At 40.7% G+C, this 137,973-nt stretch overlaps 1 protein-coding gene and 1 long non-coding RNA gene across 4 annotated transcripts; one reads left to right on the forward strand and one right to left on the reverse strand.

The window, feature by feature from the left end:
- Nucleotides 1–49,570: 49,570 nt before the first annotated feature.
- LOC138819270 (uncharacterized) lies at nucleotides 49,571–70,386 on the reverse strand. Of its 2 annotated transcripts, XR_011369388.1 has the most exons (6): nucleotides 70,305–70,386; nucleotides 68,926–69,052; nucleotides 67,998–68,071; nucleotides 55,179–55,323; nucleotides 54,342–54,405; nucleotides 49,571–54,217 (listed from the first exon to the last, which is right to left on the reverse strand). It is a non-coding gene; the product is annotated as an uncharacterized lncRNA (long non-coding RNA). The 2 variants fall into 2 exon arrangements; XR_011369389.1 differs by lacking the exon at nucleotides 55,179–55,323.
- A 2,363-nt stretch (nucleotides 70,387–72,749) lies between these two features.
- Nucleotides 72,750–118,056, forward strand: Nr4a3 (nuclear receptor subfamily 4 group A member 3). 2 transcript variants are annotated; one of them, XM_070010681.1, is made up of 8 exons: nucleotides 72,750–72,948; nucleotides 76,568–76,735; nucleotides 79,117–80,123; nucleotides 83,904–84,033; nucleotides 84,457–84,629; nucleotides 95,953–96,152; nucleotides 99,486–99,664; nucleotides 114,756–118,056. In XM_070010681.1, exons 3-8 carry the CDS (start codon nucleotides 79,119–79,121, stop codon nucleotides 115,001–115,003), a joined length of 1,935 nt encoding a protein of 644 aa, XP_069866782.1. In that variant the 5' UTR covers nucleotides 72,750–72,948; nucleotides 76,568–76,735; nucleotides 79,117–79,118; the 3' UTR covers nucleotides 115,004–118,056. The 2 variants fall into 2 exon arrangements, with proteins under 2 accessions (XP_069866782.1, XP_069866791.1); XM_070010690.1 differs by lacking the exons at nucleotides 72,750–72,948; nucleotides 76,568–76,735 and adding an exon at nucleotides 77,732–77,782.
- Nucleotides 118,057–137,973: the final 19,917 nt, after the last annotated feature.

The following is a 137,973-nucleotide window of genomic DNA, read 5'->3' on the forward strand; positions in this document are numbered from 1 at the left end:
ACACAAGTCTAAATTTCCAGGGGCCACAAAGATACAAAGTAAGCTACATCAACAATTCTGCATTATTAGTATCCCCTCAGTCAATTCCAAAATCAACAAAAAATAGTTTATGTAACTTAATTTTTGGAAAGGATAAGATATTTTTAAGAGACTTCCAACTTAATGAGTCATTGGATGACTCAATCTTAGTTATATTTGAGATAATATCTTGATGATATGTCCTGGAATTCATTTATTTATTTATTTGTTGTTCCTTGGTTTCTTTTATGAAACAAGAGATAAGAGAAGTTGTTCTTGAATAGTCTAGTGACATAGTAGTATAATTAGGTTTTTGATATTGTAATTATTAATTGTTATTAGTGAGGCTGTCAGAATAAAACATATGTCATATAGTCTTTGTAGATCATAAATTTTCTCACTTCGGTTCAACAGTATCCCAAAAATCTTGAGCTATGTGTAGAGGGCAGAGGGTCAGTAGTAGAGTGTATAGCAAGTGTGAGGCCCTCAATTTAAATCCCAGCACCACAGAAATGAAGGGTAGATGCAAAATAAATTTTGGATTTTCAGATCAAATTAGAGGGGAAAACTTTTGCTTTCCACTGATTTAAAATACTCAACACAAGATATAGCCAAGGCTCCAAAAGAGTTAATTCTTCAATCATCAACGCTGCTGCCTTTTGCTTGAAATGTGAGAGGCCACAGATTTAATCCACAGCCTGCCATTTACCGTTATTGGACTGTGATTATAAATGAGTTTGACCAGATATTTTTCTCTTTGATTCAGACAGTTATTCATGGAGAAGTGCCTTAAAAGGAAGAATTTGACAATTGCAGGTTTCTAATGGATGCAGCTCTGGTGGAATTGCTGCCAATCCTGGCATTCAAGTCCCCTGAAATTATGTCAGCTAATGAATACTTAGAAAACACAAAGTTCAGAAGGCTGTCAAATGACTGAACAGTTTGAGGTATCAGTACACACATTATAGGAAAAATGTATATGTTAAAACCCAGATCAGACCTTGCCAAGACCTTGATTAGTCTGAAATTCTATGCAATCTATGAGTGTAATTATTATTCATTCAGAAACTGCCTCTTCTGTGTTGGCCACTGTGTGAGAAGTTCTCACAACAGTGTTTCTATACCATGGTCCCAAGAAGTGGTCCGCGTGGTCCTCCATTTAGAGATAAAATAATTATAGGATTGAATCTAGATCTTCTGATAATAAAGCTACAATTTTATCAGTATGCTGTTTTACTTCCCATGACTCCAACTTAAGTAAATTGAGACTTGCAGGTCAACCTGAATTAATCATTTTCCTTCTAAATTTAGCTCTTTTCTGTTAAAAACCCACCACCCTTCTCTCTCTTCTACCTTTATGACCAATGAATTGTCAAATCCTATCAACCCTTCACTCAAAATCTTGACCAGTGTGGTCTGTGCATCAGCATCACTGGTACCACCTGGGCTCTCATTACCATAAAAATACCTCTGAGTATTTTTCCAAGATGTCAAGAGATGCACGTGCATGCTGGAGTTTGAAAAGCACATCCCTAATCTAAGGGAATAGCCTCCATCTCTTATGCTCTCAATGTTTCTGATGAAGAGTGTTTTCTAATACCCTGGTCTCTCCCCAGTCTTTCACCTCTGTGATGGTTAATCTTTATTGTCAAGTTTACTGGCTTAAGAGACATCTTGGAGATTAGTAAAGCACATTTCTGGGTGTGTCTGTGAGTATACTTCTAGAGACAACTGACTTGGGACCACAACTGAGAAAGAACTGCACTGAATGTGAGTGGAATCATCCAGTAAACTGGGAACTCAGGTGGAATACGAAGAGAAGAAAGGGAAAGACACTAATTAGCACAGGTATAATAATCCCTATCCTTTCTAACGAGCATGAAGTGAGTAACTGGTCCGCCAAGCCCTTCCGCTGTAATCCTCTAACTGATAACCATGCCAAAATAACAGAACTGACCAACCATGGCCTAAAACTTCTGAAATTATGAGTCAGAATGAATCACTCCTCATTTGATTGCTTCTGTCATGTATTTTGTCACAGAAATAAAAGTCTGACTAATACAGGAAGTTGGTGTTAGACAAGTAGAGCCATTGCTGTGACTGCCTGACCAGGTGCATCAGAAGCCTTTGGAAGTGGTTCATAGGAAGAATTTGGAAATGTTTGGAGGTTGTGAGTGGAGAAGTCCTAGAATACTGTAAGCAGAATTGATTGGGCAGTTTTGCTGGACACTACTAAAAGACAAAAATACGTAAGGACAGAAATATAGACAGACAAGACCATGCTCAAGAAGTTTTAGATGCCAACAAGAACTTTTATGAGGCCATTCGTGTTACATTGTGGTAAAGACGTTGTCTGTATTTTGTCTGTGCCTTGAGACTCTGAAGGAGCCTGAGTGAATGATGATGGACTCATTAATCAAATGGAGGAACTTTCAAAGCAGTCTTCCGAATGGCACTGGCTCATTGTTGGTTTTTCCTAGCCAGGTTAATATGAGAACTGGATACAAAAAGAATGTAAACAGTTGAAAAACTTGCCATTTGAAACAACTATTTTTTTCCTTCTGTTGTTCTTTTGACACTTTTTCATTTTCTTTTATAGCATTTATATATACTTTATATATTGTATATTATATATTAAATTCATATTTATGGATGCAAATATTCAGTATACTAAAATCTAATTCTTTTCAGTAATTATGCTTTTCTTTATTGACAATTGTAAACTAATTTAAAGAAGACAAGTTAAATCAGAGCTGAGGTGTCAAAAAAAATTTTAGAATGAGCTCATGAACAGAAAAAAATTAGAAATGTGATCATTGAGAATTGGAATCATTATTATCATAGGTGAGAATTTGACAGAGAGCAAAAAACTAACACTATTTTTCCCCTAAAATCAAGCAAAAGCTCTGCCCTGAGCTGATTTTCATGCTTTCTGTCTTCTACCAGTTCACTGCTTGCTTACTGTCCCTTTACTTATATCATCCATTCTATTTCATTTTTCCATATAGCCATTATCTGTTCTAAAACCAGTCTTCCTGGATGGTTCCATCTGATAATGCCTTAATATAATTCCTTACTATTTCCTGACTACCTTCCATATGCCATCCTGAGAACTAAGGGTGTAGATGAACCAGGAAACTGCTCTCTACCTGAGCTCAATCCTCAGGACCACAGAAAAGGGACAATGTTCATGTATAAATTAAATGAGCTATGAAGGAAAAGATTGACTTAAAATTTCTCTTTTTGTGTCTATACTAGAGTTTGAACTCATGGCCTCACAGTTGCTTGGGGTATTCTATTGCTTAAGCCATGCCTCCAACCATGCTTTTAACTGGTTATTTTGAAGATGGAGTCTTGAGGACTTCTCAACTTGAGCTGGCTTTGAATCATGATCCTCTGGATCTCAGCTTCTTGAGTAGCTAGACTGATATGTGCAAACCATTAGCACCCAACTCAATATTCTCTGAAAAACTCTTGTAACTCTAATAACCCATTTTTGGCCAGGTGCCGGTGGCTCATGCCTATAATCCTAGTTACTCGAGAGGCTGAGATCTGAGGATCACGGTTCAAAGCCAAACCAGGCAGGAAAGTCCGTGAGACTCTTATCTCTAATAAACCACCAGAAAACCAGAAGTGCCACTGTGGCTCAAGCAGTAGAGCACTTGCCTTGAACTGAAGAGCACACAGACAGCACACAGAGCTCCAGCCCCACAACTGACCAAAACAAAACAAAACAAAAACAATTTTTTGGCACCTTTACCAGCCTACCATTTCTCTAAAGCACATGCCATCCACTACAGTCAGCCAAACAGTTAAATTCTTTCTTACATGTTTTTTGTCAGTACTGAGATTTGAATTCAGGGCCTCATTGCTTGCAAGACAAATACTACACCACTTGAATCACACTTCCAGCCTGTGTCAACTGAGTAGTTAAATTCATATTTTATTCTTCACCTCCTATGAATGACTGCTCTCTGGTAAAGAGCTTGTGTTCTATGACTGACTAAAACCTCAGAACCCAATCAATACTGTCACATCAGGCGAAACCAAGAAAGCTTCTATTTCCCCACTCACTAATCTAAATGACTCTGACATCTAAATAAAAGTCAGTGGCCATTGCTCCATAATTCTTTTCTTCTTTTTTTCATATATTCCAAAAAGCTGAGATCTGAATAGTATCTCCAAGTGTCCGGAGATTCACTCTAAGAGGAGAGGCAGATTTTTGTCCTTTCTAGATAGACGATCTCACTCTGGCTCTGAAACTTTCTTTAGTGCAAATTGAATAGTATTTATTTTTTTTTTGGGGGGGGGGTCCAGTTGTGGGCCCCGAACTCTGGGCCTGGGCACTGTCCCTCAGCTGTTCAGCTCAAGGCTAGCGCTCTACCACTTGAGCCACAGCGCCATTTCTGGATTTTTTTCTTTTTGCTTATGTGGTGCTGAGGAATCAAACCCTGGGCCTCAGGCATGCAAGGCAAGTGCTCTACCACTGAGCCACCTTTCCAGCCCTTGAATAGTATTTAAATGAAAGGAATCTCCCCAGAGCCAGACACCTTATGGGACCTTTTCTATCACATTCCAACGAGAATGAGAATTGAGTAGAGAGACCATCATCCACTTGATGCTGTAAACTCAGGGGAGCTCAAGAGTTAGTAAAATTTGAAGCTAGACTGTGCCTTTCATGAGGGAAGCTCTGCTCATCCATGACAGGACCCCCGCCTGGCATAGTGGCCTAACACGTACTTGTTGAATGAAGAAATAATCTCTCTTAATTTCATAGACGTGGGAACTGGAAGCCCGGGTAGTCAAGGGGACCTAACTAGAGGCATACAGTGATGTGTAGAAGTCCTGGCACTAAAACTTCAGTCTATAGTCCCTCCTTTTGCACCATTTCCATCAGTTTCAACAAAGTGAGATGAAGGAGTTAGGGTGTGAAGGTGAGTGAATAGAAAGTGAAAATAAATGGAAGCCAGGAGACTGTTTTCAACTAACTCATTAGAAGTTAAAACAACAAAAAATAAGGTAGCATATAAGATTAGAAAAGAGTCAGCCCCAAAATAATAAACTAAAACTTTAAAAACTCTTACACAGAAAACAGACAAACCCTTCATCTAATTAATAATCAAAATAATGATTAAAGAGCTAATGGCTCATACCTTAATTCTAGCTACTCAGGAGGTAAAGATTTGAGAGGCATGATTTGAGTCCCGCTAAGGTAAAAAGTTAGTGAGATCCTATCTCAACCAACAAGCCTGGCATGGTATTATATACCAAGTACGTGGAGAACAGAGGTAGAACAGTTTCTATTCAAAGCCAGACTAGATGAAAAGCACAAGACCCTATCAGAAAAATAACTATGACAAAAAAAGATCTAGGACTATGGCTCATGTAGTAGAGTACCTTCTTGGCAAGCATAAGGCCCTGAGTTAAATCCCCAGTACAGTCAAAAAATAACATTAACTATTATTATTATAGAGGTAAAAAATTTAATAATAAAATAATTATCCTGTATAAGGAAAAGCAAGAAGCCCCCAAACATAGCAGGTTAGCTATAAATGAAAAACTAAACCAAATGTCATTGAGAAGTACTTTGAAAAGTACTCCAAAGGCAATAAAATACTTTTTATGACATATATTTTTTAAAGTGGGCTAAAGATAATGCTCTGGATCTAAAAGAAGCATTTGCAAGGAAATGATCAGATAACAAATTGGGTAAACTTTTTTATTGATCTTCATGGGGAAAACATTCTAGGGGAGACTTGTGACACATAAGCATCTTCTGAAACACATGGCCTTTTATGTCACTAGTGGTTGTGCCCACAAGTGCCCAGGAAAATGGTAAGGAGGTAAGAGTTTCAGTAAAGTACATGCTTGTGCAATGCTGGGCAGTAGAGGGGGAAATAATCTCAAGTCTGTATCATGACACCACTTTAGCCCAGAGAAAAGATGAGGAAACCCCTTGAAGAGTCCTCTGACCTCACACTGATCCCCAAATGTCAACTAAAAGTGTTGCTAAGAGGCCCTGGACAGTGTTGGAAAGAGGCAGAAAATGGGTTTATCCATCTTGGAAGAAAATATAAATGCCTATTATGGATTTTAATACTAATAATATAAAAGAAACTCTAGGAAATGGAAACAAGAGGTTTTCTTCTTTGTTGTTGTCTCTCTTTTCTTTTCCTTTTGTCTTCTTTGTTCATTTATCTGTTTGGGGGAGGACAAGGGGGACACAGAAATGGAGGGACAAAGGGTAAACAAATGCAAACAGTTGTACTCACTAGAACTATGTTGAAAACAAACTATACAGCTCATGGGCTGGGAGGGAAAAACTGGGATATAGCAAGAGAAGGGGTGACATTTTCAAAAAAAAATTGTGCTCTTTGCCTGACTTATGTGACTGTAACTCCTCTGTACATCACTTTATAATAACAATAATTTTTTTCTTTCTTTTTTTGAATGACTTAATTGCTGTTCTGCTCATCCCCAGATATATACCCATCATTGATTATTAGACCTTATCCCTCATTGTGTACATACTTAATTCAGAAGTTTATTAATTCACAACCTCTTAGGCTTAACTTCTTTAATACTAGTATTATTTCTTTATACTTATGTAATTTTTAAGTATTCCATTTTTAAAATTTTTTGTCTTTTATTTTCCCTTTTTATTTTGTCTTTTTATTTTTCCCTTTTATCTCTCTCCTCCTCTCATCCTATCCTTTTTTTTCTTAATATCATTTCTTTATACTTACATAATTTTTAACTGTTTCATTTTTTAAATTTAAATTTTTGTTTTTTCATTTTTTCTTGTTTTTTTAATCTCTCTCTTTTCATTCTGTCCTATCCATTTCCCTCTCTGAAATTAGGACGTGGTTAAATTCATTCTTTCCTTTTACCTTTCCATATCCGTCTAATCCTATTTTTCCCCACAATTCTCCCTAAACCTATTAATTTCTGGTCTGCTGAATCCCTCTTTGATGTTCTTAGCCCATTAATCCAGAGTTGTTTGATGTTGAATAGATTGCATTTGCAGCCTTTTTTTTTTTTTTTTTTTTTTTTTTTGCTTATGGGTGCTGAGGAATTGAACCCAGGGTCTCATGCATGCAAGGCAAGCGTTTTATCACTGAGCCACCTTCATAGCTTTTTTTAAAATTTTTTTGGGGTCCAGTTGTGGGGCCTGAACTCTGGGCTTGGGTGCTGTCCCTCAACTCTTCAGCTCAAGGCTAGCGCTCTACCACTTGAGCCACAGCGCCACTTCCAGCTTTTTTCTTTTTGCTTATGTGGTGCTGAGGAATCGAACCCAGGGCCTCATGCTTGCAAGGCAAGCGCTCTACCACTGAGCCACCTTCCCAGCCCCTATTTACAGCCATTTTGAGTGCAACTACACGGTTACCTTAAAATAGTGCTGTAGCACAAAATTGGTGTTATTTTCATACCAAATGGGCAGAACAAACTGGAGAAACAAAGGAAAGTGGTAAGTCCAGGTATCTCAACTCCCACTCGTGATAATCAGGTGACAGAACAGTTAATGAATAATCCAGAGGAGAGCTCCCAAAAAGCTCTACAAACACTACTGGTAAACATGGTGAATGAAAAAATTGAAAACCTGCAAAGGACTCAGTGTGAGTGTGATAGGGAGTGAGATGAGGCTAACCAAAGATTAATACAGGAACTTCATGAGCATGATGAGGCTAATCAAAAATTAATACAGGAATCTCGTGAGCATGAGGAAGGTACTCAAAGATTAATACAGGAATTGTGTGAGCAGGCTGAGAACAGTCAGAAATATAGGAATTGCATGAGCAGGCTGAGAACAGTCAACGAGAAATACAGGAATTGCATGAGCATGAGGAAGCTAATCAAAGAGTAATACAGGAATTGCTTGAGCAGGATGAGAATAGACAAAGATCAATAGAGGCATTCATGGAATCCATAAACACACAGCTAAAGGAATCCAGAGAGACCATAAAGGGAATGCTGAATGGAGCCTGTCAGAAGGAAAGGGAGTCCAAGGAAACCATAACCAATCAACTAGGTGATTTGAGAATAAACACTGAACACCAAATTAAGGAAGTAAAGAAGTTCATACAAGATCTAAAACAAAGCTCCAACAAAGAATTTGTAGCCATCAAAGTTGACCAATTAGAAGGAAAGGAAATAAAAAACAAAGTAGAAAGTCTTGACAGTGTGTTAGACCATGCAGAAGATCGAATCTCTGGGACTGAAGACAGCCTAGATATTATAGAGAAAGTACATACAACTATCCAAGACAAATCCAAGAAATATGATAGATCTATTCAACATTTGGAAGACACCATCAGAAGGCCTAATCTGAGGATAATGGGGGTAGAGGAGCACCCAGAAACAGAAGTTAATGGTCTAGGAAATTTATTTAATAGGATCCTTGCAAAGAACTTCCCAAACATGCAAAAAGATAGGTCAGATACAAGAAGCTTTTAGAACCCCAAATAGACCAGACCAGAACAGGATATCCCACCATCATATTATAATCCACACAGGATCAATTCAGACCAAGGAAAGGATTCTTGAAGCTGTCAAGGAGAAAAGATCAATCACCTATAAAGGGAAACCAATTAGAATCACCTCAGATTTCTCAGTAGAGACAATTAAAGCAAGAAGAGCCTGGAATGATGTATGCCATGACCTAAAGACAAACAACTATCAACCAAGAATACTGTACCCAGCTAAACTCTCCTTCATAACCGGTCAAATAAAAACCTTCCATAGCAAAGAAAAACTGAAACAATATATCTCCACCAAACCAGCCTTACAAAAGATACTTAAAGAATGCCCTACACATAGAAAATCAACAAGAGCACAATAAAGGGCAAGAAACCACACCCAAACTGAGAATCCAAGAACCATAGGAAGAACCCAGTTGTCACAGCCCCCAAGAAGGTGGATAACATGGTAGGAACTCGCAAATACCTCTCAGTCCTAACTCTCAATATTAATGGACTTAACTCTTTAATTAAGTGACATAGAGTGTCTAGTTGGATTAAAAAGCAAGATCCTTCTATCTGCTGCCATCAAGAGTCACACCTTGCCCACAAAAACAAACACATTTTGAAAGTGAAAGGCTGGAAAAAATCTACCAAGCAAACGGCCCCCATAAACAGGCAGTAGTTGCAATCCTAATATCAGATAAAATAGACTTCAAATTAAAATTAGTGAGAAGAGATAAAGAAGGTCGCTACATACTAATTAAGGGATCTCTCCTTCAGGAGGATATTACAATTCTAAATATCTTTTCACCAAACAACGGAGCACTCAAATTTATCCAAGAAACACTACTTTCCCTCAAATCACACATAGATCCAAAGACATTAATTGTTGGAGACTTTAACACACCACTATCCCCACTAGATAAATCAACTTGGCAAAAACTCAACAGAGAAACCGCAGATCTAAACAACTGCATAGATCAATTAGATTTAACAGACATCTACCGAATATTTCACCCAGCAGCATCAGAATACACGTTTTTCTCAGCAGCACATGGAACATTTTCCAAAATAGACCACAAAGCAAACTTGTCCAAATTCAGAAATATTGAAGTTATGCCTTAGATTCTCTCAGACCACAAGGGAATAATTAGAACTCAACACCAAAAGCCACCAAAGAAAGTCCTGCAACACATGGAGGCTGAACAACACACTGTTGAATCACCAGTGGGTCATGGAAGAGATTAGAAAGGAAATTCAAATTCAATAACAATAATTTTTTAAAGAACTAGACTGGAACAGGGAGGGAAAAGAAGGGATTCAGTGGTCAAAGAGATTAAGAAACATAGATAATCAAGGCCCAATTGCACTGGACCTAGGAATTCCATAATCCCTCTAAACAGGACATTCCAGTCAAAGAATGTGGCTATCACTGAATTGAGCACTTCCTCATGGACCAAATATTATGCTGGTCTCTTTATACCCAGGATCTCATTTAAGTTTTGTAGTAATATAAGACTATTACAGATAATCTTACTTTCACTTTCCAGACAGAGAGACTGAGGTTTAATCATTTCAATAGATGCAGGACAGCCTTTCACAAAATTCAACATCACTTTATGATTAAAGCCCCAAAGAAAGTAGAGACAGAAGGATCATGCATGAACATAACAGAGGCTGCCTCCCACCCAACATTATTCTGAATGGTGAAAAACTGAAAGCATGTTTTAAAATCAGGATTTTAGGCAAAGATGTCCACATTTACCAATAACTCTTGAAATCTTAGCAAGAGCAATAAAGTAAGAAAAAGAAAGAAAACAGTTACAAGAAGAACAAGTTAAAGAAATTAAACTAGCAATTAAAAATAAAGAAAGGGGCTGGGAAGGTGGCTCAGTGGTAGAGTGCTTGCCTTGCATGCCAGAGGCCCTGGGTTCGATTCCTCAGCACCACATAAGCAGAAAAAAAAAGCCGGAAGTGGTGCTGGGGCTCAAGTGGTAGAGCGCTAGCCTTGAGCTGAAGAGCTGAGGGACAGCGCCCAGGCCCAGAGTTCAGGCCCATGACCAGACCCAAAAATAAATAAATAAATAAATATAAAAATAAAAATAAAGAAAGAGGGAGATTTCTCGAAGAGACTGTACTTTGTAAAATGTCTCATTTGCAAATTACTTATGTGATAATGTCTCTGATTTTTAAAAATCGAAAGAAGACATGCACATGATATGATCTTATTTAAAAGATACCAAAGTCTACTCTTAACTCTAATAAACAAAGACTGGAGGTATAGCCCAATTATAAAGCACTTATCTAGCAGGGTGAATTCCTAGATTCAATCCCTATACTACAAAATAAAAATAGTAGTAGTAGTAATAATAGTAGTAATTAATAATAGTAATAATAATAATAATATAATATCAAGATATAAATCAGCATAGAAAAGTCAGTAGCCTTCTATACAACAATAACTCACTAAAAACAAAGTCAGAACAACAATTCTACGAACAATAGCAACAAAAAATTCATAGAGATAAATTTACCAAAGGTATTAAAGATCTCCACAATGGGGCTGGGAAGGTGGCTCAGTGGTAGAGTGCTTGCCTTGCATGCATGAGGCCCTGGGTTCAATTCTTCAGCACCGCATAAGCAGGAAAAAAAAGCCGGAAGTGGTGCTATGGCTCAAGTGGTAGAACACTAGCCTTGAGCTGAAGAGCTGAGGGACAGCACCCAGGCCCAGAGTTCAGGCCCCACAACCGAAAAAAAAAAAAAAATCTCCACAATGAACCATAAAGCACTGAAGAAAGAAATTGAAGAAGACACTAAAAGAAAGACCTCACATTTAATATTATGGAAATGGCTTTATTACCAAAAGCATATATATATTTCAATCTCCATGAAACTTCCAATGACATTCTTCACAGTAGGAAAAAATCCTAAAATTATCAGGAAAACACAAAAGATCTCAAATATACAAAACAATCCTGAGCTAAAAAGATAACGGCAAAGGTATTTCAGTGCCTTATTTCAAACAATACTATAGCTCCATAATAAGAAAGGCAGCATGGTCCTAACATCAAAACAGACAATGGAATAGAAGATCCAGAAATAAGCCCACACAGCTACAGCCATCTGATATTTGACCAAGCTGCCAAAAACATACACTGGAAGTAATTCAATCTCTTTAACAAGTGATACTAGGGAATCCATACAGAAGACTAAAACTAGATCCCTGTCACCCTACACAAAATCAGCTCAAATGTACCAAAGACCTTAGTGAAGATGCAGAATTCTCAGATAACAAGATAAAGGCTCATAGGCCATAGCTTTCTGACTAGGACTCTGATAGCTCAGCAAATAATAGCAAAAACTGACAAATGGGATCTCGTCAAATTAAAAAGCTTCCGCACAGCAAACAATTACTGACACAAAAATAGACAGGGAGCCCAATGAAATAGAAGATCCAGAAATAAGTCCATGCCATTACAACTGTCTAATTCTTGACAAAGGTGCCAAAGCCATACATTAAAGGGGGGGGGGGGGAACCACTTTGTAAAGCTAGATATCAGAAGATGTGAAGAGACAGCCTGCAGAATTAGAAAATCGTTGACAGCTATTCATTTGACAGGGGATTATATCCAGAGCATGCAGTAACAAAAAATTAAACACTAAAAGAGCAGATAATCTAACCATAAATGAGCCAGTGAATTGAACAGAAACCTTTTCTTTTAGTTATTCTTTTTTGTCTGTGATACTGTGGTTTGAATTTAGGGCCTCACGTTTATTAGACAGGCTCACTACCACTTGAACCAAGATTCCAGCTCTCTTCTGGTTTTAGTCATTTTTCACATAGGATCACACGGCTTTTTGTCCAGGCTGGCCTGACTGTGATTTTCCTCCTACACCTTTCATGTCCATGTGGCTCGAAGTGCAAACATGAACCACCACGCTCAGATTATTTGTTGAAATGGGGTCTCACAAACTTTGGGGCCTAGGTGGCCTAAATCATAATCCTCCTGATCTCCACCTCCCAAGTGGCTAAGATGACATGCTTGCACCCTCATACCCACCCCTGAACACTTTTCAAATGAAGAAGCATAAATAGACAATAAATACAGGAATGGATAATGGGGGTGAAGGGGTTGTTAGGAACCTAGGAAATTATATAAATGGATTAACATATCAAAATGAAACCCATTATTGTTTACTGTTAATATATGATCATTTAGTAAAACAAAAAACAAGTGAGCCAGGTTCCAATGGCTCAGGCTTATAATCTTAACTATTCGGAAGACCAAGATCTGGCTGGATCAGATTCTTATCTCCAATAAACTACTAGAAAAGAAAGAAAGAAAGAAAGAGAGAAAGAAAGAAAGAGAGAAAGAAAGAAAGAGAGAAAGAAAGAAAGAGAGAGAGAAAGAAAGAAAGAAAGAAAGAAAGAAAGAAAGAAAGAAAGAAAGAAAGAAAGAAAGAAAGAAAGAAAGAAGGAAAGAAGGAAAGAAAGAAAGAAGGAAAGAAAGAAAGAAGGAAAGAAAGAAAGAAAGAAAGAAAGAAAGAAAGAAAGAAAGAAAGAAAGAAAGAAAGAAAGAAAGGAAGAAAGGAAGGAAGAAAGAAAGAAAGGAAGGAAGGAAGGAAGGAAGGAAGGAAGGAAGGAAGAAAGAAAGAAAGAAAGAAAGAAAGAAAGAAAGAAAGAAAGAAAGAAAGAAAGAAAGAAAAAAGAAAGCCAGAAGTGGAGCTGTGACTTAAGTGGTAAAGTGCCAGCCTTGAGCAAAAAGAAGCTGGGACAGCACCCCAGGATTTGCCCACCCCCACAAAACAACAACAAAAAACCCACACAGATGAATGTTTAGATAGATTAAGTAGTTCATCCTATTTATAAAACAAATAAGAGCTCCAGACTGGGCAAGTTTCTCTAGCAAGATTTAACCACTATGCTCAGACCCTTTCTCTTCCCCTCTTCTGGGTTAATGGGATTGCTTGCTTCCTCTCCACCCCCTCAGGTGTGGCTGAATCCATTTGCATGCATCTGATCATAACATAATAAAGTATGAGGCACTATATATATATATATATATATGTATGAGGCACTATATATAATCTAGAGATGACTTGAAGTGCCTGAGAGGATTGCATAGCTTATATACAAGCACCATGCCATTGTACATAAGAGACTTGACCATCTGTAAATGTGCGTATCTAAGTGGGGAGTGGGGGTCCTGAAACCAATCTCCTATGGATACCAAAGGACAACTGCATGTTCCAGACAGACTATGTTTCATTTGACTTAGTGTCTGCTCTGCCTAACCAAGCCCAAGATAAATACTCAACAATTGTTTGATTAACCGATAAGGATCGAACACATATAACACATGTTGTACTCCAACAAGAAACAGCTGATTATAGCTGGGTACAAGAACTTCTAGTTTAAAACTTGAGATGTAAAAGACTACAACAGAGCTTTGACTTTTCTCCAATTAGCACATGTATAGCAACATAAAGCAATGGCCAGTGCCATAGAAGGAATATGAGAACATCTCGGAAAAGCAATGCATTAGGAAGGGTTCGAGGTAGCAGACAAGGGAGCTCAACCCTACCTAATCACTGAGAAAAATGAATGCATTGAAAGCTACTGTGTAACTCACTGGATCAACATATAGCATGGAGAACCAGGCTTGAAATAGGAATCCTGTCAAGGCCACATGCCAGGAGTATTTTATGAGGTCCTGCCCCATCACCATGAACTTCTAATGCCCATGGTGGGCACTGAAACCTTCTAAAGCTTGGAGACTCTGCTAACATTGCTTATCCCTATCACCACTAGATAATGACGGATGCCACAACTGCCACCATCACTGTAGAAACTGTAAACTGTCTCTGCTTCTTTAGACAACTCTAAGGATCCTAATTCTTGGGTGGGAGAAACAGGATCCAAGTTTGCTAAGCCTCAACTCAGCTCAGAAGAACCTATTCTTGCCTCTGGGATGGCAGACTCTTTTCTCCCCAATACATTCGAGGCCCCACTAACATAGAAAGTTATCATGGATGCTGGAAGACCATCACAAAAAGATGTGCATTGACTACAAAATCATGATCTGAGAAAAGGTTCTAGAGCTGAGTTCTTCCCCCCTCCCCCACCCCCAGGCATGATCTCCCAAATCTCATAAAGAGGAACATTGTCACTTTTAGATCAACCCTGTCTCTCAAGTAGAGTGAGTTCCTGGAGAAGGTGGCTTGAACTCAATCAGCACTGCACATTGTAAATTGGCAAGTAGAGTTTCATTCCTTTCAAAGTCCCTAAAGTGAAGACATGCCTGTGGCCAAGATTGCTTAGCACACTTTCTTTTTCTTTTTGTTTTTATTTTATTGTAAAGGTGATGTACAGAGGGATTACAGATATATAAGTAAGGAAACGAGTACAATTCTTGTTGAACATTGTTACCTTCTCCCTCTTTCCCCTCCCACATTCCCTCCCCCATAACTCCCCTCCCCCACACACAAGTTGTAAAGTTCATGTTCAACATAGTGTCTTATGAGTATCACTGTTGCATTGGTTCACCCTTTGTCCTTTATCTCACCATTTCTGTGATTCCCTTTCCCAACCCCAAATTAGATAAACTTATATACAAAACAAAGGGTACTGAAATCAAAAACAGTGACAGCAAGACATAAACCAGAGGGGGGGGGATGAAAGAAAAAGAAATGACTGCAAACAGTACACTAAAAAATAAAAAATAAACAAAACTCTTGTTTCTGTATCTTGAAGTTCATTTTGATGAGCATTATTTTATATGGTCCTGTACATAGCTATTGAGCTATTGTGCTCTTCTGCTACAACTATCCTAGACATATAACAATTATTACAAATGAAGGAAAACATGGAGCCTATTTTTTTTGGATCTGGCTTACTTCACTTAATATAATTTTTTCCAAGTCTTTCCATTTCCTAACAAATGGGGCAATGTCATTCTTTCTGATGGAAGCACAGAATTCGATTGTGTACATATACCACATTTTCTTGATCCATTCATCTACTGAGGGGCATCTGGGGCTGAGTCCATATTTTAACTATGGTAAATAATGCTGCAATGAATATAGTTGTGCAGGTAGCTTAGCACACATTCTAAGACATGAGTTAATGACTTCCTCGCAGGCAGCAGTGATATACCTACCCTTCATAAAAATGGTGATGGTGGTTACATTTGCTGAAACCTTATGAAGTTATCAAAAGGCATGGTATGAGCATCATGCTTTTTCCAGGTGCTAAGTTATGTTCTTCTCATAGCAACCCTTTGTATGGAATAGTACCAGGAGGACATTCACTTTATGAATGAGGAAAATGAGGCAGAAAGGTTACCTAACTTGCCAAAAAGCACACAGCAAGGAAGCTGCAGTGCCAGGCCTGGTAGCAGATGGTGGGAATGCAGGACCTGTGCTCTCCACCACCTGCCCTTCTAGCAAATCTGAATGGGCAGCTGGGTTTTATCATTGATTTCCAATCAGATCATCCTCTGTATACAATCAGCCTTTAAACATCCACTTGCAGCTCCTCCAGCCCTCTCCCACATGTACACCTCTATCAACCTGCATGGGTCAAACAAGTCTCTACCTGACCACAAATTAATGATGGACTTGATTTACAGCCCTTGTCAATAGACTAAGAATGCAGCCTTCTATATGACCATGAATAATAATGTCATGAATAATAACAATTGACCAATAGCAATAATGTAATAATAAATGTAATTGATAATAATGTATAGTGTCATGAATAATAATGATTGTGCATATGTATTTAATGTGATAAATACTTCTGTGATATCCTATTTCAGTCATCACTGTTTAGAGCAGCTTTAAATAATCCTTGCCAATATATTATTAAATAAGCTATGCCAATATATGGTTTATAACTTATTGTGTGGTAGTAATATCATTTGCTTAAATTAATTGTTTCATGAAATGCATTCAGTAATATATGATCAGTTCTACTTAGCCAGTATAACTAATGTGCTTTCTTTTCCACAGTGCTACTTATCTTTTGAATGTTTTATTATGAAAAATTCCAAATACAAAAGCTGAAGGAACTCTATAATGAGAAAGTATAAAGTCAACTGGACTTCACACCTCTAGTTCTGCATGTTTGCTTAATGACATCTTTTCATCTGTGGATCGTTCCCCTCACCCATCAATCTGTGCCTTGTTAATGCTCTTGAGAAAAGCTTGAAGGATCAAAACATCTTTCCCTTAAGACTGGGGCATGCACGTCATGAGCTAGAGTTGAACATTTATTCACAGTTCCTTTTTGAGACAAATTGCATATTCAGTGAAATTCAAAACTCTTAAGTGCAATATTTGAAGAGTCTGACAAGTGTGTATCTGTATAACTCAACCCTTTGCAAGTTATATAACATTACTCTCATTTCTAGAAACCTCTGTGTGCTCTTTTCCACTTTATTCCAGCCCATACTCTACCAGAGACAACAAATTGTTCAGAAAATTTCACTACAGATTAGTTTTTCTTGTGCTAGAACCTCACATAAATGCAATTATATGGTATTTGATTCTGTATACATTTTTTCATTCAGTGTATGTCTGAATTTGGGTTTTTTTCAGATTGTTTTACATTGTTGAATGTATGAATAGTTGAGCATTTTAAATTCTGGATAGAATACATTGTTTCACTATATCACTGTACCTGTATTTTATGGTACCTGTATATCATTGTACCTATATTTCTGTATCTGCTCTCTGGTAGATGCACTCCTAGGCTGTTGCCAATCATTTCTATTGAGTAAATATTTAGCTAAATTATGTTTTTTAAAAACAGTCCTCTATTTTCCAACATGGTTAAGCTGTTTTATATACTCAACAACAAAGTCCAAGTGTTCTAAAAGTCGCATGCAGACTTTTTAATCCTACCCATTCAATTGAGTATTAACAGTACTCACTGTGAACTTTTCATTTCTTTTATTTTTCATCGTGCTACATTGACAGTACAAGGTAGGTCATTACAACACTCTTGTAGAAGTGCACAGCATTACTTGTGGTTTGAAATTGCATTTCATGGGTGAGTATGGCCCTTGAGCCACCAGTTCATTGTTTGTATAGCTTCCTTTGGGAAATGCCTCTCAATGATATGTATATTCTTATTAGGTTGTTTGTGTTAGCATAATATCTTATAAGAGCTCAGTTTAAAAAAAAACTCTCTAAAGTCCATTAAGCAAAAGTCATGACCTAGGCTGTCCCATGTCATATTTTAGTCATTACATTATTAGCATCTAGATTAATAAACAGTTTAGCTTATTTTTTAATTTTATTTTATTGTAAAGATGCTGTACAGAGGGTTATATGAGTAAGGTAATGAGTACATTTCTTGTCGAGCATTGTTACCCCCTCCTTTGTTAACTTCTTTTTTTTTTTTTTTTTGGTCGGCCGTGGGGCTTGAACTCTGGGCCTGGGCGCTGTCCTTCAGCTCTTCAGCTCAAGGCAAGCGCTCTACCACTTGAGCTACAGTGCCACTTTCCAGTTTTCTGGTGGTTTATTGGAGATAGGAGTCTCACAGTCTCTCCTGCCCGGGCTGGCTTTGAACCGCGATCCTCAGATCTCAGCCTCCTGAGTAGCTAGGATTACAGGCGTGAGCCACCAGCGCCCGGCTTGTTAACTTCTTATTTAAAGAAACTCAAATCCATTTTTTTTGCCAAATTCTTTTTAAAACAAACTCAATCTTCCTCTTCAAATTGAACCCATACTCACAGGGTTATATGAAAGATGTATATGTGGAGATATATATATATATATATATATATATATATATATATATATATATATATATATGGATATATAAACACACACTTTAGATAAGTATGTGTGTACATATATGTATATGTACATATATATGTATGTGTGTATATCTATACATACACTTACCTAAATATTAAATACCATAGTCTACCTACACATTTTGATAAAACTAGATATAACACCTATTTCTGTTCTAAATCAATGTTTGTAATCTCCTAAAATTCTTTTGTTATTTTGTTTTTCAATGCTCCAGACTTCAAAGTTTGAATCCCAACTCTTTCCATTCTTATTCCACACAAGACTCTGATCTAGAAAACAAATACGATCCTACCTGACATGCTTCAATCCTCCTAACTGATCCTGGAGTTCTGGAATCATCCCTTGTGCCACCTGTTTTCCTAATGACATTACTCATTTTGAGCAGTTAGCATAGAAGGCCATAAAAATGTTCCCAGTACAAATCATTCATATAATATAAACATGAGCAAGATTATAATAATATTAACAAGATGCATGGGTCATATTATTTAGACAGAGAGAGGAGACAAGCAGAATGGTTGAGATTTTTAGTCTATGAGATAATAGAAGTCCAGGTTAAATTAGATTAACAAAGAGGATGTGTAATGATTTGAGTGGTACAAGAAGAGCTGGCCCTCGAAGATAGAGATTTGAATATAAGCAACTTCATAACCAGAAATTTTAGTCCCACGATGACTTTCTGTCTACTCACTGCTTTTCTCAAGCTTATTTCATTCTTAGACATTAGCAACAAGCATATGATGAGGGAAATGATGGCCAGGAAAGGCCATGATCACCAGAGAAGAGTACTCAGTACTCTTCCTTGTTCCTAGTTCAAAAATCCAAATGATAGCTGAGCACCAAGGGCTCACACCTGTAACCCTAGCTACTCAGGAAGCTGAGATCTGAGAATTGTGATGTGAAGCAAGCCTGGGCAGGAAAAATGTAAAGCTCTCATCTCTAATTAACTACCAAAAGAAGCAGGAAGTGGAGCTGTGGTTCAAGAGGTAAAGTGCTAATCTTGTGCCAAAAATGTTCAGGGACAATGCCTACTCCCTTAGTTCTAGCCCAGGGACCAGCACACAACACACACACACACACACACACACACACACCCAGCGGGTGAGTTCTGACCTCCTAACACACACACACACACACACACACACACACACACACACACACACACACACACACAAACACACACACACACCCAGCGGGTGAGTTCTGACCTCCTTCCATTCGCGGCTGTGGCCAGCTGAAGCATCTGTAGGAACATGGCAGCTCACATTCAAATTACCCGGCTAAGTGTGCTAGTTCGGAATGCATGAAGTGTACATGAAACTTCTGAAACTTGTAGAATAAGAAAGTTTGATAGAAATAATGTGACCACAATAAAAAACTTATTTAAAAAAAAGATTGGGGGCTGGGAAGGTGACTCAGTGGCAGAGTGCTTGCCTTGCATGCATGAGGTCCTGGGTTCGATTCCTCAGCACCACATAAGCAAAAAGAAAAAAGCCGGAAGTGGCGCTGTGGCTCAAGTGGTAGAGTGCTAGCCTTGAGCTGAAGAGCTGAGGGACAGTGCCCAGGCCCAGAGTTCAGGCCCCACGACCGGACCCCCCCCAAAAAAAAAGATTGGAAGCATTTACTTACACACCAATGGCAGTAATCCTATAATCCTAGCTAGTCAGGAGGCTGAGATCTAGAGGACTGAGGTTGGAAATCAGCCCAGGCAGAAAAGGCCTGAGACTACATCTCCTGTTGCTTTTTGCTTAAGTAGTAGTCATTGCTTAAGTAGTAGAGCACCAGCTGTGAGCAACAAAGCTAAGTGAGAGCATAAAGCATTGAGTTCAAGCCCCAAAACCATGGAGGAGGGTGGAGGGTAGTTAATGCATTTGCTCTTCAACAATACCAATATATCATGAATTATTTGGAGGAAAAATGTAGAAATAGTTGAGTCAGACTATCTTTTGGCTAAAACAGTAATTCACTCTACTAGAAATGACTGAGCTAAATTTTTATCCAAAGTAAATGTATTCATGTGCAGATGCCAAAAATGGTTTAATATTTAATCTTTTAAATGCAGTATTTCCATTGTATTGTGCATATTCAATGAATGTTTTTAAATAAGTAATTCAGGACCTGAAGGGGCAGAAAGAAAAGATGAAAAACTTACCTTTTCCTTTAGAAGTGAAGAGAAGAAAGCTCTTGTGAAGACTGAGCAGGGAGGCACACATCTGAAACTACTCAGAAGGTAAAAGTACATGGAACATGGATTTAGGCCAGCCCCCAGCAAAAGCGCATGCCCTGTCTAAAAAATGCTAAAGTGAAAATGACTGAGTATGGTTCAAATGGCACTACACTTGAGTAAGAGGCCCTGAGTTCAAACACCTGTATCCTATGAAAGGGAGAAAAAGGAGAAAGAGCCCAAGGAAGGAAGGGAAGGGAAGGAACTTTGTGAATTCATTAAGAAACAAGGCAAAACAAAGACTTGTAGACAAAGGAAGACAATGCATAAAAACTAAAGTCGAGCATGAGAATGCCAGTAAGACTGGAAAATACAAATGTGAAAGTCAAGGAAGACACAGTAAGAAAAATCGGCAAAAATCAAATGATGGAGCATTTTATAGGTCATGTCAACAAATTAGATCTTTATTTTGAAAATAATAATGAGCAGCTAAAGAATTTTAAAGTAAAAGTGGGTGAGGAAAAGAAGAAAGGTAATTGTATTTACAGTGTCAATGTTTTCTAAAAACATTTCTAAAAAAAGCATCAAGGAGATGATGTAAAGATACCAAAGCCAGAAGGATGAAAGGATAGATAGCTGGTTACAGGAGAAATGGGTTACATGTAATAATCTATATACATATATGTGCACAGTGTAAAGTAGAGGGAAACTGCATTCAATAGAGCAGCCCTCTCACAAGTTCATGAATGGAAACCAAGTGGCCAGTGGGTATAGGAAGAACCGAGGATATCTCCCATGCAGAAAGCCATGGGCTATCAAAACTCAGTGCTATACTCCTGCTTGGATAACTAAAGAACTAGAAACCTGTAGTTTGCCCAAGTCATAAAGGCAGCCATGATAAGAGAGAGGCAGTGAGTTAAAGAGAAATAGAAGACAACCAATAACTGCTGCGATGAAACTGGATGCCATAAAGAAGCATCAAGTTATGGCATAATTTTCTACAGCAGTAAGAAAGGTAGATCTCACATGTCCAATGGACAGATACCGGTACCTCAAATGACAGCAGAATTAGATAGTTTTAACACTCAGGTGTGGACATAAAATGAGCCACTTTCATGCTGAAATGTTGTACTTTTCTATTTTTTATTGTTATTGTAAAGATGATGTACAGAGAGGTTACAATTGTGTAAGTCAGGTAATGAGCACATTTCTTTTTGAACAGTGTCACCCCTTCCCTTGCTCTCTCTGTTTTTCCCTCCTGTTCCCCCACACACACATACACACACAAATTGTATAGGTCATTTTCAACAGTGTCTAGTGAGTACACTGCTTTATTTGTTCACCCTTTTCCCCACCATTTCTGTGTATATACTTTTCTATGCATACTTTTATGTGCATACTTTTCTAACTTGACAAATCTCTGAAGGGAATAGTAAGTCTTGCTCTTGAGTTCCCAAATACTACACACTTTTTTTCAGTTGATCTAGATATGTTGCAGGAGACTTGTCAAAGCTGCCCAAAGAGGGACTTACGTGAAAGCTAGTTAGGAAAGCCTATCACATCACCCAAGAAGACATAATTCCTTGGCCCCAGTATCCATTCAAGATGTTATTTGTTTGGGATGTTATTTGTTAGGCATTGGGAGATGGCCAATGAATGCATATGCCAAATAGTCTCACAATATATTCAGACTCATCAAAATATTCCAGGAAGGATAGTTTCTAGTTGCTACCTTTCCAGGAACAATTATAACTCTCCTGTCTGTCCAATCTCATCAAATCTGTGTTCCAAATTCAAGAAAACAATGATGATAACATGTATCACATGACATGCTGACTGGGCATGGATTAATTCGTTTAATACTTACCACAGCCCTTTGATGAATAGGGCTATCAACTCATAGTACTTTTTACATGGCCACATGTTTAGTAAGAGGAGTTGAGGGGAGCTGTGTTTTGGGGGGAAGATGTGAATGTGTGTGTGTGTGTGTGTGTGTGTGTGTGTGTGTGTGTGTGTTCGCGCGCAGACACGCGTGCGCGAGCACGTGCACATTGCTATGACAAAATACCTGAGAAAACAATCTAAAGAAGAAAGGATTTACTTTGGCTCATGCTTGAAGAGGTTCCAGCCCAGGGTCACAGGGCAGTTGTTCCTGAGCTATGCTGAGGCACAATATGGTGTCTGAAAGCAGAGACAGACAGACAGACAGAGTGAAACAGTCAGGGACAGAGACACAGAAAGGAGGGGCCAGGGAAGGAACAGACCCTTGCAGAGCACACCCCAGTGACCAGCTTTTCTCTATCTACCCCTCACCTTGCTTCTACTCTAAGGCTAGGGTCTCTCAGTTCAGAAAGGTGTTGAAGGTTTCACCATGTGAAGGGTTCTCTTGAAGCTCCTTGGGATTCAGCCACATGCACTGAGTCATTCAATTCCAGCTCCTGGGCAAAAGGCCAGGACAGTCAGTGACCCCCAACCCTTGCAGAAGCCTATGGCCGTCACTGATGGCATTCCCATCTGCTGTTACATCAGGAAGGATGATCAGCCATTACAATGGGCTTTGGAAACACAAAACGTCTGAGAAGATCTCTCTGGAAACTCGTCTAGGTAGGAACTGTAATAGTAATAGGTTGCACAATATGGTGGTGGTTGCCTATTGTGTATGTGGCTACAAATATTGCACATGGAAGTGATACAGAGGATGGTGATCCTTTGCCTGTAATGGTCACAATGGAAATCCAATCTGAAGGTACTGTTCCATCCTTTCCAAAGGCAAGTGAGACTCTTACTTCACTGTTCTCGCCAAGGGAATGCAACCTTGCTTGGAATTCTGCTGAAGAATGAGTCCTTGGGATTACAAAGCTTCATCTTCAAGATCACTTATAGAAATTTAAGAAACTAAGTCTTGAGATCTGGGGGATAAAATAATTAAACAAATTTTAAAACACTTTACATCCTGTTCTCATTCCATTACCAGCAATGATTGATTGCTTCTGAATGTGTAACGCCAGCCCAGATTACTACCCGTCATTGTAACTCTGCGCAATGGAAATTAGACTTTAATTATACATGGGCACTGTGACAACGAGTTTCTTTAGGTAATAAATGAATTGGCAGATATTTTATATAAATCACATTTAAATATTTATAGACAGAAATCATAATTGTTTAAACATTTGACAAAATATTCTTATCCAGAACGCACACTGTAATTTAGGGAATATTCTTGAATCATTTCTTGTGACTCACCGACCAACTATGATGTTTGTTCAATATGAATAAGGTATTGGTCTTTTTTTAAAATGGTCACTGTGACTGTTTTATTCTATAGGATTAAAGATACTGCAATGAAGACCCCAAAGTAAGCCAACCATATTGAGACACAATAAAGTGATTTTTGTTGTTGTTTTTAGTACATATTTTTTTATTGTAAAGATATTGTTGGGTCAGTTTTATATTTCCCAAATACAGCCCAAAGTTCAGATTTAACCAGTTCCCTAAATTAATCTTGGAATTAATTGTCACACCGAAGTAGAGGGTTAAAACTCCAACAAATTCATGAGTAAGTTGCTTCACTGCTCTGGAATTAAATTCTTTACTTGTAAAATAGTGTGGGTAGAGGAGGGAGGAGCTCTGTAAAATCCATGAGTACTAAAACTTGAAGTAGTTTTCCTTTTCTTGGTGCATCTCCCCACTCTCATCCTTATTTAACTCCACACTGTCCTCTCTCAAAGTTTTCTGTTCACCTATTAATAACTCCCACTTGTGTTCTCTTTAGTGGCCTTTCAAGACTTTCCCTTCCTCTACGTCCCTAAAATCCCCTATCATAAGACTCTACTTCTGGTGTGTTACTTTCTGAGAAAATAGTAACCATCGGAGGAATTATTCTTACTTCCTTTTTCTTTCCCTTTGAATTCCTCTGTACTTCATATTGTATTCTTCCATTCAGTCTTTGGCACCAGAATAAAATCTCTCTCCTTCTACAAGATTATCTCCTTCACTTTCATTCTTGACCCCAAATGTTCCCATCTCCTTACATCTTTGCTCCTCCACCTTTCTTTTTCTTAATATTTTAATTGTAAAAATACTGTACATAGGGGTTACAGTTACATGAGTAAGGTAATGAGTACATTTCCTATGAGTTATCCACTCTGTTATTTTTCCCCTACCATCCCTCTCCTCCCCACCTCCCCAATTCCTCCCTCCCCCCCACCCCGAAGTTGTAAAGTTCATTTTCAACATCATGCCTTGTATGTCTCATTGTTACAATGGTTCAACCTGTAACCTTGTTTCAACATTTTGTTATTTCCCTTCCCCTCCCCAAATTAGAAAAATATATATTCAAGATGCAGGGCACCAGAATCAAATACAGTGAAAACAGGGGTTATACCATAGGGGGAAGAACATACAAAAGAAACCAAAAATCATATAGTACATTAAAAAAACAACAGCAACAAAGTAAAGACCTCTTGTGTCCATATCTTGAGGTTCATTTCACTTAGCATGATCTTATATGATCATATGTATATGATTATACATAGCTATTGAGCTATTCTGCTTATCTGATAAAATTATCCTACACATAGAGTCATCATTGCAAATAAGAGAAACCATGGGACTTATGTTCTTTGGGTCTGGCTTACTTCACTTAACATAATTTTTCCCAGACTTTCCATTTTCTAACAAATAAGGCAGTGTCATTCACCTCTCTTTCTTGAACTCTTTTTTTTGAGGGGCGGGGGGATCCGGTTGTGGGGCTTGAACTCTGGGCCTGGGCACTGTCCCTCAGCTCTTCAGTCCAAGGCTAGCGCTCTCCACTTGAGCCACAGCACCACTTCCGGCTTTTTTCTTTTTGCTTATGTGGTGCTGAGGAATCGAACCCAGGGCCTCATGTGTGCGAGGCAAGCGCTCTACCACTGAGCCACCTTCCCAGCCCTCTTTCTTGAACTCTTGATCCCTCCCCATCAGCTGTTTCTTCTCTTGTTTTTCAGGTAAAACCCCAAGATCTGATAACCCCAAGATCTCTTGACCTTGCCAACCTTCCTGTTAAGTTTCTTCTGTTTATCATTGCTATTAAAGCCCAACTTATGAAAAATTGTCTATTTGCTTTTAGGTATTTCTCCCTAGCCCCTAACTCAGATTCCTTCTATGATCATGAATGACTTTGTACACCTCAAACTTCTTTCTCTCAAGCTTTCTGCAGTATTTTAACATTACTGGGGGGGGGGGGGCTCCAACTTCCTCTTTTCCTTTGGTCTTTTTGACCACATACCATCCTGTTTCACCTGAGACTGTCCTGCTCTACCTCCTCTAATATCTTTTTCCTTCTTCTGTCCTATAACACAAGATGTCCCCATTATTTTACCCTTGGTTCTTTTTTTATACTTATTTTATCATTGGATACTCCAGATCATTGAGGGCTCTGCTGATAGATGAATTTCCAGGCCAAAAGGTGCCACCCATGTATCCCTATGTAACAGTTTCACCTATCAAAAACAAGAGTTCTTCAAAAGCCCTATTGCATTCATTTTCATACCTCAACATCCTCTACCATCCAGCACTAGCATCAGGGAAATAGGAACTCAAAGAAGTTATTTAGAAACTGAACTGATTAGTATTTTTCCACCGTCATCTGAAACACAAGTGACACAAAACTAAACATCTTTCTGGCTTTCCACAATCCAAAACAGCCCAGCTTCCTAACTTCCCTATTCCTCTTAATCTTAATACCAATTTCTAATCCCCCAAATTTAGCAGCTCAGCTCCGACTCTGCTGGTTCTTTCTCTCATCTCCTAAAACCAGTAAATAATCATGCCTCGTTGATTGTGCCTCTGTTCGATGTTTTACATCCATTTGATCATTTATCTTCCTTCTCTCATACCCTCCGTTTGAAGCTTTGCCTCCCACGTCTTTTATTGTAACTAACTTTACAAATCAATGTCTCTATTCCTCCTTTATATGATTCCTAGGTTAGTATTTACTTAATAGATGAATTATTTCACATCTCAAAAACATTGTTAATATTAATCCTTTGCTTCATAATATGGCCCCCGAAATGGCTTAGAATGACTACACATCAATTGAAGTTAAAAAAGCAATCAAAAGGGAGGAGACTCATTGATCAGCTGACACCTGTCAGAAGACAAGACAGCTCTAAAATTCAACTGCTCTCTCTTATCACTGTTGCTGCCTTTGGGTTTCAGTTTCTCTTCTCTCTGCTGCCTGCTTCCTCTGGTTATTGGTTCAGCTACCACACAGCACAGTGTAGCTACCCCAACACCTTCTTCTACACTTCAAGGCCCCCGTCAACCCTTCTTTATAGTTTTGGTGTCCCACAACTCATTGGCTGACTCTCATGATTTTCCAATCCCAAATTCTAAAGAGCTAAAATGGCCCTAGTATATCTTCCTATGAAGAATCACAGAAATGTCACACAACAGACTTCGGACTGGGTTGTCTTTGCTCCTATCAGAGGCCCATGCCATTCTAATCAGCTCTTATCCAGTCACAGGGGATGGTCAGGGCAACCGGCTCTGGAAACAGACTCTAGAGGCAGAGCAAAAGATTCTTTATGTTATAACCTATATGTATTGAAATATCACACTGTAATCATCTTTTATGCCAGTCCTAAGGTTTGAATTCTTTACCACTTAATGCTGGCACTCTACCACTTGAGCTACAACTGTATTTCAGGATTTTTGGTGGTTAATTGGAGATAAGAATCTAACAACCTTTCCTGTCTAGAATGGTTTCAAAACTCAATCTTCAAATCTTAGCCTCCAGAGTAGCTAGTACTATAGGCAACAATACTCAGCCTTGTTAATTATTGTTTTATCATTTTATCATTACATACTTAATACATATCTCAAAATACCACACTTTACAACATAAAATTTGCACAACTAAAATATTTTAAACCATCTTAGTGTCAAAAGCATTACCTTTGCCTGTCCATCCTAGGTGTATGCTATAATCCTGTCACAGTGTAACTGCTGTCTCACAAACCCATTCCACAGCTTTATCATTTAGTCCATGCACTTATAGTATTCTCCGTCACAATCTGACTCTGTCAAAATCCAGTATGTAAAAGACATAAAATAACTCATAAAAATGTCAATGCACAGTCAAAAAAAGAATATTGGAGGACAAATAAAGAAAACCAAAAATCGGTGTAATTTTGTCAAATAAATTAGCATGTGTATTGTGATGATACTTTTTTATTATTAAGTAGTGTACAAAGAGGTTATTCTATGTCAGTTTATGAGTATAATGCATTTTGATCAGTTACACTTTTCATCATTCTCTCCTATTCCCCCCCCCCCACTCCTATCTCTAACTCTCAGGTTAGAAAGTTCAATTTTTACATACTGTACATTGAATATGACCACATTTGCCTCTTTTCTTCCTCTTTTCATGTGCCCTTCCCTCAGTGGCCTTCCCCAAAATAACATGTTTTCCAGTGGCATTTTGTGTCTTCTACAGTATTTCACAATGCCCAAATCTAAACGAAAGGAAGAAGAGCATACATAGCATCCAGAACTTTGTAATAACAGCACCACATCAAGTAATATTGAGAATACAATACTGTAAAATTTTGGAATCTCTTTGAGAGATTCTCATTCTCTTTCTTTCTAGGTACATGTCCTTCTCCTTTTTAAATGAATTTTGAGTTTAATTAGCTCTTCCATGAGCTTCCATAACTGCCTGTATTAGCATTCTTTGGTCTCAAAAAACATTGTTTTTAGTGGTTGATCTTATCAATAGATGTTAATAGTTTTGTGACTGTTTTGTTTAGCTGTTTGATTTTAAAATCTGTCACCCAGACTGGACTCCAATTGCTGGGTTCAAGTGATCCTCCCACCTCATCCTCCTGAGTAGCTGGGATCAGAAAGACACACCACAGAACTTGGCTCTACATTTACTAAAATGTCTTTTAAAAGTTTGTCTAATGACCATACCATAACTTTAGCATCTACCTCTTGTCTTCTCAACCTTTACCAACAGCTAAATAGCAGATACCTGAAACTAAGAGGTGACTGCTCCAAGACTTAGAACTGACTAATAATATCAGTCTCGGTGCAGTGGTCAATGCAAGGGCATTTCTTAGGAGTAACTACATCCACAGGCCATATTAAGTTCAAAACATGGAACTTATATATAATATATCTACATATAATATATATGACTTTTGGAATGAACATTTCCATCTACAAGGCAGGATAGAGCTCTTATAAAAGCCTGAAAGGAGAGAATGAGATTAGTCTAGCTGATGAATACATCAACTAAGAAATAGGAGAGGACGCCAGAAGTAATTGGCTAAAAAGTAATACAGCAAGTATTTTGATCATACAAATAAGTTTTTACAGACTATCTGAATTTCAAAAAATAATGTTCAAAATTATGCTTAAAGTATATGAAGTCAAAAATACCACCTTAAAGCAGTCATATAAATTAGGATGATGCCCATGAGTCTAAGACAAAATGCATTGCCAGTATTTCTTGGTAACTAGACAGACGCTGAATAGGTTTAGTATGTAAATGTAAGATTAGAAAGTTTGGTCCAATCGCTCAGTTGTTGGGTGGTTTTTTCCGGTTCTTCCTTTGCAGTATCATGCCAAAAAAATTCATAATTAATGAAAAGAAAATTGACCAGGTTTACTGTATGTTAAGCATTGTGCTAGAGAATTTTATTTATGTACAATTTTTACTTTTAACATATTACTCATAAATAGATTTAATTTCAGTGAAATTAAATTTCCCTGACCCCACCCCCAATGAAAGAGAGACCCATAATTCCATTCAAACATCCCCTACTCCAAGTTTAGAGCACTTTGGTGCCCTTGTGTGATGAATGAAACAAATCTTAAATACACACAAAACATCAACTGCCCTAGGATCCAAAATGGCTTGGTAGGTACCAATACTGATTCTATCTTGATCTAAAATTTCAACACTCTGTTCATCATGGGTTTTGTGAACTAATACTTCTTTAATGTTTCATCCCAATGTCATTTAATTTTTGACTTCTTGAGTTTTTCAGTGTCCCCGTGTGTGTGTGTATGTGTGTGTGTGTGTGTGTGTGTGTGTGTGCATGTGTGCATGTGCATGTGTGTGTGTCAGTCATGGGTCTTAAACTCTGGGCCTGGGTACTGTCCCCTCAGCTCTTCAGCTCAAGACTAGTGTTCTACTACATTGAGCCACAGCACCACTTCTGATTTTCTGGTGGTTAATCAGAGATAAGAGTTTCATGGACTTCCCTGCCCAGGCTGGCTTTGAACCGTGATCCTCAGATCTCATCCTCCTGAGTAGCTAGGATTACAGGTGTGAGCCATTGGCGCCTGGCTCCAGTGCCCCTTTTAACTTTTGCAACCAAGTTCATTTTATGGATCAATTTGACTATCTCACAGATTCCCAGATTATTCATTATTCCTGGGTATGTCTTAAAAGGTGTTTCTAAAATAGCTAAGCTCAATATTGGTAAACTGAGTAAAGCAGACTTTTCTCCATGGTCTTGCTTGATGATGACTACTGCTCTTGTGACTTTTCAGCCTCTGTAATCATAGGCCAGTGCCTGTTGATAGTGAAGAAGCAAATTGACTAAATATTGGTTCTGTTCTCTGAAGAAAACCAATATACTAGGAAATTTTTCTATCCTAGTCCCTAGATTTATGATCTACATCCAGCCTAGAAAAACTTCTTTCAAAAGGAGCCAAATGGCAAATATGTGTGGGTTTTGTGTCCATGTGGTCTCTATTGCAATTGCCCAACTCTGTCATTGTAGCACTAAAATACCATAGATAATATTTCAACAAATCAATGTGGCTACATTCCAATAAAACTTTATTTACCAAGAAATGGAAACAAGAGGGCTTTTTGTTGTTGTTATTTGGTTTTGCTTTGGTTTTTTTCTCCTTTGTTGCTTTTTTTGTTTGTTTTCTATTCATGTTGTCTTGTGTGTAAGTTATCTATTTGGGAAATGGTAAAGGGAGAACTGGAGGGACAAAGGGTGAACAAATGCAGCAGTAGTACGCACTAAATACTATGCTCAAAATGAACTCTACAACTTGTGTGGAGAGGGTGTTGGGAGGGAAAAACTGGGGAAAAATAAGGAAAGAAATGACACTGTTCAAAAAGAACAGTATTCATTACCTGACTTAAATAACTGTAACCCCTCTGTACATCACCTTTACAATAACAATTTTTTAAGAAACTGTATTCACAAAAACAAGCTACAGACCACAGGCTATCGTTTTCCAAATCCTAATCTACACTAAATTCTCACTTAGTTATCAGTGCTTAACAGTGAATTAATCATCATCAAGTTGTCTCTAAATAGCAACTGCTTATCCATTCTGAGTCAATGCTTACAATGTAATTGATTTTTATAAAAAAAATTTCTAAAATAAACTAACCATATCACTTCCTCCTTTTAAATTTTTAACACAGAAAACTTGTTAAAGAAAAATGTTAAATACCCACAATCATGCTATTCATCCATAACTGCTACTATAATTGTGAAGAATTATCTTCAAATCATTTTATACATAATTTTATTTTTAAAAAAATATATTGTTGGGTGCTGGTAGCTCACACCTGTAATCCTAGCTACTCAGGAGGCTGAGGATCTCAGTTCAAAGACAGCCCAGGCAGGAAAAGTCCATGAAACTCTTATCTCCAGTTAACCACCAGAAAACTGAAAGTAGAGCTGTGGCCCAAAATAGTAAAGCACTAGCTTTGAGCAAAAGAGCTCAGGGACAGTGTCCAGGCTCTGAGTTCATGACCCACAGCCATCAATATATACGCCGTCATCGTCGTCTTAGTAGTAGTAGTAGTAGTAATCAGGGTAGGCTAAATTTGTGGGTATGTCAACAAATAACAGTGGCCAATCTTCTCCAGAAAGGCTTCTTATTCCAGCTATCTGTCTACTGTGAGTTTGCAGGAGCTTCGTCCATCAAGACCCAAGCTAGTAGACACTACAACACCTGCTGCCTCTGGAACATATGGCCTCTGTAGGAGGAAGACAAAGCAATGTCAAGGGCCTTTCCCCAGCTCATCTACTCTTCATCCCAGAAATGACACTCATAACTTCCACCACAGCCTATGGTCTAAAACTAATGACACGTTACAGACATGGGAAGAGGCTAGGAAAACAGGAAGGAGCTAAGTGGAAGATGTGGTGGTTACTTCCATGTTTTCCACACACCAGGCATCATTTCATTTCTCTCTCTGCCTCTACAATGGGTCGCAGGCTTTCCCCACATTCTTCCTCCATTTAGATATCAGTCTGTAATTGAGTCATCATTTCACTATTGCCAATATTGCTACGTGCCAAGCATTTACCTGAGTTCTGTACATTATTTAACTTTTAGAACTGGACAATACAATACGCATTTTTAAAATGCTGGAAAGAGAGAGACCCAGTGAACTGAAGTAATGTTTGTAAGGTCAATAGCTGCTAGATGGCAGATTAGGGATTCAAGGCTGTCAGGTTTGAAGCTCGTACTCCTAACTGACATGACTAGGAATTACAAAGCTGTAGTCCAAGCATGAAACACACCCCTACTGCAGTAGGCTTTTGGCCAGAAAGTACAGCATCAGAGGACAGAAGGATACATTTGAGTGTAAAGATATTATATTCCCAGTTACTTTTAGACTGCAGAGACTATAGTCAAAAAGAGGATTCTAACAGAAGATTAAGTTTACTATTCCGGGACTTGGGGGGAATAGCTCAATGGTAAGTCATGTGCTTAATATCCTCATAGCAAAGGACTCAATCCCAGATACACACACACACACACACACACACACACACACACACACACACACACACACACACACACACACTAAGATAGATAGATAGATAGATAGATAGATAGATAGATAGATAGATAGATAGATAGATAGATAGATAGATAGATAGATATATCTCAATTTGTTCTCTTTCTCTGTGAGGTATTTGAAAAGATGGCTGGCCTCTTCAAATTCACTCATGTCCCTGAATTCTTAGACCATTTGTAAGGAAAAACTCAGAGATACAATTGACTTCCTGATATTCTTCTGAGACTGTTAGGTTTTAATTAGGAAAAAAGTAGAATAATAAATTGCAGCTATATATGATTTACTTAATATGTGACCTGCATTCAGCTGTACAGTCTTCAGTGTTTTTTAATGTACATTGGCAGAGTAATTCTACAAATTGTAAGATTCATGATCACTACACATATTACAATTCTTGAAACACTTATTAATATAGTCATTTACTACCACCACAACAGTGTTCTAAGGTAGCAAACTAAACTGCATGTCAAATTTAAGCCTGTCAAATTTCATTTTAATGATAAGTCCATTCCCAGAATTACCATAAACCAGATAGATACATCGGAAGAATATAATGACCAGTATCTGTTTGAGACAGGATCTCATGTGTCACCCAGGTTGACCTTAAACTTTTTAACTCACCATGTAACCCAACCCTGGCCTTGAACTCAGGATCTTCTCACCTCCATGCCTGAGGAATGAGATTACATGCACATATATCCACATATAACAGTACACATAAAACCATTTATAACATTGCTCTTTTAGATGGGAGGCTGATAATGGGAGGATTATGGCTCGAGACTAACTCGGAAAGAAAAATATGCAAGACCTCTTCTCAATCCATAGCTGGGTACAGTCGCATACACCTGTCATCCCCAGATATGTGGGAGACTGGGATTGGGAAGATCAGAGATCCAGATCAGCCCTGCCAGGGAAGTCTACAAGGCTCCATCTCCATGGAGAGGATAGATGCTGCAGCATGCACATGTTATCTCAGCAACTCTTGGAAGCTTGAGGTAGGTGAATCAGGGAGCAAGAGCTCCTAAGGCAAGAAGTGAAACCTATCTCCAAAAGAAAAGGGAAAAAGAAACAATGAAAAACAGAGCTGTATGGTGGCTCATGGGATAGAGTGTTAGCCAATCAAGAGTTCTAACCCCAACACTGCCAATACAGCCTACCATTCATTAACCAAGAAAAGGAGATCCAAATTCCCACAACTTCCTTGCAAACAAACTTTCACAGCCAAACCATCCAAAGCTTAAGAGCAACTATCAAACAAGGGGTGTTTTCTTTGTCGCTGCTTTTGTTTGTTTTCTTTTTGTCTTTGGGAGGGTGAGAGGGCACAGAAATTGAAGGACAAAAGGTGAACAAAGACAACAGAGGTATTCACTAGACACTGTTGAAAATGAACTATACAACTTGTGGGGAGGGTGGGTAGGAGGGAAAACCTGGGAAAGAGTGAAGGAAAGGGTGACATTGTCCAAAATGAAAAACTCTCTCTTTCTGACTTATATAACTATAAGCCCTCTGTCCATCACTTTTTTTTTTTTTTGGTCAGTCCTAGGGCTTTCATTCAGGGCCTGGGTACTGTCCCTGAGCTTCTTTTGCTCAAGGCTAGCACTCTACCACTTGAGCCACAGCACCACTTACAGCTTTTTTCTGTTTAGTGGTACTGAGGAATTGAACCCAGGGCTTCCTGAATGCTTAGCAAGCATTCTATCACTAAGCCACATTCCCAGCTCCTCTGTATATCACTTTTATTTACTTATTTATTTATTTTTGGGTCCAGTCATGGGACCTGAACTCTGAGCCTGGGCGCTGTCCCTCAGCTCTTCAGCTCAAGGCTAGTGCTCTACCACTTGAGCCACAGCGCCACTTCCGGCTTTCTTCTTTTTGCTTATGTGGTGCTGAGGAATCGAACCCAGGGCCTCAGGCATGCAAGGCAAGCGCTCTACAACTGAGCCACCTTCCCAGCCCACTGTATATCACTTTTATAACAATAAAAAAGTAATTTCAAAAAGAACAGCTATCATTTTGATCATGACCCATTGTTCTCCTAGGGAAGGAACTCTTGTTCTTTAATACATACTATTTTTAAATGCTACTAGAACTTAATCCCTGAACTAAATAGTCAGCAACCAATACTAACCAAGACTCACAGGTGAGGATGAAGATGATGCAATGATGCTGATAATGATAGCAATAAATCCAAACAGATATTTCTAAGAACGCAATAGCCTTTTGTTTTTATCATTAGTAACTTTTTTAAAGTAGCTAGATGCATTCAAGTGTTTGTTTTTTCTTACATAAGTACAGATAGAGATCTAGAGCTTATTTTAAAAATAAAAAATTTAACCAGTGCTCAAAATAAATATATTCAGTAGGGAACAATAGTCTTGTAACAATGCAGCCTTTAGCAGAGCACCTTGGAGTGATGAATCATTGAACTGGATGATCTTAACAAGTTTACATATAATTACAGAGGCATGGAAGTTGGGAGGCTGGTATTGTTGTGTTACACAGGAACCTAGCACCAGACATCTAATAAACATTCAGAGGACTGTAGTGGTATTATGTAAGAATTACAACAACCCTAACAGATCTCTAGTCAAACTGTAAAATGATTTTTCACTTCCGTTTCTGAGTCATTTATTGCAAATAGCAAGCCAAAAATAAAAGAACACAACCAGGAAGGGAATCAAGCTAATTTGGATATACTCTTAATTTCTAAAATAGTGTCAATATATTCTCTCTCTTTCTCCCTCTCTCTCTTACTCTTTCTTTCTCATTCTCTCTCCCCACATTCATTAGCTATATATGTAGACATATTATAGAGAGAGATACCTATAGATACCTATTACTCAAATTAGCATATATTAATTGTTCAAAATAACATGTTTTTCATGTGATACCTCTAGCTGAAGATACATACTTCAGATATACTTGCATATTTAAAATGTGAGAAAAGCTTGTAGGGGATGTTTATAAACATATACCTATGAGATGGAAGGGTTTGTTTTTAGCTTTTAACCTCTATTATTAATACTTAAACCTTCTAGAAAACAAAATTTATTTTAAATTATCTAGTAGAAGAATGCCATACATTACATACTACTTTTTTCTTCTTAAAGTTAAGAACTGAAATAAAACCTGTTTCCCCAAATCTTGGCTCTTTTCTCTAGGTACCCTATCCATACGTTTAGATAGATACTATCTTCCTTGATTCTAGTGTCTGGTTGCTTCTCTTTTGTCTAAACCCTGGATTTCCTTACTACTTCAAACCCTTATTTCCTGTGTCTACTGTTCATCCCTACTGTTCCTCTCTCGGGATTAGACACCATGAGGACCTGATTCTCTCAGCTTTCAATGATCACTCTCCCCATGGGGCAAATGAGCTACTTGAACACCTATGTCCAGACCAAAGGGAAAAGGAAAACGAACTGAAACAAAACCCTTCCTTACTAGAACCGAGTGTAATCGTAATGTCTGGATACATGAGTGCTGCTTCCTTTATGTCCAGTCCTCTTCTTACTTGCTGACCCTCTCAGTGGTCATCTCTTTGCCAAGGCCCAACACAGTGACATTTCTGTCACTGTGCACTGTTCCTTCTCAGCTGCTCAGCCACCATGGCTCAGCCTGTGATCTCTGTGTTCCCAGACTTTGTAGCAGGTTCTGTATGCTCCATCCTCTTGCGATCTGCTAACAAACCTCTGATATATTAGATAAGGTTGTAAGAACCTCTCTCTTTTATAAATCCTAGAAAATGTCAAAGCTCCAGAAGCAGGCACCTATTTTTTTTAATCAAGAATGCTCCAACAGGGGTTAGGAAGATGGCTCAGTAGTAGAGTGCTTGCCTTGCATGCATGAGGCCCTGGGTTTGCTTCCTCAGCACCACATAAGCAGAAAAAGCCAGAGTGGTGCTGTGGCTCAAGTGGTAGAATGCTAGCCTTGAGCTGAAGAGCTCAGGGACAGCACCCAGGCCCAGATTTTAGGCCCCATGACCAGCAAAAAAAAAAAAAAAAAAAGAATGCTCCAACAGCTCTATCTCTTCCATTACCATTTATGTCCAATTCCTAAGTGTCAGGACAAGAAATCTCCCTGTCTTCCACAACAGTTTTCTGGTACTGATCCTGAAACCTCATCAGACCTGCAGACATTCATTCCAGTATTTTAGTTATCCACACCCTTCGACCTCCCCATCTTTCAGAAGGAATCACTAACCTCTCTTCTCCTAAATTCGACTCCTTTCCTGTTTACATGATATATGCTCCTTCTACTCAGGAGAATGCCTAGTTTTGGAACTTCCTGCCAGTCTGATGTGTTTTTATTCAAACTGTAGTATGGCAATAAAAGTAGCCAACCAAAGTTCGGGCATCTCATTCATGGAGACCTCAGAACGCTTGAGCTAAGTATTACAGTTTTCATTTTACCTATGAGGAAGTAGCTTCCCAACTTCACACAGTTGACTACGAAGTGTTGAGTCTACTGTTGGGTTCCTGGATCCCAGGCACTTTGATTCCATAGAGCTCATATGAAGGCAATGATTTCACCTACAGAATAAATCCTATTGTAATAAACAATGTAAATATGAAGTCCTGCTGCATTTACCACATCTGGCCAGGGAAGTCAAAGATTCCCTAGGAAATAAATCAATACTAAATTAAACAGAGCTGTATATTATTTTGTATAAACCATTACTTTTGGTAGCCTTTCCAGGAACAAGGATTAAAAATAAAAGCAAAACAAAATACACCACATCCCATAACCTGAAAGATTCCTGGCTGATAGGCAAAACACAGTCCAATGAAAACATGCCAGGATGCTCAGTGGAGCTTTTCCTGGGATCTTTGAGTTTACAGATGAAAGTACAGGCAACAGATCTCCATACCTAAAAGGCTGGACACCTTTCCTCAGAGCTTACCAGAAGGCAAAACCAACCCTATTGCTTAAAGCCATCAATCCAATCCATATCCTCTTGCTAGACCCTAAGAGCAGCCCCTGAAAAAGAGTTAACAAGAGCCACGTTGTACAGACTATGTTTTTGTTTATTTGTTTGTTTTGTTTGGTAGTTCATGCCTGTAATCCTAACTGTTCCAGAGGCTGAGATCTGAGGATGTCAGTTGGAAGCCAGCAGAAAAGCACATGATATTCTTATGTCAAAAGCTGGAAGAACAGCAATTGCTTAAGTGGTAGAGCACTATCCTTCAGCTCAAAGGAGGCAACAATGCTTGATAAGAAATGTACTCATTGCCTTGCTCATGTAATTGTAACCCCTCTGTTTGATATTTTCACAATAAAAAAATAAAAAACAAAACAAAACTCAGGAACAGCACCCTGGCCCTAAGTTCAAACCCCAAGATTGGCACACAAAAAAACTGTGGTTGTTGGGAATAAAGGAGAAGGGAAAGATGAACAGATCATAACTTATGGCTAAGTACCATTTTATGTTGTCTAGACCCACTGAATGTGCAAATGTGCAACAGCATGACTGAACTATAAATGTATCACTTAAAAGTATAGTTTTCTTAGGTCGGAATGTGTCAGTGTTGGTCCATGGGCTATAAGAAATGTACAATCTGGGGAAACATTGATAGTGGGGGAGGCCATTCATGTGTGTAGTCCAGAGGCATACAGGAAGTTTCTGTATCTCCCTCTTGATTTTTTCTGTAAACCTAAAACTTCTCTGGACAAAAAGTGTGAAAGAAAACCTATCTGGCACATGATTAGTACTCAAGTTTTATCAGTAAAATGAATCAATGAATGTGGGCATCTTTTATGCAAAATAACTTAATCAAAAACAGTAGTTGTGTCTAGTTAGTTTCAACCAAGTACTAGGAACATTATAAGGAATGAATTACTGATATGCATGACTATATGGCTTGATCGCAGGATCATTACAATGAGTGAAAGCAGCCAAATTATACATGTTATATGATCCAATTTCTATGAAATTCTAGAAAATGCAAGCTTATCTCTAGTGAGAGGAAGCAATCAGTGGTCTGAAGGGGGTGGTGGTGAGGGGGGGAGGGTGGAGGGAGAAATGGGTTCCAACAGGTCACCAGGAAGCTCAGGGAGGGGGGGTGATGGAAATGATCACTATTAAGACTGTAGTGATGTTGCACACATGTCAAAATTCATCCTTAGATCCTTTAACTATGTGCAGTTTGATGTATACCAGTTGTACATCAATTACAGGAAAATAACTAAATGTTTAGAATGTTTTGGTACTTACTTAAGATGCTTTAAAGGAAGGCAAAGAAGACTTATAGAGTTGAGTGGAAAGAAGTGGGTGGGGGGTAAAATAAAGGTCTTCCATATCCCAATTGAGTTGTCAATAGCTATGCCACACTGGAACATGCTGTATTCTTGGAAGAATTCTTTTCAGAACCTTCTCAAAAGTAACCCACTTAGAGGACACTGGCACAGGAGGACTGCATGCTAGTTTTCTAATCTTATCTGGAACAAAAAGCACTTCGTATAATTTCCTTTCCATCGCTTATTGCTATCACAAGAAATCAAGACACCACAAGTTTGAAATTCAGATCATGGCACATGAACCTAAGACAGGACCTACAGCCTCAGCTTTGTGAGTCATCCCAAGCCTACAGAAAGCTGTGACCCTGTGTTTCCGAGGGCCAGCGGTATAGCTCTGCTCCTCTGATGACTCATGAGGAACCTGGCCAACGGTGCCTGACAGCCTCAAACCACCTCCCGGAGAGCTGACCCTTTTCTTACTGCTCATCCTTATTCTTTCTCTTCCCCCCCCCCCCCAGGGATTATTTCTTTCCAGAATCCTTCCTTATTTGAATTAGTATAATAAGAAAATCCTATCTTCTGTACTATGAAAAGTACAATAAGACTTTCAAAAATCACTCCAACGACAAAGTGATCCTACTATATGTTTCCTACTTACAAAAGAAAAAAAATTGATATTTTTCCCCTCCACTAGAAAAACGATCCCGATTCTCAACCATCTCCAATCTCAGCTTGATACCATGATTGCCATAAATAAATTTCTTACGCACTCAAAACCAGTTTTGCCCTTTTCCCAGGAGGCTTTTGCAAAACTCAACATAAACTCAGCTATCTCATATGATGCAATTGTGAATTAGGAAAAGCGAAGCCCATCATCAATACACAGTTTCATCCACCCACTCCAACAGCCCAATCTAACTGCAGCCAAGTCCCCAAACCCTGAAACTCCCACCCACAAGCTGCCAAACCCTCTGGTTGCCCTATCACTGGCAGATGCTTCGATGCTCTGTCAGTAAAAGGTTTGCGAGAAACTGAAAAGTGTACAAAATCAAACAGAATGCAAAGACATTTTTACTGAATTCAGTGTTTCAGGATTCTGGAATACTGAATGCTTCAGGCTTGAGATTTGGGGAGTTAGATCCATGTGGTCCTTTCTTTGTCCACCACAAAGATTACTACCTGTCTATCCCAAGGAATCAGAGAGGGCAGTGTGGAAAGACTGTGAATTTGCCACCATGAAAAGCATTGGATACAAGGTTATTGATAAAATATTTCAGTCACTGGAAGCGTTGTTTCTGCCATGGCCATTTCTTTCACGTTGATGAAGACGTGATGAATACTCCCAGATGCAGTGAAGTTTCTGTGCCCAGGGGGAAGCCATAGTCCACTGTTACCACATGTACTAGACCAAGCCAATACCCAAGAGGTTGGCTTTGTGGCAGAGTATGCTGAAATGCTGTGTCCATGATTGCGTTTTTCCTAACAACTGAACTAATGTTCTTCACCAAAGCATGGTCTCCCCTGTTCTAATCTAGAAGGAAATTTCAATACACTGTCTGTGACCCTCATATTATAGATGAGAAATCTGAAGACTAGAATTTTCCAAGATTGATCCACATCAATCAGATGCCAAAATGACTAACATGCAGGCTTCTACCTCCTTTCCTTGTTCCCCAGCCTGATATAAACCCATTGTTTCCAAATACACTTTCCCTATCTAAGTTTCTGTAACTTATATACCACCAGCCTCCACAGTTGCTTCTCTGCAGTGTGGCAACCTGGCTTTTTATTATTCTTTTTTTTTTGCCAGTAATGGGGTTTGAATTTAGGACCTGGCCTAGGTACTCTGTCCCTGAGCTTCTCTTGCTCAAGGCACTGAGCCACAGCACCGCTTCTGTCCTTTTCTGTCTATGTGGTACTGAATCAAACCCAGGGATTCATGCATGCTACAAGCACTTCCCCACTGAGCCACATTCCCAGCCTTTTTTTCTCATTCTTAATACCATCCCCCCTAGCCTGGTACTGCCCTTCTACCTAAGACTGCACCCACTTAACTCAGGCTTCGCTTCTTGTCTCTTCTAACAAATACCTACTACTTCAGCCTTTGCTCTAGCCAGTCTGGGACTCTCCTACTAAGTCTTGACCCTCTCTCAATTACTGAAACTTTATCACTGCAATTATATATGTTTTCTATTTTATCAGAATTCTACTGTGTTATAATGAATAAAATGAATATTGTTACATTGAGCAATAGTTTAAAACACCACAAATCTATTATTTCACAGTGCTGTAGTTCATATGTATGAACGGACTATAATCCAGATATCAGCAGGGCTGTGTTTCCTCCTGGAGGCTTTAGAGAAAATTGATTTCTTTGGCTTTCCTACTCACAGAGAGCACCCACATTCTTTGACACATGGCTCCTTCTTCCATCTTCAAAGCAATCACTGTGACATCTCTCTGACCTATTGTTGTATCGCTACCTCTGCCTCCCTCTTCTATTTCTATGGACTCTTGTGATTACTTTGGGCCTACCAGAAGGAGACAGGATAGTTTCCCTGAATCCAAGGATCCAGAAAGACCAAAGTGCATAGTGCTATTGCATCCTAGCTATTGCGGATCAAACACAACATAGACAAGTGGGCCACTCAAAGTGTGTATTAGGCCTTCAACAGGAAATTCTTTGAGAATTGAGTTCATTATCAAAATTACAACCATCTCCCACTACACTGTCAGGTAATATACATTTACTTTAGGGGAAAATATACTCCCCAACTCAAACAATTGTAAAAGTTACAAAATTGGCTTTAGACAGTCCTATGAGCCACTCTAAAAGACTTAAAGATTTTTAAATTTCTTAAACAAAAGATTTTTAAACAAAAATTCATTCATAGGAAATTACAAAGACAGAATAGAAAGGTCTTTCACACGCTTCACACTGTTTCTTTCAATGACGGCATCATATGTAACTCAAGTACAATATCAAAAATAGGAAAGTGGGGCTGGGATATAGCTCAGTGGCAAAGCGCTTGCCTAGCAAGTGCAACGTCCTGAGTTCGATCCCCAGTACCAAAAAAAGAAAAGACAAAAAAATACAGTTAAAACAAACAAACAGCTGGGTGCCAGTGGCTCACGCCCATAATCCTAGCTACTCAGGAAACTGAGATCTGAGGATCACAGTTCAAAGCCAGCCACGGCAAGAAAGTCTGTAAGACTCTTATCTCCAATTAACCACCAGAAAACTGGAAGTGGTGCTGTGGCTCAAGTGGTAGAGTGTTAGCCTTGAGCTGAAGAGCTGAGAGACAGTGCCTAGGCCCAGAGTTCAAGACCCATGACTGACAAAAAAAAAAAAAGGAAACTGATGGTTTTACATCAGGAGTATATAAACTCTGTGCTATAATTCTTACATTTAAATAATAACATGTAACTGGACATATGTGTATGTCTTAACATTCACCACCTGATCAAAATCCTACAAAGCTGGCAGTATCAATCCATAGAACTTATGCACTCATCTCCTACAAATAGCTGTGGATTGGGGGTTAAGGACCCATACAACCCCAGAGTCAAGTACACAGCAAACAGAGAGAACATGACAAGAACCAGCATCAGTTATGTGAAACCACTACCACAGACTTCCTCTACTCTGTCGGGAGCTCTCAGTCCACTTGGCACACCTGCTGAAATGAGGAAATGCTCCGAAAGCATTTTCATAAGGTTCTCCTCTGTGAATGGGAACTGTTTTCAAAGATGCCAGACATCACACAGAACAAAGATAGGAGAGCTGACGGAAATTTCATTTGGGGAACTCATCTCTCTCCATCTCTATCGGGCACACATGCAAAAACAATTATTTCAGTCAGCCTCACCAAGAATCACAGCGTTAGAGCCAAGAAGACATTGAGGGATGTTCTGATATGTCCCAATGCTTCTATCGACAGATGAGAAAACTGAAATTTGTAGGGACAGAAGGAGGAAGATTGCTCAATCATCGTGGTCATTAGTGGTCATTCTAGGATTAGAACCTGAGTCCCCAAAGGTGCCAAGCTGTCACATCTTCCAGTATCCATATTACCTACTTTCAATACATACTCTTAAAATTTTGCAAGAATGGAAGGAGGAAGGGAAAGTGGGAGAAAACGAGGGAGAGGATAACAATGTTCAACAAGAAATGTACTCATTACCGTACTTATGTAACTGTAACCCCTCTGTATATCCCCCTTACAATAAAATATATTTTTGCAAGAATTTTTGTCGCAGTTTCAGAAGCATACATTTGAAGTTAATTTTTTTTTAAAAAAGGGCATAGTCAAATGCATAGTACTGCATAGAATGAATTTGAATGAGGCAGAAATTGCTAGACCATCTATTGGAAGACTAGGGATGTAGTTCAGTGGTACAGCACTTGCCTAGCATGCACAAGGCTCTGGACTCAATTACTCCATTGTGGGAGTAAAAAAGGCTTTGGAATATGTCAAAGGATATATGTATGTGTATTATATTTTATATAATAATATATTATGGTTACTTCAACTAAAGTGATTGGCAATAAAAATAAAAGGAAGCAAAAGGGTTCCAAATCTCTTTTAGAAGTAGTATCACAATCAGCAAAGCTCTGTTCTCTAGGTCATCAGCTACAAATTTCTGAATCACCCAAGGAGGCCTAAGCATCTACAGCATGATAAAACTGATGAGTAACCTGTGCAGATTATACCTGAAAACTTAGTCCAATTTTCAGTCAGCTAGGACAGCCACTTAGTACAGCTGTTCCTTGTCAAGAGATGCTTAATACATTTATAGCCTGTGCCTCTTCCATGTTCTCAGACAACTTCCTGCTTAGAAAACTGACAAACTATGCTTCAGATCAGGCTCAGTTGTACATTTGGAGTGCGCATTGATCATTCCAGTGTCTTTTCTGTCTAATCTGCCAGTAAAATCTAGTTGCTGGTTCAAGTCAGCCTGGGTTTCGGGACACCAGAAGAGCTTCTTACCCCAAGTGCAAAGAAAGGCAAAGTAGCAGCCACCCTGCTGCTGTGTAAACATCGAAGGAGAAACCTGAACCATTTGATGGTAGAGGGCACAGCTGGTACTTGAATGTACTCCCTTCTACTCCTGATCCTCCAGCTTTCTGACAGCTGAAATCCAGCCAGCCAGAGTAACTTGCCTTCTTATCTGAAGTCTGCAGCCCTTTCCTGAATCCAACTTTCCACACTCCTCACTTTGCCTCCCACACTCCTCCCAGGCCACACACCCAGAACAATGGTTGCCCCCACAGACCTGTGGTCAGCTCTCTGCATGTTCCTTTTGGACAAGACGTGAGCAGTGATGGTTTTGCAATGTTCTCTTGAGCTGAGTTTTAGCTTTCCTGTAAGGGAAAGACTGCTGCCCTGCTTACTTTATGGTGGAAAAGAGACCAGATAGCTTTCACACATTAATTGAAAGGTAAATTCATGCAAGAGAATTTTAACAAAATCCAGGAAAGTTAACAATGCATGAAAATGGCATATACCTAAATATTGGTGTATGTCCCAGAGAAATATTCACTTAATATGTCTTTCAGGTCCATCTATGTTGATACAGTTGACAGAATTTCCTTTGTTTTTAGGACTGAACTGTATTCCAGTTTCTTTCACAATTTCTTTATCCGTTCAGCTCATGATGGGTACATTAGGTTGCTTCCACCATGTAGCTATTGTGAACATGACAGTGCAGATATCTCTTCAGGGTGTTGATTTCAGTTCCTCTGCATGTATACCCAGCAGTGGAATGGCTGGATCAATGAGATTTCTACTTGCATTTGGGGGAATCTGCATCCTGTTTTCTGTAATGACTAAATTAATCTACTTTCCTAGCCACAGTGCACAGGGAGCCCTACTCTTCCTGCATACTTACCAACACTTACCTTTCATTTTTATAACAACCATTCTGATGGGCACCAGGAACTCTCCCATCATGGTTATAACTTGCCCTTTCCTGACAATTAGCAGTGATAATTTTTAAATTTATGTTAGCCATGAAATGCTCTTTTAACTAGTGCCCCATCCAATGCAATTTTCATAATGTGGCATCATTCCCACTGATTTTAAATGAATTTGTAACTGCACTATATACTAATATGTTATATATGCTTGTGACTGCTTGTAGACTTCAGATTCATCCGTTTGTTTGTTCTTTGCTAAAATTTTTGCCTAATATCCAAAATACTAATTTCTCGGGGCCTGTGTTAACATGATACATCATTTTCTGTTATTTTGGTTTTTTCTTTAAGTTTTTTTTATTGTGAAAATACCGCACAGAGGGGTTACAATTACATGAGCAAGGTAATGAGTACATTTCTTATCAAGCATTGTTGCCTCCTCCTTTGTTTCCCCTTCCCATCCCTTCCCAGGGTTCCCCCCCACCGCCCCCCCCCATTTTGGTTTTTATAAATATAAAATACATATAGGATGAAGTGTTCATCTTTTGATAAATGCATACACCCATGTAGCCACTATTTCAAATATCTATCACTCCAAATTTCCACATATCCACAAGCAAACACTGCTGCTACTTCTACCAGCACGTTTTGTTATTCAAGAATTTATATAGGTAGAATCATTTGGTAGGCGTTGTTTTGTTGACTGGCAGTATATGTCTCCTCTGATTTATTAATTCCCTTTATAGACTAAATATTAAATCTGTGAAAACTTCATTGTGAACTGAGGAACACTGCAAAAAGCTGAGATGAAAACCACTTGGATGACACAGACTTGCCTCTAACAGGAGATCTTCTTTGGGATTTGCAAGCCATCCATCCCAGTCCTTTGCTAAGCAGAGGGCAATCAACTAATTCTAAAACTGGTGGGATCCACCCCCTAGGAAAGAACTGTTCTCACTTAAAAATATGTAAAACAGGAGCTGGGAAGGGAATGTGGCTCAGTGGTAGAGCGCTTGCCTTGTGAGGCCCTGGGTTTGATCCTTCTACACCACATAAACAGAAAAGGTTGGGAGTGGTGCTGTGGCTCAAGTGGTAGAGCACTAGCCTTGAGCTGAAGAGCTGGGGAACAGCGCCTGGGCCCAAAGTTCAGGCCCCACGACCAACCAAAAAAAAAATGTAAAACAAGGTAATATTTTGCAATTTTTGTATCTGAATATAGTCATTAAATATGCACCTTGTCTTGTATCAAAATTATTTACTGAATGTATAATACCTTCCAGATATTGTGGTGCCAGGGATACAGAGAGAAAAATTGCAAATAACAACAAAACACAGGAAAAAAAAACAGCTAAAATACAGTAATGAATGGAAAGGATAGTATGGAGACAAAAAAGCAAATTCATTAGGTGTGCGGACAAAGCTTGGTGGCACAGCACTTTCCTGGAAGGTGGGTGGGATGGCTTTTGGAAGATCCACTTAATACCAAAGACACTGTACACTCCTTGGCCCTTGAGTCAGGAAAAAGTGTAGCTATGCTGGACTCTTGTGGACATGCACGGCAGGGAATGGGGTGTGTGTGTGTGTGTGTGTGTGTGTGTGTGTGTGTGTGTGTGTGTGTGTGTGTGTGTGTGTGTGTGTGTGTGTGTGTGTGTGTGTGTGTGTGTGTGTGTGTGTGTGTGTGTGTGTGTGTGTGTGTGTGCATGCGTGTGGTGGGTTTTGGAGAAGATAAGAGAGCATAAGGAGACTACCTCAATTTCTGCCCAATAGAAGTGGGAGGATAGAATCACTGATGTTCCAGAAGCTAAGAAAGGAAAAATGTAAATTATTTTCTTTACGCATGTGGTTTGCACAACATCCTCCAACGTGAGACTCCCACTCAGGTCCTAAAGTTGGAAAAATCTGGGAGTGTAGGAAAGGGGAATAGGGCAACAAGGTTTGACACCGTATGGTACGTATCAACACCAGCAAACCAACTCCTAAAGGGGGACACTACGAAGATATTCACTAGCTTTATTCCAGTCATGGGTATTATGAACCTGTAATTAATGACATTTGCATAAAGTTCAGAGATGTATTTCACATGTAACTCCCAAAGGAAGAGTTAAGTGAAGGTAATTGAAGGGCCCATAAGAACTCCCTACCACAAATGGTATTTCCCAAGGTAACTGAAATTCATTTTATTTCACTGCTTCAGAACCCATCAACCTGTAATTATCTCACCGTAACCACAGAAGCAGTTACAGCGTAGTACAGAAATTTAGGGGGGAAAAAGAGATTCTCCCCTCTCCAAGGACACCCTTGACCTGAGAAATCTGGATCAAGTTAGGGGGATTTAGATGGATGTTACTCTGTCCAGTTTCCTGAAGTCTGGGATTCTCTTGATCACTCTGGTCCTCTCCACAAATTACTCATGTGACTTAGTAACAGTTCAGAATAACACTTACTGGGAATGTAATCATATGGCAAGTATAGAGCCGGGCCTTTCCTTTATATGCATTAACGTGTCATTAATCCACACAACACTCTATAACATCATCTTTATTATTTTATGGAAACTCTTAAGGAAACTTAGGTACATGTCTAACTTCCAAATCCAAAACTAGTAAGTATGAAAGCTGAAATTCAAACCCAAGCATCCTTAACTGGTAGGTTATAGTCTTTTTGCTTATAGTCAAAGTCACAATGCCCCCAAAGAGCTCACAAAATTCAAGACTTTCTTCTCTCACTCCTGTAGCCAAAATCCCTCAAAGGTTCTATATCAATTTCCAAAAATTCCAGCTTGCACACACAAAAAAACAATCATCACCATTCCACCCTTTCTTGCTTTCTAGGTTCATCTCCACTCCAACTCACATTCCAACCTCAGCCACTTGTCATTCTTCAGACATGCCATACGCTTTCACATACCCCTAACAACTTCTACCAGTCTGGAAAATTCCCTTCCTGACCTCCATTTCTCTACCTTCAATGTTCAACTCAGCTCTTTCCGGAATTTGGCATGCCCTGCCAGATAAGCTTCTTTTCCTCTGTGCTCCCAGACTTCTGTAACTCACGGTAACTCCTGTAACATACTGCACTCATAACACCATGCTGAAACTACCTGTTTATCTACTTATTCTTCTGTGAGCTTTTTTGGGACACAATGTCATAGGGTCCCTTATTCTAGCTCCCAGAAGAATACATGTGCAGATGACCCTCAATGGATGTGTATAGAACAGATGAATAAAAAGAAATTATTTATATAATGGAGGATAATCATTTTGTGGAAGAAAGAGGAAACATGACTGGCAGAGTCTGCAATGATTTGAGAAAGGATGGCATCTGAATTGCTGTTTATGAGAAGGTAGTTATATTAGGGTTTCCCAGAGAAACAGAAACCATATGGGGGAAGATTATGAGGAATTGGCTTATGTGACTATGGAGACTAAGAAGTCCCATGATCTCTGGTCTACAAATTGGAGACCCAGAAAAGAAGGCAGTGTAATTTGGGAACAAGCCCAAAGGCCTGAGACTCATAACTGAGAGTATGAGTTCTAGTTGAAGACCAAGAGCTAAAAAACTGGAAGACAGTATGTGTCCCAATCAAGTAAAAGGGAAGTATGTCTCATCGGTCATTGTGATCCATTCAGATGCTCCACAGGTTTCACAATGCTGACCCTCATTGGAGAGGGCAATTCACTTAGTTTATAGAGCCAAATCTCTCCCAGAACTACCCTTACAGATATACCAGAAAATGCAGCTTAACCAGTTATCTGGGCATCCTGGGGCCCATTCAGCTTGGATCAATGCTTACAAGGAGAGGATGTCCCAAAAGGAAAATGTCTCAGGAAAGCCACTAGAAGAAAGTTATGGGGTACAACAAATAGACCTGTGTGAGTAGAATACAGAGATGATGCATAGATGAAAATAGCACAGGGGTAATCAAATTAAAAAAGGAAGTGACTCCAGACCATAATATCCATTTTTAAGTAATTTTCAACTCAGAATCTTACTTCTGTAAATCACATTTTCAGCTCCCCAATCTTTTATTTGTGTTTGTCCTCACTGATTCGTAGCTGGCCCCCAATAAACTACACCAAAAATACATCAATGTGTATAGGTGAGAGTGTAGCCAAAGGAGAGAAATAGGAAAAGGAAAATAAGGGAAAACTGCTCTAAATTGTATGATCAATAGAATGAATGTATTCATACGTATCAGAACAGGGATTGTGTCATCAAAAGCTTGATTATTCCTGCATTTATTTTTAACATTATCACTTTTTATGATTGATGTTTTTCCTGCTGACTAATTTAGGATAGAGAAACAGAGATCATTTTAGAAAGGAAGTCTCTGCCCCACCCCCAGCTCTGAACTGCATCTACTAATTCACTGGTATTGCTAATTAGTGATATTTGCAGGTACTGTATTGAATATAGGCTGCATTATACAAAAACAAGAATCAACTAGCAACCGTTCATTCATTATGCTCCATTTCACATGCTAACTCAATTACTTACTGCACACCTGCTTTAAGAAAAATTTTACTCTTGACACAAAAAGGAATGATGAACCAATGATTCAGGTACTAGAAGAATGTACACTGGGCTGGGAAGATGCCTCAGTGGTAGAGCGCTTGCCTTGCATGCCTGAGGCCCTGAGTTCGATTCCTCAGCACCACATAAGCAAAAAGAAAAAAGCCAGAAGTGGCGCTGTGGCTCAAGTGGTAGAGCACTAGCCTTGAGCTGAAGAGCTGAGGGACAGTGCCCAGGCCCAGAGTTCAGGCCCATGACTGGACCCAAAAAAAAAAAAAAAAAAAAAAAAAGAATGTACACTGTAGGTAAACCAAATCTGTACATAAAAAAATGAAATTGAATGTGATGAATTATGTGAAAAATGGAGCATGGAGAGAAAATGGAGGCATTCATTAACTCAATAGAAGAAATGGGAGGAGGGTTCATGGTAAGGCCAATAAGAACCATTAAGTTTCACTGAGTTTGTTTTTTATCATTTTTAAATTTTTTCTTTAAATTGTTAAAGATAGCCTATGTTCATTATAAAAAAGATAAATAAAACCACAAAAAATATATTTTTGTATGTGCCCTTTATTTAGAAGAGACTACACTGTTCATACTTTTCAATACACTGCTTTTAATACAACAATACATTACAAGCATCTTTCCATTCTGTTTACTATTTTACAACTGATATTTACATACATCTGAATAGGTGTTTATCATGAATTTAAAACTGAATTGATTTAATTAATTTAATAAAGTATGCTAAATTTAAAAAAAAGTTTTTAAAAAATACCATGGGCTACAAGAATAACTCAAATGGTAGAACACCAGGTGAGCAAGAAAAATCCCAATACCAGCAAAAATAATAATTAAAACATACACAGAGGCACGGAGCTCAGTTGTACAGCACCACCCAGCATGCACAAGGCTCTGGGTTTGATCCCCAGCACTGGAGAAGAAAAAAAATAATAAAAGCACATTTCACCTTGCTTATCCCTCTAACTGTCTTAAGTTTAATAAGAAGCAGACATTACTACCAGCTTTTTGTGATCCTTCCATTTTTTTTTTGTGACCATTCTATAAATGTTCCAGAAACATACAAGCACATATATATGTTTTTCTTTTTAAGTGGTAAAAATGCACACAATTTTTGTACCTTGCTTTTTCTTTGCAATCAGTCAAAACATATACCTACTGCTTTTAGTGGCAAAGTGTTCCACTGTATGGATGGCTATACAATACTGCATTCATTTAGTCCCTTTAAATGAACATTTGAAATATTTCCATAACCTTTAAGTGTAAATGTGCATGTATCTGTGTGTAACTCTATAGGAAAAATTGCTAGAGAAGCTGGGCACCAGTGGCTCAAACCTATAAACCTACCTACTGAGGAGAACTGAAAATCATAGTTTGGAGGCAGCCTTAATACAAAAGTCGGGGAGACTATTATCTCCAAAATAACTACAAAAAGTACAGAACTGGAAACATAGTTCAACTGTGTCAGTCATAGCAACAAAACTGAGCAAGAAAGCAGAGTACCAATGGCTCAAACCTGTAATACTAGCTACTAGAGGAGGCTGAGACTTGATGATGGTGGTTTGAAGCCAGCCCAGGCAGAAAAGTTTCCATGAGACTCATCTCCAATTAGCCACTCAAAAACCCAAAGTGGAGCTGTGGCTCAAAGTGGTAGAGTGCTAGCCTTGAGCAAGAGCTCAGGGACAGCACCCAAGCTCTGAGTTCAAAGCCCACAGGTGACAAAAGAAAAAAAAAAAAGACTGAGCAAGAATGTGAGGCCCTGAGTTCAAGCACCAGTACTAGGACACACAAACTGCAGAGAAGGAATTTTGAGGACAAAAAGGTATGTATATATTTTTAAATTCAATAGATTACTACCACAGTGCCCTTCATATAGGTAGCCCTAATTTCCACTACTGCTAACCACAAATGAAAATGTCTATGGCTTTACCTGTGGCTGCCCAGCAGATACTGCTCCACATTTCTCTCCCCTAACCCCTACTACCACATGCACATACAGTGGACACGAATGAGATCAAGTTCTGGCCAATTAAAGGAAATATGAATGTGTATGGAGATTATCTGTTTCACATCCAGGCCAAGGTAACTGAGAAGGAAGGTACATCCTCCACTCTCTTTTGCAATTCTACCAGAAAGGAACATAAGAGTTCAAGGCCCTAGGGACTGGCAATGTCATAAGATTGAAGGAACTCGGGGGTCTGAACTACCATAAAGAGAAAAAAATGTCTATTGTCTAATATACCATGACACTCTCAGGACATGCTAGGGAACGCTGTTCAAGTACTTCAATGCCAATTTTCAATGTTAACTATGACACTGCTCTTAAGAAAGTATTTCCTGGATTACTAACAGTTGCTTTTTTTCTAAGCTAGATTTGCTATTGATTTATCAAATATGTTTGCCATGCCTGTGGTTTTTTTCTTTCATTATTTAAAGTGACATATTTTATCATTACTTGCCAAAGTTGGAATAACCTCACATTTCTAAAATAAACTATTTCATTTCTATGTTTTACTTTTATATGCTGTTGAATGTTCAGGAATAGCCAGAACAAAATAATAGATTGGAAAATTTCTTAAGCATGATTTATAAATTTTAAATTCCAATTGAAGAAATAAAAAGTATAATAGACTCTTACAAAGAACAAATTTGTGAGTTGGATAAGCAAGTTAGTATCACACTGTCTAAAAATAAATAAATAAGAATAGAAGCCCTAATGAAAAGAGAATGAGAGGGCAAGTCTAGGAAGTCTAACTGGAAATAAAAAGAAGTTCCAGTGAGAGAAGCCCACACTGGAAAAGTATTCTAGACCATACTGGAAAACCTGATCATCAAAACACAATATAAGAAAACTTCTCTCAGGAGGAGACAAGAGTTAATAGGTCCAAAGGACTCAGTATCCTAGATATACCCTAGAGAAATTTCTGAGCTTTAAGAATATAGAAAAACCATAAGATTTCATAAAAGTTATATACAAACAAAACAGGGATGAGGCTATCACTGAAGGACTAAGAAGAAAGGGTGAAGTTTTGGTGTGAACTTGGCAACTGACCTAAGATGGTGACAATACTTAGCTTCTAAGCTAGGCTGGAAGAAAAATTTAACATAATCCATATAAGAATCTTGCACATAGTTCAAGTCCATATACTTGCATCTGTATCAGTGAGTTGATTATTTTGCAGACTTTTGAGAGAGCAAAAGTCTGAATCCTCCCCTAGAACTCAATGGAGAACAGGTCTAACAAAACTGTATAATAAGCCCACCCTGACACCTCAAATGGGAGCTGAGTCCCATATAAATAACAAGTGAACTGATGGACAGGAGTCTCCTTAACAAAGAGAACCAGTGGTTATTGGTAATGAAAATGTTGTAGGCTGTCATGAGAAATGGACTCATAGTGAGTCCATTATCTCCAAAAAGTCAATGGAGCCAGTCGCTGGTGGCTCATGCCTGTAATCCTAGCTACTCAAGAGGCTGAGATCTGAGGCTCATGGTTCAAAGCCAGCCTGGGCAGGAAAGTCCATGAGACTCTTATCTCCAATAAACCACTCAGAAAACCGGAAGTGGCACAGTGGTTCAAGTGGTAGAGTGCTTACCTTGAGCTGAAGAGAGGAGAGACAGCACCTAGGCCCAGAGTTCAAGCCCCATTACAAAAAAAAAAAAAAAAGTTAATTGAATGAAAAAATTCCACCCATCATCCAAGACCTTCCAAAATGTGACATTGAGGCTTGTCCTCAAAATATTATTTCATTCACACACCAACTGTTGTCTGACCACATGTATTCTGTGTCAAAAATCACATTGTGGATCTAACTGTATAAAAGACACATCAGGTCCTAACCTCCAAATATTTTCATACAAAAATCATCTGAGCTTCCATGACCCAAATTGGAATGTCTATATGACATAGGAAACTGATTATGTTGTCTCACTTGTGCGTAAAGCTCACTTACAACATGCCTTCCAGTCTCCCTCTACTAAGCCACTTTAACCCAATTACACAAAAAATTAAAAGGTTGACAGTTTTAATGTTGCTAGTTATACAAAATTGAATATTTGAGCTTAATTTAGTCATTTGGGTTTGGTTTTTTGGGGGAGGGGGGTTGGTTGTTTTTTTGTCATGGGCCTGAACTCTGGGTCGAGGTGCTGTACCTCAGCTCTTCAGCTCAAGGCTAGCATTCTACTACTTGAGCCACAGTGCCACTTCCAGCTTTTTCTGCTTATGTGGTGCTGAAGAATCAAACTCAGGGCCTCATGCATGCAAGGCAAGCACTCTACCACTGAGCCACCATTCAGCTCTACTATGAGTCTTTAAAAGCCCAAAGACTACATTTTTATTACAATTTTTCTGATCCCTAACCTTTGAGGTACTTTATACATTTTGTTTTCTAACTGGGTTAATAATAATACTATCCACAATCACCTTCCCAGCCCCAAATATTATATATTTTTATTTATTTATTTTTCGGTCATGGGGCCCACTTCCAGCTTTTTCTGCTTAGGTGGTGCTGAGGAATCAAACCCAGGGCCTCATGCATGCAAGGCAAGCACTCTACCACTGAGCCACCTTCCCAGCCCAGTCATTTGTTTTTATAATTTTGTGAATCTAAAGTTAGCCTAACAATTCGGTAGAACTCAAAATAAATACTTCATTTCTTTGTGCTAACACTATCTTTTGGAGAAAATAGAAAATATCACATCTTTCACCTTACAGCAATTTATTCTTTCTTCAGCCACATCCGAGATATTTGACTTCTGAAAGTTAACATGTACTTAACTAAGTACTTTGCACCAACTAGAAATATTTTGAATGTTCCTCTCTATCTTCTGATTAAAATATTCCCTAGTCTCCTTTCCCATCTTCATAAAGAAACTTATTTCCTCATCTAGAAATAAATGCAATAATGAATGTAGTAGGCTGAATGAAAGCTGGGGCTCTGATATGTCTACAAAGGGTCTTTACAGATAACACTGTTAAGGATCTTCAGATGAGAGGATTCTGGATTTACCCTAGTGGACCTAAATCCAATGACAAGTAGATTTCTTTAAAGTCCATTCTTATTAGAGAAAAGCAGAAAGAGATTTGAGGCAGACTGAAGAGATGACATTGAAGAGAAACCAAGAAAGCAGAGAACGGAGTGAGAAGGCTGTAAGACAATGGATGCCAACCGCTAAGGAAGTTCAATCTTGCCAACACCTTGATTGTAGACTTCTGAATTCTGTAACTGCGAATAAATTTCCATTGGAGTGTTTTGTTGTAGCAACCATAGGAAACTAACACAATGAATATATGCATTTTGGGGAGAGACCAAGGATTCAAGTCCCACTTGTTATTTAGGGACTATTTACCTTATTTTAGCAAGTCTGTGAACTTCTCAGAGCCTCCAAATGTGTACCACTATCCTCCAGAGTTCTTGAAAAGAACCAAATGAGATTATGTACAGGTGGATAGTCAGAGTATTATAAAATCTTACACAAATATGAACTATTATTCTTATACTTTACCTGGAATTTCAAATGAGGTTTACAGTCTGAGTTTGTTATTTAAGCTCATTTCCTGAAACCCTTTACATAGCTCAATACTTTTCTAATTTCAGCAGTGCCAACATCATATCAATTCTTTTCTTTTATTTTTGTCAGTCATTGGGCTTGAACTCCGGGTCTGGGCGCTGTCCCTCAGCTCTTCAGCTCAAGGCTAGCGCTCTACCACTTGAGCCACAGCACCACTTCCAGTTTTCTGGTCCTTAATTGGAAATAAGAGTCTCACAGACTTTCCTGCCCAGGCTGGCTTTGAACCGCGATCCTCAGATCTTAGCCTCTTGAGTAGCTAGGATTACAGGCATGAGCCACCAATGCCCAGTTATCCTATCAATTCTTAATAGAATTAGACTGTCCTAATGTATACAGCATTTCTTTAGTACTAGAATTTAATGAAGAGGCTCTAATTAACCTTATCAGCCTTGCACTTCCTTTGACATCCTTTACTACCATCACGTATTAATTTTAGCAATTTTAATTGGTTTATTACTCTTATGTATATTAACTAGTTTAAACAATTTCCTTGCAATCCTTTACTACCATCACATATTAATTTTAGCAAAGAGATCATTTAATTGGCTTATTACTCACATGTATATTAACTAGTTTAAACAATTTCCTTGCAATAATATATGTGAACTCACTTACATAACCATAATTCTGTAATTGACCTTAATTATTCCATACTGATTTTTTCTCAGCTAAGAATGAGCCATCGATAACTTCTTCCTCCTATTTCTGGTTTTCCCCAACAGGTGGGTCCTGATCTACTGTTGGACCTAGTTCTTCTTTCCTGAAACAAAATTTGTTTATAAAATATAACCACAAACTAAGAATATTAGTTCCATAAAAATTAATTTCACAACTCCAAAATTTCATTTTGTCCATGTACACATACTTTATGTACACATAAAGTATGCATTTATATTTTCTAGAGAATTTTCTCACTACTATATCATAAGAAACATTACCAAACATAATAAAGGCTGGGCTACTGCAAGCTTCAAATTTCTTCAGGGCAATGATGTTCAACATTTAAAATAAAGAAATGGCATGCTGATGAATGTCATTTTATACCAAAACTTATTTTCTTGTGCCTTAATCATTCATATTTATATTAGAGATGCAACACTGAAATTTCCCTTAGATATATACAACAGAGAGCATCAGAAAAAAAAATTATTCGTTGAAATTTTGACTCTTCTGAATAATTCCTTCTAGAAAGAAGTTACATCAAGGAAAACTTGAATGGACTTTGAGATTTACAAATAATCATAACTGTTATCATCAACAGCATACACACATAAGTATCTTCGAAGAACACATTAGATCCCCCTCCTGTGCTCCTGAATCATAAGAAACCTGGTTTTAATAAACTTAACTTCACTGCCTTTCCATAGGTAGTAATTAAATCACTTCTAAAATGTGAATCTGGTCATCAGAATTACCATAAAAAGTTTCAAATCAAAATTCATACTTAGAAAATCTGGGAAGGTGGCTCAGTGGTAGAGTGCTTGCCTTGCATGCCTGAGGCCCTGGGTTCGATTCCTCAGCACCACCTCAGCAAAAAGAAAAAAGCTGGAAGTGGCACTATGGCTCAAGTGGTAGAGTGCTAGCCTTGAGCTGAAGAGCTGAGGGGCAGCGCCCAGGCCCAGAGTTCAGGCCCCACGACCGGACCCAAAAAAAAAAGAGAAAAGAAAAGAAAATCCATAGCTGCTATTTTGTATGAGCAGAGATGAAGACTACTCTACATCATTATAAATAGTTTAAACATAGGGTTCACCTCCTTGTAAATGGAATTATGAAAGTACCTGCCATACTCAGTTCAATATTAAGTTTTGTAATAATGGTCTAATTTCATCTCTGTGGCCTTCATAAAAGTAAACTGTGAAACTTTCCCAGTTACCATAGCCTCTAAATTTTCAATAAATCTCACATTTCTTATCCTGAGAAATGTGTGAACTCTCCTGATAAGGACAGCTTAGCTACAGACCTTCTTTGGTAACCTGATTTTAGATCAGAAGGAGTTAAGAAACTTTGAAGCAGTCAGTACTGCATTCCCCTCACTCATCCTAGCAACCAAGGGTAGGATCTGGACCCTCGCCACTAGAGGGGGTGTTTCTTCTATTGGTTTCACTTTCTCCAAGTTTGGCTGACCAGAATTTCTGGTTGAACAAGTAAACCTCAACATGGACATTCTGACCTTTTATTTCCCCCTTAATATGTGGCTTTTCCCCCCTTCTTTTTGGGGGCTCTAGTTTGTTCATTGAAAATTCATTTTTTAATTCCCACTTCTATTATTTACCCCTCATCATACTCCATTGCCTTTCTACACCCAGACTAACAAGTTACACAGAGCTTATTTTAGAGACCTTGACATTAGTACACTGAAAAATAACCACAAAATTCAACTACGCTTGAGTATTTTTTTCTCCAAGTTTTTCTTTTCTTTTTTCACTTACCAGGTTAACATTATTTCATTTGAAGTAATAGCTACAAAAACATGAGACAGTAGGCACAATCTTAAAGAACTCAGTGTCTTTAAGAGACTTGGCCAAGTTTTCAGGTAGCCAACAGTGAAACTATATGTGAAAACTCAAATTCCCTGGCTCCCAGAACATTTCTGAGTCTATTTCTTCTATGCCAGGAGTAAAAACGCTGGGTAAAAATGGATTGAATGCCGATCTACTCTTCTTTTTACCACACCATTCTAAAACAAATAGCTATATGGCTGCTTATTTTCTTTAACTATTATTCCTGGAAAACACTATATATTATACTTAGACTGACCCCCACCAGAAAGTCAAGCCACTCACCAAGTGAGAAATGGATAAGAGATACAAGGAACAGGAGTTGAGGGAGAAGGAAAAGAAGAAAATAAATTATCAAATAATCACGAGGCTAGATGATGTAAAACAGAAGTATGCAAGAGCACTGACCAAGTTCAAAGCAAAAAATTATATCAGGATCAGAAATAAAAACTCAAAGCCACAGTGCTCTAGGAGAAATGTTATTTGGTTCATTGCTGTTGTCTGTGAAGAACCTCAGTCTAGGACAGAACCCTAGAAAAGACAGAGACTAAGAAATAGTCACTTAGAATCTATATCTACTTTGTAAAGCCAGAAGAAAGGAGAAAGGAAGAGCCCTGATAAGAAAATTATCAGAATAGGATCACATCCACCTGACATGAATCTGCTTTGGCTGCAAGTGACAAGGTCCCAGACCACGCTGACTTACACAATGAGGAACTGTGTTATCTCACAGAACTGGAAGTTCAAAGAAAAGACCAAGAATAATGCAATCAGCAGTTCAGTAAGGTCATCAATGTTGGGCTTCCTCCATCTCTCTGTTCTGCCATCCTTCAAATTGGCTTCACCCCAAAGCAAATCTCTCTCAGTGCCCCAAGATGGCTAGCAGAGTTCTAGTCACTAAACTCAGACACACATCAGAGGAAGAAGAGGTGCCAGCTCTGTCTTCTCTTTCAGGGTCAAAAAGCCCTTTCCCAGAGCACTTGGTCCCCTCCTGAGTTTCTTTCTATCTCCCTGACCGGAACAGCTTGCAGGTTACTCCTCTCCCTTCACTGACATGGGAAATGGGACTGCCAATGCTTGCTTAGGCTAATCATCTGGAATGCAACGAATGGGGGCATCAATCACTATGACCCTACAGTGGGTAATTTACAATGATAAGTATTATTGTGATATTGTGCTTACTCCATGACAAATCTATAATTTAATTATACTGTTTCCATGATCTTACCTTCACTCACATCTCATATTTATCACCATAAACTTGCTTATCAGACATAAAACATTTTATTATAACTTTCTTGGTCAATCTACTGTTTTAAGAAAACATTAGCATGGGCTGGGAAGGTGGCTCAGTGGTAGAGTGCTTGCCTTGCATGCCTGAGGCCCTGGGTTTGATTCCTCAGCACCACATAAGCAAAAAGAAAAAAGCCGGAAGTAGCGCTGTGGCTCAAGTGGTAGAGCGCTAGCCTTGAGCTGAAGAGCTGAGGGACAGCGCCCAGGCCCAGAGTTCAAACCCAAGACCAGATCCAAAAAAAAAAAAAAAAAAAGAAAACATTAGCATAACACAGAAAAAAATATGATAAGTAGGTTTATCTCCAATACCACCTGGAGGACACAGACATCTAGAACCCCATTTTAAGAAAGATTTTAGCGGGGACTGGGTCTGAGAACTGAGTGGCATGAGTCATCAGTGGGTATACACACATATCATGGGTTCGGGTAGTAAATCTTTGCTCCGGAGGAAAATGTCTTTAAATAATTTACCTCCAATGAGGATGAATTTCTCTACTGCAGTACATTTTTATCTTTTAGTAGATATTCTTCCCTAATCTTTACTCTCACATCTACTTTATATAAATATACATATAACATATATACATCAAGCATGAACTCCAAAAAAATATTGAATGAATAAGGCAGAGTTCCATAGGAATTCTGAACCTGGGCTTAGCAAAACAGCAACATTTACAAACTCTCAATTAAAGCAAGCAAGGATGTCTTGGGGACCCAGGCGGGATGCAGACCAAGGCAGAAGAGAGGGATAGAAGGGAAAAGAAAATGACGACCTAGTCCCAGTTAAAAGTAGACTGGCCCACAACTGCAAAACAAAAGACAAAACCAAACCAAAATTGAATCTTGGACAAAAGTCACTAAATAATGGTGAAGAAGGCTTAAATAAATTCTGGAAAAGATATACAATAAGCAGAATTGATGTATATGAAATGTGGTTTAAAAGCTGGAGCAAGACAACTATGGTTATTCCTGGTGAAGTAATTTATGGCATTTTTTTTCTTTTGTCCTTCATTCCTTATCTGTATTTTCTGAGTGTCCTGTACTGTACAAGCACGACCTTTTTAATGAAGGAAAAAGAAAAACAATAAAGAAAACATGCTTTTATCTTACTGCTAGATGTTTTGATTGTTCCGACTAGCCTGTTACTGCTTTATAGTTCAGATCATTCTTGTCCAACCATTCTCAAAGTGCTGCCATAACTGAAAAGTAACTTTAAGTATAAAAGAAGAAAGTCAAAAATACCTAGAAAATGAGCCAGAAGTACTGGGTTACTCCTACAATCACTGAAATTACCACTACTCAAAACCTAATAATTTAGGATATTCAATTTTTAACAGATCATTGTTTGAAACAATTTTCCAGTTGACCACTTTACTTTCAACTAAAGCATATTTGGCCCAAATTGACTTCAACAAAAATAATTATTAAGTCAAACTGGTAGTGGGCACAGTATACTACCAGTACCAAGGAAAAGTTCGAAGACACAGATAAGAAATGGGATCAAAAAGGAAAGGTTCAATAATAAGGAACAGGCAAGATGGCCTGGGCTAGTTAGAAGGCAACAATGCCTGGGGCAATGGTTCAAAGTGGAAGGAAGTCTTTTTATCCACGAGCTCTGAAACAAACCCCAGCAGTCAGGGAGTACAAGTAAGAGATGAAGTGAATTTAGTTCCACCTGCCCACTTAGACCTGCCCTCCCAATAGGACAATGTGGGATTTTTCCCTAGTTCCATAGGAGAAAAACCTTAATTTTTTGTGGTTCAAATGAGAGTACATATTTGCAAAATCATTCAGCTACACTCACATTCTTGGTAATTCAGGTTCTAGAGGTAGCCAGTGCAAAATGAAGACTCTAGTTCTACTTTGCTGTCACATTTTGGTTTCCATTGTAGAATACAGGTGATAAACATACCATACTGTCATCTAAAGTAGAGAAGGCAGAAGAGGAGAATTTATACACAGAAAGGCAACCTGAACAAGACTGCCCCAGGACTAGAGGAACTAAGCAGTATGCCCTCAGCTTTTAGAACAGCTAGTTGGTGGGAGGGAGACAGAGAGATTGACTGTAGACTTAGTTTGTCTTAAAAGACCCAGCTTCGTACTTAGGATTTCTTTTGCCAATTCTTGTTCCATGAAAACAGACAAGCCTGTGAACAACCTATATCTATTCAAATATTAGCTGCCAGGCTGTTGCTGTGCTAAGAAGGCAGAGGCAGCATAGGGGAAGACATCCTGGCCACTATAGAAAGGAATCTATGGGGTCAAGAAGGTGTGAAAATGAACTTGATGAATCAGTCTCATTTTTAATTAAGAAGCAAATAGGAGAGAGGCAGATTATTCACAAATGAGTAACCATTTGGAGAAAAATAAAATCAGATCTATCCTCCATAAACCAGAAAGGTGGATCAAAATTTTAGACTTGCCAAACACCAGTGGCTCACACCCATAATCCTAGCTTCTCAGAGGGCTGAGATCTGAGGATCTCAGTTCAGAGACAGCCAGGTCAAAAAAGACTGTGATACTCTCATCTCTAATAATCTACCAAAAAGAAAAAGCCACAGAAGGAGCTGTGGTTCAAGTGGCAGATTGCTATCCTTAGGGAGAAAATGCTCAGGGGCAGTGCCCAGTCCCTGAGTTCAAACTCTAGGATGGCAGCAAAGAAAAATTATTTAAACTAAAATAGAAAACATAAAAGTAGTAAAAGCCAAGAGGAAATAATTTCTTCATAATCTTAAGAATGGAACAAGTTTTTCTAACAATGAAAAAATCCTTAAGTAAAAAAAGACTGACAAATTCAATTCTATTTTTGTTAATACACATAGCAAAAAACACCATAAGCAAAACTGAAAGACAAATGACAAGCTGGGGAAAATATGCTGTAGCTCCTATTACAAACATATTATAACTCCATAAAATAAACAGTGGCTACTACCATGGTTTCTGAACTACCACCATCTTCCAAAACATGAAGGGGATAAGAGACACTTCAAAAAAAAGAAGAAATAGTAGAGCGCTGGTAGCTCATGCCTATAATCTTAGCTATTCAGGAGGCTAAAATCTGAGGATTGTGGTTGAAAACAAGCCAGCCAAGGAAGAAAAATCCACATGAGACTCTTGTTTCTAACTAATCACCAAAAAGCTAACAGTAGAGTTGTGGTTCAAGTGGTAAAGTGCTAGCTCAGAGACAGTGCCCAGGCCCTGAGTTCAAACTCTAAGACAAGAAGAAGAAGGAAGAAGAAAGAAGGAAAAAGAAATATAAATATAAATGGATTTTAAAGATATAAAAACATGTTCAAAATCATAAGTGAAATAGAAACAAAACTACATTCATAGTTTTTGCTTACCAGAATGGAAAAAAAATCACAAATTAAATAATGAATTTGTGTGTGTGTGTGTGTGTGTGTGTGTGTGTGTGTGTGTGTGTGTGTGTGCGCGCACGCGCGCGCGCGCGCCAGTTCTGGGAGCTGTCTTAGGACCTCTTGAATACTGTTCCTGAGCTTTTTTGCTCAAAGCTAATGTACTACCATTTGAGCCATAGCTTCTCTTCTAGCCTTTTAATGGTTAATGGAAAATAAACATCTCAAGGACTTTCCTGACCAAGTCTGGCTGTGAGCTGTGATCCTAAAATCCCAGTCTCCTGAATAGCTAGGATTACAGGTATGACCCACTGGCACCTGGCTACATTTTGTTATAAGGAATATGAGTATCAGTCATTCGTCTATATTTGGGGGGAATGGGTAGATTTTACAACCCCAATAGAGAGGTAATTAACATTACTTATCAAACTACTGTGATATTTGCCCTTTACACCTGCAATTCCACTTCTAAGAATTTACCCTATCAATATATTTGCACAAGGCCAGTGCTGGTGGCTCACACTGTAATCTTAGCTACTCAGGTGGCTGAGATCTGCATATCGTAGTTCAAAGCCAGCCTGAGCAAGAAAGTTGGTGAGACCCTTATCTCCAATTAGCCACCAGAAAACTGGAAGTGGCACCAAGGCTGAAAGTGATAGAGTGCTAGCCTTGAGCAAAACAGCTCAGGGACAGTGCCCAGGCCGTAAGTTCAAGCCCCACAACCACCCACCACCACCAAAAAAAAAAAGAAAAAAAAAAGAAAAAAAAGAAAAGAAAGAATCTATATAACAAAAACATTGCCAAAGACCAGAAACTTTCCAAATGTCCATCAATATGGGGCTGAATGAAAAAGAAACGATGATATATTTACTCAATAATGTGAAAGAAATCTCTGAGATACGTTATTAAGTGAATTCTATCTTGGATTTTTTCCAAGCTCTTAAGGAAAGTAATCCAAGATACTGTCAAGGGAAAATGTAGAATAATACACACACACACACACACACACACACACACACACACACACACACACACACACACACACACACACACACACACACACACACACACACACCCATATATGTTCTATTTATTTAAAAAGAAGGAATAGAAAATAGAATTTTGCACACTGGCTTGGAAATACATTAAAAGGGGACAGAGGTAGAAGGGAAATTTTTCATTACTCAATGTTCTGTTATTTGGATTGGTGAACAGATTATCTTTTCGAAAACTAAGTATTTAAATACTGAGGTAAATACAATTCAAGGAACTAGTTACTACTCTACAGTCTATGGCCCCTCAGTCTGTAGGTGGTCCATAGAAAAGACACTAAATAACAAGGCCTTAAATAGCAGCATCTAGAGCTGGAAAGCACAGCAATGGTCACAGATGGAAGTAAACAGATTAATATATACACTAATGAACAGACTGTATATACATAAAGACAGTAAGGAAAAGAGAGAATACAACCTTGTAAAAAGTGTCACATTAAAATAAAGAGATACCAAGGCATGGTATTACACCTCTGTAATGTCAGTACTCAGGAGGCTGAGGCAAAAGAATCATGAATTTGAGGCCAGTGTGGGCTACATAACATAGTGGGCTACATAGTCTCAAAGGAAAAAAAGGAAGATATATATTATGTGTGCATGTATATATGTATGTATGTATGAATGCACATTAAGCAAGAGGTTCTTCAATGTTTGAATCAAAAAGCAGTGTAACAATTCCCTCAGAAATCTGAACTGGTTGAATGCAAACACAGGTGTCACAAAGTGTATAATTCACTGCAAAAGCATGAACTCCTTGCAATGGTGAAAGATGGTAAAGTCAGAGAAGCATGCTGATGTATAGGTCTTTTCTATGCCTCTTTTATGCCTATCTTCTAAGTAAAACTCTCAGAAAGTTCATTAAATCACAGGCTGATAAGGATAAAGAAAAAAGAATATTGAGGGCTGAGAATGTAGCTTAGTGGTAGAGTGCTTGCCTAGCATGCTTGAAGCCCTTGGTTCAAATCCTCAGTACCACATAAACAGAAAAAGCCAGAAATGGCACTGTGGCTCAAGTGGTAGAGTGCTAACCTTGAGCAAAAAGAAGCTCAGGGACTCTGCTTTCACTATATTTGATGTCAGTATAACTTGTGGAGGAGATGGGGGAAAACCAGTTGTTTAAGGATACAGGTGGACCTGTTGCAACAATGAGAAGTACAAATTGTCATGTCCAAAACGAGCTTTACAACGTCGGTGGGGGGGGGGGGAAGGGGGGAAGGAGAAGGATGGGGATTGGGGGGGGAGGGGGGAGGCTGGGAAGTGATGTGAAGGGTAAACAAAAGAGGAGGCTGCAGTGCTTGGTAAGAAATGTACGCATTATCCTGCCCATGCAATTGTAACCCCTCTGTACAGTATGTTCACAAATAAAATTAAATTAAATTAAAAAAAAAAGAAGCTCAGGGACAGTGCTCAGGCCCTGAGTTCAAGCCCTAAGACTGGGGAAAACAAAAAACAAAACAAAACAAAAAGAATATTGAGTAAAGCTTCCTGAAAACCAGACTTATTCATTCATCAAATATTTATGGAGTGCCTACTCTATAGGAAGAACTGCTCTAAGGGCACAATAAATTCACCACAAAGCATCCCCCAAATACATAGGCCCAAGAAAACTAAAACAAAAAGACATTTTAAAAGATTTGGAGATCACATAAGCCCCTCTGAAAGGTTGTGTAGCACCAGTGCTACACCTGTAATACTGACTACTCAGAACTGCGAATGGAGATTCAAAGGCAGCTTGGGCAGACAAATATATGATATTCTGCTCTCCACTTAACCAGAAATAAAGCCAGAAGTAGAGCTGTGGCCCAAGTGGTAGAGAACCAGACTTGCATAGTAATTAAGCCAAGTGACAGGGAGAGGCCCTGAGTTCAAGCCCCAGTACTGTATATGTATACGAAGACAGACACACACACACACACACACACACACACACACACACACACACACACACACACACACACACACACACACACACACACACACACACACACACAGGAAAAGTCATTACTATAGAATTAGGATTAATAACTTTCTAATATTATCCAGTTCTATTGTTTGAAAAATGGTGATTTAACAAGTAAACTTAAAAACAATTTTCAGAAATTAGAAAAAAATTTGACTAAACTTAGTAAAAATCTTTAAAATACAACTTTCTATTCTTCTTACCACGATTGATAAAACAGGAAAATATAACTGGAAAAGGGAACTAATTCAGAACAGATGTCAGGGAAGAATTTTTCCAGTACTAAACTATAAACATGCGGAATAAATACTGGAAAATGTTATTATGGTAAAAAAAATCAGAATCAGTTACTAATTACATGATCTAAGTAGGAAACCAGATATCTAAATATGTAGAACAAGCCTTTCAAAAATAGCCCTAAATTAATGGACAAACCATGTTTTTACTATCCAAACCTGACTCAGATAATACATAAACCTGAATCTGCTGAAATTTAGATACTTTCTAATGTCTGCAGTCAGCTCTTATTTACCCAAATGATGTATCCAACTACAAAGCTAACAAGTTGGCAAAGAGAATTCACTCTACTCTTGATTACTTTGCCAACATTTTTTTTTAACATCTTCAAGTACTTCCTTATGACCTGCTTTAATACTTCACTTTGCCTACACTCAGAGATACAAAAAGCCTGCAACTCCACTATCAACAGGCCTCCTCTAGCAAAACTGGACCCTTCTGTCCCAGCTGCTATACTCTAGCAGTGGCTTATGCCTAGCATGAAGAAAGGGTCAGAAAGAAACTGAAAAGCTGGGTGCTGGTGGCTCATGCCTGTAATCCTAGGTACTCAGGAGGCTGAGATCTGAGGATTTCAGTTCAAGAAAGTCCATGAGACTCTTATCTTCAATTAGCCAAATAAAAAATAGATGTGGAGCTGTGGCTCAAAGTGGTAGAGCTTAGCCTTGAGCAAAAACCTAAGGGACAGAGTCCAGGCACTGAGGTCAAGCCCTATGACCACAGAAAAAGAAAACAAAAAAGAAAAAGACCTGAAGAGGAGTACACAACAGAATCCATTCCAAGAAAGTTTGCTAATTGTATGAAATCAATTTGTGAATCATCTAATATTCAAATGAATTTACAAAGACAAATTCCAAAGCTAAATACAAAATGACTTTTGGACCATCCAGGTTTCTACTCATTTCTAATTCATGGACAGGAAAGGGCTGTGATGCTGGCAAAATTTGAACTATCAAGGGCTAGTAAGAGCCATTCAATGACTACAGTTAACTGCCATGTGGGCCAAAACAGCTTTATAAAATATTACTACTAAAAGCACATTTTACATGTAAGAACCTCCTGACTACAGCAATCAAGTACTGAGATAGAAGGCAGGACAGATTCACAGTACTGAACTGGCCTAAAAAAGCATTCCACTTTTGAAGGTAAAGTATCATAAAATGAGCTCAACACTATTGTTTTACAGATGATGATATTTAAGCCTCCAAAAGACTGTTACCAAAAGTCAGGCATCTTCATGGCAGCAAAGGTAGTCCCAGCTCTCTGAGAAGCAGAGACCTCTAAGAGTTCTTTGCAATACACAGCATCTCACTCTTTGAAAATATGGTCAAGGCAGTGAACGTGCACACGTGAGGAAATACATTTTCTTTCAGAGCTGGGTTGATGAGAAAGAGTTATGCAGCTATATTTGGAAAGAGGTATTTACTTCGTCAACTCTAACTAAAATGCAGATCTTGTTTCAGAGGCATTATATCCTAAACTGATTTATCACGCATAAGCAGTAACTTTTCTCTTCCAAATTAGTGTGGTCTTCCAGAGTTTACCAGTGATAGGGGCAAACATGACATCTTAACCAGACTACAAGCTTCTCCCGTTATTATTGATGAGTGGGAAAATACTATTTAATGAGATTATAAAATATTATTAGACTTCCACCATTAAGAATCCTTTCCATCTCAGATTTCTAGCTTTTTTCTGAAATTTTCTATGACACCAAAAGTCTTTTCTGTTTATTATATTGCTTTTTATTTGTTAATATAAATTTTAATATTCTGTTACATGGACTTCTAACAAATCATGATCCCAAAGTATTTTTGATCCCAAAATATATGCAGTTTATTTCTACATATCTTTTTTTATGAAAATCTAGGTATGTTGTTTTGGAAAAGAATAAAAAATTCAAAAAAGAATTTACATTTAACTAGCTATACACAGATGTCATAGTCTCTAATTTTCTAAATATTAAAATGTTTCCAGAATATTAATATCCCCTAGCCTATAGTATCCAGCTCATCAATGACACAAAGAACAAAAGTCAAACCAAAACTCTACCAGGAAAAAAAGAGAGACAGAGAGATCATAGCAAATCTTCCTACGCAACAAGCAAAACTGCCATTTCCTCCTGTCACCACGGAGCTGCCTGTGTTTCTGGCAAGCACCTTGACAGGTATGCTCCCAGCAGGAACATCCAAAGTTCAGGCAAAGAAAACAACTAATATGTGACCTCATATACTTCCGTTCATGCGAAGAATGTCTGAGTCCATCCAATCTTCTACTTCTACTATGTCTGCTCTTCATGTGGATTCAAGTTATATGAGGCATCTTTTATGAACATTTACTGATTACAGTGAACATTTTTAGGTGACTTAGAAATGTCAGAGATGGGTAAGGCATGTTTTTGAAGCTTATGGTTTGACAGTTACAGGCAATGGATAAAAGAACACAAAAAGCAGGCAGTAAAATAAAAATTTTATGAAAGACGATGAGTACAGTGTGAGTTTACTTCTCAAGCTAGTTTTTGTGAAAGGGTAAATTTTCAGAGGAAGTGGCCAGAATGGAGAAAAAGGAATGGCATAGCGAAGAGAATTACAAACAAATTGGAGGAGTTGGACGCATGCGGGAAGAACAGTGAGGATGCCAGATTGACTAGGACAGGAAAACTGTGTGGAAGTAAGAACTGGGTTTTACTATGAAGACACTCACTATGCGGTTGCTGAAGACTTTTAAGGATGTGAGCAAGAAAACATAGGGTATATTTGGAAGACTAATCTGACACTGATAGAATTTGTAAGAGAAGGAAGGTATGTAGGTCAGATAGAAAATTACAACACTCCTGGATCCCTGAGCCAGGAACATGTGAAGTATACATACATCGTCAGGTGAAGTTACTAAATTTTATGCATGTATCTTAAATACAGTATGCAGTTTCTACACTGATTCTAGAATACTTGAACTTAAATTTTTGGGCTTATTATTTTTACCTTAGGTAATAACTTCTGGTTTGGAATTTGGATGTGGCCTTTCCTTGTTGGTAAAAGTGATCACCATTCTCTACCTATTAGCAAAATCAATAAGACAGCATGTCATTGCTTCTTTACAAGAGTATTGAAAACAATTCTAAAACCTCGTTTTGTAAAAACAATCACTTTTCTTAACAGTCTTCCCCAAATCCCATATTTTCTATTCCAAGAAAAAGTTTTTTCTTACAAACAGATTAGGCCTATAAATGAAAGAGCGAGAGAAGGAAGGAAGGAAGGAAGGAAGGAAGGAAGGAAGGAAGGAAGGAAGGAAGGAAGGAAGGAAGGAAGGAAGGGAGGGAGGGAGGGAGAGAGGGAGGGAGGGAGATAGAGGGAGGGAGGGAGATAGAGGGAGGGAGGGAGATAGAGGAAGGGAGGAAGGGAGGGAGGGAGAGAAGAAAGAAAGAGAAAAAGAGAAGGAAGCAAGAAAGGAAGGAGGAAGGAAGGAGATAAAGAGAAAAAGAAAGGAGAAAGGAAAGGCTGCAAATTGGTAGGTTACTTTGTAGCCAATTTTTAAGATTTTTCTGCCCTCAGAGCCAAAATTGCTTTATTTGGTGTGTGTCAACTACACATGAATGACCCTTCAAAAAAAAAAAAAAAAGGGCCAGTAGTAAAGTTTTCATTATGTCACAAATTAACAGTCTTCTTCAATTTGGTTTCCCAAAGAAGAGATTTACTATAAAGTCTCGAATTTCACCTGAAAAAGTCACCAAAAAGTGATTTCGAAAACTAAACGTGTCATCTGTGCCTCATCACAGAATATACTCAATTTCTAATGATTTTAGAAAAACAGCCCGATGACTTTAGAAAAGTTAGAGGTGTTTAAAAAAAAAAACTTTAAAAAAAATAGGTAAAAATGAATTCGTTTGTGTCACCGGAAGAATATACATACTTAGGGACCTGCAGCGTTCTCCACGCCTTCCGATCCAAAAGAACCCATTCCAGCAACTGGCTCAGCAGGTCAAACTACCCCCAAGGAACTGAGATTGTGCACCTGGCAGACACTGGGGAAGGAAAGGCTGCAAAAGAAGGACAGAAGGAGGTTGCGGGGGGGGGGGGGGGAGATGGAGGCCCAGGAGTAGCCCGGATAGAGATCCCGGGACTCACTCCATGCAAAGGGAGAAATGCTTTCTTTACCGGTTATTCTCAGCCGCCAGGGAGCAGATTTTTTTTTTTAAAGGTAAACATTGATACCAGTTTGAAATTCACCGAAGGAGCCCAATTCTCCTGAACAAACTCGGTTAATATCTTTATAACGACCCTGATGGGCAAGGCGTTAGAAACCAGTAACCACGCAGTGAATCCCTAATTTTAGGGCTCGCGCTGATCCCAGTTCTGCCCGAGATGGCTGAGACTGAAAGGGGGAAGAGGGTGGTAGAGGCATGGGTGGTGTGCAGAACACAGATGAGATTTTTGTTGTTGTTGATGTTTTTTACAGCATGGAAATAAAAAGTATTTTTAAACCTTCTCGAGGGTGCAGAGTTAGGCAAGAAGTAATACGTGGAAACTGTCAAGTGCTTCTCTTAACACACCCACCCACCCACCAGATACCGCCGCAGCCGGCTGGGGGAGTCTCCCCTCCGCTTGCCTGACAGCTTCACTTTCTTTGAGGTCTGGAGCTGGTGATCACACTGGCCCGTCACGGTATTTTCAGTTAACAAAGTAGTTACTCAACAGGGGGGGAAAAAAGCCACCAAAGAGCCGAGCAGCTGCTGCTGCACCCGTGATGCAAGTGCAGGATGAGCCCCGGGCCGCCACCGCCGCCCCGGCTCCTCCGTGACGTCCGGGAGGGGTATCCCCGGCTCTCAGGAAGTGGTGGCCGCGGACGGCTCCGCCCCGCGCGACTCCGGGCCGGCCCGGCACCCGGGCGGGCGGGGATCACCGTCCCCCTCCACCCCCCGCCCCCGCCCGGCCCGCCTTCCCATCCGCACCCCTCTCCCATCCCACCCAGCGCGAGCGCGCACCGCCCTCGGGCCGCGCGCCCCGCCCGGCCCGCCCGCGCCGCCTCTCCAGGCGGACCCCGCATCCCCACCCCGCCCGGTTCCCCTCCGCCCGGCCCGCGCGTCCCACGGCTCACAACCCACTCACCCCGACCCCCGGCGCCGACATCACCGGTCACCAGACAGGGGGGACGGGGGGAGGGGGAAGAGGGAAGGAGGGGGTCCAGCCGAGTCCAAGATGGCGACTCCACCGCTCCCACCCCCGCAACCGTCCGCACTCGGGGCGGGGTCGAGGAGCCCCCACCACCACCATCACCACCACCATACACACCCCTTGACGCGCGCGGCGCGCTCGCGCCCGAGGCCTCCCGCTAAAAATAGCTAAGCCCGGACTATATTTGGTTCGGCCGGATCCGGGCGAGGACGAGCGCGCGCGCGCGCGCACGTACGCGCGCACTTCGCGCGCCCCGCCCCTCCCGTGCCGCCTGTCCTCCTCCAGCCCCGCCCCGCCCCGCCCCGCGCGGGGCTGAATGGAGCGGGGCGGGGGTGACCAAGGGGAGCCTACTCCGCTATCTGCCGCGCGCGCCGGCGGCGGGGCCAGGCCAAGCGCCGAATTTAGTAACATCGCCTGCGTCAATCACGCGCCTCGCGTGCGTCAGCGCCGCGCGGCTCCAGGTCCTGCTCACCACCGCCCCCCCTCCTCTTCCAGCCTTTGAATGGATACAATGTAGCAGCGCCCTCCTGCCTTCGGAGACTGGAGAGGAACGCGCCGGGGCGCCGGGGCTCGGTTCCTCGGCGCTAGGTCAACTTTCGGAGCATCCTCCCACAGAGGTCTCCACACCGGCAGCCTGCCTGGAGTGGAGGTGGAGGCGAAGAGCGAGAGACACACGCAGCCATCTATGTTGCTTTCAAGTTTCTGGTCCTGGCTGGAAGCTCCTTCGACTCTGAAACAAGTGGTGCGGACCAGCGGATCTTTCCCCTTCAACTCGGCCGTCCCCACCCGCAAAAGACCCGAACGGGTCAAAGCAATAAAAATGTCCCATCTGAGTCAAGCGGACCGCCCAGGGCTCTGTCTTGTCCATTGTTGCACTCGAAATATTTTCTCAGAAACCCATTTCTAAAAGGGACAGCAGCCTTCGCAATTAGGAAGCGTTAAAGGGTGACATGTTTGTTTTGTTTTCAGCAAGAAACTCACACTGAAATTCATCATTTCCAGGAAGATTTTTTTTCTCTCTCTCATACAGTCGCCCTCAGCCCAGGCTTTGGCCACACCATCTCCCGACAAATGAGTCCCAGGAGACCAGAGGCGGTGCCCCAGGGAGAGACAGAGTAATAAATCCTGTTGATTGATTCTTGAGATGTTTCTTTTGAGCAATGGAAGGGGAAGCATCTGCCACCATCAAAAAAAAAAAAAAAAAAAGTGAAAGTGCGAGGTGCGAGTTGCATTTCTGACCCGGCGCTGGGGAGGAGGAAGGATCTACAACAGCACACTCCTCTGTTCAACACGTGTGTGTGTGTGTGTGTGTGTTATGCACATTAAGTAGTTTCTAGGGGAGGGTGCAGGTGGATGAGAGATGTGCACTTCGTCGGATCACAATGTGTCCAGTTAGGAGACTCACACCATGAAATTCAAATAAAATAAAAATCCGTATCCCTTCGGCCATTAGCATCCCGGGGCGAACTCGTGCGCCCAGCCTAGGCACCGAGGGCCAGAAAGACGTACACAGTTTTAGAACCTTTCCACGAGGAAAGCGCAGCTGCACCTCGGGGAGTCTTCGGGCTGGTGGTGGGTGCCAGACTCCTTTCAGCCCTCGGATGCCAGATCACTCAGAGGAGCTGGCTGGCGGAGCTTTCCCTTACCCCCCTGACCCCCGGGCTCGGTGCCCCGGGGCAGCCCGGAGAACGCGCCAGCAGCACTGGTCCCAACTCTAGTTCCTCCCCCCCCACCACCACCACCACCCCGGCCTGACAGCTGGGCGGTCCCGCCTGACCCGCGGGGCGGGCTCCAGCACTCTCCCGAAAACGCACGCCCTAGCGGGCAGCGGCACCACCGCGAAGGGGCGGGCCGCGCCGAGCGCAGCCAGCCCTCCCACCCCACCTCCCCACCCCACCCCACCCCCGGGCTGGATGGGGCAACTACCGCTCACTTTCCATTGTGCGGTCCGGGGAAAACGCGCGGGCGCGCGCGCGCGCACACACACACACATAAGCACAAACACACACTCAGACACCCTCCCTCGCACACGCGGAACCGGCTGGGCCAGGGGAGGGAGGAGGAGGGTGACGTAGCGTCCCATGGCGTCACATTGACGTATCGCATTCCAGGCACTCTATGGAGAGGCCGCTAGGGCTCCTGTGGCATAAATGACGTGCCGGGAGAGCAGGCGAACGCGCAGCCGGGAGAGCGGAGTCTCCTGCCTCCCGCCCCCCACCCCTCCAGCTCCTGCTCCTCCTCCGCTCCCCATACACAGACACGCTCACACACCCGCTGCTCCCTCACTCGCACACACACGCACACACACTACACACACACACGCTCGGCGCACACACACTCTCCACTCTTTCTCTCTCGCGCGCTCACACCCCTCTCGCCGGTGCTAGTGCCGCGCCGCGCCGCGCCGCAGCCGGACGGCCCCTCCTGGCTCACTTTGAGACGCTGACAGCGCGGACAGCGGTCGTGGAGGTGGGAAGCGCGGCGGCCGCCTAACCGCCCACCCCTCCCTGGGTCGCCACCGGAGACCGGACGGCCGGCGGAACCTCTCGGCGGCGCTCTCCCATGAGTCGGGACCGCAGCATCTCCCCGCCAGTCGCCCACCGCTCCTGGGAGCCGCTGGGCTGGTACACCGCAATCCTCCCGGGACAGCAGCTGTGACCGGACACCCCCCCTACACACACCACCACCTGGCCTCCCAGTGCAGATTTCGAGGCAGCTCTCTAGAAACTCGCTCTAAAGACGGAACCGCCACAGCACTCAAGTACGTATGGGATGAGTCCAGCTTTATTTTTTAAAAGGCCGGGATGAGAGGGGGGGGGGGCTTGCTTGAAAGTTGGCGCGCTGGGAAGCGTCGCTCCCGAAAGGGATAACTTTTGAGTGTGGGGTCCACCACACACACACACGCACGCGCGCACACACATACACACTCGCGCACACACGCACGCGCCCCCCCCCCCATCTTATCCCCGCTTTATTTAGCCTTGCTTTGCCAAAGCGATCGGTGGTGGGCTCTGATGGGAAACTTTTCCCCGGTGAGCGGGGCTTTCGGGGACTCTGGAGCTTGTGGGATTCCTCTCCCCACCCCCGTAGAGGCGAAAAAGCCTCTAACAAAGAGGAGGACGGGGATTTGCGCTGTAGCAGTTCCAGCGATGTAATTCAGGGTATTTCGGCTCTAGTTGTCATGGTAATGATGCTCTCGGCGGCGGCGGCGGCGGCGGCGGCGGCGGCAGGGAGTTGCAAGCCGGGGTGATGAACGGCTGTAATTTTCCTGCCTTTTAAGTAGGATTGGAAGTAGGGGCTTTGGTGGGTCCGAGTGCAATGTACCTGAATGGTGGAAGGGAACTGGTTGTCTGGAAGAAAGCTTGAGACTGTGGGGTGGGAGTGGGGGGGGGGAAGCTTGGGGAGGGGGGGAGGAGAGGTCTTGGACAGCAGTGGCTAGAGTTTGCAGAGAAGCCCGGGAGATCTCGGGAAAGAGGTCCTAATTGTAGGAATGTGGCTTGTTGTATTGAAATGAGCCTGGGGCTCCGCGAGGCACGTCTGCCTGGCGTCGCCGCCCGGCCGGTTTAACACTTGTCTCTTTGGAGGTAATCGGGTTGTAATTGCTGACTCGCGCGCCCCGGCACGCGTGGGGACGGTGTCCCTTCTCCTGCGGAGGGCTTGGTGTTACGGTGTGGGAAGGACAGAGTTTACTTCTCACGGATAGAATTCGCGCTTTTGGAGGAAGTTTGCCGGGCGTGTTTTTCCTTAACTCTTCCGTAGAAATGAAAGTTCTCGGTGGCGAGAGGAGAGCGGGCCTGCCGAGCGCAGCCTGCCTGCCGAGACTGGCTTCCAAAGAAAGGCACCTCTCAAACCTGTTGGAATCTTCGGGCCGTCAGAGGGAGGAAGCTCTCGGCCCCTTGATTTCCAAGAACGTTCTTGGAGGTTGCCTTTTGTTGATGTCCCCCTGGATTACCTAAGAATTGCTGGCCAGGAGTTGAGTGATCGGAAATCTCTACCAGCTGCTATCGCAGGATTTGGGGGGTAGGATGGGGGATGGCGGGAGGAAGAGAGGTGCGGGGTAGTCCTTCCAGCGCGAACCCAATCCTAGATCTCCCCTCCCCACCACTGAGAAGTGTTTTGTTTTGGGTTTTTTAAAATAGAACCGGACTGGGTGGGGGAAATAGAATAGCTGCCCAACGCGGATCGTGGGCACAATGAATGAAAGTACTTTATTCGAGTTATTGTAGCGGAACACGATGCGCTATAACGTGACTCCCCCCCATCCCCCACCCGCATCCCACCCGGGCCTCGCTTCTCCCAAGCAAATCCCGCACCTCTTTCCCCGGGACCCTGCGCGCGCGCGCGCGCGCTCACAGAAATTCTCCCCGCGGTTTGTCTAGTCTCCCGAGGTCTTTCTGCGAATCTGCCTTCTCCCGGGCTGTCTGCTCCATGCCTCTTGCCCCCGCCCAACCTCCGCCCCCACTCATCACGGATGGAAACTCCGCGCCGGAGCCCGGGTCACAATGGTGTGTTTCACGGTTTCCTCCACACACTTCACCACCGGGAGGGGAACACGGGGGTGTTCCTTTCGTCTGCCCACGAGAAAGAAAGGGGCTTTGACAGAGGTAGTTATTTCTTCCTAATTTACAACCCCAAGGCTCTGTGCCCCGGACCCCGGCGGCCGCGAACCGCAGCAGCAGAACGTGTTTCCAGGCGCAGAGCCTTTGCCTAGGTAACCGGCGATTTGGGGAGGGGTGGAAGGGGGAGAGGAGAGGTGGGGGGGGTGGGGAGAGAGAGAGAGAGAGAGAGGAGAGAGAGAGAGAAAGAGAGAGAGAGAGAGAGAGAGAGAGAGAGAGAGAGAGATGGGGCGCTCGGCTGGTAGGAAGAGAGAGCCCCGGAAAACGCTGGGTTTCTGGACAGAAACCCCTTCCGTGGGGACACGAGACCCGCGCCCACGGGAGTTCATAAGAAGCCTCACCTTAGAAAAAGACTCTGCTTGTAAGGGGCCTCGGGAGAGGCAAGGATGCAGACACCCACAGTGGGAGGGGGGTGAGGACGATGGCTGGAAGACCCCCCACTTTTGAAGATGCGAGGAGACGAGTCTATGTTCTTGCGGTGGGAAAATCTACTTAGGGGCAGCGCTACAGTTTTCTGTGGGAGCAGCTTGGGTTGGGGGACGGAGGGAGGAGGGTGACAAGGGAATCCCCCAATTTCCTAGTGGTGGAGGGTTCCCAGGACCTGGTAGCTCGGAGCCCCCCCTTTTTTTTCTTTTACTACAAGCCAGAGCCAGACACCGGAGTCACAGGAGAGGAAACTTACACGACCTGCTCTCTCCAGCGCCTTGGAGAGGTTTTGTTGTTGGCTTTGGGATTTTTTATTATTGCTATTATGATTTCTTCCATCCAGTTCCTACCCTTCGAACTGTGCCCACCCGGAGCAAAGGGGGCGCCATAGGCCATTCTTTGGGGCAATCAGATCCTTTCCCCTGGCCAGCCCAGCAGCGTTTTCAGCTGCAAAGTTTCGTTAGGGCTGTGCGCTGAGACCCTGGCTGGGCGAGCTGCTCCCGGCGCCCCCCGGGATGCGCCCCTTCAAAGCCACCGGCGCCCGGGAGCCTCAAAGCCGCCCCACCCTGGAGGACCCCGCCTGCCAAGGGCAGGGGACCTTCCTCAGCCCCACCAGTCGGGGACGCGCCGGCTGCCTCCGCGCCTGTTCCAGCGCGGCTGCTGGCTGGCCTTCTTTCCACTTTGCCCTTTTGTTTGTTTGACCCTTGGCCCCTGAAACTCGCGGCTAATAGAAGTGAAGCTCCATTAGCATTTAGAATGAAAAGCGCGGACTTTCTTAATTCCTCGAGGCATTCACGCATTCGTTCCAGCCCTGGTGCATTTCCTATGCAACGTGTAAAATTCGTATTTGAGGGGTGGGGTGAGGGGTAGAGTTGGAAAATAGCCTATGTTCCGCTCGTGCACACCCACGGACTCCCAAATTCCGGCTGAAATGGGTCCCTCAAGTGTTCACTTTTATTTGGTTGGGGTTTCCCGCCCCTGGATTTCGAGGGCTCGGAACTAATCATGGGGGGCAGAGATTAATTTGCGGGCGATGACAGGCTGCGGGGCTTTTCTCAGATCGCGTGCCACAAAGCCGCGGAGCAGTGGGCTGCTTTCCCCAAGACAATGTGACGCTCCCTGCCCTGGGATTCTGGGACCCCTTAAGCACCTTTCCTTCACCTTAAGAGCATCCTTTGCAATAATCATCATAATTTTTTAAACCCTTTTCAACCGGCTCCCGTACCGTCCTCCCCACCCACCCACCCACACGCACTCTCCATTTGCCCAGCAAAAGGGATCAGCGACCCAGCCTGGTCTCACCGCTCATGTGTGTTTTCTCCTTCTCGATGCCTGCAGAACCCACTGCGGGAGAACGCAGCCCGGCAAGCCCGGGCCCTGAGCCTGGACCCTCTGCAGAGCCTGGCAGCACCAACTCGCCTCGCGGGACGTCTCCTCCTCCTACACTCTCAGCCTCTGCTGGAGAGACCCCCAGCCCCACCATTCAGCGCACAAGATATCCTCCAGGTAGGTTTGAAAGCAGGACACCTTAACCTTCAGGAGCCAGGGAGAAGTGGGTGGGAGAACCACACACTCAGCAGGCAGGCTGGTCAACTTGCCCAGTGCCAACTCAGCGGCTGCTGGCCCTGTATTTCACAGCGCAGGTGGCTTCCATGCACGAAGCTCCTCTGTATACCACACCCTGTTGCTACCAAATGGAGCAGCCAGATAAAAACTAAGCGCTGCATTTCTCAAAATTACCTTTTTCCTAAGAAAATTTGCAAATATTCCAGTAGCTTAGGATCTTGTATACATTTTCATGTCTTAATTTTCACTCTCCTCTTATATCTAGTATATTGGTTCAAGATGTATAGGATTACTTAGAGCACTAAAGAGCATTTGTGTTTATATAAAACCAGAATCACTTGGGTGATGAAGTTTGAGAGGTTGAGCTTCGAGGGAAAGGGGGAACATAATTGAACCAAAAGCCAATGCATAAATAGAAGTTTGGCAAAAAAAAAAAAAAAAAGAGAGAGAGAGAGAGAAGGCCCAAACCCGGTAGTTTGCACCACCTCCTTAAAAATATTACTAAGTGTTAGGCCTGGGTAGGCACCAGAAATATATGCAGACCAATTGAACAGAGTCCCCGAAAGCTCATCATCTTCCAGCTGGAAACTTCAGAGAGACACAAAAGAAATCAGTAGTGAATGACAGTAAAGACAGAAAAGACCAAGGGAGAAATCCCAGAGGCACTGAAGGGAGGGGAGAGGATGGAAGAGCAGTGTTCTTTCTATTAAATGATTAGCTTTTCATTTCATCCCAACAAACTGGACACTAAGATAAGTAACCCTCAACTTCAGATTAGTTTGTATGTATTTAAGAGCCTTTCTTGAAAAAAGACAGGCCTGAACTAGCCTTTCTCTTTCTCTCTCTCTCCCTCCTTCTCTTTCTCCCTCCGCCCCCTGTCTCTGTCTCTCTCTTCATCACTGCTTTTTCCAACAGGCCCTCCTCACCTTTTTTCAAGTCAAGATTGCATCCCATACCCGCATGACTCAATCAGATTTGGAAATGTGGGTAAGAGAACAATGTCAAAGGAAATGTGAAGAACTCACTTTTCTATTAGTCACACCTTTTACATCAGCCACTCCAAACAGACCAGAAGTACCTGGTTTTCCTTTGGCTCAGAAAAACCAACCACCAGAAACTGCCCATTTTACCACTTCTATTTAACTATGAAGAAGGAAAGTCATTAGATAGATCACTCACTAGCATCAATAATTCTCAGAACCTTTTCACCCAGTTCCTCTCTGAACAGCAGTAGTCAGCTTGGATACCAGTCTCTTTGGGGCTCCATGTAGTCAAACTAGCAGAGAAAGCAAATCTGTTCCAGAATTGCTTTCTTCTTTTCTATGGATCTAATTCTTTGATCATATGAAAATACCTACTTACTTGCCTATTATGAGTGAATGTTGTCATAAAACAGCCACTGATAGCTTATAAGTCCAAATTAGGAAACATATATGTGTGTGTGTGTGTGTGTGTGTGTGTGTGTGTGTGTGGAGTGTATGGCAGAGAGCAGATTTGGTGGGTGTGCTGTTGCAGCTGCTGATCTTTTTCTTTGCAGATGGCACAAACTCCCCCGAGTCCATTTCCTGGGCCTACATTCCCACTTCGCCACCTAGCTGGCTGAAGTCATCAACAGGGTCCAGTTTGTACAGGCTGCTAGTCTCGTGGAGAGAAATGGGAAAGGGGTGGGAAGCAACCAACCACCAGGACGTGTGTGGGCAGCCTCAGTTGGCACTTGTAAAATGTTACAATGTCACCATCTCTCTTGGCCAGTAAGTCCCACATAGGACATCTTTTTGACTAACTGGTAGGTTTACAAATCAGTGTGTGTGTGTGTGTGTGTGTGTGTGTGTGTGTGTGTGTGTGTGTGTGTGTGTATTCGCGCGTGCGCGCCATGGAAGAACCAATAGACTCTTTCTCCTAAAATTAACCAACGGAGCATTCACTGGCTTTCCTTTTGTCCTCCTGCCTTATGGCTGAGGAGGTCACTACATTAAATTTATAGGACTCAAAGCTACTTGTAACAATAATAATTCATCATTAATAATATCATCTCTGGGTTTATGAGAGAAGACAAGTTTCCAGATCTGGTGGAGAATAAAGCAAGGAAGAGAAGATGGGTGCAGACATTCTGGGTAGGCCAGCTTCTGGTGTCCCTCAGCCTCTTTGTTCGCTGGGGATTCAGCTGTCTTGCCAGGGAGGAGAGAGTAAGCCACCAGAAGGAGGAGAGGATGTCACCTCCTCTGGCTTCCCACATTTAGACAGCAGTTAATTCCATGCTGCCTGTTAACCAGGAAAGAAGTGTGGCCTTGCTCCTGAGACCTTCTTGCCTGTCCCTGCAGATATGCCCTGCGTGCAAGCCCAGTATAGCCCTTCGCCTCCAGGCTACAGTTATGCAGTGCAGACCTATGGCTCGGAATACACCGCGGAAATCATGAACCCTGACTACGACAAGCTGGCCATGAACCTCAGCAGCACGGAGATCACGGCCACGGCCACGACGTCCTTGCCCAGCTTCAGTACTTTCATGGAGGGAAGCAGCTATGAACTCAAACCCTCCTGCCTGTACCAAATGCAGCCGTCGGGGCCAAGGTCTTTGATCAAGATGGAGGAGGGCCGCGCGCACGGGTACCACCATCACCATCACCACCATCACCACCACCACCACCATCACCAGCAACAGCAGCCACAGCCACAGCAGCAGCCGCAGCAGCCATCCATCCCTCCTCCTCCGTCTGGTCCAGAGGACGAAGTACTGCCCAGCACCTCCATGTACTTCAAGCAGTCCCCGCCGTCCACCCCCACCACGCAGGGCTTCCCCCCGCAGGCCGGGGCGCTGTGGGACGACACGCTGCCCTCTGCTCCCGGCTGCCTTGCTCCGGGCCCGCTGCTGGATCCGCAGATGAAGGCGGTGCCCTCGGTGGCCGGTGCGCGCTTCCCGCTCTTCCATTTCAAGCCCTCGTCGCCCCACCCGCCGGCGCACAGCCCCGCCGCCGCCGCCGCCGGCGGCCACCACCTGGGTTACGACCCGACGGCCGCCGCCGCGCTCAGCCTGCCGCTGGGAGCCGCGGCCGCCGCCGCCGCCGCCGCGGGCAGCCAGGCCGCTGCGCTCGAGGGCCACCCGTACGGGCTGCCGCTGGCCAAGAGGCCGGCCACGCTGGCCTTCTCCCCGCTGGGCCTCACGACGTCCCCCACGGCGTCCAGCCTGCTGGGAGAGAGCCCCAGTTTGCCATCGCCGCCCAACAGGAGCTCGTCGTCCGGGGAGGGCACGTGCGCCGTGTGCGGGGACAACGCCGCCTGCCAGCATTATGGCGTGCGCACCTGCGAGGGCTGCAAGGGCTTCTTTAAGGTGAGTTGCATGCCCACCCTGGACGGCTCCCCTCCACTCCCCTCGGCAGCCAGTCCTGTGCTGAAACACACATCCAGGCGGGTGCCCTTCTCCTGAGAGGTGACTGTCACATACCCTTCTTCTGAGAGGTGACAATCACTTACCAGGGGCCTGTGTATAAGAAGCTGCCCAGGTGAACTTGAGGGCTCTCCTTCTGACCTTGAGATGACCTTAGGAGGGTCACCTCCCGACCCCCACCCCATGGCAGAGCTTTCAGTAGATGCTCGGAACGATCTATGACTTTAACAATGCAAACCCCTCATGGCAGTACTGTCTGTCCATCTAGGCTGTCTGAGAGATAGGATCTGCAGGGCAAACTCGGGATCGCTGGGTCTCACTTAATCCTCCCAGTAAGAAAGAGCTGGGACTCTTAGATAGACCTGAGATTGAGTAGATTGAATTTTGGTCACTCACCAGCTTTTTTTCTTTTTCTTTTTTTGTTCACAGTATCTCACAGGTAGATAGTGGTGGTCCTTGCTTCATAGATGAAGTGGAGGGTCTGAGCCAAAGCAGGGTGATTTAGACTGCCAAAGAGGAACACTTAGAGGCAAGAGGCTGCGGGCGTTTGTGTGCACCCACCCAGTGCACATGCTTTTCATAGTTCTGCAGAAAGAGATTCAGGCAACTACCTGGCTCGATGCAGTCTGGGGCAATTTCTTCTGTAGAAAATAGATGTTGGAGCCTCACCAAACCACTCTATTCTCTGACAACCTTCCCACACCTCTGAGCTACAGGTATTGCCAGATTTCAGCATTGGTTTGAAAGGACTAATTCTCCTTTGGTCTCATAGACCCACAGAAGAAACTCACACTGGGAAGGTCTTCATCCTCCCCATACACATGAGGAAGTGGAGCCCTGGGGTGCTCAGATGCTTGCCCAGTTTAACAGTTAGTGTAATGGGTCCAACTGGCTTGACTCTAATGTTCAGTGCTCTCACCACCACTTTGAGGGTCAGGATTGGGCAGTTGTCTCCTTTTCTTGCTGTTCTGCCTTTTGTCATTCATTCTCAGACTGCTTTAGGCATTTCTGTAACACCTTCTTCACTCCAACCTACTGCCCCTTCATTGTTTCAGGCATTTGCAGACTCCACAAGTCATACAAAGAAACAAGATAATGATGGTAACTAGGATCAGAGAGGCCAAGAGTCTCTATGAGAGCATGCTGGAATTGGAGTCAAAAGATTCAAATAGGAGCCCTAACCTGTCCCTTTCCAATAACACGAGATTAGGCATGATACTTCTTACTAGGCCTCAGTTTTCCTCTCAGTGTGTACACACACACACACACACACACACACACACACACACACACACAAGCACTTTATAATCTTTTACAGACCATGAACAGTACATTGTAGAATAAAAACTATATAGTATTTGTAAAATTAATGTTGTGGGTAGTTGTACACACCAACAAACAACAGTGAATTTTTAAATTTTAATTCATTTTTTATCATCACACTTTAGTTGTACACAGGGAATTTTATTGTGACATTTCCACCCATGTAAGTAGTGTATCCAAGTCATCCTCCCTGCCCCCACCTCTTCTCCCGAACCTCCTCCCTCTCCTTAAAGCAATTGCAACAGTCATTTTTTATGTTAATTGAATTTTCTATTTAAATGGGAAAACAGTTGCGGGATGATTTTGCAGCACATTAAGTGCCCTACAGGTATGTCAGATTATGATGTTTTCAATGCAAAATCTTGGGTTGCATTGAACCTGAATGTTGGCCTTTTTTTTTTTCTGTCTTAACTATTTGTGCTCTTTTAGTTACTTTCAAGTAACTGCATTGGTTTAGCAGGTGGATGTTACAGCATTCCAGTGGAAATGCTTAAGGGCAGTAAAACAGGCAGCAGAAAGGAAGAAAAGAAAGACACAAAGCTAGGAGAACTGTAATTAACCATCCCTCAAATAATTAAGGGTTCACCAAAAATATGGTGGAAACATATTCCAAACCTAGAAATGTTCGTGAAATATTTCCCCAGCAGCTTTTCCTTTTGCTTCAGTCATCCCTTGGAAACAAATCTATACTTGAAATGGAGGGGGTAGGACAGAGAAGAACCTACCCCACAGATCTGTTAATTAAGGGAATGGGAGCAGGTTTTACCCAGTGGCTTTCTACCATTAAATTGAATTCTTTAAAAATGTGACATGAAGTGCAGTTAATGATGGGAATTCAGTGATTGAACCGTAACGATCTCTCCCTGTCCTTAAACTGTGCAGGCACACACAAATGTGGAGAAGGCTTCAGGTTATTGGGAAAATGTATACCTGAAACAAAATGCCAACAGCATTTAAATTGGCATATCGCCTTGAAGATAATGGCAAGGAATAGAGTGTTAGAAATGACTGCATGTTCAATGAAAGAGGGCTTCATTCAGGAAAAACAACTTCCTATCCTTACAGGCTTCTGAGAACTTAAATGCTGGAAACCTGAAGTCTGTGTGTCTTGAAATTTTGCATTTTAGACTGGGAAGACATGGCTGAGATTTGACACATACATTACATTTTACATAAGCAATCCAGAAACTACATCCTAAAATGCAGTTACAAGAGGATACTGTCAAGATTGAAACAAGGGAATAAGGATGATGGAAAATAAAGGGTTCAAAGTAAACCCAGAATTTTGGACACAAAGTCCAAATTACCTACTGGTTTTTTTTGTTGTTGTTGTTGTTTTGTTTTTGTTTTCCCCCCCTTTTATGTAGCCCAGACATCCCAAATAAATTCTAACTTTCTTTCTATATGGGGTTGTATAGATCCAGGTAAATTTGAGCAATAAAAATGCATCCACTTGCACAAATGTTTTCAATTAAAAAGCAAGTATTCTTTTACATTTGGAGCATAAAATATGTTTAATTATCCTTCCATGTGTCACTTCCAAATCCTATGTGATTCTGAAAAATATGGGGTTATTTTTATATCCAAGCCCAAGTTTATGATATGTCTTTTACAATATGACTTGATTGGTTTTGCATCAATAGTCATTTACTAAACAACCTATTAATGGGAATATTCACTGAAAGTATATGACTTTCATATTTCTTTTTTCTGTTCTTATTTGCCTTTGAGGGTTTTCTTCCTTAGCTATGATAGTGATTTTTAGTGTCCAGTTTTAAGATTCTGTTTTCAAAGATTGAAAGTGGCTAGATTTCCATATTTATGCTTTAAAGATTAAATAAAATACATAGGTCAATGAGGTAAATTTCCTTTTGAATTGGAATATTATTCTTTACATGTTTAAGCATGATAAATCCTGATTCTTTTTTTTTATGATTTCATCTCTATTGGGTAACAAAGCCAGCTACTGTGGTATTTGACTTACAATAGTGATAGCATGAGAAGTACATCTCAGATAATTCTGATTTTATTTTAATAAGGTCAGCAATAATCAGGGGAGTGAAACAAGTAGAAAATTGTTCCCAAAGGGATATTAAAAGTGAAGATAATCTAATCCTCCAAGGTATGATATGTTGACCTGGTAATTTCAGATATGATTTTATCATTCAGAGTTGGGTGTCTCATGAGACTTGCCTCAGAACAATCCAAGATGATTTTCATTGTCAGCAGCTAACACTAATAAAATTGTTTTTCCTGCAGGCTAGCGTGTTAGGAAATTAAATTTATCTAATTATACGAATTGCACTGTCGCTTTTCACATTGTAATTAAAATACATCTTGTCAGGTCTTACCTCTTTCCAGAAACTAGTAGTTGACTATCTCTGTATTGTCTTTTCTCAGAGAACGGTGCAGAAAAATGCAAAATATGTTTGCCTGGCAAATAAAAACTGCCCAGTAGACAAGAGACGTCGAAACCGATGTCAGTATTGTCGATTTCAGAAGTGTCTCAGTGTTGGGATGGTTAAAGAAGGTATGGATGTACTGCTTTTAACAGTTTGCTTTGTGTGTTCTCAGATATCACTAACAACTGCTAATATTTACATTGGGGCATCACATTTTCTCAGTTTTTTTTCTTTCCAAGATTTTTTATATGTTTACATTTTATGCTTCATATTTACATTTAAATGTAATTGAAGACTACTTATTGTAATTTCTCAAAATCAGTAGAAAGCCTGTACAATGCCTCTTGCTTCTATTGAATTCCTTACCAAATGTAAGTATGCAGTTTCAATCCACATTAGATTTTCATTACGTATTACTCCAAACTTATGACCACTTTCAAACGGTTGATCTCATTAATTGCTCAACTCTGTGTTTAGGTTCCTTGGTGTGATTTATGCCTATTCAAAACATAATCTTGAAACATGGTTTTCTTTTTCTCTCTCTGCATCAGTTGTTCGTACAGATAGTCTGAAAGGGAGAAGAGGTCGGCTGCCTTCCAAACCAAAGAGCCCACTACAGCAGGAACCTTCTCAGCCCTCTCCGCCTTCTCCTCCTATCTGTATGATGAATGCCCTCGTGCGAGCTTTAACAGACTCCACACCCAGAGACCTTGATTATTCCAGAGTAAGTTTTATGATGTCCTGCTTTCAAATGTATGAGCAGAATGTCTATTCATGATAATAGCAATGAGAGTTGATGAGCTTTGTGCCTAACATCATGCTAGACAGTTTTCATACCTTTTCTTATAGTTCTCATTTCATTTAGCAATTTAGTGCACCCATTATACAACATAACTTTTGCCTTATTGGTTCTCTAAATGCCTTAACAAATGACCCTGACAGAGATGCACCTGTTATACCCATTATTGCAGGAATCTTGGTAGAGGTGCCAATGAAAATCTGCCCAGGTAAACTACAATCTGTAGATTCTCCCCTCCCCCTCCCCACATGCATGCATACACACACACATACATACACACACACACACACAATCTAGACAAAGTGACTTCTAGGTTTTTTGTGTGTTTGTTTTATTTTCATATTGTGATCAAACCATTCGAGTGGACCTCAAGTTATCCTTAAGCAGTTTAGCCAATGGCATCCACATTGATTGGACCTGCTGCTTATTCAGAGGGATTAGACCATTGATGGAGAGGAGTAAGCTCTGGCCCTGACATCAGGGGTCTGGGGTGGAACACTGCTTCTGCTGCTCCCTGCCTGTGTCACCTGCTCTCGCTCTTGGCTCTCTCACCCCTACAGTGGAGATGATTACAATATTTAACTCCAGAGGGGTATTTTGAACATCAGTCACAGGAATATGAACACATTTGGAAAAACCAGAAATGATCACTAGTGTTGTTATTTAACTCAACCAAAACATATCAACATCATTATTTCATACAGAATGTAGTGAAACATCACCATTTGAATTCTGCAAATTCCCACCCCCTGCCACACTTGAAAAACACAAAGAGCCATAAGAGAATTTTCTGAAAAATGTACAAATGTTATTCTAAGGCCACCATTCTAATCCTTTCTTAAAAGGGATTTCAAGAAGCAAACTTCTAGTAAAACAGAATATAACTGAAGAGCACAGGGAAGGAGTAAAAATCATAATTACCATGCAGTGATATGTCGTGTGCTACATTGTTTCATTCATCCTTTAAAGAAGCACAGGTTGATGGGACTATTATCCTCACTGGAAGACAAGAAAACATAGTCACACATAAAGGGACCAGGGCAGAGGTAATAACTAGTGGGCAATGACAACCACATTTTGCTTTCACCATCTCTAGTCAGCATTTTAAGCTTCTGATTGACTGTGTGGCAATTGATATAAGTGCATCTTTGCTGTGTGCCCTCTTTTTAGGCTATGGTGTTGACAGCAATGATTGATATACTTGCTGTGATCCTCTTGTCCTCATACTCACCCTCATTATAGGCTGTGAAATCTCCTCTCTGCACCTGATCACAAGACTCCATGAGAAGCATAGTGGATTCTTAGCACCAAAGATTGAGGACTCTTATTCTGATTACAAGTAGTATCTCTTGACTACAGTCAGGTCTCAAATACTAGTGTAGCAGAATAATACAGTGGTGAAGAGTGTTGGCTTTGGAAACCTGCAATCCTAGTGGAAAAGCCCCACACCACCACTTACTAGTAGGTGACTTTGAGCAATTGGGTAGACTGTTTGATGCCTCAGTTTCCACATCTGTGTCATAATATAATAATATCTACTTCCTGGAGTTGTTTGTGAGCATGAAACATACTAATATTTGTCAATGAGTTGACACTGTGCTCTGTATGTTATCTTTTTCCTTGCTTTTATGCCAATACTGGGGCTCAAACCCAGGGCCTCGTGCTCTTTCTTGCTTAGTAGTTTTTGCTCAAAGTTAGTGCTGTACTACTTGATCCACAGCTCCTTTTCTGACATTTTGCTGGCTAAAACAAGAGTCCTCAACCTTTCAGATTTGTCTTCTGAGACTGGCTTGGAATTAGGATCCTTAGATCTCAGCCTCCCAAGCTGCTAGGGTTATAGGCATGAATCACAAGCACCCAGCTGGTAGTTATCTTTATCAGACTTCCTTACTCTGCCAGTTGTTGAATGTGTTAATGAGCATGACTATCACACACATCAGGTACTGAGCATCAGTTACACCATGAAGATAAGCGTTACGTTCTCCACTGTACTGACAAAAGAAATTAACACTAGGCGAAGCTAAGGAGTTAACTTGCCCAAGATCATATAGCTAACTCACACCTGAATACAATCATGTGTCTGAGACATTATACCCAAAACCTGTGCTCCCTAATAACCAAAGCTCCATCACCTCACTTGTTTCAGTAAAAGTAGGTGCTAGAATTCCCAAAGACTTTTGAGAATGAAAACTCTGCTCCCCGAAGTACCCTAGCCCCTGTCTATACAATACAACAGCATTGATGAAGCTAGTAGACAGTGCCTTAGCTAGGGTCAGGCACACAATCTGACATTGTTGAGAGTATTTAACATCACTGTTAATGGTCAATCCAGAGAAGTAAGACTCCAAAAGAAATACCTTGTTCCCAAATTATCCAATTATCCGTTTTCTGCCTTAATTACACATTCAATGGCAGAGCCTCCCAGCACTTTGAGTTGTCCCAGCTGGGAACTGTCTCCACACTGAAAAATCAATCCAGTATGTTTGTTTGCCTCTGCACCATTCAGTCTGTTAGTCTAGTGTCATCCTCCTCATCAACAAACATTTATCCAATTTAATTGTTAGCTTTGTCCAAAATAGTGGATTGACCATGTCACAGTCTGGGTCACACTGATACTACCTTTGGGGCCTAGCTCCATTTTGCACAGCATATTTATTTTAATTGCATTGTTTTTGGAATCAGGTTGGACCTCATAGCTTGGGTTTTCCTGCTTTCAGATAGCTTTTCCAAATTATCCAGAAGTTGGACCCAAATCAACTAAATTAAAAGACTTTTTAAAAAATACAGTGAGTTTTTCATCAAAAACTTGGATGAAGGCACAGGAGCATGCTGATCACATTTGCAGATGACAGAAAGCTGGGAGGGATTGCTAATCTGATGGATGTCAGTATCAACATTCGGAGTGATCTCGACAGGTTGGAACAGGAAGGGCTGAAACCATCACGGAGAAAGTTAACAAAAATAAATGTGAAGCTCAGTATTCTGATTTTTTTTAAAAAAGGGAGAGCGTTGGCTTGTCAGTGGCTCATATTAAGAAGAAACTCAGGAGTTTATCCCATAGACACTCAATATTATCTGACTAAATTACCTGCAGCATTAGCAAGAGTATGGAACCAGAACCAAATTCCACATGCTTCCATAGACTCTGTCCCATCAGACCACCCTTCAAAGACAGAGTCCAGTTCCAAGATGGGATTTAAGAGGAACATAGATTCACTGTTCCTAGAAGCTTATAAGGGATGTTTGGAGAAAATGGAAATATATAGATCAGAAGAGAGATTTGGTGAAATTAGGTCATTCTTGCTCTATGAAAAAAGAAAGAAAAAAAGACTGTTGTTTCCCTTGGTAGATCTAGAACGATAAGGGAGGGGTGTCTCTTCTATTTCCATCTTGCTCTGAGAATAGGCTCTCTTAAGCCTCCTACCTATGGTAGGAGTGAGATCAGAAACACACGAAATAATCAAGGAGAACATATATCGATTCTTCACCATGGGAAAGGTTATTGTAGATGGCAACAAGCCCTTCCTAATGTTAAGATTTTATAATCTTGAGGTTTTCGTTTTAAATGCAAGTTTTATATATGCATAAGATTGTACCTAGTTCAGTAACATGATATTTACCAAGATTAGGATTTGTTTTGTTGTCTATTAGAACAGGACAGAAATGGAAACAAAATGAATTTGAGTGCCTACTTTGAACCAGGCACCATCACATACATTTTTATAGAATCCCACATAAGCCCCCAAGTCTTTGAAACATAATTTGTGATTTCAGTATTTTGTTTAAAGACTATCATTTATTGAAACAAAATTTTCATCATATTTTCTCTTAAAATTTTATACTTACCAATTCATATAACTGGAAATGATCTTGAAATCACCCAACCTCTGTGTTGAGAGGAGTAAATGAAGGCCTAAAGGGGTCAGCTCACTTGCCTAAGGTCTGGTGGGGTGCTGGGATGAGCTCCAGATCACAGCAGTCAACGGTCAAGGTTTGAAACCAGCCCAGGCAGGAAAGTCCATAAGCCTCTTATTTCCAATTAACCACTAAAAGTCTGGAAGTGGAAATGTGGCTCACGTGGTAGAGCACTAAGCCTCAAGCAAAAATGCTAGCCTTGAGCAAAAGAAGCTCAGGGACCAAGCCCTGAGTTCAAGTCCTAATACTGGCATGCGTGCATGCACACATACACACACATACACACAACCATATGTATGTGCATATATATATATATATATATATATATATATATGTTCGTGTGTGTGTGTGTGTGTGTGTGTGTGTGTGTGTGTGTGTATTTGCCAGGGCATGGTCCCTGAGCTTCTTTTGCTCAAGGCTAGCACTCTACCACTTGAGCCACAGTGCCACTTCTGGCTTTTTCAGTTTATGTGGTACTGAGGAATAGAACCCAGGGCTTCATGCATGCTAGGAAAGCACTCTACCACTAAATCACATTCCCATCCCCACTTATTATATTTTTAAGCATAATAATAGTTATAGACACTTGCTTTTCTAAAAGGCCAACAAGTAGATACAATGAAAGACACTTCAGTTTTCATTTGTACCTACCTCATCCCACTCTACAGCAGTAACTAGTGTTAACATTTTAACATATATTCATAACATATATGTGTATATGTATATTATTGTGCCAGTCATACAGCTTGAACTCAGGATCTAAGGCACCATCCCTGAGCATTTGTGCTCAAGGCTAGTGCTCTGGCACTTGAGCCACAGCTCCACTTCTGGCTTTTTTCCCCTTTCTTAGTTAATTGAAGATAAGAATCTCACAGATTTTCCTGCCCAGTTTAGCTTTGAGCCATGATCCTCAGATCTCAGCCTCCTAGTAGCTATGATTATAGCTGTGAGCTACTAGTGCCCAGCTATATTTAAATAAATATTTGAAATAAGAATTTGCCCTGTCCAGTTTGAGTCAAGAGTGGGTGAGCCAATACAATATATTTATGGGGCTGGATTTTCTCAGTACATCAGATCAATAAGAGAAGGGGAAAATACTTGTCAGCGGGTGTGTTTTAATCTTCTTGTCACAGCATATGCGCCTGGAAGGTCGAAAGTACACAAGCGCCTCTCTCCCTGCCTGTGGGAAAGGAAAGAGGTTTGTTCCAAGTCACAGAGGGAATGAATGTTTCACAAGGCCAGAACGAGTGCTCCTGAGCTCGTGATGCATTCCTGGCTCTGGGTCCTCCACTTCTCCTTTGGGCCAAACTTCTCTCCCTCAAAAATGAGCTCAGATCATTGTACATCAGCGCAGTCAAAACATGTCATGTTTGATTTGTTTCTCTTCAAAATGCTGCTATTCCCTGCCTCACAGTTGCTTTTAATTTAGTAATACAAGTATATATAGACTTCGGGCTTGGCTTCAGTGCCTGCATAATTACTAATGAGAAAATATACTTAATATCCTCATTAGTTGGTCATTCCAAGTATTTTTTTTAGCACATTTGAGTGTTTTCTGATCATTGATGCCACTTAGTGTAGAAACAGACTGCAAATACAAGAAATGTTGCTCAGATAAAACCGAGCACCAACAAATGCCATTTAAATGTTAACAAGATACCCTATAAGCAGCAGTGTGGCAAACACATGTTAGACCTACAGAGTAAGCAGCATGAAAACTACAGAGCGATTTCATGAAGCTTCTGAGGAGATACTTTCTAACTGCCCTTGATTAATTCCAGTGATCTCTTTGATGGTTCTGACCCTTCTGGGTGCCACAGTTTCCTCATCAGAATAGTGATGAAATTGGACTAAATAGAAGCTTATGGTACTTTCTTTCCTTATCATTCCCTGGCCCTCTATGTGTTATACCTGCAAGAATTCCACCATGAGAACAGGTCTGCATCCCCTGGCTGTGGTATATTGCCTCTATCCAAAAGTGCTATAGTGTTTGCTGTAAATACAGATGTCTGAAACTGAGCACCATTGGCTCATGCCTGTAACCCTAGCTACTCAGGAGGCTGAGATCTGAGGCCTGTGAGACTCTTATCTCCAATTAACCACCAAAAAAGCAGGAAGTGGTGATGTGGCTCAAGTGGTAGAATGCTAGCCTTGGGCTTAAAAACTAATGCCTTGAGTTCAAGCCCCAGTACTATCTCACACACACACACACACACACACACACACACACACACACACACACACACACACACACACACACACAGAAAACAGATGTCTAGTCCACACCCAGACCTACTAAACCAGGAAAAAGGAGGCAGTCAGGAATCTATTTTAACAAGGGCCTCAGATCATCCATTGGTACACTAAGGCTAATAAACCTCCACTGTAATTTGATAATGACAATTTTACCTTGAATTTCCCAGTTTTTGTTGGAGTTGAGAAAGAATAAGCAATAAATTATGATGCAATTTTCCAGAAAGAAATATTAATTCATTGCACAAATATTTTTTGAATGGCCTTTGGGTGTCAGACACTATTCTGATACCATGGACACATTGATTGTTGAATAAAACTAATCTCTTGTCTTCAACTGCCAGTGAAAGAGAAAGAAAGTAAAATAACCTACAGTGCTGCCATTGGTGGCAGGATGGCAGTGTTCATTCTTAGGGATTTTGGGGGAAGTGGGGAAATAGAGAGATAGCAGATTACAAAAGATATTCATTGTCAATTCTTTTCACTGCCAATATTTTTAAATACTACTTTCTAAGGTGTAAAAACTGAAGAATATATGTATATATATAGTTTGACTCATAGAATGGTCACATCTAAAATTTTTAGAAATCTAAAAGATCCAGTGGAAGCAGGGGGGGGATTATACTAAAGGGAGAAATCTTTGACATATTTATCCAGGGCTGGAAGTGTGATAAATATTCAATTTCACTCTGCTATTAAAATATCACATGGCTCATTTACTAAGGCTGGTATTCCACCTTCGAATTACTTACTTGTGGCTTTAGCCATGGCTGAAGTCTGGTTTGTACAGTTGTACTAGTGCCATATGAAACACACAGACCCATTGACGCTTAAATAATATTCACTGCTTTCGTTTGCAGCTCTGGGTTACCCCAGGGCTTTGGAGAAATCTCTGTCATGCCTTGGCTGTCTGTGAGTGTAATATTCTTTCTCAGAAAGGCCAGATGCTGATAGAACAAGAATCCTTAGAGGCTACGAAGTTGTTTTTTTTTTTTTAATTCTCATAGACAAGGAAAAAAAATTGTTAAAAATCTTTCTGTATCTAACTGTGTTGAATGGGCATGACCGATAAGCAAATGTTTAGAGATTTTCTTTGGTGAACCCAAATCTGCCTTTCCTAGCAGCCAACAATAGTCAAGCCACCACTGCAGGATTGGGGGTCCCCAAACTGCTAGGCCAGGCAGAGAATCTGCCTACCTTTGTTCTGTTTCTTTAAATAGTACGTTCTGCAGAAGAACTGATCCTTGTTGCCATCCCGGGATGCTGACCCACCAGCCACCCACAAGTTACTGGTGGCTCTGGTTGAATCCAGTTTGGCTCTAGAATGCTGGGCCTTGGACCAGAATCATTGCAAGTGAAGCCCAGAGGGTCTCTGGCTGCAGGCTGACAAGCCAGGTCTGCCTGCTTTCCTCCTTGCTGGGCTCTGTCAGGGAGAAGCACACACGTGGCTCAGGCAGGGACTTCCATTCCCAGATTCTGAAGGCATAAAATGTGAGCCCAGCAGGGGCTGAGGCCTACAGGGAACCCTGCCTTGCGTGAAAACTCTGTGCTCTGGTACCTTCTGAGTGAACACTGGAAAGAGAGCAATTGTCCAATTGTGAGGAGTGGTTTCAGGGAGGTCTGTGCAGCAGAGTGCAGTTGTTAGGTCTATTCCCAGGAGGAGTTTATATCCTTTTAGCCTTTCTCTCTCCACTTAGCTTAATTCTAGACAATAACATCTAACTGTTACCTTACTGAAATCTTGCTATTTAGCCATGTTTAGAATTTTTGAGTGCAAGAGCTGGTAGGAATCATAGGGATCAGCTAAGCCAGTCTATTCCTTTTTCAGAGACAGAAACAGACTCAGAGAGGTTAAACATAGACTCAATGCCTAAGTCTGGAGGAGAACTCCAGGTGCTGCTACCTGGTTCAACATACCCATCCTCCACTCGATATCATCGCATGTAACGTTCTCAGCTTTAATTTTTTTAATTTATTTAAAACTCCTTTTTATTCTCTGTGCCAGTCCTGAGGCTGAACTCTGGATCTTGTACTCACTCATGTCTAACACTTCTGGTGTTTTGGGTTTGTTGTTTTTTGTTGTCGTGGTGGTTTGTTTTGTTTTGTTTTTCTGGTTTGGAATGGAGATCTCAGCCTTCAGGGTAGCTAAGATCGTAGATGTAAGCCACTGACACGAAGTGCTGTCAGCTTTTATGGGGGAGGGGATGAAGAGGGAAGGTGAGGAAGGTGTTCTGCCCTTACAGAGCATGTGGAATTACATTCATGAAAGAGAATTTTTTTTAATCTTCTTGACCTACTGTCCAGTTAAGAGTGTGATGAAAGAAGGGGGTGGGGAGAGTCGGACGCAGCAGGGACATGTGACAGCTTTGAACATGCTTGGCCATGGAGCTGCCTCCTCTGGCCTTTGTTTTCATGGCCTCTGTCATTGCACAAAATCAAGGACTTCATAGAATCCTAGGTCCTTTGTGAAAGTGAAGGGAGCGGAGGAGCCAGGGCTCTAAACTGGACTCAGTGCTATCGGGTCTTAGAAAATCAAGGTGAAAACTATAGCTTGTTGCAATCCAGTTTCTGTCCAAGACAAACAGAAGCTGAAGAGGGTCAGAACTCTTACCAGAGCTCATACTGCCAGTTTGTTAACTCATTCTCCAGGTCAGCCTCTTCCTATATGTTACTTGCCTTTAATCACTTCAACAACATCTAGAAGATTTTATTATCCCCCTTCTCCATAGGAGAAAATGGAGGCTGGGAAAAACAAAAAGCAGTCTCTTGTTTCTCTTGTTTCCCCAAATAGGGGCCAGAATAAAAGTAGGCATAAAGTACCTAGACTCCCTGACTGATGTTTCTTCCGTTACATCTTGATGCTTCCTGGAAAAACACAAAGCAAAGGCTAGACTCCGTGATGTCTAATATCGCCTTTCCTCATGCTTAGATAGTTTTACAATGAACACTTACCAGCTTATTGGCTAGTCCTTATCAGCTGTTTCTCTCCAACCTGATAGGCATTGTGGCACATCCAGGCTCTTCTGTGATTATTCTTTCGTTTAAAAAATAGTCAACAATTGTTTATTGAGGGCATGTTATATGGCAATCACCATGTTATTGACAGAAGCATGGGACCAGAGAGTACCTACCTGGAGATTGTTCATCAGAATGGAACAAATGTTTTCGAATAGATCTCAAAAGCCATCTCCAGACACTAACTAGTAGCATGAACTTTTGTTTTTATGCTGGGGACTGAACACCAGGGCCTTATGCCTTACTGCATCAGGAGGTGTATGGCTTATAATCCCAAGGCCAGTTTAAGTCTTGATTTAACCACTGCTTGTTATTTAACTCAGGAAAGTTTCTTAGCTTCTCTGAGCTTCACTTTCCTCACTTATACTAACAGGGATTTAAATCCTTTCCCCATGGGGATTCCCTCACAATAGGGTTACAAAGTCATTCTTAGTCAGGGCCTGGGCACTGTCCCTGCATCTCTCTGTGCTCAAGGTTAGCACTCTACCACTTAAGCCACAGAGCCACTTCCGGCTTTTGCTGCATCTGTGGTACTGAGGAATCAAACCCAGGGCTTCATGCATGCCAGGCAAGCACTCTATCACTAAGAACATTCCCAACCCTCATCCTTAGTCTTCATAATGCAAAGCAATGATTTTTGTGCATACAGATGTATGTTTCTGCATAGCACTTAAATCTTTGTGTGCTGCATTGTCCCTTGATTGTTATCTTGCAAGAACAGTCTCTCTGCCTGAAGTGGAATTTTTTTTTCTTTGTCAGTAGTGGGGTTTGAACTCTGAGCCTGAGCACTGTCCCTCAGCTTTTCAGCTCAAGGTGAGCGCTCTACCACTTGAGCTACAGCACCACTTCTGGTTTTCTGGTGGTTTATTGGAGATAAGAGTTTCACGGATTTTCCTGCCCAGGCTGGCTCTGAACCTCAGTCATCAGATCTAAGCCTTCTGAGTAGCCAGGATTTCAGGTGTGGAGCCACTGGTGCCCGGTTTGAAGTGGAATTTTTTTTTCCCCTCCAGTGATTCAAGCAAACTTGTGGTTTGACCAGAATATCCAAAATCTGAGTAGAAACTTCATTCCTGGTTAGACTATTCTAGTTTTAACTTTTTTTTTTCTGGTCAGTCGTGGGGCTTGAACTCTGGGCTTGTGCGCTGTCCCTCAGCTCTTCAGCTCAAGGCTAGCGCTCTACCACTTGAGCTACAGCGCCACTTCCCTGGTTATACCATTCTAAAGCTGTGCTGTCCAGAAAAATCTTTCTACAGTGATTTCCAAATGCCTCTATAGCATGTTTATCTATTGAGTGCTTGAAATATGCTATAAAGTATATATAATGTGAAAGTGAATTTTCAGTGTTTCTTAATGTAAGTAGCCACAAGTCCTGAATCTGTTGCACCTCACTGCCTGGATTTGGCCAGGAGATTCCCTGCCTCCCTTATCCTTTGATGGTTAGCTCACAGAAATCAATCAACAGCAAGCAAAAATCATTCTTTTGTCCTATTGGTTAAATTCTATGATTCTCCAACTCTAGGATCACCTAGAGGTCTTCATAAACCAAATCTGCTAAGCCCACTCTCAAGAGTTTTTGATTAGGATGGCTTGAGTGGGACCTGAGAAGGTCATTTCTAGCACATTCCCAGCTGCTGCTGTTATTGCTGTCCTGGAAAGAACACATTGAGAAGTACTGGCTAAAGTAGCATCTTTTGGGGTTGGATGCCCTTGGGAATCCGCAGGGGAGCCTTTGGCATTCCCAATGGCCACGCTTTCATTGGGAATCTCTGAGGGTAGAATCCAAACAAGAGTTTTCCTAAAGCTCCCCCAGATGATTGCAATGCACTGTCAAGGTGGAAACCACTGTACTGACAAAACCTTAGTGCAGTTGTCTTCTAAAAAATAATGGGAAATCACTTTATTTTATGTCACAGGACTATTGGGAGAATCACATGAGACTTGTCTATGAAAGATTTCATAGACAGTATCAGGATGTGGGCCCTGACTGTCTGGGAAGAGCCAGCTACACATGATGATGATATTTCCATGGGACCAATAACCTTCCTGTCTGTGCTTTGCTTTCCAGTACTGCCCCACTGACCAGGCTTCTACAGGCACGGATGCTGAACATGTACAACAATTCTACAACCTGCTGACAGCCTCCATTGATGTATCCAGAAGCTGGGCAGAGAAGATTCCAGGATTTACTGATCTCCCCAAGGAAGATCAGACATTACTTATAGAATCAGCCTTTTTGGAGCTGTTCGTTCTTAGACTTTCCATCAGGTAAGTACGAGTATTTTATTTTCCTTCACTTCACCCCTTCCTTTAAAGGATTAACAGCCTTCATATTGTAACCAATTCCACAGGGAACAGTTTGCTCAAAAAGCAAATATGAGCAAATATGTATGGTGACTCATGCTTGTGGTTCCAGCTACCTGGGAAGTGAAGGTAGAAGAATCATGGTTCAAGGCCAACCCAAGCAAAATTTATCAAGGACCTGTCTTAAAAAAAAAAAAAAGCTGTGTGCGGTGGCTTACATCTATAATCTCAGCTATGTAGGAGGCAGAGATAAGAGCATCCTGGTCTGAAGTCAGCCCCAAATAGAAACAAAAGAAAGAAAAAGAGGAAGGAAGGAAGGAAGGAACGAACGAACGAACGAACGAAGGAAGGGAGGGAGGGAGGGAGGGAAGGAAGGAGGGAAAGGGAGGGAAAGAAAGAGAAGAAAGAGAAAGAGAGAGAAGAAAGAGAAGAAAAAGAGAAGAAAGAAAGAAAGAAAGAAAGAAAGAAAGAAAGAAAGAAAGAAAGAAAGAAAGAAAGAACAATAGCTCGGAATATAGCTCAAGTGATAGAGTTCCTGTCTAATAAGCACAAGTTCTGAGTTCAAGTCTCAGGACCAAAAAAAAAAGCAAATATGAAACACAATCAGACATTTAAAAAAATCATCAGAGGGTAATGGGAAGAACATTGAGGTGGCAATCAGAACTCCTAGTTTTTCACTAAGAGTATTCACTAATCCTAGCTAGTCAGGAGGCTGAGAGCTGATGATTGTGGTTCAAAGCCAGCCCAGGCAAGAAAGTCTGTGAGACTTTTATCTCCAATTAACCACCAGAATTGGAGTTGTGACTCAAAATGGTAGAGCACTAGCCTTGAGCAAAAGAGCTCAGAGACAGCACCTAGGCCCCAAGTTCAAGCCTCACAACCAACAACAACCACCGCAACAAAAGAACTAGTTTTATCCCATTTCTAATACAAATAAGAAACTCTCTTCTTTGTAAGACAAGGATGGGGTGACTTGAGGGAATCTCTAAACTCCCTGGCAACTTCAATATTCTATGGCTCTGTGAAGAATCTTCTACCATATTCCCCAGGAATGTAGGGCACTGTAATTACCATGTTACTCCATTTCATAAGTAACAGTCCATGTATATCCAATAGAACTCTGAAGACTTTCATCCTCTGGCATTTACTCCTAGAGAACAGTTCTGGACCAAATGATTTGGTCTAGCCCCTTACAATCAGTAATACTAACTACAAAGAAGAAGTAATTTTTCAAAGAATTCAAACATGGGACCTAATTCCTCTCATAAATTGCACATGTAACCTTTAAATAAACAAACAAACAAACTATATTAGTTTTTACACACAGTATTGTTTCCTTCTACCCTTCTTTCAATGATATATTTTTAGGACATTGAACTAACATTTCACCAAATATTTTAGCAAAAAACTATCCTCTTTCTCTTCCTTACTACCCTCTCCACAATAGTTCCAGAAATTCCTCCTTAAACTACAGACTCCATGCCTTATTCCCTTTTATGTTTTGTAAGCTAGGGGAAAAGTCCAGAAATCCGAAGTTTTAATTGATGCTGTCTCAATGCTGATACCAGCAGATACTCTGATCCTCAGAGATCCATCTTTCAGCTCTGAGATTGGATCATTCTGTCTTGGGTATACCTATGTCGCAAAAATCAGTGGGAGGGACAAGTAGAGTGTCCATCGCTAGTTCAATGTCTAGCCAACCCAGTGGACACTAGAGCCCAGCAGCAATATGACTGTCATCTACTAAGCATTCAGCAGAGGATTAAGTAGACAATAAGCTCCATGCAGGTGGACACCATTCCTGTCCTATTCACAAAGTTTTCTCTGGTACCTAGCTCCAGGAAGAACATAGAAAATACTTGCTGAGTGAAGGGATAAAGGAAGGACAAGGAAAGAGATACTACCTTGTGAATGCAATAGCCAAAACAGACAAATGGGTAGTAAGATATTTTAAAGTTAAAGGAAAACAGATTAAAGTGAGGACCCTATACAATTCAGAACTAGTTCCATTTACTCCTCTGGCATCCTCTTTCTAGGTACTGTGCTTTCAAATCCTTTCTTTTATTTAAGTCCCTCAGCCTTCTTAGGGGGTAGCATTTAATATTTCTGTGCTAGGAATAGATAAGGGGGATAAGGGAAAAGAAGTCCAGAGAGATTAAAGGTGTGTCCAGGGTCAAGCTGCCAAGTGAGGATGTCTAACAGGAGGTTCTGGGGTTCCTCTCATAAGGAAGAATGGGATGGTTATGTACATAAAAGAAACTATCCAGACAGGTTTAGAAATAGCCCTCCATTGCCCCACTGTTTGAAGTCATGAAAACAATACAAAATAAGGATTCATTTTTATGTTAGCCCACTTTTCAGTTCATAATTGACTTCTGGTACTTGCATAGAGTTCATGCCTTTTGTGTTTGAACAGTACAAGGTAGTGTCTAACCTCTGCTTTTGTCAGCCTTTGACATTTAAGAAAATAAGGGATTCCAGGTGCTGGTGGTTTATGCATATAATCCTAGCTACTCAGGAGGCTTCATGCCTATAATCCTAGCTACTCAGGAGGCTGAGATCTGAAGATCACAGTTCCGATGTCAGCACAAGCAGGAAAGTCTGCGGGACTCTTATCTCTAACCATCATAAAACCAGAAGTGGGGCTGTGGCCTAAGCATTAGAGTGCTAACCTTGAGCAAAAAGAACTCAGGGACAGTGTCCAGGCCCGGAGTTCAAGGCCCACAACTAAAAAAATAAAAATTAAATAAAGAGCTGGGAATGTGGCTTAGTGGTAGAGTGCTTGCCTAGCATGCATGAAGCCCTGCTACATATACAGAAAAAGCCAGAAGTGGCACTGGGCTGAAGTGGTAGAGTACTAGCCTTGAGCAAAAGAAGCTTCAGGAACAGTGCCCAAGCCCTGAGTCCAAGCCCCAAGACTGGCAAAAAAGGGAAAAAGGGAAATGGGGCAGTCCTAACTCAAAAGCCCTTGAGTTCATTGCAGAGAGAGTCAGTGCCCTGGGCTTCATCTCTGTGTTAAGTGCTTGTTCCTCATTGTTCTCATCAGCAACTGATTCAGCAATAAGACAGCAGGTGCCAAGCCCCATCTTTATGCAGGCTGATCTTCCCCAAAGACATTAGCACAGCCAAGTGATACTGACTGTTTATTCCTAAGAACACAGACTTGTTCATTGCAAACATCCAGCCATGCTTTATGGCAACATACAAGCCCTGTGTGTGAGTGTTACGATAGCTATCATCAGATTAGTTAGATCAAATGGACCTGTTTAATGCATCTCCTCCTCCTTTACTCCCCAGGTCAAACACTGCTGAAGATAAGTTTGTGTTCTGCAATGGACTTGTCCTCCATCGACTTCAGTGCCTTCGTGGATTTGGGGAGTGGCTCGACTCCATTAAAGACTTTTCCTTAAATTTGCAGAGCCTGAACCTTGATATCCAAGCCTTAGCCTGCCTGTCTGCGCTGAGCATGATCACAGGTAAGCACCACCTGGCCAAAGCCAAAGCAATTGCATCTCCTTTCTCTCTTCTCCTGCATCAAAGGCCAGAATCATACACACCAGAAAAGGAGGGAAATGGCTTCCATTTCCCCCCTGCCCACCCCTGAAATATGCTAAGCTTAATCTGATGTATAGATAGAGGCATGCATCTATAGCTTGTTGTCATGAGCTTCTAGGAGAGGGGAGTCCAAGTCTATCATCACTTTCAACAACCCTACTATGTGAAAATCTAAGTCCACAGGAGCTCCCTTGACAGTTGGACTAGTCTTACAAGGAAGATTCAGTTAACCACCCCATTCATGCAAGACATGGAAAACAAGCTATCCCTGTTCCCAATCCTCGCCTAGAAACATAGAAACAACTACAGACATATAAAGACAAGGTGACTTACTAACTTTAGGAGATGGTTGAGGAAAATGGCTAGTGATAAAAAAAAAATGGCTGAACTTCATAGTTGTTAAAAGAATCAGAACCACAAAACATACTGTTTCTATATGATCCCATCCCCCCTTTAGACATCTCTCCTTTTCTGTCTTTTGGGAGATAATGGATCCCCAAGATCCATATTGGGCAGGAGAAGGCACTGCGCCCATCTCCCTGTGGCTGCTAAGGCCCAGATCCTTTTGCCCCTCATACTGGCAGAGTTACTTCTACAGTCAGACTGGGGTGGTGTGGGCACAAGAGGGGGTGGAGCTCTGGAAGAAGCTACCCAGACTTGTGGCTCATCCCTGTCCTTTTGGTCAGATCGAAGCACAACCTGCTGTTGCTTGAGGGTCAAGTTCCACTTAGATATGCCCATGGCTGGAGGAAATGTTTTTTGGACAGAGGACAAGTGCATATCCAGAGGCCTGAGTGCATCCTTTGGGACAAATGGTCCTTTCCTTCTGATACAGCACAGATGAGGGGTGGTTTGTCCAAGCATTGGATACTGGGGTAGTTCATACATAAAACACAAAGTAAATGCATGTGCTATATAGTTAGGAATGAGATACTAGGGTTGCTCTTTTGGCCTTCTAAGTGGACTTTCATGTGGTCTTTGGTCCAGGGTTAAAAATTTGCTTCTTTTATTACAGCTGCCATGAATTCCAAGAGGGCTATTAATGAACCAAAAGCAAAGGCAGTTTCAAAGAGGGTGGATTCCATTTAGAGGACTTTGTGATGGCATATCAGAGCATCAGAAGAAAATAAGCACAGTTAAGGCCCAAATGTATCACTCCAGCAGTACTGAAATAAAGTTGGTCCTTTAGCCCTATTTCATAATCACTTAGCTTTTCCTAGGACAGTTAAATATTCAAATCTGGAAAGCATGGAATTTAGTTCACTTTAAACAGACAAAAAATAAAAACAAAAGCTAGAGCCAGTCTTGGCTTTCTGCAGAAACAACCAGCCCATGGCCATATCTCTATGGAAATGAGAATTGAGTCTAGTTAATGAGCATGTTGTTGACCTGGGCACTGCACTACATGTCCCTAGGTTTTTAGAGATGATGACATACATTCCTGAAAGAGACAAATGTGCAAATGAATGTAAATGTTGCAGGACATTGAGGGCCACGTGGAGATTGAAGAGTAGAAACAAAGGACTGAGCGTCCACAGGTGGGTGTTGGTCTTCTCAGAAAAGATTACAGGGGCTGGATGTGAATGAAAACAGAAAATAGTTGCAAGTTAAAATGGAATTTTGCTAGAATCATGGAAAAATTGAAGCTGACATCATTTTCAGGAAAGAAAACACTTAAAATTAGAGGGCAGATGCCTCACACTTGTTAACCCCAGTAAAGGGGTGGAGGTAGGAAGGGAAGAACATGAAGAACCAATCCTCCACACCTAGGTGAGATATGTGACATTTGTCTTGAAAGCTGAAGGCAGCCACACCAAGATCACAATTAGGCTTGTTTTTTAAGAAAGATCTACCCTGACTGCTGGTTTGAGGACAAATCAGGGCAGGAAACAGAGTAAGAGGAAAAAGGCTTTAGGTCCACCAGTGCAAGAGCTGGGACTTAAGAGGAGGCTGGCTTTGGAGGCCTGTTATCTTTTTCCCCCTCTTTAAATGGGAACAAATGGACAGCTAAAAGAGTAGGCATTATGGGCAACAGACAGTCCTCACCTGGAGAGATGGGCAGCTCAGTACAGCACAGAGTAGGAAATGGGTGGTGCTAGTCCCTGTTTCCCACTTGCTGTGGGCTCTGTGGTCAGCACTGCTCAGCCGACTTCCCGTTTATGTGGGACTTGCTGGAAGAGGTAAAAAAAAGCACATACATTGGAATCCAGCTTCTCTTTATGAGTCCAGGGCCCTAGGTTTAACATGTATGTACTTCTGAGTATTGTACTTCATCTTCCCAAACCGCAGTTTGCACACCCATCATTTTGCAACAAGGATAACAGCGTTCCTTGCATGAAGCAGCCATGTAGATTACAGAAAACTGTGTTTGTGAGTGATGTAGCCAAGGCTACAGCAGAATAACCATTTGATCCACTCATGCTCCTTCTTGGAGTGATGATGACAGGCTCACACATACTCAGACATATCTGCCCATTCTCCTTGGAAACCTTGGGTGGTCCAGAATCCATCTGTGTTGTGAGGAAACAGGTGGTTGCCTTTAGAAAGTAATATGCTTGATAGCTTATTTTCTTACACACTTAAGAGGAAGGACTCAAAGGAGGATAGGATTGAAAAGTAATGAAACTATCCTTGCAATGGGCATCGTGATGCCCATTGGGTGCCCAATGGGTGGTGTTGTAAAGTTTACTTCTTCCCTCCCTCCCTCCCTTACTCCCTCCCTCCATCCCTTTCTTCCCTGTCAATCCTAGGACTTGAACTCAGGACTTAGGCACTGTGCCTGAGTTTCTTTTGCTTAAGACCTAACATTCTATCACTTGAGCCACAGTAGTGCTTCCAGCTTTTTTTTTTTTTTTTTTTGTAATTTATTGGTGATAAGAGTCTCATGGATTTTCCTGCCCCCGCAGGCTTTGAACTGTTGTCCTCAGCTCTAAGCCTCCTGGGTAGCTAGGATTACAGGTGTGTACCTCGCTCTGTTTTAGGATTTTCCACATGGGACAGCTTCAGGTCCTGTTCTTACTCCTATCAGCCAGTTCAGAACAGGCTCTTAAAGGTACTGAGGTTCTAACCCACAAAAGAATATTCCACCGATCTCATTTCTGCAGCTCACAGCACTGTCCTGGGAGACATTGTCTGTAAGAATGGTTGAAAGGATCAAAAGCATCAGGAAATGGCAGAAGAGGAAGGGAGGCCTGGGAAGCAGTGTACCCTGGAGTAGAGATACTCACTTTCATTTGAAAGTTGATTCCCATGAATGCTGGCTTTTACAAAATCTCCCCCATCATCAATAGTGCCTATGTAGCCAGGTGCTGGTACACCACGCCTGCAATCCTAAACTATTCAGGAGGCTGAGATCTGAGGCTTTCCATTCAAAGCCAGCCTAGGCAGGGAAGTCCGTGAGACTCTTATCTCAATTAATCACCAAAAAGCTGGAAGTAGAGCTATGGCTCAAGTAGTAGAGCTCTAGCCTTGAGCAAAAAAAGCTCTAGGACAGTGTCCAGGCCCTGAATTCAAGCCTCAAGACTGGCACATACAAATATATACAAAAGAGTGATTGTAGAATATCAGCTAGACTATTAGTAGTAGAAAATTCATGCCCAAGGCCAGCCTTGGTGGTTCATACCTATAATCCCAGGAGGCAGAGATGGAAGGGTTGTGGTTGGAAATCAGCCCAGGCAAGGGAAACACTAGCAAGCCTTATCTAAAAAACAAACAAACCAAAAAGAAAAACAAGGTGGTCATGGTTCTTCATACCTATAATCCTAGCGAGGCTGCACTTAGAGGTAGAAGGATCCAAGGGTAAAAGCTTGAGAGAATGTTTGCTAGAGGACTTGAGTAACTACTATACTACAAATAGATAGATAGATAGACAAATTTATCCCCAAATAATTTTCCTCTCTTAACAGGGATGAACTCATGAAAAGACAATCCTAGAAGTTTAGTCAATCTAAGTCCTGGCATGGTAGTACATACCTGTAATGACTGATAAGCAGGAGGTAAAAGTTTGAAGATCACAGTTGGAGACCAGTTTAAGAAAAAGTCTGCAAGAGCCATTGACAATCAATAGGCTGGTTATGGTGGTCCACGCTATGCAGGAAAGATAGAAGAAGGGTAGAAGAAGATAAAAGGATAGTCTAAGCCAGTCTGGGTGGGGGGATGTAGGACCTTAAATGAAAAACAACTAAAGAGAAAGAAGGGCTGGGAAGTGACTCAAGTGGTGGAAACCCGAGTTCAAACCCCAGTAGAAAATAAACTGGATAGTAACTGGTAGGTTAGCTCAACACAGCTTTCCCTTCCCCCCAGTTCTTTTCCTTCCTCCTTGTCCTCTCTCTAAGCCCTCGTGAAAAACTAGGTGACAAGGTGGGGCAGGAAATGGTTTCTTTCAGATCACTCTCCCTTCCTACAGTCACAGGGAGTTCCCCATAGTTGTGGGTTTCATTTTTTTTTTTCTTTTGGTCTGCAGTTTATCTACCTAACCACTGCCTCTTACTAATGCTTTGTCTCTGAAGTGATGGATATGTTTTGCTTCTGATAAGATAACCATTGGGTTCGTATCTGGTTGCAATTAATTGTATTTAATAAACAAGAAGTCCTTTAAGGAGAAAGTTAGTGTAAACTTACCATCTTCTAAACATTTATTCACTAAATGAGTGCTAAAGGCTCATGTATGGCTAGGCCCTGTGGGAATGAGCTAGTATGAATTCGGCTATCAGGAAGTACATCCTCAATCAGGAAGTTATATATAAGTGTGATTTTAAAAAATGAACCCAATCTATGTGATTCATGCTCAGGCCCTTATAAGAGACAGAGTGTAGGAAAATCCAGGTAATTGCTAACTTTTGTGGGGTGAAGAAAGGTAAAAATGGTCATCAAGAACTTCTATGGTAGTAGCACGTAGATGTGGAAAGACATAAAGGACATTTCAGATCAAGGAAATAAGATAGTAAGGGTAAAAAAATAAGATAGTAGGGGAAAAAATGGGGGGAAATCATGTGTAGTGGAGTTGCATTATGCATGTATTAATTCACATCACCATGAATAGAAAGAAGAAAAATTTGATTGTACATTCTAGAGCAAGCATGACAGAGAAGATCTCAATCCACTCTGGGCCATCATTTCCCTGCCTCTAGAGGAGAAAGCTGAAAACAGAACTCTGTTCAGGGAAATCTAAAAGATTTTCATAGAAACAATTGACTATCTGAGATATTTAGCATGACCTAACCCTAGAATAAAATGCATTTCCCCCATAATAAAAGGGGAAGAAGAATTGGAAAGGTTGTTTTGGGTCTCGATGGCAAAGGGGACCTTGAATGTCTCAGTGTCATTTGTGAATGACACTGAAGGAATATTGCCCGGGGTTTCTTTTCCATATTCAGGTTGTCAAGTAAGACAATGACTCTTCTCTCTATGGTTGTTTTTGTCTTTTTTTTTTTTCTGGTCTTATTGCAACACAACCTCTAAGACCAAAGAGGAGATAGGCAAGTAGAACCCGGAGCAGAAAATGCTAACAGTAACAGATGCCTGCTCCTGCCATGCCCTCCACCACCTGTCTTTCTACAACTCCCCTACTCACCTTAAGTGGCTATCTAGTTACTCTGTTTCTGCATCAAATATTACTGTCGGCAACATTGGAAGCAAACTAAGTGTAAAACATGGAAGGAGGATATCGTTGGGGGAGAGGGGGCAGTTCTAACATTTGGAGATTGGAGATAACAGTTTAAATGTTTTTGTTAGTTTTGCTTTTAGTGGTACTGGGGATTGAACCTGGGGCCTTGTACTTACTAGGCAGGCACTCTATCACTTGGTGCCATGCTCCCGACTTCTTTTTACATTGTTTTGCGGTTTGTTTGTTTGTTTGTTTGGGGTGGGTCTTTATGTCCATATGGCCTGGGTTATAATCCTCCTCTATTTATACTTCCCTGTGTGGCTGGGATGACAGGCATGTACCACTGCACCCTATCATTGGTTGAGATAGAGTCTCATGAACTTACTTTTCTATCACTTGACTGGTCTCAAACAGAGTGAAATCCTCTCCTATTTCTGCCTTCCAGATACCTAGGATTATCAGCTTGAGTCAATGCACTCTGCTGAATTTAAGTTTTTATTTTTTATTTTTGGGGGGGGGGTCCGGTAGTGGGTCCTGAACTCTGGGCCTGGGCGCTGTCCCTCAGCTCTTCAGCTCAAGGCTAGTGCTCTACCACTTGAGCCACAGCGCCACTTCTGGCTTTTTTCTTTTTGCTTATGTGATGCTGAGGAATCGAACCCAGGGCCTCATGCATGCAAGGCAAGCACTCTACCACTGAGCCACCTTCCCAGCCCTGAATTTAAGTTTTTAAACAGGTCCCTTCTACCTCCTAGCTGAACATTTTTAGTAATTCTTTATCCATTTTCTCATTTATCTCAAGGATAATACCTTTATCTATTTGGGCTGCTAAACAAAAATTCTATAGGGTGTTAGAAATAACAGAAATGTATTGCTCACACTTCTGGAAGCTAGGAAGTCCCAAATCAAGGCACCCGCAGATCTTGTAGCTAGAGAGGTCTTGCTTTCTTCTTTGTAGGTTGTGCCTTTTTGCTATGCCCTGGTGTAGCAGAAGAGGCAAAGAAGCTCCCTCTGGCTTTTTTATAAAGGCAATAATCACATGCATGAGTGCTGTCCCTTATGACTGAACCAACTCCCCAAAGGCTTTGCCTTTAGTGCTCTCACATAGAAGGATTAGGTTTCAGCACAAAAATCTGAGCAGATAATGACGTCTATTTGTAATTGATAAACATTGAATGAATTCATGCATACTTTTCAGAGAGGAAAAACATTTCAGACAAATCTTCACTGTTATTAATTCCTAAATGTCTATTCGTCTTATACACTTTCAGGAAGAATGAGTTCTAAGAATCCATAAAAATTTTCATGCTTTCCTAAAATTGCATACATGTAGCACTTTAAGGAATTTCTTTGACTTCTTAAGGTCAGAGAGAACCTTTTTTCACATTGTTAATGGTTTGGTTTATTTTCCTTTAGTCTGTGGGGGTGGGGAGGTTCATGTGTGCACATGTACAGCTAGTATTGAGTCTTGAACTCAGGACCTCGGTGCTGTTCTTTAGCCTTTTTGCTCAAGGCTAGCACTGTACCACATGAGCTATAGCTTTACTTCTGTGATTTTGGTGGTTAATTAGAGATGAAAGCCTGAGGGATTTCCTGCCTGGGCTGGCTTTGAACCTTGATCCTCATATCTCATCGTCTTGAGTTAGGATTACAAACAGGAGCCACTGATACTTGGCTTTCTTTAGTTTTTCAAAACACAAAAATCCATGTATTCCTTTTTCTTTCAACAAAACTGTGTTTGTGACACATGCCCAGTCTCACAGTCTATTCTTACTTTTTTGTCCATGGACTGCATTCCAAATATTTTTCCATGTCATCATTTTCTGTGGAACTGAGTGTTCCATCGTTTGTTTTAAATGAACGTTTAAATGAAGCTCATTCTAGGCATTTGGGATGTATATACACTGGTGTCCAACTAAAAGTATGAGGGCCAGGAGAATCTTATTCATCTTTAAAATTATTTTAGCACTTAAAGGCCCTAGCACGTAGCAAATATTGGTTGACTTGAATGAGTTAATAGTGACTATCCAAACATCTCATAAATCAGGTAACTCTGAAACCATTATTTTTAGCCTATCATTGTTATTAGAAAACAATCTGAACTCCTGAGAACTTCCTTGTTTCAATTCACATGAATTCAATAAAAAGCATTTTTGAGCATCTGCTCTTTGCCAGGCACACAGTCCCTTCCTCTCATAAAATCTATGGTCTTCTTGGAGAGACACACAGATACTTCCTCAAAGGACAGTCACACTGAAACATGTACTATTACACCTCCACACAGGCTTCTGACTGACTTGTGGCTTTAAACCTGTGTGGGCCCCATGTGTCTGGGGCTGCCTGTCAGTAAAGCACATGGCATATGTGTGACATGAGAAGGAGCAGCGACATGACTGCCCAGAGAAAGAGGTGGAACTCGGGACAGGAAGTCCTGTTTGGGGTGTTCAGTTGCAAGCCCATGTCCCTTCCAAGAGCTGGGCTGGACTGCATTTTTTTTTGTCTGAGTTGGCCTATGCCTAAGACCTTCTCAAAAAGAGAAGCTACTTCTCTGACCTGATAGCTACTAGCCATCCCTCTCCTCACTCCCTACTTCCTGTCCTGAGGGAAGAGAATTTGATGTTTCTCTTGTGGGCCCCAAGGGGGCAGAACTCGAAATTATAAGATAACAAAATTTAGCTCAATAGAAGAAACTAAGACAGAACTACTTGATATTGGAATGAGCTCCCTTGGGGAGTAAGTTCTTCTAGGCAGAAGTATCTGAAACCTGGAATAAACTGCTTTGGGGAGTGAGTTCCTGCCTTGAGGACTGAGGCTTACAAACAGACTGGATGAACCTGGATCTTAGCATCTTAGCACTAGGATTGGCTGAGGCAGAGCTTTATACAGTTCATACATCACTGGACATCTTGTTAAGATGCTGATTCTGATGAGAATGGGTCTGGGGCAGATCCTGAAACTGTGAATCTCTCTGAAACTCTAAAATCTCCCAGAGGAAGTTGATGCTGTTGGTCTGGAGTCTGTTCCTTGAGTAAGGAACCAGAGAACCTATTGATAATCTGGATATTCTGAAACTAATTATAGCTACTATTTTTAAATACTCAATGCCAAGGGATCCGCATGATTATTTTTTATTAATGTTGGTTAGTAAATTAATTTGGAAGTACCTGGGATGGATTTTAGTGATAAGAAAGCAGAGAGATCCATCAGAAGCTATTAAAAAAAAAAACTAGTAGTAGAATTTGAAAGTCTGGTTGAGAGGCCGTTGGTACTGAAAGGAAGACATAGATACAGAAACAGTGTAGGGCTGGTAACTGAAGTTAATTTAAATTTGGGTTAATAATGGGTTAAATTAATTGATGGGCCACAGGAATACAATTCTTTGAATTTTTCATGAGGGGTGGGGAAGACTGTGATAGCATTGATAGCTGAACTCAGAGATGTGGCTGATTTGAAAGGGAAGATAACAGATTACATTTTAAATATAGAGGATATTTACAAATATTTATTCAATGCTTGCTATATACTAAGCATTATTCTAAAAACATGGTATAACTCACTCAGTTCTTAAAAAGAAACAACTCATGAGGCATCTACCACTATTAGCTTGATTTTAAAGATATGGAAAGAGATCCTAAGTCACCCAACTAATAAATAATAATAGAGCTAGGACATACAGGGAGGAGATCTGTTCCTGAAGCACATGGTATGCAAGGCTTTTGAGGATGCTTTTGTTCATTTCACCATTATAAAGTTCATAACAACTCCACATGCATTTATTTAACCAGAGCCTCTAGTATTTAATCATTTTATTCTATGTCCTCCATCCTCCATTTGTATATTCATGTAACAGATGTGTGTTGGGTGTTGCTGATGTACTAGGCTTGGTGCTGGAAACACAATAGTGAGCAAATCCTCTCTGTTCCTCAGGAAACGTGCATCTCATGAAAGAGACAAGCAACTGTCCTATGAATATCAGATTTCAACCTCTCATGTCCTGCAAAGGGAAAGGTTAGAGTGCTATAGGAGAGATGATCAATACTGGAGGCAAAGAGAAAGAAGCTTCCTTTGAGACATATTGTATCTGAGATCCAAAGAAGGAATAGATCTTAACCCAGCTAAAGTGGGTAGAACATGAACACAGACCTAAATGGCTGTGTTACAACAATTTCCTTCCCCCCTCCTCTGCCTCTTCCTGTCCTTTTACCTGTGATATCAGTTGCTCAAATGCTTTAGAAATCGAACTGCATCTTTAGATAGTGACCCTGTGTAGCTATAACATTGCTAGACACGGAACAGGTACTCAATGAGTGTTTATTCAAAGAAGCAATTAGCCAGTGGTTAACCATTGGGCATGCAGAAAGTAGGGAGGATGTGAAAGGGAAGCCAGTATATCTTGGGATGAGGAGAAACTTTCTGCTACGTTGAGATCTTTTCAAATGGCCGCTCTGATATCATATACGTTTTTCTGATTTTGGTGAGAAAGTAATCAGCCACCTGCTAATTCTGACCTTGGACAAGTCACTTAACTTTTAGGCTTAGCCTTCATAGCTATTAATTAAAGGGGATAATTGTCCTGTCTAATTCACAGGGTGGTTGTAAGGGTGGGATAAAATAATTTAAATAACAGTGCTTACTATAAGGTGTATCAAATACAGACTGAAATAATGAAACTCCCTGTATCAGCTGATGCCTGAAATTCTCTATAGACACCCCCCCGTGGAGAATCTTCTCTTAGATGGGGATGTCAATCAAATGAATTAAATCTCTTCCAATTTATACATACAATGAATGTGACCCATATATCAATTACTTAACTATTTCTGTATGTTGTATTCTAAACTTTTGAACATATAACGCCTCAGTTAAAATTCTAAAGTACAGAGTATATGTTAGATTGATAATATTATATTCTGAGTATATTATACATATGTATATATAATATTTGTTTCGTTTAATGGCAGAGGAAGGCCTTAAATGAAAATCTTCTAGGTATAATTGTCTAACAAAAGAGAAAAGCCAAATGTCTCATTCCCCTTAGAATTACAAACCCTTTGCAGCTCTGTTTGCCAAGCTGCAGGAGAAAGGGTAAGGGGAGGAGGGGGGGTTCAATTAAATGTCAGTGATGGAGGTTTTAAGGATTTCAAATTACTGGTGAGGTCCCAGACTTTTGGTGGCTCCCTGGTGATCTGAAAATCTTGCTGGCTGCAGGCAGGAGTCTGCCCAAGACTACATTTTATCTTAGCTCCTTTGGAAAAGTAAAGAAACCACAAATTCAGTGGCTGTTCAAAACAACAAAGAAGGTTTGAGGTGTCTTTGGTGTCTAACAGGAGTGTCTCTGAATTCCTTAAGGAATTCCAGGCCTAGGGTTGATCCAGCTGGCAGGAGGTATCGATCTTCACTTGAATTCACTGAATAAATAATGGTTGCCATAGTTATTGAGCAGTCACAACTGGCTGCAGAGCAGAGAAAACTCTGCAGCCTCTTCTGTGAGTTTGGCCATGAGAAAGTCTGGCTGCCAGGTACCACAATCAACCCCCTCTGGAAAGGCAATGTGATGCTCCATTTCTTCCTTCCAATGATGAATAAAGAATCTCGATTATCGTCCATAACATGAGGCCCTGAAAGGAAGGGAAAGCTTAAATTAATGACTGGGCATTTTATTCTTAGGAAAGCTTCTCTCCGTAGCTTGTGAAGCTAATTTGATATAGCTCCGTATTAATAGAATTCAGTAACCAGCAAGGTAGTGTTTGATCATATTACAGGTACTCCAGGGCTAATCAAAGGGCAAGCTCCCATCTTCTTGTGTTTTAACATTATTATATAAAACAGCACTAACCTGGCAATTTCAAAAGAAAGAGAAAAGTGTTATCAATCATTTTATAAATATTTTGTCTCCTTTCATTCTTCTGTATTTGAGGAACAGAATCACACTTAGATACTATTTAATATTCTGCTTTTTATTCAGTACAGCAAGTAACTTTCCGTATTACCTCACAGTCTTCATATTGTCCTTTTAGATGTCTGCAGAACCTTCCATTATATGGACATACCATTATTTTCTTAATGGGTCTTCATCTCTTTATCTTTCCTAGTGTTTCTTTGTTTGATTTTTTTTTCAGGGAAGTTGGTAATAGATAACACAATACCAAATGTTCTCATGCGTGCAGTGTCACTTTTCTGTTGACTTTTTCCTTTGGATAAATTCCCAAGAGTGGGATTACTTGGTCAGAGGATATAAACGTTTTATAACTCTTGAAATTTACTGCCAGCTTTGCAGCCTGCTTTCATGCTTTGGGGGATGGGGAAGAGAATAAAACTTTAGGCAGAATACCACTGCAGGCAGGATCTTTTCCTGAAGTTCACCCTTGGGTGCTTCTGAGATGGAAATACAAGAGCTATGTGTTTAGTAAAGATAAACCAAAATGGACAATGTTGGCACCTGGGTTGATTAATGAGTAGTTTTCTAGAGAAGGCAAAATCACTCACTGCATAGGGTAGAAATTATGGGATGTTTTGCCTTTGTTTGATCTCACAGTTGTTAACCACTGGTAAAATGCCATCCATTGCATTATCCCAGGATATAACAGATGACAGAATGACAGATGGCAAAATACTGTCATATAACACTATTTACTTGAACCTCACAACAGCCCACAGAAGTGAGTTTTATCGTAGTCACACTTCTTTCAATTTTTTGTGTGATACTTAAGATGAACAAGAAGAATATAGAGGGCTGGGAAGGTGGCTCAGTGGTAGAGTGTTTGCTTTGAATGCCTGAGCCCTGGGTTTGATTCCTCAGCACCACATAAGCAAAAAGAAAAAAGCCAGAAGTGGCACTGTGGCTCAAGTGGTAGAGTGCTAGCCTTGAGCTGAAGAGCTGAGGGACAGCACCCAGGCCCAGAGTTCAGGCCCCACGACCGGACCCCCCCCCCAAAAATAAGAAGAATATAGCAAAGACTTGTGTATCTACCACTCTATAATCCCCATTTCTCTATTCAGATATTGACCCTTAGTAAAATCAGGTCACATAGATAGTAAGTTACAGACCAGAATTCAGATTTGCCTCCAAACCCAGTACCCCTTTCTCTACAGACGATTTTCTTGGTTGATTTTTTAAAATACAGTTTAGCACATCAGATATGAAAAGAGACCTGAGCGGTCATTAAATCCAACCTCATTCATTGATAAAGTCAATGAATGTATTTGACAAGGTCAAATACAATTTAGCCAACCAGACATGGCTAGCTAAATTCAGACCTATAATCCTAGCTACTAAGGAGGCTGAGATCTGAGAATCACAATTCAAAGCCAGCCCGGGCAGAATAGTCCCTGAGACTCTCATCTCCAATAAACCACCAGAAATCTGGAAGTGGCACTGTGGCTCAAGTAGTAGAATGCTCACCTTGAGCTGAAGAGCTGAGGGACAGCACCCAGGCCCAGAGTTCAAGACCCATTACCACCACCACCAACAACAATAATAATACAATTAGCCTAGCTAAGGAGAATGTTCATTTCCTGGTTCCCAGCCCTCTTTCACTTGAGACAAGAAAAGAGAAAAAAAGTATCAATAATTGCTCCCTTTTTCTGATTTCAGGTAATTACATTTTGCTTTAGGAAAACAACTTTGCTAGCAAAAATATCTCCAACTAAGAAATGAAATCTAATAGAAATTGGGAATTCATTTCACAGTAGAAGGATATCATCTATTGCTCAAGAATTATGACTTCAGCATGATTTCCTCTCTCATAGACTGAGAAAGGAAAATGTTGAGAAACAGGTCAAGTTTTCCCTTCGAAAAAGAGACTTTGTGACCCACAGTCTAAAGGAGAGCAGAATGGTTTGTGTTGAATGTCTGCAAGAACAAGACACATTTTCTTTCAAGATAGTTTTCCAGTCTCAGCTCTTAGCAACTGTAGGTTGGGAAGAATCACTCAACCTTATATACCATGAATATACCACGGATATTTTTTTTTCTTTTTCCAGGGCTGAGGACTGAACCCAGGGCCTTGTGCTCACCAGGAGGGTGCCCTTCTGCTGAGCTAAACCCCCAGCCCCACAAATATTTTTTTCTTTTTCTTTTTATTGTGAAAATACCGTACAGAGGGGTTACAATTACATGGGCAAGATAATGAGTACATTTCTTATCAAGCATTGTTGCCTCCTCCTTTGTTTCCCCTTCTCATCTCCTCCCTCTTTCCCCCCGCCCATGCCAAAGTTGTAAAGTTCACTTTCAACATAACCACTTGTACATCTCTTTGTTGCAATGGGTCCACCTGTATCCCTATTTAAACTATTTGTTTTTGCCCTTCCTCTCCACAAATTATACCAGCATCAAATGCCGTGAGAGCAGGGGTTATACCATGGGGGAGGGACATACAAAGCAACAAAGAAATATCTTATAAATATGTTAGAAACAATCACATGAAAGAAAAAACGTTTGAATACTTATCTAGGGGTTCATTTCACCTAACATCAACTAATCTGACCGTTTCTGCTTGACTCATACATATACTAGTTATCACAAATAAGGGAAACCATGGGACCTATGTTTCTTTGGGCCTGGCTTACTTCACTTAATATAATTTTTTCCAAGTCTTTCCATTTCTTAACAAACAGGGCAATGTCATTCTTTCTGATGGAGGCATAGAATTCCATTGTGTATATATACCACATTTTCTTGATCCATCACAAATTTTTTAAATGAGGATGCTCTTATATATTGTCTTATACAAGTGGTATTCATGTCTTTCCACAGCATAAAAGGCCTGCACCTCCTCCTTTCCTCTGTGACTTTTCCATCTCCACAGCAGGACGACAGTGTGTTTTTGTAGAGAATCAGGTGTAGGTCAATAGGTGTTTCAAGGAGAGAAACAAAACAAGGAAAAGAAAAGCTGGATTCTTTCCAATGCTGATCAGTGTGAAAACATAAGAATACACTTTGGGTGTTAGCAACTAGAGCATGCAGCCTCCCTACCTTCTTCAAGTGGAGTCTGTAAGGAGGGGTCATTAATTCACTAGCCCGGATGCGTTTCCATGTCACTCTGGATGAAAGTTGTCTAATGACAGGGCTTTTGTGAAAGCTTGGCAGGATCATGTGTGCACAAGAATGTGTTCCGTGCAACTGTGTGCCAGGGACTGTTTGCCTCCAACTTGGTGTTAACCTAAGTTCAGAAACACTGAACTGGATCTGACCAGTGTCATCATCTCCTAAGGAAACTGAGGCTTACAAGGGTACACAACAAGTTAAATGGCAGGTCTGGGATTCATTCTATCTCTCAGCAGGGTGCTTTGATTATATACTGTCCTCCATTGGCAGGAAGAGACACAGACATTGATAAGGGGTTCCAAGTGTCTTTAGATCTGCCTCCTAACCGTGTCCTTTATTATTATTCTTTTTAATCCTTCTGCAGAACGACATGGGTTAAAAGAACCAAAGAGAGTGGAGGAGCTATGCAACAAGATCACAAGCAGCTTAAAAGACCACCAGAGTAAAGGACAGGCTCTGGAGCCCACCGAGCCCAAGGTTCTGCGTGTGCTGGTAGAACTGAGGAAGATCTGCACCCAGGGCCTTCAGCGCATCTTCTACCTGAAGCTGGAGGATCTGGTGTCTCCGCCTTCCGTCATTGACAAGCTCTTCCTTGATACCCTACCTTTCTAAGTGGGAAACCACTTCTTTGCAGGCAACTGGGTTAATCAATCAAGGGATGGGTCTGGACACCAACTACTTTCTATCCTTTGTTCAGAGGAAACGCAGTTCCTGTAGAAAGCAAAGACTTTTTTTTTTTTTTTTTGGTCCTTTCTGGCACATTTTCTTTACAACCTAAAGCCAGAAAACTTTCAGAGTATCGTGTTGGGATTGTGTTTTATATTTAGCCTTTGGGAGGGTGGGGTGGTAAGGGGGTATAATTCATGAAGGTTTTCTAAGAAATTGCTAACAAAGCACTTTTGGACTATGCTATCCCAGCAAAGAAAAAAAAAAGATAATATAAGTGTTTAAAAAAAAACTTTCTGGGGAATACAATTATGGTTGCTTTGTATTTAAAAACAAGAACAGCCAAGGGTTGTTTGCCAGGGTAGGATGTGTCTTAAGATTAATCCCTTACAAGTACATACATTTCTGTATCAAGGGTGCATATGTGGTGCAGACAAGGCAGAAATTCCCTTTCCTTAATTTCTTTCTTCCTTGATTTTATTTTAACAAATGGTGAGAGATGGAAGATTACCTACAAATCAGACAAAGCAAAACAATAATGGCTGTTCGCTTCCATATACAAGTGCAATTTTTTAAAGTGCTGTCTTATTAAGTCTTGTTTATGAACTCTCCTTTATTTTATATGGGGGAAAAAAAGGAAGACATGTAAATGACATTCTGATTTTCCTAGCAAAGGCTTGGTCTACCTGCCCTGTAGAATTCTTTGTAGGTAAGGCCCATCTAATAAGACTTGAAGGCCATTCTCAATAGAATTAGATCCCTGCTGACTCTCTAGGTGTTATGAATTGAGGAATCAGACTGTAAAGTGAATAACATACAATGGGTTTGGTTGTATTCTATTAATATTCTATTAACCTGGACAGCATTCTCTTGCTTTAGTCATAGAAACTTACTGATGGATGCATTTATTCAGAAGTCCAAGGTATGTTTGGTGAATCATACAATTATTTGATCTTCAGCTGAGAAAAACATGAAAATAAGTAGGAACTGGGTCATACAGGGTAAGCACCAGGGAGGTGAAAAGGATTTATATATATATATATATAATTTAATTTTTGTTGTTGACAATTTTGGAGAGCAAGCAAGTCTTCTTTAAAAAAATAGTATTAATGTGAGTACTAGACAAGATTAGTAGGCTATGTTTCAACATTCCATGTTCGTACACACTTTTGTATGTTTATACTGTTAATGCCATATTACTATGAGATAATTTGTTGCATAGTGTCCTTATTTGTAAAAACATTTGTATGCACGTTATAATGTGATAGCTTTGCCTGTATTTATTGCAAGACCACCAGCTCCTGGAAGCTGAGTTACAGAATAATCAGATGGAGTGTTCACAGTGACTTGGATACACCAGTTAGAGATTAAGCAAAAAAAAAAAAAAACACAAAAACTATATATATATATATATATATATAAAATATAGCAGGTTACATATATATTTATAAATGTGTCTTTTTATTAACCATTTGTACAATAAATGTCACTTCCTGTGCCGTTATTTTATGGTTCATTTGCAGTGACTTTTAAGGCAGTACTGTTTAGCACTTTGATATTAAAACTTTTGCTTATGTTTTGCTAAATTCGAATAATGTTTGAAGATTTTTAGGTCTAAAAGTCTTTATATTATATATTCTGTATCAAGTCAAAATATCTTTGGCCATTTTGCTAAGAAACAAACTTTGAATGTCAAACTGATGTCACAGTAGTTTTTGTTAGCTTTAAATCAGTTTTGCTTTAGTCTTTTTAAAAGAAAAAAATAACAAGACTATGCTGTTTATATTGTCATTAAATTATACAATCAAACAGATGCCAAATGAATTGCCTGATTGCTGCAAAGTATAACCCAGATAACAAATCATATCCTTTTTTTTCAAGAGTCATTCTGATATTTGATCATGTATTATGTTTGTGTGAGCATTTATGCAAGATTATTATTTTTATATCAAGATGATAGGGTCTGGAATGTTAGCATGTTGAAACATTAGACTTGGAAGGGGCCTGGCTTGTCAACAAGTTCAACTTCTTGAAATTCAGCAAGGAGAAAACTAGGGCCCGTTGAAGAGTAGACTTATTCAAGGTCAAATGGTAACAAAATCAGGACTAAGACATAATGCACCTTTCCATCCTCCTTTTTCCTTGCTGTATCTATAAGTCAATAGGCATTTAAACATAACCACTAATATTAACATTGTACCTGAAGATAACCATGAATAAAGTAGTACTTTTGCATTAATTTTTTGAGCTTATATGCAAACATAACAAACATTATTAAATATCAGGAAAGCTAACATTTTGTACAAGATAGCTTCAGACCGAATTCAAATTGAATTTGAATAAATTAGAAGTACTGTGCATACATAACCTTCTTTTGCACCATGAGTATTTGGAAAGTTAATCCTTGTTTTTGTCATGTCTGTAAAGGAAAATTGAAGCAAAACAAAAAACATAGCCCTAGGGAAATGCTGTCTCTTGATTGTTTTTTTCTGTCATCAGACTTCAGGAGAAGGACATTTTAGCAGTCCTACCTATTGGTTTGAAGGAATGAAGAAGCTTTTTAGCTATAGGTCCAGACACAAGTGCTGAAAATAAAATTTAGAGCCAGTTTTCTTCTGTCTTCCATAGTTATTACAACTATGTGAGCCTCCCAAGTCCTCTATCAATTAAACTCTTCCTTTTTTTTTTTTTTGTCTTAATGTTGAAACGCAAGCATATACAGAGTGGATGACTACATTAGCTCAGAAGAGGACAAGCATTAAGCAGGTGACTCTTCCCTTTGCAGGGAGAGCTCTCTTAGTGGGAACGTGGGCAGAAATCAGGAATCCACCAGCTGTTAACAGGGAGTGCCTTGCTTTTATTTCAGACAGCAGAGTTTCCCGAGTTCCTCTGCACCTCAAACAGCATTGCTCTTTTGTGTGTGTTAACCTGTGGTTTGAAAGAAATGCTCTTGTACATTAACAATGTAAATTTAAATGACTAAATTAAATTACATTTTACCAATGGCTACTGATGTGTGGAATGAGCATGCTTCATTTAACAGTTTTCTCTTGATCATTCATATCATAATATAGGTTGTGAGCTCTTTTAAACATATCCCAACATAGATTTTTTTAAAGGCCTGGTAAGCCTGAAAAGTTAATAGGCCTTCTGAATTGGAAATAGATTAAACTTCACTGATTGGAAAGAAGGACACTCTAAATTCAATAACCATTTATTGACTATTTCCTGGGGGCATGGCACTGCAGGAGGTCTGAGGACATGCAGACGTGCAGTATACAAAACTGTTTCTCTTCCAACTGTACATGGCATAAGTGGATCTAACAATGTGTGGCCTAACAATAGTCTTCAGAGACATTTAAGGATTCATAGAGGATTTATTTTAGTTTACTTATTCATTAAGGATATTGTTTGTTAATCAAACTTTACCAGCAACAGGGTTGTAGTTCTCCCCAAGACTGCCAGTGTGCTTGCCTTTTTGTTTAAGGTACTTTAGCTCCACTTCTGACTTTGGGCTGGTTAACTGGAGATAAGAGTCTCACACATTTTTCTGCTGGACCACCAATCCTAAGCTCTCAGCCTCCTGAGGAGCTAGAATTATAGGCAGGACCCACCAGGGCCTGGCTTAAAGCCTCTTTCTTGTAGGGAATACAACCAATTTTTCTTCATCACTACCCCAAACATCATATATGCTCAGTTAGTATGGTTTCTTTGCATGTCAATGGTTCAAAGGAAGAAATGAAAGAGCTCTGGTAATTGGGTTCCTCAGTTCACGCCTCAGGTATTTTGGGAGACATCTAAGAACAATGTGTGGTCAAGCAGTCAGACTCTTCTGGTTCTCAACAGAATTTTATCTCAGCTATAAATATGATTGGTCAGAAAAGAAGGAGAGATACTAGATCCCAACTAGCAATTGAATTAAAACACAGCTGGCTGACTAAAAAGAGAAAGTCAAGGCCATTCTCTGGGGGCAATAGGGATAAAGGCCTGTTTTGAATGAAGAGGAAGACCAGAAAGGGCAGGGCTAAACAAGGTACACATGCTTGCGATTGAATTTCTATAAGTTAAATGAGATATTGACGATAAACACAAGAAGCTAGCTCATTGTTAGTTTTTCTTGTGGTAAAATACACATTATACAAAATGTACAATCTTAACCAACTTGAAGTATGCAGCTCAATAGTGCAAAGTGCAATCTCTGGAAGTTTTCATCGTGAAAAACTGAAATTATATCCATGAAACAACAATTCCCCATTCCTCTTTCACATAGGCCCTGACAACTGGATAGATACCTTCCATCACTAGGATTTTGACTATATGATTTGTCTTTGTGGCTGGTTTATTTAACTTAGTAGGTGTCAGAATATCTTTTTTTTAAGGCTGAATAATATAGCACTGGACATATCCACCACATTTTACCTGTTCATTCATTAATGGTTACTTGGTTTCCTTGTACCTCTTGACTACTGTGAATAATACCGCAATCAACATGAGTATTTAAACATGTCTTTTCTATTCTTTTGGCTAATTGTTGACTTTTAAGTTGATGTGTGATTTAAGTACTTTCCAACAGTCTTGATTATATATGGGTTGTTGTTACTGTTGTTTGCCTCAGACACTGATTTCAGAGGATCCTTATTTTCTCCTCTCAGGAGGCACCTGGATTGTTTCATGAGCAAGTATGTTGATAAACCTTTGTTCTAGGGATAGACTAAAAATCTGAAAGGACCAAACCTAGGAGGCTTAAAACTTGTCCAAATATTTTTCTTTGAAAAGGCTCAAGCAGTTGAAAAAAAATTTCATCAAGTGTCAAAGGAATGTTGTATTTCTGGCAGTTTAGGAGCCTAGTTTACTCCTGTCTTACTGCAACCATGTGAATAACAATTTGATATTAACACCATTCACCAGGAATAAAGTTCTTCAAGCGATGCTTCAAGAAGTTCTTTCTCAGAGTTACCTCTCAGAAATGGGTAGCATTTATGGGAAATATTTTGGTCTGTGTGTGCGTGTGTGCATGTGTGTGTGCATGCATGTGTGTATGTGCACGTGTGTGTGCGTGTGTACGTGTGTGCGTGCATGTGTGCATGCGTGTGTATGCATGTGTGTGCTTGTGTGTGCTGTGTGTGCGCATGTATACATGTGTGTGTCTTATCGTGTCCATCTCAGTCTCACCTATTTCGTGGCTTCATCAGTGGCTCCTAGAATAACCATTTCATGCTCCTATCTGCTGCTGTGAGGCTGCCTACCCCCCACCCTAGGCCTTCAAGAGTATTCTAGCCTGGCGTTGATGGTTCACGCCTGTAATCCTAGCTTCTCGGGAGGCTGAGATCTGAAGGTCATGGTTCCAAGCCAGCTGAGGCAGGAAACTCAGTGAGACTCTAATCTCCAATAAACCACTCAGAAAACTGGAAGTGGTGCTTGTCTCAAGCAGTAGAGTGCTCACCCTGAGCTGAAGAGCTGAGGGATAGTGCCCAGGCCTAGAGTTCAAGCCCCACAACCTAAAAAAAAAAAAAAAAAAAAAAAGTATTCTATTTGTTGGGAAGAACACAGAGTACCTATTATTACCCATAGTCTCCTTTGATGCTTTCTACTTCCGTCACTAATTTCAAAGTCACTGGGTCTGGGAGCCAGAGAGTTCTTGGTCTTATCAGAAAAAGAATGCAATGGTCAATAATATCAGAGGAGATTTAAGAAGAAACAGATGTATTAATGCAAAGCACAGCCACAGGGCATTCTCCAGTTTGAAAAGTAGGCAGGCTCAAGCAGTTCCCAAGATATCAAACTTCCATTGTAGACACGGCATGGTCAGTCCTAGAAAACTGAGTTAATGTTTCATTGACTTCTGGAGAACTGGGTCATGTGTCATTGACTTCTCCCATGTGCAGAGGGGAGTTCTTGGTCAGACTGGGGGCTGTCATTTCCCATGGGATATGGGAGAATGGGTCAGTAGGATCTTGCTGTATGTCACAAGTCATCGAGTTAATGTCAGCAGCCCAGGATATGATTCCTTACCAACATCCAAGTCATTGTTCTCAGCCATCAGGTTTCTTAACTCAGGTATCACTTCCTAACTCAGGTATCACTTCACAGATGATATAGTTATCCTGTCTAAAAGTGAGCAAAGAAGCTAGAATCCTATAACATGTAGAATTTTACTCTTAGCCCCTAGTTCCTACTATAAACACAGGATCAGCTAACCTCAGCTCCTTGCTCATCAGCACATGCTAAGAACTACTTGGGCATGAGCCACTAGCAATGCTCATTTATCCTGTCTTGCTAATTCCCTAGACTCTCAGGCTCTCGCCATTTGCCCCTCACCATTCTGCCTTCATGTTTCTCAAACTTGGTTCCTCACCAACCTTTGAGCTACTGAGCCATGTAATAATAAGGTGTTGCTCCACGTTTGGCATCCCCACTGATGCTTCTCTCTCTAAACATGAATTTTCCCTGAGTGGACTCCCATCGTTTCACCTACCCTTCATTACTCTTTTCTGCTTCTAGCCATGATCCCAGTTTCCAGGGGATTTAAAACTTCTACACAGGTTCTTGAGTCAAAAGCTTCAAAATTGTCTTCCATTTGGACTAGGAAAACACCTCCCCCTCCCCTTCTGGCCAGTCACCAGACTCTCTGAGACTACACCTGCCATGCTTGAGATCTGTTTTCCTTGTCTCTGCACATAGCTGCAACCATGCTTTCTACCTTTTGTTTCTAAATGCCTCTATCAGTGGTTTCATGAGATTATGGAGGAGCAGGAACTAAAGGACATCTTATCAATCCTACTGTCTTAGCATCATGCCTTGTTCACATGTTTGCAATGATGCTGGGGTAAACCAAACTACTACATTGCCAATAATACAAAAGAATAGCAGTACAGTTATGTACAATACCTGATTCCTAAAAATAACTGTTATTGATTTCTCTGTTTATTTTCTGTATGTACTTGCTACCAATGTTTTGGAGTAATCTCCTTCTCCCTATATACAAAGTTTATTGTACAGCACTATGCATGTTAGGCCAGCAGCAGCCACACACATCTCATATTTACTGTGTGTCCTCTTTGGATCAGAGCCATATGGAGTGGCTGACCTACACATCTGGGTTTGTGTAAGTATGCTCAGTGATGTTTGCATAATCGACAAACCATCCACAGATCATTCCCAGAATGCATTGCTCTCACTAAGCAATCTGTGCACATGCGTGCACGTGAGTACACACTTACACACACACACACAATCTTAATATGGCTGGTTTCATATTTTCTGGTCCATATAGACAAATTTAGAATTGTTTCCTTTTTCAGAAAAATAGCAATCCTTATATTGCACTTTTGTTTGTCAAATTGTCTAGATTTCACTAGAAATTAAAATAATATATTAAGAATATACAACTGATTGAAAAAGAAAAGAGAAAAAATTCACATATACAGACAAAAATAAAACACTTAAAAGCAAAAAGTAAGTAAAAATTATTTGTACAAAAGAATAATATAACATTTTAAACTTAAGCCACCCAATTCAAATACTCTCCAATTATATTTTCCTTTTCCTTCACTATTCCCAAGATTGGCTTATCGCTGCATACCTATGTACTACTGAACAAATTATTGTTTAGATTTACATGTTTTTAATTTTACACTAGAAGTATCTTAGGGTATATAGTCTTCTGCAATTATTTTTCTTTGCTCAAAGCAACATTTGAGGTTTATCTACAATTTTGTTTGTTTACTTGCTTGTTTTGTCAGTCATGGGGCTTGAACTCTGGGCCTAGGCACTGTCCTTGGGATCTTCCATTCAAGGCTAGCGCTCTACCACTTGAGCTATGGCACTTTTGGTCTTCTGGTGGTTAATTGGAGATAAGAGTCTCACAGACTTTCCTGCCTGGGCTGATTTTGAGCCACAATCCTCAGATCTCAGCCTTCTGAGTAGCTAAGATTACAAGCGTGAGCCACCAGTGCCTGGCTTATCTGTGACTTTGTATAGCTCCATTGGTAAAGTTTCACAGCTTTAAAGTGCCTATCTCAGTACATTATAATTCTTTGTTCACTTTCCTGCCAATGGGTATTAAGGGTGTTTCTAAATTCTTTCTATTACAAGCAAGGAGTTGTGAACATTTTTGAATACATCTCATGAACATAGGTAAGATTCCCTTGAGGTTGGTGGTCTTCTAAGTGTAGTCTGAGGCAGATAACATTAGCATCATCTGGGACCTTTTTCTGGAAATATGAGTTCTCAGGATCACCTTTAGCCTACTGAGTAAGTGGGGAAGGACTTAGCAATCTGTGTTATAACCAGCTTTCCAAAAATCATAATGTGTGCTAAATTTTGAGGTTCACAACTGTGAGACTACCAAGAAGTATTTCTAGGTTAAGGGTTAAGAAAAATCATCTTCTGGGGCTGGGAAAGTAGCTCAGTGGTAGAGCGCTTGCCTTGCATGCTCGAGGCCCTGGGTTCAATTCCTCAGCACAACATAAGCAAAAAGAAAAAAGCCAGAAGTGGCGCTGTGGCTCTGTGGTAGAGCGCTAGCCTTGAGCTGAAGAGCTGAAGGACAGCACCCAGACCCAGAGTTCAGGCCCCACGACAGGATTCCCCCCCCCTCAAAAAAACCATCTTCTTCCCTAGTGATACCAATGTTCCTCAAAAAAAAAAAAAGGTTGTACCAGTTTCCATACCCACCAATAATGTGTGAGATTCTTACTGTTCTATTTCTTCTCCACCGTTTGAATTTAAAGAATGTTTTATTAAAACTAATCCAGTGGTTATAAAATAGCATCTTATTGTGCTTCATAATTAACTTTTTAGAGAACAAGTTAATATGCTCAAAACAATATATCCTTCTTACTTTTCAGAACCAGTTCTTTCTTTTCCTTTCCAGCAGCCCCACTGCTGAGACAGCATAATTTTTTTTTTTTACCACCTTGAAGGCTAAAAATCTGTATTGTATGCGTTATATATTTCACCCTCTTCTAGCTGGCATTTGAGAGTAGCCTTGCCTTCTAGAGACAACATTGCTTGGAACCTTATGTATGAAAGAATTAGCTTGGGGAAGATTCAAAGGTAGTGTTATGGTAAGTGATAGGAGGATGATATAAATGCAGGATGGAGCTTAGAATCTATCTACACGGTATTGTAACCCCTATGTTAGTTAGGGCTTTCCCCCTTAGGATGCAGAGAAAGTTATCTTAAACATAGTCCAAAGATTTCTTAATGATATACTAAGTATTGCATTAACTCTGGCTTTGGGCTCCCGCTTTTGTTTGACCAGCTCTGTTGCTGGTATTAAGTCTGTTTCTGCTGTTGCTCTATAAGACTCAGATATTTTCCCTCATGAATCGTGGATAAGATTTTGTCAGATTCTACAAACCTATATTGAGTGAGAGTTGGTCACTCATGACGATTTCTCCCGCTGTTTTTCTTTATTATCTTATTTACCCTTCCATCAGGAACATAGGTGCCACCTTAGACCATGGAGGAAAAGGTAGCCCTTATGGGTAGTAGAATACAAGTTGGAAGCAATTGGTTTTATGAAGAAGATCTACCTCACCAGCTCTGGATTGCTTATAATTATACTTTTCATGAGAAAGAAATGAAATCCTTATTAAGTCACTGTTACTTTAGTTTTTCCATGAACTCAAAGTTGAACTTTATACCAATTGGGACACATGGGGTACAGAAACACGGCTTCTCCACGGCACAGGGGAAAAAGAGTCAGACATATTAAGGACAATGACTCACTGTGAATCACTCATGTTTTCAAGACACCAAAAAGCACCAGATATATCCAAATCACTATTACTTCTGTCTTGTTTAGTCCTTGGTCCATTTAACTTTGGTAGGCCTTGTTTTATTTTGGTTTTCTCTTTTAGGGTCTTTTTGGTAGTACTGAGGTTTGAACTCAGGGTCTCATATTTGCTCAGCTGGTGTTTTACCACTTAAACTACACTTCAGCCCCACTATTGCTGTTTATTTTAGAGACTGAGTCTCACAAACTTTTCTGAGTGGGTTGGCCTTTGATTCTTTCGGATATCAATTTTGTAAATAGCTAGGATTACAATATGAGCCAGTAGCATCCAGCTAGGCCCTATATATATATTTGGGTCCGGTCGTGGGGCCTGAACTCTGGGCCTGGGCGCTATCCCTCAGCTCTTCAGCTCAAGGCTAGCACTCTACCACTTGAGCCACAGCGCCATTTCCGGCTTTTTTTTTCTGCTTATGTGGTGCTGAGGAATCGAACCCAGGGCCTCACGCATGCAAGGCAAGCGCTCTACCACTGAGCCACCTTCCCAGCCCCATTAGGCCCTATATTTTTAATGCCTCACAAACTCATTGACTTGGTGATGCCTGTCCCCCTAAAGTCTTGATTCTTTAAGTCTTGTGTTTTCTGTCTTATTGCCTTCTAATTTCATCTTTATTCCTAGCTACTACACCATTCGGCATTTTCCAATTCCTATACCTAAAAGAGAAAACCCCATTGATCTAGCCCAACTTTTCATGCTAGGTCACAATGTAGAAGCCTGAACAATATGGGGGTTAGGTGCCCTTGGGTTTTTCTCTAGTGCAGTCAGCAGTGGCTGGGGAAGAACACACACTAACCCTTCAGAAAATGTCCTGACTGGAATAATTTCACCCTAGATAAATTTATCAGTATGACAATTATTGTGTGTAACAGGATGACAGTGGAAGCTTCTTTTGACTTAGGGGATTAGTTTAGAGAAGGCAGGTTCAGTGGAATCATTTCTTCTTAATCTTCTGAATGCCTAGCACAATGTTTGGCTTTCTGAAATTCTTTTAGAAATCTTGCTGAGTGGATTCATTGATGGGGGTATATATATATATATATATATATATATATATATATATATATATATATATATATATATATACACATATATAATATTAGATATATAATTCCCAACGACAGAGACCATGTCATAATTTCAAAAGATGATATCCAGAGCCATAGGGTCTAGTTTTATCTTTTCCAGAACTCCAATGTCTGTGTGTCGAGAGTGAGAGAGAAAGAGAGAGAGAGAGAGAGAGAAAATCAACACAACCCCAAGGAAGATTTGTTTTTTCCTTTCCTTTAGAAAGCAGCTGTCAGTTTAACTTATCCCAAAATACTGTCAGTGATGAGCATGACTGAAAATGCATTTTATCTGTAATTAGAGAGATTACATTAAACACTATTATTTGCAGACACACATTGAATTAACCCTAATCGAGGCTAGCAAATAGTACAAGCCTGCCTATTTTTTGCCTCAAAATTTTTAGAAAATTGTGACAGTTGACACACAAGGGACAATGCTGACAAGATTTCTTTCCATCTAGTGTGAGACAGTAATTGTAATTGCCTTTAAAAATGTTTTAAGCAGTTTCGTCAGTAAATCAGAAGTTGCCACAAATCACGTTGATAGTTTCTAAACATGGGGGTTGTTGACTGTGCATTCCAATATGAGTTTAATGAATTGATTTTCTAAGGAATTTAACTTTGCATCTGTTTTCAGATGCAATTAATTCACTCTGATTAATGTGATTAGCATGGATATCAGCGGATTACACATGATGCCCTCTTATTTATTCACTTATTTCTAATCTGCCTTGATATCTGTTGGGAAATAATTATATAAGTGATTTGGGGGGACAGGTCTCACTGGTGACTCTGATCACAGTGGATTTCTGCAAGGGGAGAATCCTGGTAGGAATTCACTGATTATTCAGACTGCAGCAAGTTACCTCTGTTTGAAGGACATTCACATAGTCTCTGCCTTTCAAGAGTTTATAATTCAGAGGGGAAGATGAGATAGACATTCCAACGCAAGTCACAGGGAAGAGTTCTTTTTTTTCCTGTTCTTTTTTCTGAGGACCCCCTCCCTAGCTCACCTGAAAATGGTCCTCCTCCATCCTATTACTTCTCCTTCTCTTGAGCAATATTATACATGTTATCAACTACACTTCCAAGTCAATCCTTTCCCCTGAGCTCAAGGCCTGGGAGGTTCCAGATGCCCCTAGATGTCTTCATCTGTAAGCTACTGCAACCTCTCAGATCCAAATCCATGTTCTCTCTCTAAATTCACTCCTCTTCTCCCCATCCTCGGGAGATGGTGCCTCCATCCATTTATCCACACTAAACTGACTAGCCCGTCTCAAGACAGAAAAGCATTCTTCTATTTTTGTGGTTCTCAAACTTTCATATTCATCACTAGCAATCATTGGAATCATTTGGAAAAAGTGTCTTTAAAACACAGTTTACGGATACCTATGCCCAGAGATTCTGATTCAGTGTTCTGGAGTGCATTTCTAACAAGCTTACAGGTGGTAACATCATCATTGGGCCTACATTGAGGCTCACTATTGTGAGCCATAGTTGGGGAACCAATTCCCTAGAGAATGAAAAGAATGCAGACACATTTCCACAATCTACCAAATCACTCCTGTGTGAGCAATCAATACTAGACAATGAAGGCCGGGGAAGCAAATATTCCCCATAGAGAGTATCTCTGCATCACCCAAATCTCTTCCCTTCCAGGTACAGTACTTAGCACTGGGCTAGGCTCTGAGACACAACACTAGGTAAACTATGACACAATCCATGTTTGCAACCTACTTTTCATTGAGCCCCAGCTGTCTCACCTACAAAATGGGAATAACAATGTCATTATATATAGACTTTATGAAAGGAATCAAATAGGGGATTACATTAAATGCCTAGTTCACTGGCTGACACATTTATTCTCAAGAATCACACATGGTGATAAGTTCTTATTTACCCACTCTTAACGTGCAAATGCTAACCCTGTATTAAATTTAATTAATTTATTTTTGGTGCTGAGGATAGAATATGAATTATTCAGATTTCAAAATAATTCTGAAATGTATCAGGACTAGAATTACTTTGGTCATTGGATGGATCTAGGGAGAAATTATGAGAAGAGGATGGGAGTGAAATCCTGGAGTCATTTATGACTTTGTCACTTGATATCAGTGGGATCTTGGACAAGCTACTTTTCCTTCTTTCTCATGCTCAGATTCTTTGAGCATGCTAAACATATGACCTATTACCAACTTATATTCCCAGCTTCTGTGATTATTTTAAACATTCATATGTCATGAGCTCCCATAACAACTTAAAGAATAACTTTACAGCCAATCATGAACAATGTGAAGAGCCTTCAGAAACCTGATGAAATGGTGAAGTCTGCAGAAGCGGAGCTGCTTTCATCGTTTAAGGTTGTTGGGGCTTGGGTATTAAATAAGAGTTTCCATGTTTTCCTCCTAAAGATTTTTTTTTTACAAATTTATATAATACTTTATTATTTGAAATTTTTATGGTAAATTATAATTGGCCTAGAAACCAGAAGAGCAACAAACTCTGATTCTTCCTAATAATTTCTAATATTTAAAATGTCTTTTCAGAAAGAAGTACAGGTGAGGATTAGAAAATTCCTATTTGCTGTTAAAGACTAAATGAACTATCACAGTGGGATGTTACCGAACTTTTGAAAATGATTTGAATTTATTGATAGAGAAAAAGAACAAAGATACAAAACATCAGAAAGCAGTATGTATACAAGTCTCATTTTGAAAGTTTATTTATGTGTACATATATAGAAAATGTAGAACGATATGGTCAAATTATTAAAAGAATTTCCTTCTCTGTGGCGTGATTAAAATTAATCCCAAATATTAATCTGTGATTTCCAGATCGTTATTCCATGACTCTATATTGATGTAATAAGCATCTGGGAAAGGAAACACCAGAATGAGTCCACAGGTTCTACAGGAACAAGTTAGTGGTGGAATCGCTGAGGCCATGTTTCTCAGAGCTGGCATGTGTATCAGCTCCACGCGGGAGCTTTTAAAACATCTAAGTGATCATGCTGCTTCCAAGACCAACTAAATCAGAATCTCTAAGGCTATGTCTCAGGACTCAGTAATCTTTTAAGGTCCCCAGGTGTTTGCAATGTTTAGCCTAGGGTGAGAATCACTGCTTTAAAAGACTGTCCTAAAGACTGGTTTATTGAAGGTCTTCCATGGATTCTCACAACCAAACTGGTCATCCAGAGAAACACTAGTGTTCCTCAGCTCCTGATATCAACATGGCTTTATTCAGATTTCAGAATAATTCTGAAATGAATCAGGACTAGAATGACTTTGGCCACTATATGCATATAGGGAGAAAAATGTGAGAAGAGGCGAGCAATGGCATCTTGGAGTCCTTTGTATCTGTCCTCTTAGAGCCACGCCATGTTCTTTTCCTTGGCACCTCAGATCTTTACATTTCTGCCTCTCTGGGTTGCTGTTTAGATTAAATCAACTAAAACCATGAAAAGAGTTTTGTTAAGTGCCAGATAACGTGCATTATTATTTTGCAAATAGTAACAAAGAGTAGGGTGAGAGGATATCTGAAACAAGACAAAACTTAGTCTTCCCAAATAGGCCTGGGCCTCGACAGGGAGACAGAAAGAGAGAGACAGACCTAGGTTCAAAGAGAATTCAGTAAGGGCCAGATCCACAGACTGAAGCTACAAGCAACCTGACAGGCCAACCCGAAGCACTTCTTTCTCAGAAATCTGGGGAAGAGACTCTGAGAAAGATCTTCCCTTTGCTTTTCTGATGGCTTCCAGGAATTTATCCCGAAGTAGTGATGTCCCAGAATAAATAGGTTTTCTTCTCATAATTAAGCCAGAAGTTCTGGGAATGGGCTGAGCACAAAGCTTGAATTCATTACTGAGATTGCTTGCAATTTAATTCAGGTCTCAAAGAGGTGGTTCTTATGTGTCACCAGAAAAGAATTCTTTCATCAAGACAACGGTCTACATATGTCTCTAGATTGACTTTGAAATGGGGACTTATTTTTCCTTCCACTTAATTGTTCTCTGAAAATAATAGGCCTTGAAAGGAAATTTACTGCCGTGCTGTTTTATGGGAGGCACACAACATCAGGTAGGCCCATCTTTGATGTCATTCAGTAGAAGTAGTGACTGAAGAAGACTGAATGCCTGTTAAGAATGGAGACCATGAATTTTCCATCTCTGTATGCCCTACATGTCATGTAATCCTGGGCTCAGAAGAACATGGTGGATCATTGCTTTGGACATTTCTCACTATGCACAGTTCCTAGTGAAAGAGGAGAAATTAATAAATATCTGTGAAATGCCACCGGTACTGCTATCAGGTCTGAAAATACCTACAGTTGTGCAAGAGTATTTTGCTTTCCTTTGTCAGTCCGTAACCAAATGCAACTTCTCCATACAAATAAGCCATACAAGTAAGTTGATTATCCATATTCAGATGGGTTTATACTGCAGATAAATCATATTTGCATGGTATGTTCTGATTGCATTACATTGTTAGAGCCTCACAACTTCAGGAAAAATGGAAATTTCATTCTTCCAGTCAAGAGTGGGCATTGAGGAAAAAGCATTCGTTTCATCAGTAGCTGCCAGAGGATATGTTGTTTTGCTTCATCGAAGAATGCACATCCGATATACCAGGGAATGCAGTCAGGAGGACAGAGGGCGGAAAGCAAAGGCAGTCTGGAACTTTCTGGCTATGCCTTGCGACCTTTGGTTCTGCCCATCACATTAGTGCTGCTGCTTTATTTCATCTTTCATATTTGTGTAAGTTCCTCTTTGGTGCTGAGTCTAACCATGACTCACAGAGCCAGCAGAATACTAAGCTGGGAATCCCAGCTTAACCAGGTTGACCTCAGGAAAGCTTGAGGGGTTTTGTTCATGTTTGCAGTACTGGGAATTGAATGAAGAGCCTTGAAATTACTGGGAAAATTCTCCACCACACAAACCTTTTCCACAGTCTTTTTATTTTATTTGATTTTCAGGTAGTGTCTCATGATTTTGCATTGCCTGGTTGGGACCAGGATCTTCATACCTCCAGCTCCTAAGAAGCTAGGATTATAGGCATGTACCACCATGCCCACGTATTTGATGTATTTTCTTATTATTTAACGTATATTATATATTATTATATCATATAACTATATAGTCTATATTATGTTATATATATATCATAAATAATACATAATATACATATTTATGCTTATAAGTATAACATAATGCATAATATATAATATTACAATCATATTATAACATAATGTGATATTATGATATAATATGATTGTAATATACTATATTATGCTATTATGCTATATAATATGATATTATGATATAATATGATTGTAATATATACTGTTACATTATTACAAAATAATATATAGTATATAATGTTTATTAAACATCTAAGTATTATATATTGAATGCTATAGATTGATTATATAATGTATTATATATTAATTATATAGTGCATATTATACATACTCATTCTTTTCCATGCATGATTTAGTTCACATTTTAACAGTTAATTTTAAAATGATGTTTAGAAGTTCTTGTAATAGAGGGAGATAGTTCTTTGAAAAATCATTTATACTGGGAAGAACTATGTTTGATGCATTCATACTCTTTCTTTCAAACAGGATTTTGTGTGTGTGTGTGAAAATACTGTACAGAGGGGTTACAATTACATGGGCAAGATCATGAGTACATTTCTTATCAAGCATTGTAGCCTCCTCCTTTGTTTCCCCTTCCCATCCCTTCCCATCGTTCTCCCCACCCCCCCACCCAATCCTACTCCTCCTTCCCCCCCACCCCCCGCACCAAAGTTGTAAAGTTTGTTTTCCACATAACGACTTGTACATCTCATTGTTGCAATGGGTCCACCTGTATCTCTACTTAAACAATTTTTTCCCTTCCCCTCCACAAATTATACCGACATCAAATACAGTGAAAGCAGGGGTTATACTGTGGGGTAGGGGCATACAAAGCAACAAAGAAATCATCTTATAAATGTGTTAGAAACAATCACATGAAAGAAAAAAACATTTGAATACATATCTTAGGGTTCATTTCCCTAACATCAACTTATCTGACCTTTTCTGCTTGACTCAGACATATACTAGTATTGCAAATAAGGGAAATCATGGGACCTATGTTTCTTTGGGCCTGGCTTACTTCACTTAATATAATTTTTTCCAAGTCTTTCCATTTCCTAACAAATGGGGCAATGTCATTCTCTTTGATGGAGGCATAGAATTCCATTGTGTATATATACCACATTTTCTTGATCCATTCATCTACTGAGGGGCATCTGGGTTAGTTCCATATCTTAGCTATAGTAAATAGTGCTGCAATAAACATAGTCGTGCTGGTAGCTTTAGTGTGGTCTTGTTTGAGAACATTTGGGTAAATGCCCAACAGTGGGATTGCTGGGTCATAGAGGAGTTCTATGTGGAGTCTTTTGAGGAACCTCCATACCACTTTCCAAAGTGGTTGAACAAGTTTACACTCCCACCAACAATGCAGTAGGGTTCCCTTCCGTTCACATCCCTCCAGCATCTGTTGTTATTAGAGTTCTTGATTATAGCCATTCTAACTGGGGTGAGGTGGTATCTCAATGTTGTTTTGATTTGCATTTCTTTCTTTTTTGGGGGGGGGGGTCGTGGGGCCTGAACTCTGGGCCTGGGCACTGTCCCTCAGCTCTTCAGCTCAAGGCTAGCACTCTACCACTTGAGCCACAGCGCCACTTCCGGCTTTTTTTCTTTTTGCTTATGTGGTGCTGAGGAATCGAACCCAGGGCCTCATACATGCAAGGCAAGTGCTCTACCACTGAGCCACCTTCCAAGCCCTTGCATTTCTTTTATGGCTAGGGAGGTTGAGCATTTCTTCATGTGTCTATTGGCCATCCTTCTTTCCTCTTCATAGAAGTTTCTCTTTAAGTCTTTAGCCCACTTATTTATTGGGCAGTTGTTTCTTTGAAGATTTGTTGTTGGGGGATTTAATTTTTTTGGGTTCCAGGTATATTTTAGATATGAGACCCTTGTCCGTTGTATGGCTAGTGAAGATCTTCTTCCAGTCCGTGGGCTTTCTTTTGATCTTGCTAGCTATGTCCTTTGCCATGCAAAAGCTCTGCAATTTCATGCAATCCCATTTGTCCAAACTTTCTTTAATTTGTTGTGTTTCTGAGTATCTATTAAGAAAATTTCAGCCTGTGCCAAGAAGACCTAGGGTTTCTCCTATTCCATCCTGTAATGTTTTCAGAGTGTCTGCTTTGACTCCAAGGTCTTTGATCCATTTGGAGTTGATTCTGGTGCAGGGTGATATATAAGGATCTAGCTTTAGTTTTCTATAAATAGTTAACCAATTTTGCCAGCACCACTTACTGAAGAGGTTGTCTTTCTTCCATTCTATTTTTTTTAGCTCCTTTATTGAAGATTAGATGACTATAGGTCTGTAGGTTCATTTCTGGGTTTTCAATTCTATTCCATTGGTCTTGAGGTCTGTTCTTGTGCCAGTACCAAGCTGTTTTGATTACGATGGCTTTATAGTAGAGTTTGAAATTTGGTATTGATATTCCTCCAGCACTGTTCTTTCTGTTGAGGATCATTTTTCCTATTTGGGGTCTTTTATTGTTCCATAGGAATTTTTGGATTGGCTCTTCTATTTCCTTGAAGAATGAGGTTGGAATATTGATAGGTATCGCATTGAATTTGTAGATAGCCTTGGGACGTATTGCCATTTTCATGATGCTGATCTTTCCAATCCAGGAGCATGGGAGTTTTTGCCACTTTCTAAGTTCTGCCAAACGGTATTCTTGAGTGATGAGAATGAAAACTGGAGAGAAGGGTGGGCAATGGGGAAAGAGGCAGTCTGGGATAAGGTGAGTGAGTGTGTAAGAGAGTGAAGATTGTTGCAGAATTCATTAAATTTTGAAGTATGATTTTGTAATGGAGACCTCTTCCACTAGTCCCTCGGAATTTTCAGTGAAACACTCACTTGAAAGGAGCAGAAGGAATGGCCTTTAGTAGGAAAATGCCAGAGCTGGTATAGTTTCAGTGGCAGGCCAGGAGCAAGTGCTCTGGCTCTTCCCAGGAAACCCACCACGCTCCAATGACAGAGCACCAGAAAACAATACGATGCACTGTTATCAAGGAGCAGTGAGCAGTCTGCCTGCCAAGAAGATCATTTCCAACAGATTGTCCTTTGTTTCAGGGAAGTAAAACCCAGGCTTGTCCCTGTAGTTACACAAATATAAGACAAGCTTCCACCTCTTCTTCTTGTGAAGATGTGTGATGTAACCTAAATGCAGATATCTCAGCCTGGAAAAGCTAGGAAACTGTTCTTTATTATAAATTGCCCTGGCAAGGTTTTAGCAGTTCTGTGACTATAGACTCTGTTGCTTCTTTGGGAGACATGATTCTTTTCTCTATACAGAAGCAAACTGGATGGTCTTCACCTGGAAACAGTTTGCTTCTTGCTTGTAGAGACTTATGCCCCTTAGGTGCAGAAATGGGGTCATGCAAGTGACATCTTCATCTTAACCTGAAATAGTCACTTGAGAGACTGAACTCAGCTTGTGACACACCAGCTTTTTAATGTTCTATGGTATTAGGGGCTCTCTAGTTAGACCACAGCCATCTTGCTACCACTTATAGATTCTACTGATTTATATAAATTACCTAAATTTTTGGTTCATTTTCCTCATTTTAAAAGTGGCCAGGAGCCAGGTATGATTGCATACACCTAGTGCCCCAGCACTTTGGTGGCTGAGATAGGAAGATCAGGAATTCAAGACCAGCCCTGGTAACATAGAAAGCTTCAGACCAGCATGGGCCACATAGGAGAGGAATGGAAGATACGAAGATTGTAGGAGGACTGAAAGAGGCGCATTCAGGAGTTTAGTACAATACTAGTGACATAGTACTAACCTCATAATTCTTAGATATTGTTATTATCTTGGGATTAAAGCTGAGTAATCTAGAGAACACTGACAGGGAGAGTCATCCATGATACAATTAGCTTGCTGATACCTGAGATAAAACCATTCTTCATTTGAGTAGGTTAAAGTCTCTTAGAAAGAACTACAATTCCCAATTGACACCTGTCTCAAAAAGATGTAATTTCAGGGTCAAATAACAGATTGGGAACTCAAGGATAAATCACATGACAAGTGACCCCAAAGTATGTGAGACAAACATACTTGCAACGAAGTTCTAGAGAAATAGTCTTTGAGATAGATGGTGGAGCTTTAGGATGCCAGAAGTCAGACAGAAGAGCTGAAGTTCTGATGGAGAGAGATTCTTGAAGATGACCAGGAACTTATGTTTGAGGTAGAAGGGAGTTGGGGTAGGCATCATTTTAACTTTGCTGCAATTTGTGAGGCATACACCAAATAGGATACAATGGCTATTGCTGTCTAACAATAACAACAACAAAACTCTAAAAATGTAGTGGTTAGCCTGGCACCGGTGGCTCACCCCTGTAATCCTAGCTACTCAGGAGGCTGAGATCTGAGGGTCATGGTTCAAAGCCAGCCCGGGCAGAAACATCTGTGAGACTCTTATCTCCAATAAAAAAAAAAAAAACACTAGAAAACTGGAAGTGGTGCTGTGGCTCAAGCAGTAGAGCACTCACCTTGAGCTGAAGAGTGCAGGGACAGCGTTCAGGCCCAGAGTTCAAGCCCCATGACCAACAACAACAAAAAAAAATGTAGTGGCATAACACAATAGTTTTCTCCCACTCTTGGTTTCTGACAATCAAGAGTTTGGCCCGATCCCACAGGAATGGTTTAGTTCTGCTCTCTGATATCTGGACCTCAGTCAAAAAAGCATGAAGGCAAAGGGATTTGGGCTGGGGTCACAATCATTTAGAGGTGTTTGGGGATTGATGTCAATTGTGGCTGGGATTGCTGGACTGCAGGCTGGAAAAAGTATGAGTGACTTCTCTGGATTGTGTCTCTGCATAAGTTGGTTTGAGTTTCCTCACAGTTTGGTGGCTAGGTTCCAAAACAGAGCATCCCAGGACAGCCAAGCAGAAATGCTCATCATTTTTTATCACCTAAGCTTAGAAGTCATAGAGCAACACTTCTTTCAAAGTCATAAACCCCATAGATTCTAAGGAAGAGAACACAAATCCCACTTTTCTAAGAAAGGGCAGCCAACATAACACTTTTGGAAAACCATATGGAAGCCAGGTCTGATGGCTCATGCCTACACACTTTTAATCCTAGTTACTCAGAAGGGTGAAACCCAAGTATCCAGGGTTCAAGCCAGCCCAATCAGACAAATCCTTGAGACTCCGATCTCCAATCAACCACTACAAAAATTATAAAACACAAGTGGAGGTTTAATTCAAGTGGTAGAGCACCAGCTTTGATGAGGGGGAGGGGAGGGGCAGGAAGAGCTAAAGTAAAACATGAGGCCCTGTGTTCAAGCCCCAGTTCAACACACACACACACACACACACACACACACACACACACACACACACACACACACACACACACAAAGTGCATGCAGAATCAGAATACTCCTTTTGGTCATCTGTGGAAAAATATAATTTGTCTTGGATGAATGCATTACTACTGAACTTCTCTCTCTTATCTAAATCTTGGAGAATTCTTTGAGAGATAGCTTTACTTAGAAGTTTGTTTCTTGAAAAGTTGAACTAGACAGGCTGGATGATAAGTTAATACCTGAGAGTGGAAAGACAGGGAGAAGACGTCAGTTTAGATGGTGAAATAATAAAAGCCTGACCTGCTTGAGGAGCTACAACAAACACGGTGACTGACTAGAGAATAGACAGCAGTGGCAGACCAAAGAAGCCCAAAAGAGGAAAACAATTGACTGGAAATGTGGCTTAGTGGTAGAGTACTTGCCTAGCATGCATGAAGCCCTGGGTTGGATTCCCCAGTACCATGTAAACAGAGAAAGCCAGAAGTGGTGCTGTATCTGTGACTCAAGTATTAGAGTACTAGCCTTGAGCAAAAGAAGCTCAGGGACAGTGCCCAGGCCCTGAGTTCAAGCCCCAAGATTGACAAAAAAAAAAAAAAAAAAAGAAAAGGAAAACAATTTTCTCTGCGAAATATAAATAAATGTTGGCCAGACTTAACCAAATTTGGCCAAGCACTGATTGTTCCCATCTGTAATCCTAATGTTATTTGGGAGGCTGAGATGTAAGGATCACATTTGGAAGACAGCTCAGGCAAGCAATTCTATGAAACTCTTTTTTTTGGGTCCGGTCATGGGGCCTGAACTCTGGGCCTGAGCGCTGTCCCTCAGCTCTTCAGCTCAAGGCTAGCACTCTACCACTTGAACCACAGTGCCACTTCCAGCTTTTTTATTTCTTCTGCTTATGTGGTGCTGAGGAATCGAACCCAGAGCCTCATGCATGCAAGGCAAGCGCTCTACCACTGAGCCACCTTCCCAGCCCAATTCTATGAAACTCTTATCTCCAATTAAACACCAAATAGCCAGAAGTAAGCTTTAGTTCAAGTGGTATAGCAATAGCTTTGAGCAAAAAAAGGTCTGTGACAGCACCCAGGTCCTGAGTTCAAATGATGGAATGGACACACACACACACACACGCATACACACACACACACACACACACACACACACACACACACACACACACACACACACAAATCAAAGAAACAATTTAGAATGAATAGGCAGCAGACTTTCTTCCGTTAAGGTATCCATTTACTGAGAGAAAATATTTGTTGTTAATGTGTATTACCATTAAGCAGTCTGCCATATTTGGCAGTACAAGATCAAATGAGGGCCAAAACTGGACCATACACCTGAGAGATGGTGATTTACTATTATTATTACATCTTATAAACTTGTTACAACAGGTATACCACCTTCATCATTTATTATATAAAACAATCTATGCCTTTTAAGGTTGACGTTTTATATCCAGCATATCAATCTAGGCGATGTTTTCTAGAGTTTTTCAAACTATCTAGTCATCTCTTCCTGGAATATTTTAGCACCAGGTGGCAGTAAAATCTAATGGCTAAGATACAATCTTGGTTTTTTGTTTTGATTTTTGTTTTTTGTTTTT

The sequence above is a fragment of the Dipodomys merriami genome, unplaced genomic scaffold (genome assembly GCF_024711535.1).
Source record: "Dipodomys merriami isolate MVZ:Mamm:240054 unplaced genomic scaffold, mDipMer1.0.p SCAF_11, whole genome shotgun sequence".
In the NCBI taxonomy this organism is placed as follows: domain Eukaryota; kingdom Metazoa; phylum Chordata; class Mammalia; order Rodentia; family Heteromyidae; genus Dipodomys; species Dipodomys merriami.

Excerpts from the sequence above, each read along its gene's own strand:
- Nr4a3 (XM_070010681.1), top strand. The coding sequence starts at position 79,119 with ATGCCCTGCGTGCAAGCCCAGTATAGCCCTTCGCCTCCAGGCTACAGT. Across the intron at positions 80,124-83,903 it reads GCTGCAAGGGCTTCTTTAAG|AGAACGGTGCAGAAAAATGC; the intron begins GTGAGTTGCATG and ends GTCTTTTCTCAG. Across the intron at positions 96,153-99,485 it reads GTTCTTAGACTTTCCATCAG|GTCAAACACTGCTGAAGATA; the intron begins GTAAGTACGAGT and ends TTTACTCCCCAG.